Below are 134,478 nucleotides of genomic sequence, written 5' to 3'. Positions count from 1 at the left end.
ATGGAATACTAATTCTGCCAGACCCTGGAGCCTACTGAGAAGAGGATGGAACCTCTCCTGTCCTCCAAAGAAAATTGGGGGTGAAGGGGAAGAGATGAAAAAAAAAAATGGCCCGTCTGGAAGATAGGTGCTCGATGAGGTCATAAAGGAGAGCCATTGGTTGGGTGGGCTCTGGGCTTCCTGCTCCCAATGCCCCTTCCCTCACCCTGTGCTAGGTACATGGTGGGAAGCTCCAGGCCCAAGGCCACAGCGAGTGGATCAAGAAAATCTGCCTTCTTGGGGTCTATTCCCCAAGGGCCTGGTAACTGAGGGTGTGGGCAGAGGAGTGTGCCCGTGTGGCCAGTGCCTAGGTGTAGATGTGGAATGAACCAGAAGGCCTGCAGATTTTGTGAAGTCATGACAGCTCCAAAAGGGTGTGATGTCCAAGGGCTTGGACATAGAAAACCTCCCCTGCAGTGGGTGTAAGACTGAAGCCCCTCTATGTCCCCGAGGGGGATGGGCAGGAACAGCACAAAAGGCACTAGAGAATACCATGAGAAAAGGTACCAAATGCTGGGCTGGGACCACAACCTGGTGGAGGAGCAACCAGGAGGACTTTCGTGCTGGTGGCTGTGAGACTGAAAATGCCAGCATCAAAGCCTAAGTGCCTTCTGAGGGAGCCAGACCTAAGGAACTGAGCCGCATGAGGAGGCAGGGGCATCCCTGGTGCACTGTGATGGGTGCCTGACGATGGCGGAGGGCATTTGGGAGTGCAATGTGGCAGATAGATTACGAGGAAGGGCGTGTGGGGCATGGCCGTGGCACAGTGACTTTAGAGCCTCCAGTGTACTAGCTGTAACCTGGTTCAGCCTCTCAGTCTATTTCCCCATCTAGAACCCTGTTCATCCTCGCCCTTGGGAGTCCCCCAAAAAGGCAGTGAGCTGTACTTGTATGCCCACTGTGATCATGGACCTAAACCCCAGCACTTCTCTGGGTACCATGTGCCCTGCCCTCCACAGGGCAATCGGGAAGTTCTGAAGAGCATGGCAAGGGCTTGTAGAGCTTCCATCGCAGCTGGCTGGCTGGGCAGGAGAAAGCTCCTGGGATGGGCAGGGGAACCACAGCAGGGGCTGGCAGGGTTAGATAAAGTGCTTCTAAGGGCCTTAAAAGTGCCAATTCAGCCTTAGGCCAGCCTCTGTACACAGCAAGTCCCTGGATAACTTGCATTCAGTGAGTGAACTGAGCCACAAACAGGTGCCCCCCTTTTTTGTCCTTCATTCTGACATGTTAGTCTAGTTACATTGTGGCCGAGCGGCTCAACCAATGTCCCCCTGGCATTTAGGGGGGATCCTCTAGAATTGGGGCATCTGGAGTTTCTTAGCTAATTCCCTCCTGCTTTGGGCACAGAGCAGACCACTTTCTCTGATGAAGGTCCACCCATTTTACAGATTAGGAAGAATCCAGAGACAGGCAAGGAAATGACCTGCCTAACCGTATTCATTAGATCTGGAAAGGGAGTTGGGGCAGCACAAAAGCAATCCTCTGAAAGGTTGACTTGGCCTTGTGAGGCATCGTGGGGAGAAGGAGCCTGGGCCGGCCCAGGAGGTGGGTCGCTCCCACCCCAAGCAACCTTGGCCGTGCCCTCCCTCTGCTTCTTGTTGCCAGCATTTTCTGGCCCAGGAGATAACCGGCGTTTATCCATGAGAAACAATGTATTTCAAGGTCTGCAGATGCTTCCCAGCATCCCGGCTCACCCTTTCCACGTAGCCCCTGTGGGCTGGGAGCTACGCGTTTTATCCCCGTTTTGGAGGATGAAGTTCAAGCTCTGAGGGAGCTGCTGTAGGATATGGCTGAGCCTCAGGACTCTGGGGTGAAAGAGCTGTGAGACTCATTAAAAGGAGATGTAATTGGGCAGCTAAATGGCACCTGGCCCTGAAGTCGGGAGGACCCGAGTTCAAATTTGGCCTCAGACACTTAACGCCTCCCAGCTGTGTGACCCTGGGCAGTCACTTAACCCCAATTGCCACAGTTTAAAAAAAAAAAAAAAAAAAAAAAATAGATGCCACTTCCCCAAAGCATCTGGTCACTGCTCGGGCTGATCCTGGATTCTGGCAGTCATTGCTGACATACATTGATATCCATCCCACCCACATGCCACAGTATGGAGACAATGAGCCTTCCTCATCCACTTGGTTTTTCCCATGTCAGGCCAAAGTCTTGTCTCCCTTATGGGGATGTGAAAAGGAATAATCAGCATGTGGGGGGAGGGGAAGAATGTCTGTGAACATCCTTTCTGGGCTGAGTGATGAACAAGGGCTTCCCGGTGCAGGATTTCCCAGATGTCAGGTCAGGGTGCGGGCCTCTGTGCCGAATAAGGTCCAAGTATGCAACCCCCAAAGATCCCTCTCTGGTTCTGGGTGTGTTGGGGCCCAGGACCTCAAGGGCCAGACCCTGCTGGCTGAGGAAGTCCCCAGAATGTGGCCTCCAGCTGTCCGCTTCCTTGGGGATGGGTTTGGTCCGGGCTCTCCCCACCCAGACCTTCATCAGAGCTGGGCCAGGCAGATGGAGGGTGCGCCTGCACCTGAAACCATGCACCTGCAGTGTGGCAGGGCTTGGGGGGATGAGGGGCCTGGCTTGCAGAGGAGTCAGAAGGGGGTGTTCAGAGAGGGCTATTCTGGAGCAGGAGGAGGGTCATTGAAGCCATCAGGTAGGGAGAGGGAGGGGAGCAGGCTGGGGGGCCCCAGGAAGTGGGGGTGCAGGTAGTCTTCCACAGAGGCCGAGTGGGATACCTGTGAGAGCAGGAAGGCTTAGGGTCTGGCCCTTGGAGCCTTGGCTGCCGGCCCAGCTGGGCTTAAGAGGAACGCAATCTCAGCCCCACAATCCCTCTGTGCCAGGCAGCCAGGACACAGCAACCCCCATTCCTGGGGACCCCGGGCAGGCAGGCCGGCACCCCAGAATGCTTGGGCTGTGTCTGATGCTCACCGTGGGCAGGTAACGGTATTCCCGGCTTTGGGTCGGGTCTATTCTGGCCAGTGCCTGGATCTCCGCGTCCCTGGCGTTTGCTATTCTCAGGTACAGCTCTGTGTGGCCCGCCTGGGCCGGGGAAGGAGGGACAAGCTGAGCTGGGAGCCGGAGGGGGGGGCGCTCCTGCCTCCCACTCCGGGGCCTCCACACACCTGAGGGATGGCGTTGAGCTGCCTGGGGTCGAGGCCCGGTGCCCGGGGGAGCACCCTCAGGGGCAGCCTCCAGCGGCCGCTCAGCACCCTGTGCTCCCGGTCAAACAGCGGCAGGCTGGTCCAGGCCTGCGGCCGCGGCTCTCGGCCTCCATCCCAGAGGCCCCAGGCCTGAAGCTCTGTGACCAGCGTCACAGCCGGGGAGGGGGGCAGCCTGTCGCGGTGGGGGCAACTGGGCGTTGGGGAGGGGAGGACCCACGCCCCCTGACCCATCCCCGCCAGAGTGGGGCCTGGAACCTGAGGCCGCTGACCAGGGGGCTCTAGAACAGCGGCCTCGGTGTCCGAGGGCACGGCGCCCGGCGAGCGGGAGGGGCGTCACTGACCTGGGAACCGGCTGCCGGGCGGCCAGGACGGCGCAGTGGCCCAGGGGAGCCCCCGGGGTGGGGGGCAGCGGCAGGCAGGGCCGCGAGGGCAGGGCGGTGCCGGCGCCGCTCTCCTGCCCCGCCCGGGCCAAGGCCGCCACCAGCTGCACCTGCGACCACGCGGGCTCCAGACCCAGGAGGAAGTCATAGAAGATGGCGAAGCCGGCCCTGCGGGGGAGGGCACGAGGGCTGTGGCAGCAGCGGCCCCTCCCCTGCCCGCCCCTCCCCGCGGTCGGGGGCTCACCCTGGGTCGTAGGGAGCCGGGCCCAGCACCTCGGGCGGGGGCAGGAGCTGGCGGCTCTGGCCGGGGCCTCCCGGACTCTCCTGCGGCAGAGAGACAAGTTCCGTACCAGAGAGGGAGGGGGTGGGTTCCACGCTGGGCCCAAGCCCCCATCGCCGTCAGGGCCGCGGGGGAAGGAGCGGGAGCGCACAGGTCCGCGCTGTGCCTTCCCCGCCCCACAGCTGGCTCTGCCCGGGCCTTGGAGTCTCCCTCCACGGAGTCCTCACCATCAAGCCTGGCATAGGAGGGTCTCCGGGGAGTCCCGGGGCAGGGGGCGGCAACGGAGGAGCCACGGGGGGCGGCAGACGGGCGGAGCCTCCTCTTCCTCTCCGGAGCAGCCCGAGCCCCTCCTGGGGCTCCCGCGGGCCTGAGGGCAGAAACGCGGGGTCCCAGGGGCCCGAATCAGCTCCCGGCATCCTCCGCGCAACTGCCCCAGGGGCGCGGATGGGCCGGGAGGTTCCGAGGCAGCGCGGCCGGGTTCTCCGCGGTGACACCGGTCCGACCGAGGCGGCCAGGGAGAGGTTATGGAGGCAAGCAGCCCCCCCCCCCCCCAGCCCAATCCGCGGGGAGTCCGGGATTTGTCCCGGGCCGGGCCCCCGGGGCACGTGGAGGAATCCTCAGAGACAGTCGAGCTGGCCCGGGTCTCCCGGCCTGGCTCTGCTCCGTTTTGCAGAGGGAAGGACCGGTCGGGGCAGGGTTTGGAGAGAAGATGGAGGCGGGGAGGGAGGTGTTGTACAGAAGGGACCGCGCACAGGACGCCGCCTCTCCCCTCCCCAGGAATCCTCGGCCGCCCATCCCCTCCTGGGGCTCCAAAGCCTGGTGTTCTCTCTGGGGTCTTGCCCTCCAGCCAGTGGCCGAGTGTCCGCCCCCGTGTCCTTCCCCGGCCCCCTCCCACAGCCAGAAACGGGGTTCCCGGGGGGACTCTCCCCCTGACAGGCAGAGGTGACTTGCCAGGGTCACCTGGGGATCCGAGGTCAGAGAAAAGGCTCAGCTCCCGCCCATCTCTTCCCCGCGTCTCTGCCTACGGGAGCCGCTTCTGACCCTGAGGCAGCCTGAGCCCCTTTGTAAAATGCAGCTGAAAATGCTGGACCAATGCGGGGACAGGGACTGAGCCCCGCGCCCAGGAGAGGAAGCTCCTTCTAACCGGCCGGCGGCAGCTTCCAGACTTTCCCCTTTTCACCAGCGACACTTGTGTGTGAGGCCGGGCGCAGGTTTGTAAAACAGGTACAAGAATCAAACATTTACCAGCAATAAATCGTAATTTCCCACTCCCTCCAGTTACAAAACTCCATATAGGACAGAGAGCACTGGGAGGAGGGAGAGAGGATGGAAGGGATGAGGGAGGGAGGAAGGGAAAAAGAAGGGAGGATGAAGGGAGGAAACAAATATTTATTAGGTACCTACTATGTACCCAGCCCTGGAGTAGGTACTTGTATATATATCTCGTTTGATGATCAAAGGATATGAACAGACAATTTTCAGATGAAGAAAAATGAAAGCCATTTCTTGTCATATAAAAAATGCTCCAAATCACTATTGATCAGAGAAATGCCAACAGCTCTGGGATACCACTACACACCTGTCAGATTGGCTGAAATGACAGGACAAGATAATGATGAATGTTGGAGGGGCTGTGGGAAACCTGGGACACTGATGCATTGTTGGTGGAGCTGTGAACCTTCTGGGGAGCAATCTGGAACTATGCCCAAAGGGTACCAAACTGTGCATCCCCTTTAACTCAGCAGCGCCATTGCTGGGTTTGTCTCCCAGAGAGATCTTAAAGGAGGGAAAGGGACCCACGTGTGCAGGAATGTTTGTGGCAGTCCTTTTTGAGGGGACATAACTAGAGATTTACCAGAAGTAGACAGTGTGACCAGGAGGGACTATTGTCAGTAAAAATGGCACAGCCCTTGATTTCAGGAAACCTCAGAGGCGGAGCTCTCTCCCATTAGGGTAGGAAGGGCCCCAAAGGTCTCTCCACCCCCCCTCCCGCCCTGGCCAGCTGCAACTGTGCCGAGTCCCTGACTCACAGAGGGACGTCAAGGTCTTGCATCAGGGTCCAGGGGTGCGGGCACTCACCCTGCCGGGCTCTCCGGGGTCCCCTCTGGGCCTGCAGGGCCAGGATCTCAGTCTCCAAGTGCCTGTTGATGGCTTCCAGGGCCTGCAGCTGTGTGTCCGGTGCCCGCCGGCCGGCAGCCACCTTACCTTCTGTGGATCAATGGCCTCTGACTCCCTCTGGCCTCCCCATTGAGGACAAATGCTTGCAGGGCTCCCACCTGCTTGGGGACCAGGCACCTCCCCAGCTCGAGTCCACGGGATGAAAGACCCAGGAGGGCCCAGCCTCAGGAGCTCTGCAGCCGGCCTCCATCCCTCGGCCTCCCTTTCCCTCCTCCCTCAGGATATCCCATTCCCAGGGAGCCTCGGGCCATGCTCCTGTGGTCACTCACGCTTCTGCCCAGTCCTCCCCTCCAGCAGGGCAGCTTCCAGGTGCAGCTCCCATATCTGGGTCAGGACCCCGGGGTCTCTACCTCCGGCCTGGAGGTAGGACGTCTGCAGAGCCCTATGTGGGGAGGAAGAGGAGGCTGCTGAAGGCCGGGCAGTGCTTGTCCACGATGTCACCGTCATGAGAGGCAAGGTTTGATTTGGGATGGACGGGCCTGTGTCTGGTCTGGGCTCTGCCGTGTTGGACCAGGGGTGAAAGGACACCTGCTGTGGAGGTGGGCGCCCCAGGCCTGGCCTGCTCCCCTGGGCCTCGGCTGCTCACCTGTCCGGGGGGGAGGGCTGGCTGCCCTGGACTCTCAGCCCCTTGCCCCCCAGTTGGAGGAGCCCTTTGATGGCCCCTGGGCCTGGCTGGGCAGGACCCCTGCAGTGGGGAGGCAGGGCGGCCCGGCCCAAGATAGGAAACTTGCCCCTGCCTCCCTGCCAGTCCCCTGGGCTCTCCCTGCCATCTGTTCTTGGCTGTGGCAGCCCAGGACCCCAGGACACAGCAGGCCCGGCCTCGACTCTCACCGAATCTCTGATGCCAGGACTCCTTGGCTGGCAGGTAGGGCTAAAGGGCCCAGCAAGGGACCACCCCCCTCCTTCCCCACTGGGAGGTCCGGCTGAGTCCTAGAGAGTAAGGAAGGCAGGGGTGAGCGCGGGGCTCTGCACCCCCCCCTAGCCGTGAGGACCTTCTGGCCTGGAGGTGTGGGCCCTGACCCCGAGCAGGGGTGAAGGGGCTCACCTTGCCTGCAGCTTGTCCACGCGTTCCCCAAGAGAGTCCAGAGCCTGCTGGGTCCTCGTCTCCTGGGCCTGGATAGCCAGCATCACCTGGCCCAGAACACCAGGGCCGGCGTTGCCCCCTGCCACCTCCCCCAGCTGCTGCCGGATCTCTGCATGGGGCAGGAAGGCACAGCTGGCACCTAGCCCTCTGGGCTCCAGCCCGTCTTTAAAGGGGGAGGCTTTGCCCCTCCCCCTTGTTCTGAGGACACAGAAGTCCTTCTGGGGGAGGGAGTTATTGGGTAAAGAGTCCAGATCCCTCAGCCCCAGCTCTGACCCCCAGGAGATCTTGGGGTCACTCCCAGGGCTCCATCCCCTCCATTTCCTCTGTGTCCCAGCCCTCGCCATACCCTCCCGGTGCTTCTCCAGCCGCCTGGTCCGGGCTCCAATCTCGGCCAGCCGACGAGCGTGAAGGGCTTCCAAGTGGGCCCGGGAGCCTGCGGCACCCTGAGGAGAGGCGAGCTGCTCCTTCCTGCCCCCCAGGAACCTCGCCCCCCAGCCCTGTGCACAGCAGGCAGAGCCCGAGGCCTGGAGGTCGGTCCTGAGCCCTCTGACAGCAGCTGGGGACTGCGGCCGACTTTCTCCTCCGAGGCCTGTTTCCCCACCTTTGAGACAGCCCCAAAGTTCCTTCCCCACAAAGCTGGGGCTCCCTGGTCCTTACCTTCTGGGGAGAGGCCATGGCTTGCAGTGAGACTCGGAGCCTTTGAACCTGGGCCAGGGAGGAAGGGAGGCCTATGGGCTCTGAGGCTGGGCGGAGGCCGGAGTCACATAAAGTGTTTCTCCCCAGCCCAGGGGCTCCCAAGAGTCAAAGGTCAGGGGGGAGTGGGAGGGGGAGAGACAGGGACAGAGCAAAGGTGAAGCTAGAGGTGAAAGGGGCAGAGGGAGAGCCAGCGGGGGGGAGAAAGGGAAGTGAAAGCCGAGGGGGCACAGGCCCAAAAGGAGTCTGGGAGCCTTCAGGAGCCCTCCTGTGGTCTGGGGGCTCGGGGAAGGGGTCGGCCCCCAGGCACCTCATCTGTCAGCCTCTTCAGGGTGTCTCCACTGGTTTCCCCCTGGTCTAGGGCTCTTTTGTGGGTCTCCACGGGGTCCTCAGGCTGCTGGGACTGAACCTGGCAACGAGATCCCGGCTGAGGCCCCTGAAGGGCTGCAGGAGCAGGAGGGCCCCGGGGCTGGCTGGCTGCCACTCACCTTTCTGCGGGGGGCCCGGCTCTCCCTGGGGCCCTCGGGGAGCCCTGGAGTAAGGTGGCCGATGCAGAAGCGATGGGCGTGGCTGTCCCGCAGCATCCTTGAAGGAAAAACCATGTCGCAGGCGGAGCAAGGAAAGGATGCAGGGGCCCCAGGCCGCCCTGGCTCCTCTGGGCCAGATGCCATCCCTGCCCGGACAGACACTGAGGGAGAGGGTGACCCCGGCTCCCTGGAGGCCCAGGCGGGAAGAATTGGACAGAAAGAAGGCAGAGACCCGTGGGAGCCAGGGACCGAGTGGCCTGGGGAGGCAGCTGGGCCCAGACTGGGCTGCCCTTGGGTGGGGCCAGTTACTAGGCATGGCCTGGGCATGATACCGCAGGTTGGGTCTCCAAGGCCTCCTGTTTGTGTTTGGGACCAAGACTCCGGTGCCCAGCAACCCCAGGGAGGGCGTGGGGCTTGAGGCTGGGCCCCGTCTGCCCTGGGCTGTCGGCTGTCATCTTGTAAGAGGGGGCTTTCTCCAGCCCTGCACTCTCAGCTTTCCTCCATCCTACTCTCCTTGCCTCCTCTTCCTACGCTTTTTCCCCTGGGGGGGGTCTCATGGCCCCAGACCCTCAGTTCGGGCCCCAATCCTAACCCTGAGCTCTAGGCTCTGTGCCTCCTAGGAGTCTCACTCCTGCTCCTCTGGAGCTTCGCCATCCTGCCGTTTCCATTCCTCCCCAGGGCTTCCTGGCCTCCCGAGCCTGGGGTCACCAGCCTTCCCGAACCTCCTTTTTTTGTGAGAAATGAGGGCCTGAGACCAATTTAGAGCCACACTCTTCTTGCCAAACAAGGTTCTGGCGGTGCTAGCCCCCCGCCAAACGAAGCCAGCGCCATCTGCTCGGAGCCCCCAACTCTTGGAGCTTTGATTGGGGAGGGATGGCAGTTTCATTCAGATTTATGCCCTCATACCTGGGGACCCCCTAAACCCCCAGGGATTCTGAATCTTCGTGGGCAAAGCCCAGACTCTCTTGATTCCTTATTTCGCCTTGTTCTCCCCAAATGCTCTTCCCTCCCATTGCACCTCTGGGAGGTCAGCTTCCTCCTCCCGGCACAGCCTCCTTGCCTGGTCTGTTCAGTGGGCGAAGGTTCTCTCCTGCCCGGGTTCACTGGCTGAGATGTGGGCGAGGAGAGGGACTCGGACTGCTTCTCTCCCCTTGGCCACTTCCAGGTTCTCTTATCTCCCTCCTCAGTAACTTCACCAGATCAGAATCCTGGAGATCATCGGCTGCCCAGCCCTCCCGGTCACTAGGCTGCCTTCCTCCCTCAGGGAGAATTTCCTCAGTTTTTCTCTCTTCCCCATCTGGGGGCTGTACAAAGCGACTCTCCCTCAAGCCCCCAAACCTCTCAGTCCCTTAGTCACTTCCACCCCCCACAAATATGATCGGAAATTCCAAATTCCCTTCTCTGACCGGTCCGTGGCTTTCCGCGGCTCCCTGGGGCTTCCTACAGCCAACCCCACTCCCGACCACATCTCTCAGGTGCACCCGCCCACCGGGAGGCAGGTTCTCAACCCTCCTTGCCCACATGAGCACCAGAGCTCCAACATTCGTCACTATCTTTCCCTGCCATTCTAGCCAATCTGACAGGTGTGTAGTGGTATCTCAGAGTTGTCTTAATTTGTATTTCTCTGATTAATAATGACTTGGAGCATCTTTTCATATGACTAGAAATAGTTTCAATTTCTTTATTGGAGAATTGTCTGTTCATATCCTTTGACCACTTATCAATTGGAGCTTGAAATAAATAAATTTGCGCTTGAATTCTCATTTGAGTCAATTCTCCATATATTTTAAAAATGAGGCCTTTATCAGCCTTTGAATATAAAAATGTTTTCCCAATTTATTGATGCATATGATTTTCACTTTTTTTCTGATTCTTTTACAATATGACTAATGTAGAAATAAGTTTAACACGGTTGTTCATGTATAACAACAAAAAAGACATTCTATCTTTCAAGGGATTCCCAAATCTAATGGAGGAGACGAGGTAAACAACTACTGTCAGTTCTGCCATACCATGGCATGTCATCACTAAACCATACAGTAAAAACAAAGAGTTTATAGGAAAAATGGGTTTGGGGGCATAAAACACAAAAATTTAATCCGTGATGTATAAGCAAAAAGATAAGAACCTAATGAAAATGGAAATGCAATTTTATGTAAAGTGTTAGTTATTAAGATATACATAAATAATGCAGTAACTAATGTTCCCGTGAGGAAAGCAGAGTAATTGAGGTTGAGAGGATTGACACTATCCTGAAGTTTGCTTAGGAAGCAGTGTTGGAAGGTCCAAAGTTATTGTGAAATGATATCATTCTGTTTTCTGTTTCTTGCTTAAACACCACAAATCATTCATAATATTTCAATTTTATTGGAACAAATTCATATTTTAAAAAAAAGCATAACAGAGCCATGTACAAACAAAATATATATCCAGGATGAATGTATTATTATATACATGTTAATATATGATATCATAGATTACTTAAGATAAAGAAGACACTAGCATTAAGGGGGGGGGTCAGGAAAGGCTTCATGTAGCTGGAGGGACTTTGGCGAGACTTGAAGGAAATCTGGGAAACCAGGAGATGAGGCGCTAGAGCATTCTGGGCTCAGAAAACAGCCATGGAAAATGCCCAGAGCCAGAAGATAAAGGGTTTGTGAGAAGAGCAGGGTTGCCAGCGTATATGAGTATATAAGAAGGGGGTGTAATGAAAAGGTAGGAAAAGCTTTTCCCAACACTCCAACTCCTCTTACTGGATCTTTAGGTTTACCAAACGTTTTTTTTTTTTTGGGGGGGGGGGACACTTCAGTATCAGTTTTGTACTTCACTTTGAGATCTTTATTTTTAAAATTTCCCACAAGATTCTTGACCTTTTCCCCTCCATATAAATTCTTCCATTACATAACTATTTAAAATATTGCTCTGGTAGTTTGGTATATATAGCACTGCTAAGTAAATTGCATTGCTACTTTTATTATATTGGCTACCAACGAGCAGTTAACATTTCACCATTTATCTTTAGCACAAAGAATGTTTTATGGTTGGATTCACAGGGTCTCTGAGTGCATCTTGGTAGAAACATTCCAAAAAATTTTATGTCCTGCAATTTTTAAAAATATTTTTATTAATTTTTATACTTATAACATTTTCTTTGACAGTACATATGCATAGGTAAATTTTTTTTTTTTTTTTTTTACATTATCCCTTGCATTCCCTTCTGTTCCGAGTTTTTCCCCTCCTTCCCTCCCCCCCTCCCCTAGATGGCAGGCATTCCCATACAGATTAAATATCTTATAGTATATCCTAGGTACAAATATATATGTGCAGAACCGAATTTTGTTTTTGTTGTTGCAAAGGAAGGGTTGTATTCGGAAGGTAAAAATAATCTGGGAAGAGAAACAAAACAAAACAAAACAATGCTCAGTTTACACTCATTTCCCAGTGTTTCTTTTCTGGGTGTAGCTGATTCTGTCCATCATTGATCAATTGGAATTGGATTAGCTCTTCTCTATGTTGAAGATACCACTTCCATCAGCATACATCCTCGTACAGTATCATTGTTGAAGTGTATAATGATCTCCTGGTTCTGCTCAGTTGATGTAAGTCTCTCCAAGCCTCTCTGTACTTCTCCTGTTGGTCATTTCTTACAGAACAATAATATTCCATAACATTCATATACCATAGTTTACCCAACCATTCTCCAATTGATGGGCATCGTTCATTTTCCAGTTTCCAGCCACTATGAAAAGGGCTGCCACAAACATTTTGGCACATACAGGACCCTTTCCCCGCTTTAGTATTTCTTTGGGATATAAGCTCAGTAGTAGCACTGCTGGATCAAAGGGTATGCACATTTTGATAACTTTTTGGGCATAATTCCAGATTGCTCTCCAGAATGGCTGGATTCTTTCACAACTCCACCAACAATGCATCAGTGTCCCAGTTTTCCCACAGCCCCTCCAACATTCATCGTTATTTGTTCCTGTCATCTTAGCCAATCAGACAGGTGTGTAATAGTATCTCAGAGTTGTCTTAATTTGCATTTCTCTGATCAATAGTGATTTGGAACACTCTTTCATATGAGTAGAAATAGTTTTAATTTCATCATCTGAAAATTGTCTGTTCATGTCCTTTGACCTTTTATCAACTGGAGAATGGCTTGATTTCTTATAAAGTCAATTCTCTGTATATTTTGGAGATGAGGCCTTTATCAGAACCTTGAACTGTAAAAATGTTTTCCCAATTTGTTACTTTCCTTCTAATCTTGTTTGCATTAGTTTTGTTTGTGCAGAAACTTTTTAATTTGGTGTAATCAAAATGTTCTATTTTGTGATCAATAATGGTCTCTAGTTCTCCCTTGGTCACAAACTCCTTCCTCCTCCACAAGTCTGAGAGGTAAACCATCCCATGTTCCTCCAATTTATTTATGATTTTGTTCTTTATGCCTAAATCTTGGACCCATTTTGATCTAATCTTAGTATGTGGTGTTAAATGTGGGTCCATGCCTAGTTTCTGCCATACTAATTTCCAGTTTTCCCAGCAGTTTTTGTCAAATAATGAATTCTTATCCCAAAAGTTGGGATCTTTGGGTTTGTCAAAGATTAGATTGCTATTTTTATTCACTATCTTGCCCTGTGGACCTAACCTATGCCACTGATCAATTAGTCTATTTCTTAGCCAATACCAAATGATTTTGGTGACTGTTGCTTTATAATATAGTTCTAGATCAGGTACAGCTAGACCACCTTCATTTAATTTTTTTTTCATTACTTCCCTTGAAATTCTCGACCTTTTGTTGTTCCATATGAATTTTGTTATTTTTTCGAGGTCATTAAAATAGTTTTTTGGGAGTCTGATTGGTATGTCCTGAAATTTTGCTGAACTTATATTTTCAATTAAATTTTAAATTCATTCATTGGGATTTGCTAATCTGTATACCATATGCAAAAAAGAGGGAATTTATTTCCTCTTTGCCTAAGCTTATTGCCTCAATTTCTTTTTTTTTTTCGACTTAAGTTCTCAAGCTAGAATTTCTAGCACTATGATCAACAGTAGTCGTGATAATGGCATCTTTGCTTAACAAAAAGTCTTAACTTTTCTCGATTATATATTGTTTGCTTTTGATTTTAGCTAACTGTTTTGAGGAAAGAGAAAAATGAAGTAACCAAATGAATACACAGCTGTGGCATAGCACAGCTGTGCTAAGTGTTTTACAAATATTGTATTTGATCTTCACAACAATCCTCATATTTCCATTTTATAGTTGTGGAAAATGAAGCAAACAATAAAATGACTTGCACAGGGTCATATATCTAATAAGTGTCTGAAGCCAGATTTGAATCGAAGTCTTCCTTACTCCTGGCTCAGCACTCCATCCAGTAGCCTCTAGAAAAATCAATTTATTCCTAAAATTAGAGTTTTTTATAAAATGTTGCATTTTGTTAAAAAGCCTTTTTTGCATCTATTGATATTTTTATTAAAATATTTTATGTAGTATTCCTTTTGTTGAACCAGCCCTGTATTACCAGCATAAACTCAATTTAGTCAAATGTCTACTTGCTAGCATATAATTAAAAAAAATTAATATTCATTTGGGAATTTTCTTGTATTTCTCTGTCTCTCCCTGATTTAGGTCTCAAGATCATATTGGTATCAGAGATTGGAAGAGTGCTTTCTTGTTTCAAACATTTTATATAGAACTGGAATTATTTTTATTATAGCTTTTTATTTATAAGATATATGCATGGGGAATTTTTCAGCATTGACAATTGCAAAACCTTCTGTTCCAACTTTTCCCCTCCTTCTCCTTCCCCCCCAGATGGCAGGTTGACTAACACATGTTGAATGTTAAATATAATGTATGTCCATACACTTATTTTGCTGTACAAAAAGAATCAGACTTTGAAATAGTGTACAATTAGCCTGTGAAGGAAATCAGAAATGCAGGTAGACAAAAACAGAGGGACTGGAAATTCTACATAGTGGTTCATAGTCATCTCCCAGAGTTTTCTCGCTGGGTGTTCAGTTCATTGAAAAAAATGGAACTGATTTGGTTCCACTGTTGAAGAGGGCCATGTCCTTCAGAATTGGATCATCATAGAGTATTGTTGTTGAAGTATATAATGATCTCCTGGCCCTGCTCATTTCACTCAGCATCAGTTCATATAAGTCTCTCCAGGCCTCTCTGAAATTATACTACTGGTCGTGATCCAGCAGTAGCATAGCTAAGTCTGTATTCTACAGAGATCACAAAAGAGGGAAAAGAACCCATGTGTGCTGTTTGTAGCAGTCCTTTTTGTGTGGGCAAAAAATGGATTTCCATTAATTGAGGAATGGCTTAACGGTTTCCTAGTGATGAAATGATTGGTTTCTATTCAGTGTGGAACATATAAGCGAGAAGCTCTCAGGGCCAAAAGGAACTTAGGGAAAAGGACTTGGGGAGGACTTCAGGAGAACTTCAAGGGGACTTCGGGAGATTCAGAATCAAGATTCATTCCAACTTCCACTTTGTGCTGGCTGGAGACATTGGGAGGACGAGAGACTGAAGCTGGCAGTATAACATGAAGTGGAATTATTCCTAGAATAAGTGATTAATTTTTTCTTTTTTTTTCCTGAGGCTGGGGTTAAGTGACTTGCCCAGGGTCACACAGCTAGGAAGTGTTAAGTGTCTGAAACCAGATTTGAACTCCGGTCCTCCTGAATTCAAGACTGGTGCTCTATCCACTTCTCCACCTAGCTGCCCCTAATAAATGATTAACTTGCAAATTGATCTAGTCCTAGAGTGATTTCTTTGGGAATACATTTATGCCTTGTTCAACAACTTCGATATTGCATTATCTATTTCTTTTATTTTGTATTTTTTCCCAGTATTCATTTAATTCCTCTAGGTTACCAACTATAATTGGGCAAAATTGCTTCTGAAAATTTCCTTGATTTCAGTTGAGTTTTTTCATTTTTAATAGGTGTTGGGATTCTTACAAGGTGCTGTCACTGGACTGGAATGAATAGAGACAATAATTATCTAATTTAGCATTGTTCAGTATGATTGATCTGACCCTACAAGGAGATGTTATGGGCCAGAATTTGAAACAAGGTCCTGAGTGGAATTGAGGAGACAATGATTAAATCTAATTTAGCATTGATTTAATCCTACAACAAATAACGGTTTCCTAGTGATGAAATGATTGGTTTGTATTCAGTGTGGAACATATAAGCGAGAAGCTCTCAGGGCCAAAAGGAACTTAGGGGAAAGGACTTGGGGAGGACTTCAGGAGAACTTCAAGGGGACTTCGGGAGATTCAGAATCAAGATTCATTCCAACTTCCACTTTGTGCTGGCTGGAGACATTGGGAGGACGAGAGACTGAAGCTGGCAGACACAAAGAACTAGCGACAAGAGCTCTCGGGAACCAAGGCGAGAGATAGGCCTCTAAGAAAGTTAATTGGACTAAAGGAGAAAATAAAGGATCTGGACTTTAACTCCTGGCTGCATTTGGGATCTGCTCCTACAGAACTACATTACTATTTACTATTTACACTAATTACAATTTAAATTTAATTATAATAAATAATATTATTAATAATTAATATTAACTACAATTTAAATACAACTAATTACAATTTAAACTAATTACAATTTAGACAAAAGAACATTACAATAGGGAACAATTTGGTTTTCCTTTTTCAGATAAATCAAAGTATTTTTTCAACAACTTTATTAGCTGTGCATACAATTTGATCCAGCAGTAGCATAGCTAAGTCTGTATTCTACAGAGATCACAAAAGAGGGAAAAGAACCCATGTGTGCTGTTTGTAGCAGTCCTTTTTGTGTGGGCAAAAAATGGATTTCCATTAATTGAGGAATGGCTTAATAAGTTATGGTATGTGAAGATAATGCAAAATTATTGTTCCATAGGAAATGAACAGGTTGAGTGAAGTGAGCAAAATCAGAACATTATACACAGAAATAGCAAAACTATGTGATGACCAATCATGACAACTCTTAGGAATTTGGTGATCCAAAGCAATTCCAATAAACTTTGGATGGAAAATGCCATCCACATCCAGAGAAAGAATTATGGAGACTGAATGTGGTGCAAAGAATCCTATTTTCACTTTTTTTCCTTGTGGTTTTTCCTTTTTCTTTCACAAACATGACTCTCATAAAAACAGATTAAAAATGAAAGCATAGAGAGGCAGCTAGGTGGCGCAGTGCATGGAGGACCCAAGTTCAAATTTTACCCTGGACACACTTCCTAAGCCGCTTGACCTTGGGCAAGTCAACCCCAATTGCATCAGCAAAAAAAAAAAAAAAAAAAAAAAAAAAAAGCCTATGTATAAAATATAACAGATTGGTACTGTGGAGAAGGGAAAGATGAGGGGAAAAAATTTGGAACTTAAAGTTGTTATAAACCACCTCTATTTGTAACTGGAAAAATACTATTAAAGACCAAATGTTTATGAAGTGTTTAGCACTAATGCCTGTCATTACTACAATTAGTACTACAATCACGCATTGGAGACAATATATTAAAAAATTATATTCTCAAAATATTTTTAATTCTTTAAGGACCTTTTATTGAACATAATTTAGCTTTTTATTTTCAAAACATATGCATTCACACTTGCCAAACCTTGTGTTCTAAATTTTTTTCTCTCTCCCTTTCCCCACTTCCTTCCCTAGATGGCAAGTAATCAATACAAGTTGAACACACAATTATGCTGCACAAAGAAAAAAAATAACAAAATGCAAATAAACAACAAGTGTGAAAATCCTGTGTTGTAATCCACACTCAATTGTTCCTCTGGGTGTAGATGGCTCTCTTCATCACAAGACCATTGGCATTGGCCACACCACTTTCATCAGAACTGATCATTGATCATAATCTTGTTGCACCATGTACACTGATCTGGTTCTGTTCATTTCACTTAGCGTCAGTTCTCTCCAGACCTCTCTGAAATCATGGGGGTTCCTTCCCCTTCTTTAAGACCTCTTTGGCCCAACAGAGACACAACTGAGTCAAAGGATATGCAGTTTTAGAGCCCTTTGGGCACAGTTCTAAATTGCTCTCCAGAATGGCTGGATCAGTTTACAGTTCCACCAACTATGTATTAGTGTTCCAGTTTTCCCACATTCCCTCCAACAATCGTTATCTGTCCATGTTAGCCAATCTGAGAGGTGTGAGATAGCACATCAGAGTAGTCTCAATTTACATTTCTCTGCTCAATAGTGATCTAGAGTTAGTTATGTTATATAGTTATGGGAATTATAAAACTTTCCTTCTATCTTCATTCAATAAATGTTAAGAATGCTCTCTCTAAATTCTCTTTAGTTTTCTTTATATGTTTAATTTCACACAGCTAGTTAAGTGTTAAGTGTCCGAGGCTGGATTTGAATGCAAGTTTTCCTTGCAGGGCTTTACCATCTAAGTCCCCCCCAAACTGTTTTCTGATCTGATCCACTATCGTCTTTCCATTTTATGGATTAATGAATTCCAGGGTGTGAATTACACAAGCACTTTTCTCCATCCTTATACTGTACCTTTTTTTCTCATGTCCTTCTTTACAAACAGGAAAATAGAGGGTTTATTTCCTCTTTCTAGAAGTGTTCCTCTTCCCCTTCTCCCTACCCCAGGTCTTTATTTATTCCCTTCCTTTCAATGCCCCTTTACATTCTTCTCTCAAAAAAAAATCCTGCTTGTTTGGTTTGATTAACCCCTTACCACCTCTCATCAAGGTTCCAAGATTCCTCTCCTACCCCTTTTTCTGCTTCCTCCAGTTTCTCTTTGGAGTTTAATCTTTCTATACTAAAATCTCTGTCTGTGTGTGGGTAAATGTGTTTAGTCTTTGTCCAGTTCAGGTGAAAATGAGTTTCATGGGAGACCTCTTTCCCCTGCCTCTTCCTCCACAACTATTCCACCCTTTGTTCTTCCCTCCTTCCCCAGAAGTCATCTTTGATAACTCAAAGCAAGATGTGATCTTAGGGTAAGGGTAACTGTAGTTTTCCTTGACCTCTTTACCACACTATCTTGGTTGGGGGAGGTGGTGTTTTTGGCTAACTGAATAGCACCGGCTCGAGTGTGGTGACTAACTCCTTCCAGGAGCTCTCTTACCCCACGCAGGCTCTGACTAGGATCCTCTCTGAAGCATCCCAGCTCCCATCAAAAGACTTCAGCGATGACTTGGATTGGCCTTAGCTTGGGAACGGGGGTTTGGGTAGGAGTCTCTCCCTGGAACGCTTCCCTTCCTGGTGGGCTCTTGTATCCACAAAGGTCTCACCCTGCTCTCTCTCAGGATTCTAGGACCCCCCCTGTGGACACAAGGCTAGATGGACATCTTCAGGGGCTTCTTATGGTTTAGAATGGGAGATTTTTAAGCCCCACAAGGATGTCTGTGATGCTTCTGTGCATCTCTACATTCTGGCAAGCTACCATTTTCCCACACAGTGAGAGAGGGTGCTTTTGCCCTTGAGCTCCAAGTTATCAATGAAATGATGTCTGGACTAAAAAGATCCCTCAAATCTGCATACATCTCCCTGATCAGAATGTAATCTCTTCAGAAAGGGGCAGCCAGGGCTTAGACCAGTGCCTGATACAGAATAAGCATCGCAAATTCAGCAAAGTGGGAGTTTTAATCTTTTTCCTTCCATTGGAAATCACAAGGATTCTTTTGTACTACTCAGGTCTGGCTTTTTTGCCTAAGGAGAAAAGGAACAAGTGTTTTTATTCTGCAACATAAAAAAAAAGCAAATGAGTATTTTCACATATAAAGTAAAACAAAAACAGGGGAAGGGTTGCACAGGAACCTCCATGTTACTTACAGTTTGCTTTTCCTTTTATAAATCCAGCAGGCCATCCTCCCTGTCTGCTGGTCTGTATTATCTTCAGTGAGACTCTTTTCTTTGTATTTGGCAACCTTATCAGCATCCTTCTTTCTAACTCGTTCCCAATGGGAAACAAAATCCAAGGCCTTTGTAACAAATTGCCAGTCACCCCCACCCGTGTCCTATTTCACTGTGACTTCTGGACGTAGGGTTGATCTTCCCAAATTCTCCCTCCTCTTTGACTCACTTCCTGGGCATCAGTTCAGATAAGTCTTTGTGGGGATTCGGACTTTGTGTTTTCAAAACTGAACTACAGCTACTTTCTTCCAGTGCTGCCTAAGGGTTGGAAGGCCTTGGATTAAAATTTCCCTTGTGACACTAGATGCCAGGAAGGGTATATGTTTAATTTCTTGGCCCCTCAGTTTTAGCATCTGTGAACTGGATAATAGCAGTACCTACTTGCCAAGGTTGTTTTGAGAATCAAATGAACTGATGTAAAGCATTTCACATTTCATAATTAGCTTGTGAATAATCAAGGAGAGCTGGAACGGCTGATTCTGACACAATGTAAAGGAAAACTATTTCATGTGGAATGGGCTGCCGGGGGAGCCAATGGATTTTCTGCAGTGGAAGTCTTCTCCAGAGGCTGGAGATCCACATCAGAGGAGTGGACCTGGGTATGGCAGCCTTCCCAACTCTTGACATTCTGGGACTGGTTACTGCTCAAACACCTAAAATGGGAAGCCTTCCCTGATTGACCAGAGTTCCCCTGACTTCACACTGACCCTTCTTGTCCTCTGATACCAGATCCTATAACCAGGACACGTGCCCATTTCATCAGCTCCAGGAAGGACAGGGTTTTTGTTTCATCTGAACCCATTATTTCCCCAAGACTGCATTTGGGACTTTGCATGCAAGGGATATTTAATCAAGTATGGCTTATGATGACCTTCCCCCCAAAATGGGGCTTCTTCCCCTCCCCCCAGTCCCTTGGCTAAGCTTATGGGGTACACAAGTGGAGGGGGAGCCCAGGGCATTACATGAAGGCCCCGTCTTCTCTGTCACTGCTGTGGGACTGGTCCAGGGGCTTCAGTCTACCAAGGGGAGATATGGCTGATTCTGGGGGCACAGGCACCTCCTACCAACATGGAAGCAGGGCTCCACATTGACTCTGCTAGGCATGACAATGGAGATTGGAACAGTGAATGAGCCCAAGAAAAATGGCCGAATAAAGTATGATCTAAACCTAAGACCAATGCCAGAGACCTCCTAGTTGAAAATGGAGAGAGGGATGTGTAAGACACTTCGGGGTGAAGAATGAGTCATAAAATAATCTATAGATGGGGAAGTGCTGCAGGATGCTGGAAAAAGAGGTGGGATGGGATGGGGCTCCATCCTCAGATGAAAGGCCCAAAATGTCACTCACAGCAAGGTACCATAGAGCTACAATATCTATCTTCCACTGTCTATGGGAAAGAAAGGCTTTAGAAAAAACCCAAGATCTGTGTCCAGATTTGTAAACTAATAGCACCACCAAAACAGAATCAGGACCACTTCCGTTAAAACCAAACTTTCTCACACAAGAAGGACAATTTCAGTTGGCAAACTGATGCAAAATATTTATTCCAAGTTAGTTATTTTTTGATGCAGTAGTTTTTCCCCTTATACAGACTCATGTGATAACCACTTTTTAAAATCTGTAAATAATGTTATCAAAATAATCTTAATCTTTGAAATCTCACAAAAATTTATATTTTACAATCCACCCTGAATATCAAGGCTGCAAGAAGAACACAACAATTCCTATATCCAAATATTTTACAGCTGTACCCAAAAAGGAAAAAAGGAAACCCACAAATGCTTGGTTAAGTGATGAAAGCTGCCCGAGCCGCCAAAAATAAAAGAAAATTAAAAATCCATGTTATTTGCATTAATTTAACACAATTATAACTTCCCATAGTCATTTTGTCATTGACAATGATTGTTTGAGCACATTGTGAGTAGCCCTGGGCTCCAGAAGGCCTAGGACAGGCAGGGGGGGCTGGCTAGGGTGGGTGGGGCTGGGTTAGAAAGCTATCGGCTGCCAAGGTCAGGCTCACTTCTGCCACCAGATCTGTCAGATGCATTTTCTGTCCTACACACACAGTTGCACACAGAAATTTGTGTGTATGTGTGTACTTATATATTTTATTTTTGTCACAAAATTCCCAGCTATACAAACTTGACTCTATTAAGCATAGAAAAGGTTGAACCAAAAAAAAAAAGAGAGAGAAAGGGGAAAAAAAAGAAAGAAAAGAAAAAAAAAAGAAGAAAGAAAAGGAAAGAAAAAGAAAAAAAAAAAAAAAAAGCCAAACAAGCCAATCTCTCTTCTTTGGGATCATTCCCTTTGTGCACGAAGGATTCAACAGCAATGAACAAAGAAAGGAAAAAGAACGATTTCATTTATACAACCCTGACGGGGAGCGGAGTTGGGCAGGTCCCTCGGCTCAGGCCTCGTCATCGGAAGTTTCACTGCTGCTCGTCTCTGTGCCCGAGTCCTCAGCCTCAGGCTTCAAGGCGTTTCTCCAAGTGGCGAAGAGGCCCGAGAGGCAGCGGCTCTGAGAGAACCCGTTCCTCCCAAAGCCGTTTCTTCTTAGCTAGGGGAAGGGAGGAAGGTGACAATCACTGTGGGTAGGAGCTCTCCGGGGAACAAGATGTGAACTTGCAGTCTGAACAAAGCTGTCCCAGGGGCTCTCAAGTCCAGGGCAGTGGGATGGGTGGCAGACATACCTTCTCTGTCTTCATGTGGAACTCTCTTAGCTCATCTTCAGTGAGGGGAAGACAATTCTCATCATTCTCTGGGTATTCCTGCCAGCCCATTGCTTTTAAAAGCCTGCTCCAACAAAAGGAATGTATCAGATGAGAGAAGTTTGATAGTTTCTGGTCACCTCCTGCCCCTGTCCTGTTCCCTTCTTTGTGACAACACTCAAACCCCTTAGCAGGGTGCTTGTGGGAGACAGGCAGGCACAGAAATAGCAAGCACCAAACTATAGCATGTCTTGGCGAATATAAAGGAAGACTCATCAAAAAGATGAGTTTAATTGAGTCCAAAAGGACCACATTTTATACAAATATAGCTCCAAACTGTGAATCCAAGGATAAGCAACCACTCTAGGGGGGTTCAATATTCACAATAATTGGGACCTTCAAGATGGCCAAAGCCACTGAAGGAGAAACGTTACCGACTTTGTATACAAACAGAGACTCCCCGCCTCGTGAACAAAAGGTGGGGAGTCCCCGGGGGGTAGTCTCAATAATCACTCCTTCACCTCTAAACTGGAGGGTATCTATCCCACTAACTCTTAGTTAACAGCTAAGCACCTGAACACTTGGCTTCAGTTTAATGGTAAAAAAAGATATTTAGTCTCTGTCTTTGAATTTACAGTCCAATGCTTATACTCAGCCATTTTACCTATGTTCATTACTCGATGACTATTCTCTACTAATCATAAAGATATTGGTACCCTCTATTTACTGTTTGGTGCTTGAGCAGGCATAATTGGCACAGCCCTAAGCCTTCTCATCCGAGCAGAACTTGGACAACCAGAACTCTAATCGGTGATGATCAAATTTACAACGTAATTGTTACAGCCCATGCCTTTGTAATAATCTTCTTTATAGTAATACCTATTATAATTGGGGTTTTTGGTAACTGACTGGTGCCGCTAATAACACCAAGTGGCTCAGGGGACCTGGAAGTTCTTCCAGGGCAGACTTAATAGCGTCTTAATTCAAGAATCAGTCTTTCTGCTGACCTCTCCCCCCAGCTCCAATGCTACGACCTCTTTGGGACACAAAAGCACCTACAGCTAGAACAATTCTCTTCTTGATTTGGGGCTTTCAAAGAATAATCTGGACCAGTGTGGGACACAAGATTTTCTGTGAAGAGACGCTCAGTAATGGCCTCCTGAGATGACTACCTGCCTGGGGCCTGCAGGCCTCTGGTGTCCATTAGCTACCTTTCCATACTAAGGAACACTCCCAATGCTGTTTTCTTTCACTCACCTGTGTTCCGCTTCCAATGAGAGAGAAAGGCCTTCTCCCTCCTCCATTAAGGGGAGAGTGAGGCCATTCTGATGGCAACCCTCTTCCCCATTTTCCTTTGGTTCTGGTGTGCTGTTCCCCTCCATCTGCAGCAGGGGAAAAAGAAATCATCTGGGCAAACTGTTCTTTGTGAATGAGCAATCTTAAGCACCTAAGCACTGGGGTCTTTCTCCCTTGGGAAATGTGGATTTATAGGGTGAAGAACTCCCAAAATAAGTACAAGAGGCCACTGTACTGGCTGAGTTTAATCCACATCACTGAAACCCTTTTTCTTACAGTGGCTAATAATCTGCATAACACTCTTAAAAATTTGGAGGGGTAAGCAGAGTAATAAAAGACTTATGGTGAGGACAGGTTTCCTAAAAGTGAATGAAGCCATTAACCAAAACCCAAGGACATCTATCTCTGAGTCCTAATTCGGGCTCTCTGCTGGATGGAAAGCACAGTATAATTTACTAAAGACAAACACAGCTTAGCTACTATATGGTAACATCCCCTAGGCCTAGGAAACCTCTCAAAAAATCATCACAATGAAATCTAAGATTTAGAGTCTGGACTACCATGAAGGTTTCTGTGATAAGACCATTAAATAATACCAAGCAAGTGGTATCTTGATATGTATTTTCTGTTATCAATGTGGGTTATTTTATCTTGTTAGCCCCAAGCTCTATTGGCTTGAATCTAACACAAAACAAGAAGCAAGACAAAGTTTCCTGAAAAGCTCTCCCAAGCTGCCTAAGGAAGAAAAAGTGATGAAGATGAATAGACAAAATAACAAACATATTAAGGTCAGAAAAGTGCTAGATTGTTAAGGATTTTAAGGGAGGCCCTGAACCAAAGCACAACAATATGGGATGTCCCTGCATATCTGCAAACCTAAATTTCATTTTCCCAATGTAAATGTGCTTGAACTAATAAAAGACAACAGTGGCAAGTACTGCTTTGCCACTACTCTGTTTGGAAGTGTTATAAAACTATTAGTATTGACTTTGTGTCAGTACAATTTAGGTCAAGGTAATAGAAAAAAAAAGGTAACCAAAGTAACAAGAAAAAATAATCTTTCAGGGCAGGGCCATGATCTCTGTGTTTTAGTTTTTGAAGAATAACAGACAGATTTAAGAGTGGGATGGCGTGATTCAAGAAGTAATTATTAACAGTTCAATATCACCAAGGTAGAAGGTCCCTAATGGAATTATGGGCTTGTGATTGAACTTGAGTTATTTAACATTTGTGTCCATGATGTGGATAAAGGCGGAGATGGTACTGCTGGTCAAACTTGCAAGATGACATAAAGCCAGGACATACTGGACACACTGGATACACTGGACAGCAGTACTGAGATCCAAAAGGACTTTGATAATCTAGGGTATAGGGCTGAGTCTAATAGACATTCATAAATAAGGAGTTACTAGTTAGGAGTTACAATCAAGATGGAGAATGGCCTTCAGTTCATAATGTGGGGTCTAGAGAAGACCAATGTAGGGACATGATACAGGTTCATATATGGCTGTCAAGTGGAAAAGGGATTATATTTGCTGTCCTTGGCCCCAGAAAGCAGGATGAGGTACAAGAAAAGAAGGCGCAAAGCAGACAATTCAGGCTAATTTCAGGAAAAATCTCAGTTATTGTGAGAGCTGAGTCAGAGAAAAGTATCTGGCACAAGGTAAGAGGTAAGAAGACTGCCCTGTTGCTGTACCAGATCTAAAACTTTATTTTAAAGCAGCGGTCATCAAAACCATTTGGTACTGGCTAAGAAATAGAGCAAGTTGATCAGTGGAATAGGTTAGGTTCACAGAACAAAATACTCAACTACTATAGCAATCTAGTATTTGACAAACCCAAAGACCCCAGCTTTTGGGATAAGAATTCACTATTTGGCAAAAACTGCTGGGAAAATTGGAAATTAGTATAGCAGAAACTAGGCACTGACCCACACCTAACACCATATACTAAGATAAGGTCTAAATGAGTTCATGATCTAGACATAAAGAATGATATTATAAACAAATTAGAAGAACATAGAATAGTTTACCCCTCAGATTTGTGGAGGAGGAAGGAATTTGTGATCAAAGAAGAACTAGAGACCATTATTGATCATAAAATAAATAATTTTGATAATATGAAGTTAAAAAGCTTCTGATACAGAGAAGATTAGAAGGGAAGCAATAACCTGAGAAAATATTTTTACACACACAGGATCTGATAAAGGCCTCATTATCAGAGAAATGCAAATTAAGACAACTCTGAGATACTACTGCACACCTATTAGATTGGCTAAGATGACAGGAAAAGATAATAGGCAAGTTTCCCTAGAGTTTTAAGATTTTAAAAACAGCTTAAAAACAAAACAAAACAAAAAAAACCCAATTATCTCCAGTTAGGTATACTCTATTTCTGGGCCTATTATTCTTGTACTTTAAGCACTAGTTCAAAAACCCAAAGGATAACTTCTTCTTAGCCAGCTAACTGCTTAGACAAGATACCTCTTTTTCAATTCCTCCTTTAATCAACAGGAGGAATGAAAACCTTCCCATTTTTCAGCATTTTGCCCTGGGCATCTTTATCTTTAATATAAAAATCTCCATTTTTTTGGGAGGTATTCCTTGTGAAGAATAAAATCTGACAAGACTTTTTTTTGTATCTTAGAATAATTTCTAACAATAGTTTCTAGAATCTTTTGATTCAAAATCCACCTTATTGCTCTGTAGTTAAAAAAAAATTCTATTTACTTTTTCTTCTAGGAAGATGGAGACATTTGTCCTTTTCCCAGTGACCATGATGCCTCTCTGCTTGCCATGATTTTTGATTATCTCTAAAGTGCTTTGGTGGGTCACACCAGATGCTTCCAGGGAGCCAGATGGAGAAAAGTAGCACCAGAATCTGGCTTCAGACGCTTACCAGCTATGTAAGCACCAGCAAATTACTGAACCTTCCTCAGCCTCCATTTCCTTAACTGTGAAATGGGACTTATTTCTCTTGGGAATCAATTTCCTATTCGTCATTTCTGTATAGTCAAAAGGTCAAACAGGCAGACAGAATAGAATAATAAAAATCGAGACTCTTATCCTTCTATTACCAATTATCATGGTCATGGCAGACCTGTTTTTCCTTTGGGACTCTTCTTTTTCTAAATATAACTTGCAAATACAAATGACCACATCATGGGCCTCAGTATTTGTTGCTAATCAGGACCAAGCTTTACCTAAACTTCTACTAGACTGCTGACTTTGAGAATAGAGACCTAGTCTTAGCTGCAGTCTGTTTTTCTGCTCTGATGGAAGCATGGGAGGTGTTTGGTGTTGGTTGTGTTGAATTATCTTTTCCTTAGGGACAATTTCAGTTTTAGTGAAATAGAAACCAGTCTGGTAAATGGAATCAGGGCATTAATTAAAATAGGGCTATTAACCTAGCTCTGGGTTGCTAGAAAACTTCATATAGATCATAACTTACATTTCTTTGTGACACACAAGATGGGGTGTAGAAACATTTTTAGGGTAGAACACAAATGCTAGTAACCTATGCCCATTACTAATACTTATTAAGTATGCATATGGTTTATTAGTACCTTCATCAAAGTAAAAATTCCAAGTGTTTTTAGATCAATGTCGATCCACAAACAAGAGGAACCCATTTCCAGCATGCCCCCTTCCCTCTCCAATGAAAGAAAAAAGCCTTTGCTCTTACATCCTCCAGTTTGTCACATTCTCGGTTCTCTGAGATTTCTCCATTTCGGTCATCCTTCAGAGTCTTTAGGAACTCACTCTTTTTGTCCGTGGTCCGACGGGTCAGCTTGGTTAGGCGGCAGGAGCTAATCTCGATGGGAGGGGTGGTGCTGGAGGGGCTCTAAGCAAATACAAAAGAGTTTTGTCAGCCAAGATCTGGGACTGAGGACTTCCATGGACCAGCTCCTAAAGGCTTTAAACTTTAGAATGCCTGGTCCTTGCCATTACATCTTACTTATGACTCTTCTATTAGTAATTTAAAACATCCTTAGTTTTGACAAGAAATCCACATGCACTCTCTTTTTCCCTGGTGGCTAGTCCTGATAGTGATATAAGCAGGAGCATTTAAGGACATCGGGAGGGATCAGGTATAATGTTGTAAAGGAAGAAAAAGCAAAATTTGGCAACTGACTGGATATGTGGGGTAAGAGAGAGGGAGGAATCCAGAACAAAACAGAAGTTATGGACCTAGGCTACAGGAAGGATAGTGGTAACTGACAAAAATGGGGTTGTTTTAAAAAGGAGAGAATCTAGGAAAGTAATGAGTTTATTATTTTTGGACATGCCAAATTCGAGATGTCTTTTTAAGACTGGGGAAACCTAGGGCAAGTTTGAAGGCTAGAGGGATGGAACCAGGAATATATAGGAAGGTCTTTTCAAGGGAACATAAAGAGAGATGTTTTAGAATGCAGTCTGCTAGAGAAGATAAACAAAGATGGGATCCAGGGCATATACAAAGGAACTGACATGGGTGAGAAGGACCACCTCTACCAGAGACAGGAAGAAAGGAAGAAAAAGTGGTGGCTGATGTCAGCTCTTGAAATGAAAAGGATGCAAGAAACAAGTTCACACAGAATGACTTCAAATTTCTCAGCAAAATAAGAGACAAGATTCTCAGCTGAGAGAGGAATGAATGAGATAAAAGAGATTCAATTAGGGAAGAATAAAAGAAAGTTTGTTATGTTGCACTAAGGGCCCAAATGAGTGTATAGAGTGTATATAAACATATTTCTACTATGTGTAGAAATATGTTTAGAAAAACTGCATGCTTAATCTATATTGCATTGCTTGCTATCTAGGGAAGGGGGGGAAGGAGAAAAATCCAGAACACAAGGTTTTGCAACAGTGAATGTTGAAAGATTATATGAGGATCAATTCTGATGGACATAGCTCTCTTCAACAATGAGATGATTCAGATCAGTTCCAATGATCTTGGGATGAAGAGAACCATCTATATCCAGAGAGGAAATGTGGTCCACAACCTAGTATTTTCACTCTTTTTGTTGTTGTTTGCTTGCATTTTATTCCCCCTCCCCTTTTTTGTTTGGTTTTTCTTGTGCAGCAAGATAATTGTATAAATATGTATGCATCTATTGGATTTAACATATATTGGACTATTTGCCATCTAGGGAGGAAATGGGGAATTGGAACAAAGTTTTTGTTTTTTTGGGTTTTTTTGCTGAAGCAATTGGGGTTAAGTGCCTTGCCCAGAGTCACACAGCTAGGAAGTATTAAGCGCCTGAGATCAGATTGGAACTCAGGTCCTCCTGACTTCACAGTTGGTGCTGTATCCACTGCGCCACAGAGATGCTCCTGGAACAAGGTTTTGCAAGGGTTAATGTTGAAAAAAATCTTTGCATGTATTTTGGAAAATAAGAAAGGTATTACATATTTAAAAAATGATGAGTAGGATAGCTTCAGAAAATCCCAAGAAGACTTGATGCAGACTTAAGTGAAACAGTATGAGGTTAACATCTCAATTTATTTAACATTCTTCAAAGTTTGAAACCACAAGTTGGTAGGAAGTACTTCACTTTTATGATTATGTGATAAAAATAATAAATTGTTAATGACTTCCTGTTTGAAACTTCTCCTAATCCTCCAGGAATAGCAACATTATGACAGTCTTAGCTACTCTGATCAATACAATGATCCAAGACAATTCAAAATGACTCATGATGAAAAATATTATCTAACCCCAGAGAGAATTGATGAGCTCTGAGTGCAAACTGAAGCAGAATTTTTTCACTTTTTCTTTTTCTGCAACATGGATAATATGAAAATGTTTTTGATTTCACAAATATGTAACTGATATAATGCTTGTTTTCTCAATAGGGGAAGAGCTGGAGGCAGAGAATTTGAAACTCAAAATTAAAACAAAAAAGGATTCTAAAAATACTACATTTATTTTTAAAAATATGTACCTCAAACACCACTTTCTCCATGAAACTTTTCTAATATTTTGAGAGTACCTCCCCTTCCAAATTAGCTTATATTAGCTACTTTGCATATATGTTAATTAATTTATAATATTTATGCAATACATATACACACCCTTCTCTTCCATTAAGATGTAAGTTCCCTATAAAGACAGATTGTTTCACTCTTTGTACTTGTACTGTCAATGCCTAAATGCTGGGCACATAGTAGGAACTTAGTAAATGCTTAGGATGTACTTATTTGGTACTATGCCCCAAAGAGCTATCAAACTATGCATACTACTCTTTGATCCAACAATGTATCCACTGGTTTTGTAACCCAAAGAGATCAAAAAAAGGGAAAAGACTTCCAGTTGATCAATGATGGACAGAAACAACTACACCCAGAGAAGGAACACTGTGAAGTGAATGTAAATTGTTAGCACTACTGTCTATCTACCTAGGTTACTTATACCTTTGGAATCTAATACTTAACATACAACAAGAAAATGGTATTTACACACATATATTGTATCTAGGTTATACTGTAACACATGTAAAATGTATGGGATTGCCAGTCATCTAGGGGAGGGAGGGGAAAATACAAGGGATAATGTTATAAAAAAAATTACTCATGCATATATACTGTCAAAAAAAATTTTTTATAATCATAAAAAAAAAAAAAAAGTTTGTGGTAATATTTTAGTAAATATTGGGGAAAAAAAAAGGGGAAAAGGATCCACATGTGCAAAAATGTTTGAAGCAGTCCTTTTTGTAGTGGCAAAGAACTGGAAACTATGACAAGAACTGGAAATAGTTTTAAAATAATTGCACATTTAACCTATATTGGATTACTTGCTGTCTAGGGAAGGAAAGGAAGGGGGAGAGATAAAAAATATGGAACACAAGGTTTGCAAAGGTAAATGTTAAAAATGATCTTTGCATATGTTTAAAAAAGAAATGACTGGTATAAAAATCAAATCAATAGGGACTAATCTCACTCAGGCCTAGAAGGGGAAGATGAAATAACATGGTTAAGGAGTGAATGTTCTGTAAGTGCCATAAGTGTCTGTCTGTGTCTCTTTTAAAAGAGCAGCTTTGCTTTAAAAAAGCATTTTCAGGCCATATTGAGGTTTAGGTCACTGGCACCTTTTCTACTATTAAGTTCAAATGATTTCGGGCTCAGCCTTATTTGAGCATGCTCCCTGTGCTAAAAGTCTAGGCCCGCAGATGCTGAAATCTGGCACCCACAGTGGGGTACATGTCCAGGAAACTTAGCCAGGAATACCCTCAACTCTACTCAGGTCTAGAAGTAGATCAGACTGTCACATAGATCCACCCCCATGTCTTTCACATGTACACACACCACAATTTAACTCAACTGGGTCATATGGTACATATACTAGGTAGTTTCTAAATTAGAAAAGTATTGTTTAAAATAACCATAAAGGTGAAGTCCTTCCCAACACATTTATGGTTTCCAACTTATAGGGATGTTGAACAAATTGGGATGCTAAACTCATATATAAGAATCAAGATGGTTCCACATCAAATAAGGAGCTGATGATTTCCTCAAATATGGCTGTGTTTTAAACTTACAAAAAAGAAAATTATGATGTGCCCTGCTTCGTGACTTTCATTGGGACAACTCTGAAAAGAATTGAGGAGTGAGCAATTTTGCTTCAAGATGATTTAGGTCAATACAATTAAAAAAATAACAATTTATGATAAATTTAGTCTCAATGAACAAAGACAAAGGAACAAGTAAAATAAAGAATAAAATCCGATTTAACAATCCATTTGTAGGATCAATGTAATCATATACCATTAATTGGGACTGATGGTAATATAGGTCACTTGAGATAGAGGGAATGAAGTGATCTTTTTGAGTCAATATAAGTATGAACTATTAAAAATGACAGTAGGGAAAAACAAAAACTCAAGAGAGAATCCTTTAGGAACTAGTCAGGGAGTTCACATACACCTATCAGGCAGGAATAGGTGTTTGAAAGGAGGTTAGGAGGGAAAAGGACATAATATGTACTTATGGATAATTATTTTAAGGGCAGCAATGAGAAAAGGAAGGAATTTGGCTCCAGAGGAAGAAAGGGGGAGCTGAAACAGAATTATAAAGTCAGATTTCAGTTCTATGGAAGGTATTTCTAACAACTCCAGCTGTCTAAATTTGGAATGGGTTACTCAGGGAGGTAGTGAAGTCTCCCTAGTAAGAACTGAAATGTATATACTACTGCAAAACATTTCAGATGCATTATCTTATTTGAGTAACAAGTGTTTGGTAAACTAGATAGGTATTAAAGGTATCCTTATTTCATCTTTTTTTTTTCCTTCTTGCTGGACAACGAGAGTTGAGTGATTTGCCCAGGGTCACATAGCTACTAAATGGCAAGTGTCTGAAGCCAAATTTCAACTCAGGCCCACCTGGTTCCAGGACCAGGGCTCTTTATACCAAATTGTTGCTTAAAATCATTGCTCTCTGTCCAGAATTCAGGACCCAGGACTATGGCAAAATTAAAGGCAGTACATACAAGCCAGGAATTTCTACTCTAGAACTTAGCAGACATGGTTGACCTAAGTTAATAGACCTGGGTGAGAAAACCTCAAAGTTTACACATAGCTCTTAAGTGACAGTACTATTACCTTGGTTGAGAGCCTTGAGACTCTCCATTGACTGGTCAACCTCTTCTCTTTAGAGAAGTCATTTCTCACTGTTAATTTCTACATGAAATCAGTTTTTGGACTATTTCAACAAGCCCTGTCAATAAACACACTAATTTCTCTTTTTGTTTAATTCAAACCAAAACAGTAGTAACTTTTACTTTTCTGGAAAACCTTTCCAGAATAGCTGTATAATGTCACCTGTATCCAGGAGCCTAGTCAATGTCAATCCCCAAGTCACAATTTGAAATCACCCACTTCCATTTAAGAAGCTCCTCCAGGTTGACTCTAAACTATTCCTGAATATGTCAATCCAATCTCTCATATATTTTTTCTTTACTGGGAGTCAAAAATCTCAGTGAACTGAGCAACATTTTCACAAAATTGCATTATAACATACATGATAAAAGCATCAATTCAATGAAGAGATATGGGTTTGTAATATGCTCTGAATGTTTATGGTCATAGTAAGCATATTTTAGCTGGTTAAACTGCTAGTATGGTGAGACTAGAAACTGCATCTAAGGAGAAGCAGATTAGTACAGTGAAAACAGCATCATAACAGAATCCAAGAAATGTCCAGCTATTATAATAACATGATCTTGGGCTAGTAACTTACTGACAATTTTCTCTAAGGTTCCCTTCTATTGTCATCATTTTAATTTTAGTTTTCATTTGACACTTTCCTGGGGGCTCATGTGTAATGAAGTGATCTTTCTCAGGTTCACTGCACAAAGGAATTCACTTCAAGCTGAAAAATGACCTTCAACCCCCTTATTCTTCAGCTAAGAAAATTGAGGCCCAGATATGAACTGGTCAGTGCATAGTCACATATGCAACAGAAAGTAGCAGAATTATTTTAAAAATAAAGGAAACATTCACTGCTATGATAATGATGTGGGTCAGTGGATTTCATTTATTTCTCTTCAGTGATCTTCTCTTACCTACTTATTGATTAGAAGCAAAGTAACAAATGAAGGCAGACTCCTGTAGGCCTTCTCTGGAGCAATGTGGAATTGACTAGCACTTTAATTTGTATTGTTTTGCTCTCAGAGCACTTCAGTTTGTATCACTGTTATTCGGCTGCATTTGACTTTCCATGATCCCATTTAGGGTTGTCTTAGCAGAGCCATGCTTGAGTCTTTCTGATTCCAGGCCCAGCCCGCTAACATACTATGGTATCACCTGCCAATTTGTGAGAACTATGTTATTAGTAAGGAAAACAGACATGACCTGATATCCCTGGACAGTCTCACTCACCTCTTTGGGAGAGGGCAGTACTGAGCCGCTTGCCAGTACGACTGGTTTGGTGACAGCAACTGGACTGGTAAAGGCAGAATCCCGGCTGGAGGAGAGCGAGCCCGCTTTGTGTTCTGTCCTGTTGGCTTTCCACGGACTGGGCTGGAGGGGGGAGGGTGGAAACAAGAAAAGACAAAGGGTGGTGAGGCCACAAAACAGAGAGTGCTCTGCCCTGAGAGATCATAAAGCAACAAAAAACCAGTTAAGAAATCAGGCTTCTAGCTCCCCATTATTGGCAGAAAATGGGTTCGAGGCAGAAGAAAGGTGGGATGTTTTTTTAGGTGAAGATGAGCAGGGAACAAAGGAGTCGAGGTGAGGAATTCAGGTCAGATGAGGAATTTGACTAGATGAAATGTTGGGCTGATTAAGCTGTGAGAAGAGGGGAGGGAGGGACGAGGCTCAAGGACATCATCTATATTCTTCCCTAGTTGAGCCTACTCTACCATTCGTGGTATTACTCTATAAACTGAACCTCCCTTTGCCATACTGGCTGAGTTGATAACGCTGGGTCATCAGAGTCTGGGAAGCTCCGAGATGGCAGGAAAATAGCAGGAATGAAAGAACGGGGCCTGAGAGGCAGGTTTTCTACTGGACATCAATTGCTGGAGTGAGTCCTGGTCGTAGGACATCCTTTCATGGATGTGGCAGGTGATTGAGGGAGTTTCCTCTAGGATTCCCCCATAACTCTTGACTCTCGATGCTTCAGCACCCTTAGTCCATGCTCTAGGCCTCGGCCACAGTGTGCGGGGAGCCTTGGATGCAACCCAATAGCCAATTACGAAGCCTATCTAGGTGAGTATGGCTCTAGGGATTGATTGAGGAGACAAAGTTTAAAGATGTGGCCCAGATCTCCATATAAGATATTCTTCAGAAGTGGGATTAAGAAACATACATTATGTTAACAGATAATAATACAAGATAGAAATTTTAAGATAAATAGTTCACAGAACCATTTCTCTTAATTACATTATGATTTATTGTAAAACATTCTATGACTATGTAAGAGAAAAGCTTATTCAACAAGATAGTAACATCCTGTAGGCAATGATGAAAGGTAGACAGAAATAAAAAATACTTAATATTTATATAGTTTAGTATGTACCATGTACCAAACTAAGCACTTTATAATTATCATCTTATTTGAGCCTCAAAATAGCCCTGGTCGACACGATAATAATGGGTATTGTTCCATTTTTAAAGAGGAGGAAATACATTTAGTCATTTGCCTAGGATCACATACTAGAATGTCTATGAGATCAAATTTGAACATAGGTTTGTCTCTAATCCTATCTGTTGCATCATCCAATGCCCCAAGAAATGGCATTTGACTGGGGCTTTAAAGACTCAAAAGGGGGAGAGTAATTACTACTGGAAAATGAGCAAAAGTTTGGAAAATTACATTTTGGTTAAAGCAATGTCGGTGGGGAGCGTTATGGCTGGACTTCATTGGTACAGGACAGTCCCTCTGTCAATATGCAGCCTTAAATGTGTTGTCTAAAGCACTGGAGTCCCTTTCCAGGGTCACAAAACCAGTCTGGGTGGGAGGTAGGGCCTGGGACCAGTTCTCTTAAGCATTATGCTATGTATATCTCTCTTACAGTACATGTAGCCAGAAGTAACATGAGCTAGGCTGGAAAGAAAGAGTATGACTGGACAGTGGAGTTCTCCAAGTGAGAGCAGAAGATGGAACAATCATAGCCAATGTGTCACTGGATAGAAGAATATATATTGGGTAATAAGGTGTAAGATCAGAAACATAAGAGGTGAAAAAAGACTCTAAGTGCCAAAGAGGGCATTTTGTATTAGACCATGGAGATAATATAGAGCCACTGAAATTTACTGAGAGGGGAACAGAGAGAGGAATAAAAATATGACATAACTTGGGCTTGAGGAAAATTACCACAGACCAAATATGGAGAAGAGTGAAAATAGTCAAAGATGAGGCCTGAGTGAAAATCCAATTATGAAGACAGAGAAGGAGTCTTTGGTAAGAGCTGTTTCAGCTGACTGCGGAGTCTGGAAGCCAGCATCAAACAGAGATGAGAGGGCAAGAAGTAGAGGCACTGACTGTGGATGGCATTCTCAAGAAGGCTAGCCAGAAAAGAGAGGCAGGACAAGGACAACTGCTAGGAGGGACAGATAGTCAAGTGATGATTTTGAGGCTGGTTGCAGGTACCAGGAAGTAGCCAATAAATTGGGAAGGATTGAGCATTTATTATTTCAGCCTTCCCATTTCTTCTATTTATCCCTTCTCTTCACTCTCCCAGCAATCCTGATGTGGGCCCTCATTATCTCACATATGGTTGGTTGCAATATGCTGCTGTTTGGTCTTGCTGCCTCAAATCTCTCCTCACTTCAGTCCATCTTCCACTTTCAAGAAAATGATGTAATTCATAAAGTTCAGGTCTAAAGAATCTCCTTATTCAATAAACCTCGATGGTTCTTTTTTTATCTCCCAGGATCAAATATAAACTCTTCTGCTTGGCTTTTTAAAAGCCTTTCACAACCTATCTCCTCCCTACCTCTCCTCCATGTTGTCTGCAAACCAGTGACACTGGCTTGCCTGCTGGCCTTTGCACAGGATCCTCCAGGATTCCTCTTCACTGGCTGTCTCCTCAAAAGCCTCTTTTAAGATTCAGTTAAATTCCTACATTCTGGAAGAGGTCTTTCTGGTACACTACTCCCTCATGTCTTCCTTTAGAGAAGGCAAGTTACTTCCATTTATACTGGATACTTTCTTGCATGTAAATACTTTCATGTGTTTGTATGTTATCATACAAATGCATTATATATGCACTCGTATCATCAGTTCTTAGCACAGTAGCTGAAAAATGGTTAACTGACTAGAAGTTCCAGGGATAGTGGTATCGATGCAATTATTGTACTTACAGTTAGAGATCAAAGGAAGTTGAATATCTTTTTGGCAAAGAGATCACTGTTACTAGATCACAGAATATGTGGGAAGGAGGGTCAAGGATTAAGGAAGATGGTCACAGAGTAGAATGGTGGGTTTGGTACCAGCAATCTTTGGTACATTCCCTAAGGTCAGAAGCCTAGAGCACGAAAACAGAAGGTGGAATACTGGGATTTGATCTGGGTCAGAGGCCAAAACGTGGAAGGAAGATGGCCAGAGATGTGTACAATGAGTGTGAATATTTCTGATATATGGTTGGGAAAGAGCCTTCTTCAAGAGGCCAGTTTATCCAACAGTGGAATCTTTAAATTGTGCAAGTCTGCCTCTTTCCTCCTAATAATGTGTTCATGAAATATACCCTTAATGCACGTGTATAGAGGTCAAATACTATGTAGAATGATGGAAAGTAGGCAGATAGTGCAAAAGCTGTTAATGTTCACTTATATATTTTTTTGAGTATTAATAAGATTTGTGATTTTTATGGGACAGAGGCTGAATAAAACAAGGCAGAATTATGAATCATCTTCATGTCAAAGATGCCTTTGACATGACTTTTCTGCCTTTCTTTGCAAACTTAGGGCACATAGCTACTACCTATGTGGAGGCCTTCTTAAACTCTTGAAATAGTTTCCTAATTAGACTCTATAACTTAAGCCCTTCTTCACTTTAGTTCATTCTTCATACTGCTGACAAAATAATTTTTGTTAAATATAGATCTAATTATATTATTAACCTACTCATTATCCCAGTGATTTTCTATTACATCTAGAATCAAACATAGACCCTTCTATTTTAAAAGCCTTCACCAAGGAGTTCCAGTCTATCTTTCAGTTTCACTGGAAATTATCCCTACTCTTTAACCCTATGTATGATCTAGTCTTCTGATTGTCACACATGATACTGTTTCCTGTCTCTTAATTCCTTACACCGACCATCCCTTCTGTCATCAATTTTCTTCCTTTAAAATACAACTCAAATAATATTTTCTACAGGAACTCTCTCCTGGTTCTTCTCATTGCTAGTATCTTCCCTAACAAACTTTGCAAATAATTTGTATTACGTTTTAAACTCATGCTACATCTTAGATGAATCTGTTACTCCTATTAGAATACAGTCAGCTTCTTGCAAGTAGAGATTGTTTCACTTGTCCTTGCATTGCCAAAACTTGAACACAATAGGCACTTAATAAATGCCTGCTGATGGATTGATCTGTGGGCCTACCATCCCATTCCTTTCTAAGAATAATTTCTCTACTCACTGTAATTATGGTTCCTCTATTGGATCGTAGTCCTTCTATCATCTCCAATCTCTGTCCACCCCACATTTTCCTTTTCCTAGGGTTCACTGTTAATTCTCAAGTCCTTCCCTTTCTCCTTTCTTGCTTTGTTCTACTTTTTTTCTTTTCTTTTTTCTTTCCCTTTCCTGTCTTCTGTCCAGATAGGCTATCATACCCTTATTGTGAGTAAGTGCTCTGCCCAAAGGAATGCAAATTTTAACCATTGAAACTTTGGAAGATATCTTGGGATTTACAGGTAAGGACCATACCTTAATCCCAAATCACAATGGTTCTTACTGAGTGGCCAACACTATGTCTCAGACCCACAAGGTCACTGCTTGAGCCCTGATTGGCAATCATGTAGGACTTTGTCAAATTTTAAACCTGATTTAACCATTAATGTGCATGTTTTGTTTCAAAAAACACGGCAAGTTGTAGGAAGGGAAGGTTATGCTTCATGGCTTTTTGTAAATACCATGGTACTCCATCTAGTTCCAATCTATAGATATGGGAATGTCTTCAACTAGACTACGCTCACTGGGATCAAGAACTGTTACTATTCTTGGTTTTGTCTATAGCACCCACCAAGAAAAATAATTAGCAAATAGGATAATACTCAAGTTTTCTTTGCTCTCCCTCAAAAGCCTTCATCACACCAATTGGCAATCTCTGATACCTTGGAAGGAGGTGCTGCCGGCTTTGGGACGAGGTTTTTGTAGACACTTGGGACAATAGTTGTGGGCTTGTTCCCATTTGCAAGGTGAGGTCCTGGTGAGGTGAATGCAGCAGAGAAGGCAGCGGCAGGATCCTCTTTGGAAACCTTTTTGATGACCAGCATCTTGGTAGGTTGCTTGGCACTCGGAGGATTTTCTGCAAAAGACAGTCATTCAGAGAGGGGTAGAAGAAAAGTAGGGCAGGCCCAGGCAGCAGGGACCCTCTACCTTTCAGATCTTAATTTTGGGAGTGCACAAAAGAACATGATGGGCAGTTTAAATTTCTTGAGCATTGGCTCTAGAACCAGAGATCTCTTCTACCTGGAACCATAGGTAAGAAACAGAACCTCACTGGGATCTCCATTTCTTTATGAAGATGGCTCCCAAGGTCCTTTCCAACTCTAGGTCTGATGTTAAGACCCAAGAGGCACATAGGCTGCAAAGGATTTTCTGGACAAAAACAAAGCCACAGAAAGACTGCCTTTATCTTAGTTCTCTCTCAACCAGACTGTTCCACTCGTCATAGGGATTGGAAGAGATGCAAGTCACAAGTCTACTTACGCCTAGGGAAATGGAAGACCAGTAGGTCTTGGCATCTGCCTTTCTTATGATCCTCCAGGCCTTACCAACTTCCATGTCTCCAGCCATTCCAGATGTCCAGCAAAATCAGGCTGGGGCCTTGGTCTCCACACACTGATGCAGACTAAGTACTCTTAAATCTTTCAATCTGCTTTGAAGCTGAACTTTCTTTTATATGCAATCTCCCCCAAGTTGAGTGTGCACAGGGACTGCCTTACTTTTTTTGTTGTTTCTCCCTAGAGTTGCAATTCTAGGAGGTAGGGGTAATAGGAGATGCAGACTGAGAGAGAGAGAGAGAGAGAGAGAGAGAGAGAGGGAGGGAGGGGGGCAGACAGGGAGAGAATGGAGGGGAAGCAGAATAAGAAAAAGAGACAAAGACAGAGTGGGGGGCTTTGGGAAAAAGACAATGGGTTCATTTTGGGGGCTTGCTGAATTTAAGACCTTTATATATGGGACTTTCAGGTAAGTGAGTCTCAGCTCGAGCCATGATATTGGAGGTCAGCATAGGGGTTAAGACTGTGTGATAATGGAATTGAATTCTAGTGCAGAAGGAGGAGGAGAGTTGTTTTGGGAGATGCCCATAGTGAATATCACCTCAATGAAGATGCAGCAGACTGAGGAGGAGAGATCAGAGAGGTAGGAGGAAAACTGGGAGAACCCATGGGCATTCCCCAAACCCCAAAGAGAGAAAATTTCAGGTAGGGCAAGGACATCTCTCTTTAAGTCCTTTCTTCAGATCCACATGTGACATTCCAAAGTATTTCAGACAAATCTGCTTAGATCAAAGCTAGAGCTGAGAACTCTTTTTTTTTTTTCCCTGATGCAACTGAGGTTAAATGATTTGCCCAGGGTCACAAAACTAGTAAGTGTGAAGTGTCTGAGACCAGATTTGAACTCAGATCCTCCTGACTTCAGGGCTGGTGCTCTTATCCATTGCACCACCTAGATGCCCCAAATTGAGAACACTTGACACCCTTTCCAAAAATTAATAAATCTCAATTTGGAAACGTTCAGAAGGTGGGGAAGCCATTCCCTTCTAGGGAGTCTCACTCTACAGCTTTTTTAGAATTTTCTTTGAAAGTTCTTTCTGATATTTGGACATACTTTCTGAGAGAACAAGAGCAGCCAGAGCAAGTTTAATTAATTTTCTACAAGAGCCACTTGAATGCACTCCCTTGGCCAAAGCTCTTCTTCCCCCCCCCCCCCCCCCAGAATAAACACTTTGTAACCAAACTAGCATGGGCTCAAACCCCTTTCATCACCATGACCTAATTAATTAGATTGATCATCTTTAAAAAAAACTTTAACATATTATGTTAGTCAGAAATATAGTTTATGTAGGGCAGAATTAAGATGAGAATGCCATTCTCTTCATTCTAGGCCAAAGGTTCTTAAACTATTTCTACCTCGTGGACCCCTTGGGACAGTGTATGAAATCTATAGATGCCTTCTCCAAATGCATTTAAAATGCATACAATAAAATATACATAATAACAAAACCCCCCACTTATATTGAATTAGTGTTCAAAATTAAAAAAACAAAAACAAAACCAATGAATATATGAATTCCAGGTTCAGAATCTCTGTTCCGGAAAATTGCTAAAAGATGGTTATTTATTATGCCTGTGGTCTATTAAAAACTTGAGGTCTTTTTCGAAACAGACTATTGTGTTGCCATGCCTCTACTATCTTGTTGTGGTCAACAAGTATTTATTAAGCACTTTGTATGCTAAGCTTTAGTGATACTAAGAAAGGCAAAAATGCCCTCAAGAGTTACACAAGAGTGGGTAGAACTACCAAGACTCAAGACAGAAGGCTTAGAAACGGCCTCCTGCAGCAGTATGGACAATCCTTAGGAAAATGATTATTTTTAACATTTTTTTCTCTCTCAAATTTCACCTTATCCACCTGGCCTTTAATTCCAGCTTGTTCAGTCTTGCTAACATCCTTTATTATCTGCAGAAAGCCTTGCCGAACATTTTTATAAAAGGGGAACGGTAATTACCAGGGTCAACAAATGGAAGTAGTAAAATGAAAATTATTTTATTTCTTCCCTCTAACACAAACTGTATTTATGCTCCTGAAATTTTCTACCAGAAAAGGGAGCTTTACCTACCCCATACTCCAGAAGGGGTCCCAATAGGTCTGCTTGGATGATTCTGTTTCCCAGCTTCTGGATTCAAAGATGGCTGTAAAAAGCAGTGAAAAACGTTGATACAAAGCAGCTTATTTGGTCTTATTATCTTTATAACATCAGTCATCATAAAATATAAGTAAAATGAAGTAAAAGTGAAAGGAATGTCTAGTATTTACTCCATTTACATATGCAAAGTAAGAGAGCAACCACAACCAAACATCTACCAATAAATAGCCCTGAGTGGGTTGCTATCTGTTCACTAAAAATTCAGTCCTCATCTTTGTTCCAGAAATTTTCTTGGACTGTTGGATGCTCAATTCAATCCCAAGAATTTTTGAAGATGACATTGTCTCTCTGCTCAAGAGCTCTGCCCTCAATGACACAAATGGATTGTTTCATCCCTTTACTGAAGAACATGTCAAATATTTAAAAAAAAAAAAAAAAAAAAAAAGGTTTCATGACTATTTTACAAACAAGGCAACAGAGGCTCAGAAAAATTCATAAGCATCTTGCCCAGAGTCTCTGTGTGTATCTCTGAGTTAGGAAGGGAAGCTGGTCAGGTCTTTCTGCTGTTCCCACTCATCCCACTCATTCTATAAGGATGCCTTTATCAGGGAGAGCATAAAATAATACAGAAAAATCCCTGTAGCCCACAAAAGCTATAGGATAAAGGAAAATATGCATGATTTGTCATATCCAATATGATAGGAAAGATAAACTGTATACTAATAACTAACTCTAACAGAAGTTGAATAAATCATTCACAATAATACAAATGTCTATGGAAGTCCAGGATCACAAGAGAAATGTCCTCTGTGCCTGGAAAGATTAGAGGTGGCAATTTGGATAGCCTTAAAGAATACAAGGAATGGATGAGCCCAGGGGAAGTGGAAGAGAGAAAGAGTTTTTATTCAAGTAGCGGGAAAAGAATGGATCCAAGCACAAAAGGGACAATGTAAGGGGTATATTCCAGCTGGAAAGGAAGTCTGAGTGGAGATACTAGAAGGCATGGACTTCCTTGGCCCAAGAATCTGTCCTTTATTCTTAAGTCTCAAAAATCCTTGATTGCAATAATTTCTTTCTCAAGGGCAATCTAAGAAAGATCTAATAAGCATCCATAGTGTTTCCAAGGCTGCTTTTTGATGATCTAAATTTAAAAATCTACTAAAGACTTTAGCAGAATAAAATTCAAGATGAAAGAAATCTGATTTTTATTTTTATTTTTTTGCAGATAAATAGGAAATAAAGAGAATAAAATGCCAATGGTAGGGACTTTATCATTAGTTGGCCCTATATAATTTTTATTTTAAAAGCTGAGGATCTCAAGAAAGTGATTCCAAGTGGAATTCCTCATTCTGTTAGCAACCCAAGCATGTTAGTAAAGAAATGCCAAAGGAAAAATAATTAGGAAGAAACTTAAAAATTTTTGTTCAAATAGAAAAATAGTAGATGGATTTCAATGTAGCCAAATGTACAATAATGAAGTCCAGGAAAAGTATAAAGGAGTAGTTTCAGAATATGTCCTAAAAATAAAATTCAAAGACATCATACTGACACAGCACATTCCTCACTACAATCCTGTGAAGTGCATAGTATAAATGTCATTATTCCCATTTCAAATTAGAGAAAAGGGAGCCTCAGAGATAAAATGTGACCTGGCCAAAGTTAGTCAATGGTAAGTAGTAGGAAATATGACCTCAGGTCTTTGTGAGCCTAAGACTCTACCTAGCATCACACTCTGTTTCGTGCCAATAGTTCGGTTTGCCAAGAAGCAGTTGGGAATGACTATGAAAGGAAATAAGGTAGGAAGGCTACAAAGGTAGTAAAACCTGGGCACTTTCTTCTGCTATAGAATGGCAAGTGACACAGTTAAGATCTGAGAACCACAGCATAGGAACAGATATGCAAAGTGGGAAGATCAAAGACAATAATTGGCAATAGTGTTGGAGAAATAAACATGGGCTTAGCTCCGAAGATGGAGGATGAAGGGGCCTTTTCCAGAAGCTTTAGAGAGGGAAATATAGAACAAAGACTTCCTAAGTTGTCAGGGCAGAAAAGAGAAAAATCCAATGACTCAGATAAAATCCTGCTGACCATTGGGGAAAAAAGCACCACCACCAAACAATATATTATGGGTCATTAGGATTTTAGGTTCAAAATGCAGCATTAGAATGGGCTTTGGATCATCTTAGTCCAATCCCCTGCTTTTAACAAAGAAAACAGTTCCTGAGAAGTGGTTTACCAGAAAAGCAGCAGCAAAATGACAGAATGCAGGGTTCTTCCCTAGCAGAGCTAATGTCAAAGTAGACATTTATGTCTTTATACAAAAAAAGTTTCTCTTAAAATAATACTCAAGACATGGACTAATGGGAGGAAAAGAACAAATCAATCATGAACACAATCTGATAAACCAATTGACCAAATTGGCTCCTTCACCTTTAAATCCTCATGAGCAATGAGCAATTTCTTATTCACTCAAAAACCCAAGAGTTTTAATATAACCATATATAACAAAATGTCATAAATTCAAAATAACACAAAATTCCCCCTCCTTGTTAAATTTAAATTTTGCTATCAATTTGGGGAAAGAAGGAAGGGAAAGGGAAAGTACTTCTTCTAGGTGTCTACTTACCAGAATAACCCTACCTTGCCCTAATTCTCTATTTTTTCCTTTTCCTGTTCCCTAAGCAAAGTAATTACTACTAATGGACATTAGAATCCCAAACTCAAAATCCGGGAATAACCATGTGGCACTATAGCATTACCAATGATTTCCCCCCTAAAACCGTATCATGAAATTTCTCTACTTTAAAATACACTGCATGATCTGAATGATGTTAAGAGTTAAAGAGAACAACAGAAAATCTTCACGATTTATGTGAAATATCTATAACAGCTTTTATACCAACAAGTCTTTTGGTCACCACTTTTATGGACAGAGGTAATTTACTTTAACAACAGAAAGCAAGGGCAAGAGAAGGAATTCTTCATGATCAGCAGAAAACAAAAACCCTCTGAGAGGCATAAGTAGCAATTATATAGCATCTTATTTAGGAATACAAAATACATTAAGGTAATTTGTAACTGCAGTCTAAAAAATATCACTTTCCATAAAAAGATGAGGCAACTGGGCCCAAAGAAAGCTAATCACTTGCTAATACTTTAAATCAGCCTGTGACTAAAAGTTAACAATTGCTCAGGGATTCTTATGAAACACCCCCCCCCCCCCCCCCACGCTTCTTTCTGCCAACTCCTTTCTTTTACAAAACTTCTTCCTGACTGACTCTGTGGCTACAATTTGTTTCTGGCTCTCCTATGATCTATGTGGCTCTTAAAAATTACCTCCTCTCTGGCCAGTGTCGTCTTCTGTAAAATGTAGGAATTGGAGCAGATGGTCACTGATTCTAAATCTAATCTTATTTATAATCTACTTCTAGACTGTGCAATTTCATTAAAAAAAAAAAAAAAAAAAGTCTTGTTGCCAAAGGGTCCTGACTTCTGCTATTAGGATGCTGCAGCTTTAGCCGCCCTGGGAAAGTTCCACACTTACAAAGTCTTCCTCCTCAAACTGCAACTTCTCCGCCTTCTCTTCTTTCTTTTCTTCCCTGGCCTCAGTAGGTGGCTTTTCCTGAAAGGCAGAGCCCTTGCGGGGGTGGAAGCTGCCATTCCAGTGGCGGTGGGTCCCTGCTCCCCCCCCGCCGCGCTGGCTCGCGCCATCGTGACCCCGGGCAGAGCCATGCCAGCCGGACTGGTTCCCAGCGAGTCCGGCATGTGTGCCCTTGGAGACACCCGAATCTACGGAGTCATGGCGGAGCAGGGAGGGTTGGTGCCAGGAATCTAACGTGGAAAGGAAAAGCAACAACACGCGTCAATGTGGCTCTCTGCTGGGATGTGGAGGGGGCAGGCCAGGGGCCTCTCGTCTAGCTGAAGGCCCTGCTAGTCAGCCAATGGCTACTCTGATTAGTGTGTTTAGAATCATATGGAGTATGAGATTGTAAAACTGAGCTAGAATCATGAAAGTTCAACCTTTCTTTCAATGCCAAATCCTGGAAAAATCCCTTTCAAGTGCAACAAATGGTTTTAAATCCATCAGAAAACAAGTCTCTCCCACCCAGTAGAGAGCCCGTCTCAGGTGGGGACCAGCAGTTCAGCCTCTACCTAAAACAGGCTCCTATGTAGTTGGCAGTAATGGTCTGTCTTCTTTCCTTGCATCTTTCCCAGGTGGTGCTTGCGGCACCCAATGGCTCTGTCACAAATAGGATGCTGAGAATCACTCACCTGCTGGGGTCCGTAGGGGCCCATTGTTAAAAAAACCATCAGAGGAGTTATGTCTGCGGCGACTCACTCCAAATCGTCCTTCTCCTCGGGATAGATGCTCTCCATGTTTTTCAAAGGTGGCTGCAGGAGACTAGGAAGAAAAAGGCCAAAAGAATCAAAGATGAATAGAAGCACAAGCTAGCCACTTTTGACTCCTCTTTCTGGTCAAGTTCTATCATGGACAAAACAGCACCATGGCAACTCACCAGCACAAAACTTCCCAGGAAAAGTTTGCGGCTGGACTGTGTCATGGGTAAAAAAACATGGGCATAAAAACTGCTCCACAATATAGCTCCCCTACTTTTTGAACAAAATAATTTCACACCTGCAATACACTGCTTGTCTATCTCACAACTTTCAAAAGCTTTCTCTTCCATCAAGATTCAATTTCACTTCTACCTTTTCCATGACCGCTCACTGTAGTTTCCCCAAAAAGTGTTGTGTTTGAACTTAACCATTTTAATTGTAGTCTGAGAACTGGAAAGGAACTTACACTCAAAAGATATATAATCTGGTTAATTGAAGTAAAGTCTAGAAAGGATATGTGATTTGCTTAATGTGGGCTTTTTTTTGGGGGGTGGGGGTGTGGGGGTGTGCATGATCTATATTTATTTATTTAATTTTACTATCAATAGTATGTTTTTTCCCAAATATGTGTAAAGATAGTTTTCAACATTCATGTTTGTAAGATTTGATGGGGTCTAAATTTTTTCCCTTACCGGCCCCTCCCCAAGACAGCAAATAATCTGATATAGTCTAAAGATGTGCAATCTTTTAAAATATATTTCCAAATGTGCTATATTGTATAAGAAAAATCAGACCAAAATGGGGAAAAAACACACAAGAAAGAAAAACAAATAAGGTGAAAATGCAGTGTTCTAAATTCATATTTAATCTCAATACTTCTTTCTCTGGATGCGATTGGCATTTTCCATCTCATGTTGACTTCTAAGGAGAATCTGGTTGGGAGAGAACCTCTGTCTACTGTCTCTAACAAACCCTGTATTCAATTAGTGTATGAGTCACCTCTCTGTCATCCCCACACCTTCTTCTCTTTTCCATCTAGCACATGGAAGAGTATTTTTAAAGGCAAGGACTAAGCCTTTAAATCAAACAAACTACCCTGAAACCCCAAACATTTCTGCCAAATCTACTCTTATGATATTGAACAGAAGTAACTATGAAGGCTGGGTCTACAATCTCAATTCAAGTCTTAACTCCTTGGTGACTATTCTAACCTTTTCTTCTAGTCTTAAGCCTCCTACACTACTACCTCAGACCATAACATCTATTGGCAGATCCCTTTCTCCTCCTTTATTCTACACATTAAAGTCCCACGACCCAACTCTCATTCTTCTTGCCTCTTTTGTTTTATCACTGATAAATTTGTAGCTCTTTACCTTGGAAAAGCCTTTTAACTTGTATCTTTGATCCCTTCTCCTCCTATATTCTCTAACAACTAGCCCTTACCCATCCACTCTTGCTTTCTACTTTTCAATAAAAATTTTTTTTTAGTCATTAAGTCCTTCCTTGTTGCCAAAAAACATGTCCAAATAAAGTTAACATTTATACAGCTTTAGGTTTACAAAACCTGGGAACAATGGGGGCTATTCTCACCTCCATTTTACAGATGAGGAAACTGGCTGAGACAGTAAGAAATGACCAGTCCAAGGTCACGCACTCTCATACCAGACTTGAACTCACATTTTCTGACTTTTAGTAGATAGAGCCTACAGTCAAGAATACTCAAGCTCAAATCCAACCTCAGATATTCACTAGTTGTTGTGACTCAGGGCAAGTGACCTCATCTCTGATTGCCTGAATCCACTAGAGAAGGAAATGGTGAAATTCCCAGTATCTTTGCCAAGGAGTCCCCCAGCTTCTAGTGCTGGGGTCCGCGGGGTCATGAAGACTCGGCCATGACTGAGCAACAACTTCCTGACTCTGGGTCAAATTCTTTACTTCCTCAGAAAAAAGACAGGCAAAATTCTTTAGGGTAAGACAAGCCCAGGGAAAAGAAGAGGATCATATGAAAAAAATTTCGAAGCCAAAAAAGAAATCCTTCTTAGGAGGAAGCAAATTCTGAACAGGACATCCAAAAAAAGTGACAGTAAGTCATTTTACCACCCAAGGATGGTTCAGGGACACAGAAGATGGAAGCTGATGTCCAAGCAGGAGTATTCTAGTGTCCTGGACACTAGAATGGTGTCATGCGGTACCCATTCTATTCTGTTTTTCACTATTTAGTTCTGGGCCACAAATTCAGGGCAAGAGATAAGCAAACACTAGCTGTGGAGCTCTGAACCCAAGAGCAGAAGGCAGGACTCATTTCCAGTCTATAGTTGAATCAGGGGATCCCAGAGTTCAGTTGCTCTGATTCTGAAGAACCTCCCAACAGATGACATAACAGTGATTCAGACAAGCTACTGTTTGCTTAAAACTCCCACCAAGGAAAAGCTATCAGAACCAAATGTGGTTCAGGAATGTACAGAACTCACACTAGGAGAAAAGTCATTAGACACTACTCAGATCACATCCCTTTTGTAGTAGACTTAGAAGCAGGAAATAAGAGAACAAATGTTCAGGCCAGATTTTCTTCCCAGAAGTGTAGTGAGCCAGACTTCACATGAAGTTAAGTCAAGAAGGCTAGAAGAAAACAAGCAAACAAAAGAATCTGGCCACAAAGAGTTATTCTAACAACAAGGAAGCTTAAGTCACAAAGAAGAGAATAAATTGAAAAAAATGCACAAACAAAGCCTCAAGGAAAAAAAAAAAATGCATATTGGACACAAACCCAACAAGAATTCCTAGGAGAGAGAAAGCAAGAGTTAATAATTAAAAAAAAAAAGGTAAAAATTATTTAAAAAACAGAACACTAGGGGGGAAAAATGGGAATAAAAGCAAAAGATAGGAAAACAATTAACAGATTGAAAAAAGAGGAATAAAGACTTGCTGAAAAGTAACTCTGTGAGAAGCAAAATTGGCAAAATGGAAGCCATAAGACATCAAGAAACAACAAAAAAGAAAATGATAAAGATAAAGATGATGGAGGAAGAAGAGAAGTAGTAGCAGTAAATATTGGTGAAGTATCTCAAAGAAAAAAAATCAACTGACCTGGGAAAGTCTGAGGAGAGATAATTTAACAATGAATAACCTAAAAGCTCAGAACAAAAAGGTAATATTTCAAGAAATCTTAAAATAAAAACATAGTTATCTTAGAACCAAGTAAAAATGTAAAGAATTCATCAGTTACTTCCTGAAAGGAAAAAAAAAAAAATTTCCTAAAAGAAAGTCCAAAATGAAACCTCCCAGGAATATTACTGCCAAAACCCAGACTTCCCAGGTCAAAAGAAAAGTACCACAAGGAGAGAGAAAGAAATAATTCAAGCGTTGTTGAAGAACAATAAATAATAATTTTAAAGTGCTTAGCACAGTGCCTGGCACATAGTAAACACTATAAATGTTAGCTGTCATCATCATTATTATTAAGTCATTTGATTCTTATGGCAACTCTGGGAGATAGATGCTATTATCACCCCTATTTTACAGATGAGAGACTTAAGTTAATTGCCCAGGGTTATATAGTAAGTCCGAGGCCAGATATGAACTCAGGTCTTCTTGATTCTAGGCCTGGCACTCCTCCTCCCCTCCCAGGCTGGGGTTAAGTGACTTGCCCAGGGTCACTCAGCTAGGAAGTGTTAAGTGTCTGAGACCAGATTTGAACTCAGGTCCTCCTGAATTCAAGGCTGGTGCTCTATCCACTGTGCCACCAACTGCCCTTAGGCCTGGCACTTTTAACCTCAAGCAGCTTTCAAAATCTTTAGTCTTACACCAGATTTAGCTACCACCATCATAAAGAAAGGGAGAGCTTGGAATAAAATTCCAGAAGGCAAAGGATCTAGACTTACAACCAAGAATAATGCATCCATCAAAACTGAGTATAATCCTACAAAGAGGAAAAAAACCCCAGAAAAAGAAAACTTTCAAGCACTGTTGATTTAAAGAATAAAGCTGAGCAGTCATAAATATATCTGACACAGAAACAAAGCAATCAAGAGAAGCAAGAAAAGGTAAACATAAGTGATCAATCTTAAGGAACCAAAACAAGGCTGAACTGTTTATATCCTTATATGGAGAATGAAAAGTATCCCCATAGAGCTGTATCAATCATGAAGATTCATAGAAGTTCTGTTGCGTTTGGATGACCTCTGAAGAAGAATGGGGAGGCATGGGGAAAAAGATTTCACATAAATGAAATGCACAAAGAAGAGTATACATTGGAAAAAAACATAGTGGAAAGGGGCACAGGAAATACCTGAATCATCTCACCGTTCTTGAAGTGGTTAAAAGAAGGAAGAATACAAACACATCCACCCACCACCGAATACATAAATTCTTCTTATCCAACAGAAAAGTAGAAGAGAAATGGAGAGAGGAATAAAGAGGAAGTCAGATTAAGGCAGGCAGTAGTCAGAAAAAAAATAAGAATTTTAAAAAAGGGATAGGAGAGAAAAAAAAAAGAGAAAGAAAAGTATAATAGGATGGAGGAAAATATACAGTAATTATAACTTAAAACATTAAGTAATTGCTCCTCTATCATTTTAAAATATATTCTATTATATAATTGACTCCATTCTGTACAATTGTTCAAACCAACTTTTAAAGTCTTTGAGTTGATTTAAAAAAAATCAGTTTCCCCTGAGTTAAAGTTCTAATTAGTGGGAAAAATCTTCAGCTCCTAAGAAAATACTAAGATCCCAGGTCTTTAAGTCCTGAAGCTAGCTCCAAGACATGTATTGTCCATCTTAGTCTGCCCTTGAACAATTAGGAGCTCTTATCTCCCTAATTTCCTAGGACTCCTAGGAGCCAGGGAATCTGCTACTCTGGTCCACTAACAATATCCTCAGAATGCAGATGGGTTTCACAAATCAATCAAACATTCTTTAATGACACAGATGTAACCAATCATGTTGCTCCCATCCCCATGATGTTGTCTACCCTGTAAACAACTGTGGTGTCTTCCACTTACTTAACTCTGTACTCCTCAAAACTACATTAAGCCCTAGTGAACCTTAGCTTGGGATCTTAGATCACCTACAGAGGCCGCTGACCCAGTTTATTAGGTTGCTCTTAACAGAACACCGTCTCTCAGTGTATTTTAATTTTCAAATATAAGAAGACAGGATGAAATCACAGAAAAAATAGAAGGTAGCAAAATGGATTAGAAACCAGAATCCAACAAAATGAAATTTACCAAAAAAAAAAAAAAAAAAAACCAAACAAACAAAACAAAAACAAAACAAAACAAAAAAAAAAAACACCAAAGAACAGAAAACCAAAAAACCCCATGTAGAAATAGAAAGACACATACAGATTTAAAATCAAAAGCTAGAACAGAATTTATTATGCTAAGTAAAAAAGGAAGGGTAAGCCACTATGATCTCAGACAAAGCAAAAACAAAACCAGATCTAAATAAAAAAGATAAGCAGGGAAACTTCATTTTCCTAAGTTACCATAGATAATAAATTAATACAATAAAGATTTCATAATGGTGTCTTAGTTAAATTATTAAAGAAGTCCTATTTCTTTAGAAACAGACAGTGAAATTATAAGGGACCACAACTTATTCCCTCTCAGATTAAAATAAATTAAAACAAACAATAATCAAGAAGTTAAAAAGTTGTAAAGAATTTCAGAAAAGTTAGATATGATAAACCTCTATAGAGAATAGTGAATGAGAATAGAAAATAGGAAGAGAAGATACCTATTTTTAGCTCTTTACAAAAACTGACCATATATTAGGTCACAATAACCTCATAAATGCAGAATAGCAAAAATATCAGATGCACCTTTTACTGACATTACATTCAATAAAAGGTTTTTGAAGCAAAGATTAAAATAAAAATTAACTGGAAAATAACTTAATTCTTTAAAAAAAAAAAGGCAGATCAAAGGACAAATCAAAGAAATGATTATTAAAGATAATAACAAAAATGAGTGTACTGAAAATTTCTGGGAAACAGCTGAAGCAACAGGGGAAACTTTATATTTTTAAATGCTTTCATCAATAGAAGAGAGGAGCAGATTAAGGAATTAGGGATGCAACTAAAACAAAACAAAACAAAACAAAACAAACAAACCAAAAAACAAAAACCACCTCAGAAAACTCAACAAATTAAAAATTCCCAATTAAACACCAAAACAGAAATTCTGACAAAGGAGATGAACAAATTTGAAAGCAAAAAACTGAGTCAATAAAATCAGAAGCTTTTTTGGGGGGAGGGGAGGAAATAAGTTGATTAAAAAAACAAATTACCAATATCAAAAAAGAAAAGTGAATTCACTAATAATGAAGAAACAAAAGAAATTAATAGCTTATTGGACCCTATGATACAGACAGTTCTTGCTTTACAAAAAGATCATTCAGCAGATTTCTATTATTTCTATAATGTGAACATGCCCAGAGAGAAATAGGAAGGGATATGACACACAGTGAAAAATGAGAGCAGGAGGAGGAACATACACAGGAGCTGAGGCCAGTCACACAGGGTTCTGACTGAACCAAGAACAACCTGGGAGGCAGACATGGATAAAGACAGGATAGAAAAGGTGACAACAGACACACAGTATATCAGCACAGACAGATGAAGAGAAATGCAGAAAAAAATTGACATGTGGGCAGGATGGACAAGCAGGGTCTGCAGTTTTTGCTTTCACTTGGAGGGGCTTTTTTTGTGGGGATGAAGGGTGAGAGGAGATAGGAGTTGAAGGAGGGTAGGAGGCCATGGAGAATATGTAGAAGAGTGGAGCACTTTCTCTAAAGGCACAAGCAACAGTGGAGAGAGTGTACAGTACAGTATAGTAAAATTAACAGTTTTTTTTTGGAATGCCAATTTCTTTCACAATTTTTTCTGGAAAAAGTCAAATTTGCATAATATAAATTTACATGAAAGCTAGAACTGCCTGTATGTCAAATTGACAATCTAAATGAAGATTTGCAAAAATATAAATTACCCAAATTAACACAAGAAACAGGTACTAAATGATCCTATCTTAGAAAAAGAATGAATCATAAATGAACCCCTAAAGAAAATCTCAGGACCACCAAATTCTATCAAATATTTTATAAAACAATTCCAATACCACATACACTTTTTGAAAAAAATAAGAAAGAGATCTTACCAAATTCCTTCTATGACACAAATATGGTCTTGATACCTAAACCAGGAAGTCAAAACAGAGAAAGAAAACTATAGACCAAAAATGTCAATCTCTTAGACTGCAAAACTTCCAAGTATATCTTGAACCAGATTGAAATGTAACTGGAAAATGCTTATCAAAATAAATAAAAATACAACAAAATACAGATAATGTTAATTTGTAGTCTTTGAAGTCAATATGTGGACTGCAAAGATCCATTTTCTATTTGAATATGACACTACTATAGACCAACTTCCCCAAAGAATATAGATATATGAAATTTATTAATAAAATATTTACAAGGAGACTGAAGCAATACATTCCAAGTTGGCTTATTATTTTTGCAGTTGTGTCAGGAATATAGGGCCAGTTCAGTATCAGGAAAACTATACATATAATTGATCATATTAATAACAAGAACAACAAAATCTTTTATTATATATCAATAAAGATGAAGAAAAAAAGTTTCTGACAAGATATAATAATACCCATCCATTCCTTTTAAAAAACATCAGGAAGCATATGGATAAACAATTTTCCTTAAAATGATAAATAATATCTAAAAGCAAGGAGAATGATATGAAAAATGGAAAGGATAGAACAATAATGGCTAATGTGGAATGAAAACTCTACTAGAGTCCCTAGTGGTTCTCTATGAATTTCAGTCACCCAATGTTGGAAAGCTGTAGCTTAGGAGTCTGAAAGAACTTGTTAAATGTGACTGACAAAGCACTGAACATTTTTAAAAGACCATGGAAAACAAAATTAGTTTCATAGACTACAATAAAGGGATATTTCCAAACATTTCAAAAAGGAAAGCAGCTAGTCTAACCCCATAAAGAACAGGTCAGATTAACTTTATTCTTTTACAGATAGGATTACTGTACTGACTATATCTTTCAAATGAATGATACAGTCATAAGTGAATTAGATGTGTGGAAAACATCTCCATGAATAAGATAAGAGAAATGCAGGCAAGATGATAATATTGTCAAGGAGATTCAAAACAAATTGGCTCAAAAAGTAACATTAGTCACCAGTGGGAAACTGGAGATATTTACTAACAGGCCTCTATGATGGCTCAGATCTAATTATCCTTGTTATCAACTGGGATGAAACCCTACATAGCATACTTCTGATATTTGAAGATGACAAAAAATTGGAAATGGACAACATGTTAATTCACCTATAATCCTAAAATATCTTAATGAGCTGCAGCTATGGGCCAAAATATAAAACTTGCTTAAAATTTTTAATATTTTTGTCAATTTCTATTTTGATTATATTTCTTTCCATTCTCTCACCATAGAACCATCCCTTTTTAGTTGATGATTAAAAAAAAAAAAGAGGAAAATATAGCAAAATTATCAAAACATTTTTTAACAACAAAATCCAAGAGGAAATAGAAAAGTAAATCCATACAAATAAATGTGAAGCTCACTGAGTATTGACAGGAGTTCATTTTCTAAGGCACATTCAAATGTGCCTTGGAAATGCAGTTAAAAAAAAAATCTTATAGATTTATTGCTATACCAAGTATCCCACAGGGTATGGTTACAGAGTTGAAAAAAATTCATGTTAAAAACAAACAAACAAGGAGAGAAACAAGATGACACAGTGGGAAAAAGCACCAACTCTAAAGTCAGGAAGACCCAAGTTCAAATCTGGCCTTGGACATGTAACACTCACTACCTGTGAGACCTTTGGCAAGTTATTTAAGCTCAATTAGGTGACACTGGACATAAATCAATGGACTTGGAATCAGGAACACCTGGGTTCAAATCAGCCACTGGCATTTACTAGCAGTATGACCCTGACCAAATCATACTGCTGGACGCATCCTTAGTGGCTACAACATTGAGCCTGGAAGAACTGAGTTAAAAATCTGGCCTCAGATACTTACTAGCTGTGTGACCTTGGGAAAAGCCCCTTACTCTCAATTTGCCTTAATCCCCTGAAGAAGAAAATGGTAAACACTTTCAGTATCTCTGCATGTTCCCGTCTCCTTTCTCGGAGATCATTCCCTACTATCTACAAAGATATTCCAGTCTTCCCCATATTTAAAAAAGTCTCACTAAACCTTCCACTAGACTATTCCCACAGGCTCACTCTTTATCTCTCCTCTTTTTCAATCAAATTCTTTTAAAATGATATTTCTTTTCCTCTAACTGGTTCCTCAATCCTTTGCAATCTGAAAATGTTCCTTTCTAGATTATCATTTTTATTTTTCATTTTTGAAGACCACCAAGGACATACAAAAATTGGATTTATGCAAGGCAGAACTGCATCAAGTTGTCAGTCTCCCCACCTGGCCTCTGAAATCCAGTGGCAGGACAAGAGTCAGGATGATTGGTGATAGCCCAGGAAGCAGTGGTTGACCTTGGTGTCTTCCATGTCTAATCAAGTTCTATAAAGTTCCATGCTTGGAGTGCTTCATGACTGTTGGACCAAGTTGTTCTCGTGCCCAATTGTACTGGGGGGAAGTCTTCACGTGCTTGGAGAAGACACCCCACCTAAGTCACTAATGGGTCCGAGGCATGGTAGTTACTCTCAGCCTGGTGTAGCCTGTCTGCTGAAAATTTTATTCAGGTGTGGCTGCTGTACTACAGCTTCTTGGTGTCCTAGCTAAGATTTGGGTGACAAGTGGACACCAATGGTAGAAGAGTAGCCCTGAAAAGGGCTTGGCAGACTTACACCAAAGACTCCTTAAACACTCCTCCCACCTCTTCCAAACTACCAGGGATTAGTAAACTGCTGCATTTGAGGGTCTTTTTTCAATTTTAATCTTCCCTATCCTACCAGATACCTGTTGATCACACTTTTTTCCTAGATAATTCTCTCCCCTCTGTGGATTTTCATATTACCACTAGTTTGCCTCCTAACTCTCTGATTGTTCCTTCTGCTGATTCATCATCTAGATACTGTTCCCATTTGAAGTACTTCAAGGTTCTGCCCTGGGGCCTCGGCTCTTCCATCCTAGGACATTCTTTCTTTAAGCCCATCCATTTTCACTATTCTATGTAGATGATTCCCATATATTTAGTTGGTTTCTTTTCTGAGATTCAGTTTCATATCACTGACTGCCTATTAGACATTTCAACATGAAATTATCATCTCCCCCTCACTTAATACTTCCTTCTTCCAAACTTCCCTATGTTCTTATCAAAGGTACCACAACCCTTCTAGTCATCCAAGTTTACAAACTTTTTATCATCTATAAATTTCTCACTTTTGCTCACGCCACAAATCCAATTAGTTGCCAACCCATCTCCCCCAAGACATTTCTTACATTCTGATCTCTTCTCTCCACTCACAGCTATCACTTCAGATTCTCATCAGCTCATATACAAATGATGACAATGAGGATGATAATGATGATAAGCATTTATATGACCCCTGAGGGTTTGGAAAATGCTTATCAAATTTCTCATTCTACCCTCACAATTTTCTTGGGAGGTAGGAATTATCATCCCCATCTTACAAATGAGGAAACCAAGGCACAATGAGGATCAGTGCCTTGGCCAGGGTCATTAGTGTGTGCTTGAGCCTGGTTTTGAACCCAGGTCTCCCTGTTTGCAAGCTTGGGCCTCTATCCACTACAACACCTGGATGCCTAACTTCATGCAAGGGCTGCCTCAATGGTTTCCCTACTTGAGGTCTCTTCCACTCCATTCCACCCTACATTGTTGCCAAAGTTATTTTCCTTAAGCACAGTTCTATGTTATTCCCTGACTCAAATCAATTCCAGTGGCTCCCTATTAACTCCAGGATCAGACATAAAACTTCTCTGCTCTACCTGGTCCCAATCAACCTTTACAGATTGTCTGGATGTTGTTTTCTGTCTTGCAACCGCCTGGCATTGTCTCTGATATACTACACTGCGTCTGGCTCCAATCACCATTCCTCTGACCCAGGTGTCCCCTATGTCTAAAACTCTCAATCATCTCTTTCTTTTAAGATGCAGCTCAAGTGCTACCTTCTATACAAATTTTTTCCTAATATTGCATATATTTGTATTTATTGCATGTATATATTTACTTTATGTATATTTAGCACACATGTACTTGTCTTTCCCATTAGAATGTAATCTCCCATAAGTAAAAATTGTTTCATTTTGTAACCATATCCCACCATACAACACAGTACCCTACATTATGTAGATATTTAATAAATATATGTTTAATGACTGAATCCTTACATTGTTTTGGCTTCCCTATCACCCTGCTGACTCAAACCAAACTTGAGGTCCACTAACATCTCTAAATCTTTTCTCAACAGAGTGCTATCTAACTAGGCTTCCAGCATCTTATGTTAGTAAAGTTTTATTTTTAATAGTGCAAAGTAGCTCATAAAATGTAAACAGAGAAGGAAAAACAGTAAATCTGATTAGAGTTGGGTTTATAATTAACTAAGAGGAAGGAAAATTAAAGTTTGGCTTCAGAGATGAGGAAACAAGAATTGTACCTTAGCTGACTGTGGCGTGGAGAAATTAAGCCAAGCAGGGACGAAGTCATGCTGCGCCATTTAGGTCCAGTGTCTCTCTTCAGCAAGGTGAGGAGGCATCAAACCTCATGGCCAGGATCTGACAAACAAGACAAGACATTCCTTAGGCCTGCCAGGTTCTGACAACATGAAAGGAAGATGAAGGGTTCCTTGTGAACACTACAAGAATTAGCAGAAGAAAGCTCCAAGGCACAGATTTATCCCCCAGGAAACTCATGTCCTGCTGCCTTCAATGTCTTTCCCTAGAGAATTCAATCTGTTTCTGCAGCCCACCCTGCCTGCAGATACATTGAAGCTGCCTCCCAAATTGGATACCCACTTACACATGCACATTCACAGGCCTTTTTTTAAAGAGTCAGGGACATGGAGAATATTTACCCCAGAGTGTAACCTCTGTGGTCCTGGTCCTCCAACTCCGTATGTATGGCCCAGCTGGGTCTTCTTATCCTTCTGTCAAGAGGGGCTGGGGTGGCCTGGGCAGCAGCACGCCTATGCGAGGCACCAAAAGCCACGCCCTGTGCTGACCAGCCCTCTGCCCCCTCAGTTGCTCATTTTAAACTACTCTGTTTCTCACACTTAATCAAATAAAGGGGGAAGGGGGAAGGGGAGAACAGAAAAAAGTGTCTGGTTACATTTAAAAAAAGGGAGGGGGGAACCACACACCTCTGTTCAGCTCATTCACCTGCCTTCAGGGTGGACACTATGTTGTTGCTGAAGCAGATAGTACATGAGGATCTAGAGAGTTGGTACCAATGCTATTCATAGCAAGGTCATGGCTAGCAAAACAAATGTCATCATCGTATGTTAGGAAAGGGTAGGTAGCAGAGAAAAAATGATTTTAAAGTAAAAGAAAATTGTGAACTTGGAGAATCAACTCAAGTGAGAAACATCCACATGAGAGGGCATTTAAAATACTAATTTCATTATCCCCAATCATACAGCTGCTAAAAAAAAGTGTATGTGTATGTGAGTGTGTCTACTGTAGCCTTAGGATCTTGAACTGCTTTGGGATAGAAACAATGCAGCAGAAACTTGCTCTGCTTTGGAAAGAGATTCTGGATAACACTTGTGTTCAATTCTAAACTGGGAGTGGAATGCTTCCAGCGTTGTCTGCTTCTTCAATGTTGACCATTCACAAAGTGAAAACAAAATTAAAATGCAGAAATATGGAGGAGAAAAAGTTTCCCAAATGATGTTTCTTCTCTTCAATTAAGAGATCTTTGTCACTCTTCCTGCCCACAACTGGAGAACACGGTCAGGAGGCAGGCTGAGAATGTTTCTATTGCAGCAGAGTAGAATTTGCTTCTTTTATTTAATGTATTTCCATTATCAGCCAATAATTGAAATATCCACAGGAATCAACTGGTCTAGAAACAAAGATAAAACAGAAAGCAAAATAAATTCAAAAGGACTTAAGACAAAAGAATTACAACTCATTTAAGTTATAGAATAATAAGTAGTAGGAATATAATCAAATGATGCAAATAAGGGGTTAAGACTAAGACTCTTCAGTTTTCTTTCTGGTTCAGACACTTGCTGCCATCATCTTTATGAAGAAGTATGAATTACAAAGCTGTAAGTAGAGTTAGCTACATCAACAACATTTATTAAGCATCTACCACATGCAAAGCACAAGTTCTTAGATGGACATAACGAGAAATAAAATCAGGTCCTTTGTCTACACCAGAGTTCAAAAAAATGAGAGCAGGCAATATATTCTCAATATTTTTACCATCTGTGATTGTCAATGGGTACTGTCCTTTCCCGTTCCAAATCCTCCACTCCTTTGATGATGGCTTACAGAGTTGGTATGACCAAAAATTTCATCATCTTGTAACCAAATTGGTAGTAATCCCAAAATCAGCTAGGTTGGATTATAGACACATAAATGGGGATATAGCAGTCTGATACTCAAAGCTTTTCCAACCTAGTAGGACCTGCTGGCAGAGCTCTTGAGAATTCAGTCAGCTCCATACTATACTGAATGGAGAATTCCGGAATAGAAGAAAACAAATGCCAAAATTTCTAGAACACAGAATAAACTTGCATATGAATTGGATCTGATTGGATGGCTCCTTTTAGAAGGTAATTTAAGTCAATCAAGTCTAATTCCTTTTGAAGCAGTTCATGAGGTAGGGCAGGTTCATTTCTCTGCCCCTTTTAGCTTCCTTTCACGTCTTTATTTATATGTAAGCTCTTTGAAGCCAGAGGCTGTTTATCCTTCTACTAATATTCCCAGATCTTAGTACAGTACCTAACATAGTGACCCTTTAAAAAATGCTGTTTGAAGTATTTAAAACAATGCACTATTGGTAGAGCTATGAAGTGGTCCTAAAAATCTGGGAACAATTTGGAATGAGCACCATGGAGCAATAAAACTGCATATTCTTTGACTCACAGGAGACAACTCTGGAGTGGAGAGTAAGACTGGTGATTTGCACAGCTCTCTCTTGCCCAAATTCAATTCACTTGCATGTCATAGCATCAACCCCCTGATTTTCATGGTCATCTTCGAGAACAATGGCAGCAATGTAGGTGTGGGGCCCCCATCTTTTCATGCCTGTATCTTTTCAATAAGCCTTCCTTTCTAAATTCTTTCATGACAATCTGTCCTCCATTCAGGTGCCAAAGTGTTTTTTTCTAAAGATCAAATCATGTCACTCTCCTTAATGGTAAACCTAACCTCCAAGAGCAAACCAAAAACATACATTTAAAGCATTGAAAGCCCTGGCTCCTTTCATCTGAATTCAAGGATGGTGCTCTATCCACTGCGCCACCTAGCTGCCCTGGCTCCTTTCCTATGGTCATTGTCCCTTTACCACTTCCTTCCTTGAACACATGCTTAGACCCAGTGACATTAGCTCTCCCTTAAAGGATACTTCATCTCCCAAGTCTGCTTCTTCCCCAGGATTGCATACTTCCCCTTCTTAACTATACATTCTGGTTTTGTTTAAGATTCAATTAAAACCTTCCTTCTAAAAGAATCTTATTTACTTTGTATATCACATATATAAAATTATATTCATTTATCCCCATTAGCCTGGGAATGGCTTGAGGACAAAGAGAAAACACAATTAAAGTGCCTCATCAATACCTGGCTGACTCATCTCTGTGGCGTTTTCATCATAATAATATTTAAAGATTTAAAAAAAAATACTATTTTGTTTTTCAAATACATGAAATGATAGCTTCCAACATTCACCCTGCAAAACCTTGTGATCACTAACAATCTTTTAAAGAACTTGGTTCAGAGAGTCTGAGGCTCCGGAGAAGTGATTTGAAAGGAGACTATATATGTCATGGCTAAATAGATATTCAATGAGAATCTTCAGCAGTGAGAATGAAAAAAAAAAAAAAAAAAAAAGGCACCATGCCAACCACAAGGAATACAAATATAAGGAAGCAAGATAATCTCTAGTTGTAAGAGTTTAAAATATAATGGGAAGGCAACATTTAAACGAAGCTCAAAGGGGATGGTGGAGTTTCATACTCTACAGTTTGGAAATGTCTAGCAAGTGAACTAATAGGCTATTAGAATATTAGAATTAGAATAGGCAACAGAATCTAGTGATTAAGGATGAAGTATGGGATAATAGGAAGATGATGAGAATGAGAATGACCAGCACAGTTACACAGTTTAGAAATCTCTGAAATTTTTTTCTAGAATCAGGTGGAATTCTGTTGATCCCTTGAATCACTATCTGAAATTCTCAATGAATCTGTAAAGCTGTTTAGGAACATAATCACAAAGTATTCAAATCCTACTTCCCACTTTGCTGAGTCAGAAAGTAGTAGAAGACAAAAAGGAAATTGTAAATGTCATTTGAATTTGTGAAGGCCACAGATCAAAACTTGAGGAGAAATATGAGGTACAGATTCTGCTTTCATCCTCTGTGAAAGGCAAAAGAAGGGGAAGCAAGAAAGAGGATGATAAACCAAATAATAGCCAAAAGAAAGAAACAGCAAAGGCAATTTGAGGGATTTGGACCTATGAAGAAGACTAAATATAGAGAGAAGTTGAAGACAAATTGCAAAAGAAAAGATAATCCTCCTGAAGGAAAAGGATTGAGAGCTAAGGACTCAAAATAGAAGGAAAATGAATAACAGAAATGATGCCCATACCTACTGTAACAGTTCTATCCTTAAGTTTAATCAATGTAAATTAATAGCCACCTACCTGCCAGCTAGGAGAGGGAGTAGGGGGAAAGAGGAGAAAATTTGCAACAAAAGGTTATGTAAGGGTCAATGTTGGAAAAATTACCCATACATATGCTTTGTAAATTAAAATAATAATAATAATAGCCACAAAACATCAAAGGAGCCCAGCAAACTGTCATCAAGAGAGAACAGAGAAAAACAGTCATCAAGGTAATACCAGATTAGAAAACAAAACTCATTTGAAAATAAAACAGCTTTAAAAAAAAGAAAAGAAACTCATCTAGAAATTCCTACTTAAAAAAGATGGCGAGCAATTATAAGTATCAGGTATAGAGAAAAAGTAAAAAACTAAAGAAAATTTGAGAAGATATCCAACCATTACCAAAGTCATTCCAAAAGCATTTACAGACAAAAATGGAAGAAATACCATCAGGAAGAAAATGGGAAAGATCTAAAAAAACCCATGACTTTTCTCTATGTACAGCAATGGAATCATCCCTGAACTCTAAAAATCACAGTACCAGATGTGGCATAGGAGGCAGGAAAAAGAGAGGCACCGGACAGTAAAAGCAGATTAAGAGGACTAAGTATCTAACATTAGGGGTGCACTATTGTGAGGGTATACATACACATAAAAGGTCTCTAAAGAAAGGGAAGATACAAAAGAAATGGAAAAATGAATCTACACTAAATAGTAAAAAAGAATAATTGAGAAAATATCAATAACTAGTGAATTATATTCCCATCTATAACAAAATGTTTTATAAGAACTTTTTACACATGAATTAAGGGAATCCTGGATGTGGGTATCCGGAAGGAACAGAAAAGCTTTCCTAAGTGACAAGATAGCAATGAATCACATCTTTACTCTTTCCACAATTAACTGAAAATATATTTTTAAAAATTGAATCTTCCTGTGCTTACTATTTGTTTAGTGTGAAAATGCATTTATGGAACAAAAGCTGTATTCTCCAATCCACAAGCAAAATTATTCAAGATTCGTTAGAAGGCATAACAATAATGTTGTCCAAAAACATTCTGATATAAAAACAAACTAAGATGTATGCCTGCTAGTGCATTTGTCACTACTATAAAGGAGGAAACTCAGAGCAGACACTTGTGGGTAGTGAAGTCATTGAGATGCTCCTATTATGGGATGACAATGCTGATTACATCAAGCTCTCAAACACTGAAGAGATATATAATCCCTCCAAATGGTCTGTCCTTTCCATGAAAACAGCAAAGACTAATTGGATGAATGCCTACTATTCAGATTTCAGTGTAATTGGATGGTATCCAATAGAGTTTTCTCAACACTATGCAAATTTGGGACAAACATTTTCCTGGGCTATATTAAGGTAGTATTTCATTGGCTGAAAACAAAGGCGAAGTCTATTATATTCCTGGAGGTATTCAAGACAAAACAGAACCACTACCCAATAAATGTCAAAACAGATAACTACCAATCATTTTAGTAATTCACATGGCCATACCCAATACTACCAAAAGAAATTTAAAAAGTTTATAGAACCTTCAAAGATTATGAAACTTTGAACAAAAATCTGATGACCACAGAGATTTAAGTGTTTTCCTCAATGCTTCATTCTCCTGAAGATCTTCCCTGACAAACTCCAGTTTTGGATTATTCCCACTATCTGCCACCATTGCTTCTGCACAAGTGCTGCTGAAGTAGAGACAATTATGTAGCTGTTCAGGCTCTACCACAAATTAAATGAATGTTTTGTAATCTTGGCTTTGCCCAAATTGGATAAATCTAATTCTTTTACATCTAATTTAGTCCTCTTACCTTAGTGGCTTTTCCAAACTTTTTCATCATTCCTCAAGCTTCCCACTTTTACTCTCTCACCTGAGAACTAATTCATATTTCATTGAAAAAATGAAAAAAACTCATTTTCAAAGAGTTCTTTTCCTCCCATATTCCTCACATCACTTAGATGCTTTTCTTCTGCATCTCCTATTTCACTTGTTTTATATGGTTTCAATTATCATCTTTATGGTGATGACTATCTATCTAGTTCTAACTTATTTCTTAGTCTTCCAGTCTCAAAGCAATAGCCTAATGAATATTCTGAACCTAATGTCCTATAGACATCTTATACTCAACATGTCCCAAACTCAACATAATTTCCCTTTACTTAAGTATACCACCAGCCTCCTAGTTACTCAGGCTGACAAATTAGGCACCATCCTCAAATCTTCTATCTATCTCATACTCCCATATCCAAACAGTTATAGAGTCTTGTTGATTTTATCTTTTAATATTTATTGCATATGGTCCTGCTGACTCCAAGGCTTGTGCTTTATCCATTACACCAACTAGCTGCCCTGGTCAGTAGCATTTTTTTATAAGTTTTCAGATAAGTGTCTGAAACTGCTGAAAAAAGGCTCTTAAAATAAAAATTTTAGGGAAAGAAAGCTTTCATATATACTATTAAATGCTACATTATATGTACCAAGTTAGATATCACAGAAGATTCTTAAAATGAAGGAAGATTAGAAATTGAGATAACCAGAAGTTCATAGAAGATAAAATCCAACTAAAGAACCAGTAGCAAAACCTATAGTTTAATATAATTATACACAAATGCTCAATGTTTAAGCAAAAACCAAGAAGACAGAATTTCTAATACAAAGAGATAAATTTGATCAGAGGTACATCTGACCATCATATTCAAAAGTAAAAAAAAAAGGTAAAAGGGGAGAAAAGTTTGTATGCTAAGGTGTACTCATGGAGGAATGGGGCTTGGAAGGGAGCATGTTGGAGAGCATTAAGATGAAAATAGAAATAAACAGAAATGCCTTTGTCACCCTTGGGGAATAACACTTACATAAGTAATCAATAAATCAATCAGTCAATAAGAATGTTTTAAAAATAAATTTCTTATTATGAATTTAATAAAATGTAAATAGTACAATATTCCAATAAAAATGGAAAAGAAGGATCGTATATGAACCAGTGTATTTCTTTTATTTACACTGCCTTATTTTCCCTTCTCCATATAGCTTAGGGCTTTTCTAATTAATTAGAATTTAGTATGGCAGTTACAACACTGCTCTAATTGTGTTCTCTTCTGAACTTTACTCTGCTCTTTTCTGTTTTTTTTTTTATTTTTTTTATTTTTATTTTTATTTATTGTTCAGTAGCCTCATTTTCTCACCCCTCAGAAAAAAAAATTTTTTGGGGGGAACAAATACAGTTATGCAAAACATGTGCTGAAATGTAAACCTCCTTTTTGCCTCGAGTCTAGCACATTTCTGCCAAGAAATGGGAAGAATGATTCATCCTACTCCTTTTCTTATTAATGGACCTAAATTGTAGCTGCTGCATGGGAGTGAGACATGAAATATAGTAGCTTCTAAAAACTTAAAAATTATCATTACAGAAAGGACAATAGAGAGGCATACAGGGGTAGGGGCGGGGTTGAGCAGGTCACATCACATGATCAGTATGTTGCCATGAAAAGGAACAAGAATAAAAGATGTCATCAAGGAATCATTATTAGAAAAATAAGCTGGTTATGTGACCAGAGTAAAAGATGACAAGTAGACAGTGTACTTCCACTGGCATCCCAGAAGCAAGCAAGCAAGGCTTTAGAATATTGAGTTCAAAGGACGAATGCTGGAGGGAATATGGGAAAACTGGGACACTAATTGTTGGTGGAGTTGTGAATGGGTGCAGGCATTCTGGAGAGCAATTTGGAACTATGTTCAAAAAGTTATCAAACTGTGCATACCCTTTGACCTAGCAGTGTTTCTATTGGGTTTATATCCCAAAGAGATCTTAAAGGAAGGAAAGGGACCCAACATGTGCAAAACCATTTGTGGCAGCCTTTTTTTGTAGTGACAAGAAACTGGAAACTGAGTGGATGCCCTTCAGTTGGAAAATAGCTGAATAAATTATAGTATATGAATATTATGGAATATTATTGTTCTATGAGAAATGATCAGGAGAATAATTTTAGAACGGTCTGGAGAGACTTACATAAACTGATCCTGAGTGAAATGAGCAGAATCAGATCATTGCACATGACATCAATATTATACAATGATCAAGTCTGATGAATAGGACTCTTTCCAACAATGAGATGATTGATTCCAGTTCCAATGATCTTGTGATGGAGAGAGCCTTCTACATTCAGAGAGAGGACTGAAGAACTGAATGTGGATCACAACATAACATTCTTACTCTTTTTGTTGTTTGCTTGCATTTTGTTTTCTTACTCCTTTACTTTTTTTTTTAAATCTGATTTGTGCAGCAAGAGAATTGTATAAATATGTTTATACATGGTGGATTTAACATATATTTTAACATATTTACAATATATTGAATTAGTTGCCATCTAGGGGAGGGGATGGAGGAAAGGAGGAAAAAATCTGAAACACAAAGCCACGCAAGGGTCAATGTTCTCAAATTATCCATGCATATGTTTTGAAAATAAAAAGCTAATAAGACCACTTATATGAGAGAGTATAAGTACAGACTTGTTATTGCAATCCACTGCACAAAAACTTTTCCCTTTAACAATTGTTTTTTGTTTGTTTATTATGTGTTTGTATTTTTATATAAAGCTTTCTAGGAAAAAAAAAGAAAAGAAAAGAAAAGAAAAAGACAAAATAAATAAATAACAATATGGAGCCCATCCTTTAATGAACCTATGGGAGGCACAATTGCACAGATGGATTGCAATCTGCATTACTGGAGAGAATTTCCAGATACATAAGGACAAGATCCATTTGAGTTTCTGAATTACTTAAGTGCTTCAACTTTCAAACTGGATAGTACTTGCAAAGAGACCTAGTGTTGCCTTTATTCAGGATCATTAATTATATCTCAGTATAATAAAAGAGATTCCTTCTGCTGTGGCTGCCATTGGAGGCTAGATAGCACTGCAGCCACAGCCATCTGATGATACCCCATAGCTGTGGGCCTCAACAAAGGCCAGAAAATTACCAAAAACATTCCAAAGCCACGACATTCCCACCACCTCGGGTGGCATACCAAGTATGTGAGAGATATGATCTGAGAAGTGTGTGGCTTTGCTTATGAGTGGGGCCATAGATTTGTTAAAGGTCTCCAAGGATAAGTGAATCCTTAAGTTCATTTTTAAAAAGGGGGGGTGGGGTGGGGAGGGGTGGGAATGAACTGAAACAAACATAACCCAGAATACGTTGTACACAATAACAGCAAGAATGTGCAATGATCAACTATGAAAGGTTTGGTTCTCAGTGGCTCAATGATCCAAAGCAATACCAATAGACTTTAAACAGCAAAATGCCAGAAAAAGAACTATGGAGACTGAATGTAAATCAAGACATGCTAGGTTTACTTCTTTTTCTCTCCCATGTTTTTTCCCTTTTGTTCTTTTTCTCCTAATATAAAGTAATGTGTATTAAAAATTGGATTAAAGAAAAAAAAAAAAAAGGGGTGGGAATTCACTTCCAGGCCAAGAGGAAGAGAAGAACTCATCAACACCCTAGCTGCCATAAGGAAGAACTAATCTAGAACTTGCCTACCTTGCCCCCTTACCTAATATTTGACATATGAGGGGGTGGAGGGAGAAGAGAAAGATTCTTCTGTTTATACCAAATAAATAAACAAAGCACATGAAAAATGTATACTATCTGACATTCTAATTCAATGCTCCACATAAGTATGAGTTATGCTTAGAATGGCCCAAGAAGGTAGACAGGACTGTTTGAAGATCTAGATAAAGGCACACTGTCACTTGCCTCCACTTCGGAAATATCAGCATTTCCTAGGCTCTGAGCTCTGAGGTATACAACACCAGATCTTAAAAGAATTAGGATGATAGAATCCTCGGACAGCAACAGAGAAATGGATGTGTAGGGGGTTCAGCATGCTGCAACCTGCTCAGAAATGGGAATACCTTTTGTGCTCTCTTTGTCTCATGCATGGAGGACCTGTAAAACCAAAAGAGGAGGTAGGCTTGTTATATGTCAAAGTATAGGACCAAGTAAAGGCTCTTCACTCCTCTCATCAGCCTCTTATATGCCTTCTCTTTCTTTTTTTAAATGCCTCTCCTCATCCCTCTAGTTAGGACTTATTCTACCTCCAACACTGAAATTATTTTGTCTATGTTGTTGTTCAGTTGTATCTGACTCTTCAGGATCTCAAATAGGGTTTTCTTGGCAAAGATTCTGGAGAGGTTTGTCCATTTCTTTCTCCAGGTCATTTTATCGACAAAGAAACTAAGGCAAGTAGGGTGGAGGGTCCCACAGCTAGTAAAGATCTAAGATTTGAACTCAGAAAGATGAGACTTCTCAATTCCAAGCCTAGTGCTCTATGCATTAAGGTGCCACCCCTCCTGCTGTGTGCATAGGATATATTTTATACTCAATTCATTTATATACATGCTATTTTCCTTATTAGAAGGCAAGCTCTTTGAAAAGAGGAATTAGACTGTTTTTTAAAATGCATCCTCAATGTCTTCAATATAAATCAGTTTTTAATAAACTAATGTTTTCCTTCATTACTCACCTGACCTTGAATGAAGCCAAAAGATAAAGAGGTGAATTTTTTTTTTTCTTTTTTAAAGAGAGAGATGAATGGTACAATTTTAGCAAGGTCCAAAACTATGCCTTCAGCCACTTTCTTCTAAACTCTTCTTTTTTGAATGTTCTACAGACTACTCAAATTAAACATATAATTCATCCTGCTTTCCCCCAACTTTTCCCCTCTTCAAAAGTTCCAAATTTCTTGGGGTGGGGTGAGAGAAAGGAACCACCATCCATCCATCAGCTTCCAGTCTTCATTTTTCCCATTTCTTCCCATTCAGTCATATAGCCTCTACCTTATTTCTGGAACCTCTAACTTTGGCTACTGCAATGGATTCATAAGTGGACTTTTTCATTGTGCCTCTGCAAGCCATCTTCCACAAAGCTACCTAAATAGATGCAGGACTACTACAGGTTATGCCTCTTCTCAAAAAATTCAATGGTTCCTTCCTAACTTAGTCAAAAAGCTTGAGTTTGGCATTTAAATAAAGCTTTCTCTACTATAGCACCTATCATATCATAGATAAGATTAACTGAATTCTAAGAAGACATAAACAGTAATATGATAATGATAGATTTTTAAAAAAAATCTCTATGTTTTAGACATTCTAAGGAAATGATAAACCAGAGAGAAAATAAAGTGAACAAACCGTTGGACAAACAAAAGTTAATAGATTTAAGGTATCTTGTAAAAAGGACTGCTAAGAAATTTAGATACAAACGGAACTTAAACAAAACAAACAAAAACACTGACAGATACTTCAAATAAATATAAAAAGACAGAAACAGCAAATATATCCTTTACAGATCATAAAACAGTAAGAGCACTAATCAGTTCAAGGGACATAAAGAAAAGAGACTGAAATAGACATAACAATGAAATCCAAAATATTGAGTAAGACAAAGGAAAAAAAATTCATAGAAAATAATTAGGTGAAAGAAAATGATAATGGTACAACTACATACTAAAATTTAGGGGACACAGATAAAGCAGTCTTAAGGAAAAAATATCAATAAAAACACTAACAAAACAGAAAAGGAAATTATTAATGAAATGAATATGCATTTAAAATATTACAAAACCAACAATAAACAAGACTAAAAGCCTTATTATACACTTACATGCTGATAAACCGAGAAACAAAAAAGAAATAAATACCTTCAAAAAATATAAAAGATCAAAGATATATCTTAATCCAATCTCGGAAAAAACGAATTGTAAAGGAACTAAATAAAATAAAAAACTCCAAGTTCTGGTGACTAAGAAAATTCTAAGAAACTTTTAAAAACAATAACAACACAAATTGTTCTCAAAAACTCAGAAACATTTTACTGGATTGCTTTTATGAAATATACTAATACTTAACCCAGGTAAAAATATAGTAGGGAAAAACTACAGAGCAACATCATTAATGAATGTTGATTAAAAAATTTTAAGTAAATTCCTATCACACTGACTTTGGAGAATTAGATTTATACCAGGAAAGCAAGGATAGATAGTGCCACATTAGGAAAACAATCAACATAACTAAAACCAAAGTGTCTCTAGAAACATGATTATTTCAATAGATGCAAAGAAAATTTCTGACCAAGTACAAAATTAATTAGTATAAGCACAGAAGGATCTTAAAAAAAAAAAATAGCTAATTAAAACCAAAATCAAATATCATATGAAACAATATACTAGTCTTTTCCAATAAATACAGGAGTAAAGAGAGGATGCCCATTCTTCCCAATCATATAATTCCAGAAATGTTAACCATAGCAATAAGACAAGAGAAAGAAATAAAAGACAAAGATAAGTAAACTGAAGACCTAGAAATCCTAAAGAATAAGCAAAGATACTGAAACAATTACTAGCTTCAATGAAGTTGTAGGTTACAAAATTATCCTCTTCCCCACAATCTACATTTATTTCTACATAATAAAAACCCAGAGGCAATAATGCAAAAGGAAACATCATCCTAAATAAAACTACAAAATATATTTAAAGTATTTGGGAATACAAAATACTTGAAACAAAGTGTTTCTTAAGAGCAATAAATGACTTAAGTAGCTGGAGGTATCAATTTCAGGTGCTCATGGTTGAGCAATATCATAGAACGAAAAGGACAATACAACAAAGTTAATTCAGCTTTAAAGTCATAGAAATCAAATTATCTATAAAGGTATACTTTATAGAACTTGATAAAATAAAATATATTTGGAAAAATAAACTAAAAATATGAAGGGAAATAATGAAAAATAGGGATGAAAAAGCAGCAGTATTTCCAAACTTTAAATTATATCATAAAATAAAAAAGTAGGTATCAAAACCATTTGGTATTGGTTAAAAATAAAAAAGTAAATCAAGAGCTAAAATAGATCAAATGAGAGGAAAGTAGAAGCTCATTAATTCAGTGCTCAAAAAACTGGAAAATGGAACAGCTAGGTGGTAGTGCACCTAACCCTGGGAATCAGGAGGACCTGAGTTCAAAATCCAGCCCCAAATACTTCCTAGATGTGGGATGCTGGACAAGTCAGTTAACCCCCGTTGTGCATTCCTCAAAATAAAATAAAAATAAAAAATAGGAAAACACAAATTATTTGAGAAAGAATTCCTTATTAGATTAAAAAATTAACAGGAAAGGCTTGATTTGTCCACCTATTTCTATTTTTATATACCTTTGGTCACATAAAAATTTCTTGGGCAAAAAGGAGTTTGTAAGTGGAAAAAGTTAGGAAGGAAAAATTAGGAAGTCCTAATATGTAAATAACTTTTACATCTCTGGGTAGAAAATGAATTCTTAGCTAAACAAGGGATAGAGAGCAACTACAAATGACAAAACTGATAACTGATTATGTGAAACTAGAAACAGTATGCACAAACAAAATTAATGCATCTAGGATAAGAGTCTTAAGAAGTTCAATGGGGAAAAAACTTTAGTGGTTTTTTTTTTTTTGAAGAAATTAGTAATAGACTAATTTCTCACCCTATACCTAGACAAGGTTTAAATGGATACAATAAGGTGACAACAAATAAAAAGAATAAAAACAATTACTTTTCAGATTTATGAATAGAGAATTCATGACTAACCAAGCAAAATTATCAAGTAAGGTAAAAGAAACAATTCTGATTATAGGATATTAGTTTTTAATACTGTTTCACATATTAAATTGAAAGAAAATGTGTAAGGGAAATTCTTTGCAGTGGGTTTCTCTGTTACAGATTTCAGTTTCAAGATATATAAGGAATTACTAATTCAAATATATAAAACCAAGAGAAAATGGTCAAAGGTCTAAGCAAAAAGTTTAGAGAAAGAAATACAAATTATTAATATTCATATGAAAAAATGCTCCAGATGAGTCCTTCTATCCATTACACTAGCAAAGTCAACAAAAAAAGGATAAAAAAATGGAGAAGTTGGAGGAAAACAATTATTCTAGTGCCCTGTTGTTGAAGTTGTGAATTAGTCCAGTCATTCTGGAAAAAAATTTAGACCTCTGCCCCTAAATTATCAAAATGTGCATAATATTTTTTGATCTAACAATACAACTGTATGTGCTTATAGCCCAAAGAAAGAAGCAAAGAACTCTTATGTACAAAAATAAATGGCTAAACAAACTGTGGTAGGTGAATATAATGCAATTCTAAATAATTTATTATTGTACATTGAAGACGGGCCTCTCTTTTCTCCTGTTCTTTTTAATCTTCTGGAGGAGTTGGTGGAAATGGGAAGGACATTTTAATAAAGAAAAAGAGAGAGGGGCAGCTAGGTGCCGCAGTGGATAGAGCACCAGCCCTGAATTCAGGAGGACCTGATTTCAAATCTGGTCTCAGACACTTAACACTTCCTAGCTGTGTGACCTTGGGCAAGTCACTTAACCCCAGCCTCAGAAAAAGGGAAAAAGAAAAGAAGAAAAAGAGAGACCACATACAAGTTACAAAATTGCTTGTTGAGATATTTCAGTAATTCTCACCAAATAAATTTTGTTACTAACCCAAATCTAAGACAGTTTATTAGATCCATAGCCTGATCCCAAAATGCAAAAGAACATGTTTAGATTTGACAGGTCAAAATACTATAAAACATTCCATTAAAAATGGCAGATCTGCAGGAAAAAATATTACCCAAGGGGGCAGCTAGGTGGCGCAGTGGATAGAACATCAGCCCAGATGAAGCCAGGAAGACCTGAGGTTCATTTAGCTTCAGACACTTAACACTTCCTAGCTGGTGACCCTGGGCAAGTCACTGAATCCCAACAACCTCAGCAAATAAATAAATACCCAAGGTTTACCTTTAAGAACTTAAAAAAAGTGCAATTTATTTAAGTCAAGGCCATAAACAATGAAGGGGCTATGATATACCATGCATTGTGCTTAGTATTGAGAATACTAAGGTAAAAAGTCCTTGCTCTCAAGGAATTCATAATCTAGTGGAGGAGACAACATAAAATAGCTCAGGACAAACAAGCTACACAGAGGAGACTAGAGATGCAGAGGGAAGGCACTGAGATTAAGGAAGACTTTATACAAAGGGTGAAACTTTAGCAGAGACATTTAGGAATCAAGGAGGTAGAAAAGAAGATATTCATATATTTCAAAATATAAAGCCTTTAATTATTAGAAATAGCTATGGAAATAAGCATTCAAAGCAGTTTAATATTTCAGATAATCACAAAGATGAGCTGAAATGTATACTTGGTCTGTAGGCTTTGTGTTGTTATATGATGTCACAAATGATCTATCTACACAGTTGTCCTGGATGATTCCTAAGGACTTTAAAATAGATGACCAGCTTAGGTGATATTAAGTACTTGAGACAAGGCCTGGGACAGTTCTGGTTCAACAAAAGGCCTTGAGGCTCAAATGACATCTGGTCCCTGGATATATTCTCAGCTTCTTTACAGTGAAGTTGCAGGGACAGTTAGCTTTGGTGAGAAGACTACTGTTCCGGCCTTTGTCATTTGACAGGGCCTCAATTTTTACAATATGAGGTGACATATCTTCAGGTGACAAGGTGTGGAAGGGGGGTGCCTTAGAAGCCTTGAGAAGGTCTGCAATAGCTGCAGTGGAGAGGGCATAGCCAGTAGAATATTTGACTTGCTGCAATGAGGTCTTAGTTATGAGATAGAGCATGCATTTATTGAACATTTACTGAGCCACAGGTGATAGAAATACAAGTAAGCAAGTTGGTCCTTGCCCTCAAGGAATTCACATTCTAATAGGCAGAGACAACATAAAAAGGTTAGTTGGAAGTGGGTGGGATGGGTGGCAATTCATCAAAGTGGCATGGGAGGCCCAATTCCAGGCAAGGTAAAGTGAAAGCTCAGACAAAGCCTGGGATAGTTCCAAGGATGGAATTCAAGGTTAGGATTAGGGAGAAAAGTGTAGAGATAGCTAGGAAGTTAAGATTTGATAACATAAATTTGCTGTAGGTCCAACTAGTGTGGTTTTGCGATTTTCTGCACAAAAGGAACACAGGAAATAGACAACAGGAATCATTTTGAATAGGATTTTGGCAAGGTATAATTGGCAGTGGTACAAACAGGCAGGAAATTCAAAAGTTGAGCTGACTTAGCCTGGCAAAACACTGATAATTGGAGAATACTACATATGTGGAATAAAAAAAAAAAAAAAATCTTATGATGTCAGTGTGAGTGGAGGGGGTGTCATTATTTCTCCTGACAAGATTGTATGATTTAGTAAAGTCAAGTAGTATTTATTATCTACTACACTTGACATTCTAGAAAACAGTTATAACAATTTACCTGTTTGGTCAGACATGGTAAAACCAAAATTGTAGAAACAAGACAGTATATAATGTTAAAATGTGTGATATAAAAATTCAGGAAAAAAGTCACGACAAGAATAAAAGAAAAAAATTCTGTTAACCTATTTATACTTTCTGATCTAATGGTCCCTTGAATGGACATATACCCCAAGCAGATCAAAGACAGAAAGGTCCCTATGTATCAAATTATTCAAAACAGAGCTTTTGGGGTAGCTAAACACTGAATTAAAGTAGTGCTCACTGGGGAGATACTGAACAAACTACAATGTATAAATAAAATGGGAATATTCTTATGAGAACAAAAATAAGAAATTTAGAAAAACATGAGACTTATATGATTTGAAACAAAAAATAAAGCAGAACCAGAATACAAACAATAACCACTTCAACTAAATTCAGAAGAAACCCAATGCCCAAACTTGGTTGAAGGAAACTGAAGAAACATACTTTTTCTGTCAGAGTATGGGCTTAAGAATATTTTTTTTCTAAAAGTGCTTCAATATTGGTATTAGCTTTTATTACTATTACTAGGGTTATGGTAGAAATAAAAGTGGGTAGGGCATATATTGGTAAACAATTTTTAAAGGGCATTAACTTTTTATTTAAAACTACTGACTGATGTGGAATATGGAATATAAGAGCTTAAGTTAGAATTAAAGACTAGACCTTAAAGTTAATTGCAGAGCAGGGTTTTTTTAGAGAAAAGGGCATTTTGGTAAGGGAAAACAGAATGGACTTGGAACAGTGAAAAGCAGATGGGGACAGAAGCAAAAGTAACCTGAAAGGAACAGAAGTTTTCCTCTGGGGGGGTGAAAAGCAGATCAGAAAAGGCCTGTGAAAGACTTGGAGGGCAAATTATATTTGATCTGGTAGATAATACTAAATCCTTACCCATTTGTAAGCAACAGTGTTGTGATTTCTTCTGAGGAAGGGTAGTAATTACAAGTCAGGCAGACCAGTTATAAATTACAGTGTGATAAAAGACATGGTACAATAATAGTATTCTATTTAAAATTTCTTTAGAGTATCATTAAATAAGATATTTGGTGCCTGATATGGGCAATATAATACTTATTCCCTTCCTAGTGACAATGAGAAAGGAATAAAACTTATCAAAGAATACTCAATAGTAAGTAGTGATTAAATAACCTAATAAAGTGGCAAAACTAAAAACAAAGGTTTGAAGCCTGAGGGAAAGGAACTGGCTTAGTGGTCAGATATAGAGTGGTAATAATTTAATGCCCTCTGACATTTAACATTTTTATAAATGACTTGAATAGAGGCATAAGTGGTATGCTCACCAAATGAAGAGGTAACACAACACAACACAAGGCTGAATGGTTGACTGGATTACAACAGAGTAAATATCCAAAAAGATATTAGGCTGAATCTAATAAAATGAAACTCAACGATATAATATAATAACCTTGTTGTACCTGGGTACCAAAAAAAACTCCAATTCCATAAATTTGAGATGCAGGTGATATGAATAGATAGTAATTGTTGTGGAAAAGATGTATGTTTGTTTGTTTTTTAAATAGTGGGTTTAAATTAAATAAGCTCAATAGGAATCAGCAGTAACAGCCTTCCTCCCTCCTACCCCCCCCAAAAAAAAGCTAATGAGATCTTAAGCTACTGTACCAACAGGACAGAGTTTCTAGGAAAAAGGAGGCGTTAGTTCCTCTTTATGCTGTCCTGGTCTGAACACATTTAGAATATTGTGTTCAGTTTTGGTCTCTACATTTTGGGGAGGATACTGATAAGAGCCCATACAGAGGAAGATGATTAGAATATTTAGCCAGGAAAAGAGAACTAGGGTTAGGAAAAGCCATAACATCTGTCTTCAGAAGGGCTGCAGCCATTTGGACGAGGGATTAGGCTTGTATTCTGGACGTGACTTCTATTGCCTCCTCTTATCTCTTATGCAAAGCAAAAATCTTATAATTCCTTGTGCCTCAGTTTCCTCATCGTAAAGTCCTTCTACTTCACAAGGTTATGAGAATTAAATGAAAACATATGTAAAGCACTTTACAAAACTAGGGGGCTATATGAATTCTAGTCATTATTTAAAGCTTGGTCTACTATTCTGTTTTTAACTGTGATCATGTTGTAACAATGTAGTAGAATACAAACAATCTGAGGACAGGAACTGTCTTTTGTCTGTGTAAACTTAACTTGGCACAGTTTTAAGAAACATTAATATTCTTGGATAGTTTGTTTTTGAAGCAACTAGGATTAAGTGACTTGCCCAGTGTTAAGTGTCTGAGGCTGGATTTGAACTCAGGTTCTCCTGATTCTAAGGCTGGTGCTCTATCCATAACACCATCAAGCTGCCCCACAATGTTAATACTCTTGAGGTAAATTGCTGGATGTGGATTTTCTATATTGTATCAGCAGCATACTAACCTACTTATTCAAGAGTAGCAAATATTGCATTCTGATATGAAAGCATCTATTAAATTAACAAGGAATTTAATGGAAAGGATCATAGAAGTAAACCTCCCCTCTGAAAATATAAATTGAGTAAGAAACTATTTCACAAACAAAACTTAATTTGAAAGAAGCATTAGTTACCACTTTCCTTCCAAACTTGTCAACTATTGTCAGGGTTACCATCAGCCTCCTATTTACACAGGCTTACAACGTAGGTGTCAACTTACTCTCACCCACTCATCCAACAAGTTGCCAAGTCTTGTCAATAAAACTTTGCTAAATCTACCTAATAATTTACTTTTGCAAGGTTTCTCCTATATTTATAGACACTCATCCTGATGTAGGCAGGCCCAATCATCTCACTCCTTGGGCTACTGCTTGTTGGCCTCCCTGCCTCAAGCTCTTCCTCATTCTAGTCCATCCAGCTGCCAAAACAACTTTCTTAAAGTGAAGATGGGAATGTCATCCCCTTCTGATAAAGTCGAGTGGCTCTAGCATCAAATATTAACCTGTTCTCTATCTACCTTTCCAGGTTTTCTTGGAAAACTCCCACATACTCTATGATCCAGATCTAGATGTGTCACTCAAGCAGACATACACTCCATCACAATACGCCATCTCCCAACTGAAAGGTACTTTTGCTGGCTGTCTCACATCCAGGCATGCTCCCTCTACTCACTGGCCCCATCTTCCTTCAAGACTCAGCTTAAAAGTCACCTTTTGCAAGAAGTAGTCTTTCTTATTCTCTCCCTCTGGGATGACTTCCCAACCCCAGTAGAGAAGGCTTAAGAAATGGCTGCTGAGCTAATTTAAATTGTTTACAAAATAAGCCACCCACTACCTTATAGTAGTGATTCAATGTTGTATCCAACTCTTTGTGATCCCATTAGGAGTTTTCTTGCACAGATATGGGAATGGATTTGCCATTTCCTTCTCCAGTTTATTTTACAGATGAAGAAAGAACCTGAGAGAAAACAGGGTTTAAGTGACTTGCCCAGGATCACACAGCTAGTATTTGAGGCCAGATTTGAAATTAGGAAGATGGTCCCTTTCTGGCTGTCTATCCACAGCATCATATCTTAACTGCCCATTCTACTTTCTACAAACTAAGAAAAAACAACTCTACAGTATCTTAATGTAAAAATTCTGATCTGTATTAATGCAAGTCATATTACATCATGTTCTAGTGAGAGGCTTTTATATAGAGACTATCCAGCACTCAAGTTTCTCTCGATAAAACTTCAGAAAATGATAGCATTTTTCAAAAAATGTCACTGTAGTTGTATGCTATACTGTATGCACCAATGTTATTATGTCATATTCTCACCATATATGGAGAGAAACATGGCTCCTTCAGGAAATGCCCATAAAAGATCTATCTTCTTTGGAGGTTCTCTAAAAATGGGTCTTTATTTTCCAAGAAGAAAAAGGAAAAATCTCAACTCAAAATTCTCTCATATATTGATAAATAAAAATAACCACTGATCCTACAGCTTTTCTCCCCTCACCTGTATAACAGGAACTCAGGGTTTTAATAATAGTTACTTATCACTGCATTCTAAAATATGAAAGGAAAAGTTTCTTAATAGTGCTTCCTCCTAAACTAGTGAGTTTCTCTAGGCTTATGAAACAACTCAGGCTCTAACACCTACTTTGCAAAATAAAAAGCATTCTTTACACTGAACATACAGCTCTTGGGTCCACAATTGTTCTTGGATGTTGAGGAAAATACAAAGATGAGCACAATCTGGTTAAGCAAGGATCAGACCAGTTTTAGCCTTTTAGACATTCCCTCTCCTTACACTGTGATACAGCTGTATCTCAAATATGATGCTCCCATCTCCCACTTTCATGCCTTTGCAATGGCTACTTTATACATTCCCCATTGTAAAGATATCAAGATTGTTTCTGGTTCTTAGATACTACAAAGTGTCATTATATTTTAGAATATATCAGACCTTTTTATCTGCAACTCCTAGGCTAAACATCTAGCAGAAGGATTTCTGAGTCAAAGGAGATATGTTAGAAAATTTCAAAGCTATTTGCTAGAGTTTATGTGGGAGAAGTGGCCTCCTTTTTACCTTTTACAATATAACAACATTTTAAAAGTCCCTTTTGGCATAATTCCAAATTGCTCCAGATCCTGGTAAACCCTCATGATATTCTCCTTCCTTCCTTCTTTAAGTTTAGTTCCTGGCTCGCTCATTCTCTTGCCTTTATATATCAGGAAACCTCAGCACTCATAATAGCCCCTTAAATTCCCTAGCTTTTTAGTTGCTCACTCATTTCCCCTGACGTATTGTTCTACTTTACGTGTTATTCACAAAGATTTTGACCTTGCCTTCTCACACAAAATGTTCTACTTCTATGTTCAAGAACTCTGAAATTTCTTTTTCTAATTAAAACCTTGCATTAATCCATTTTTTCTTCTGTCTTATGATCCCTAACCTGCTCTTATTCCACATCAAGACCTCCAATAATTCACCCAGTTTTGTTTCACGTCTTCTCCCCCATACTACCTACCTACAACTCTTTCCTCTTTATCTTGACCCTTAGTGAATTAGTTCAACTGTACCCCATTCTTTACTTTAAAATCACTCAAACGTGGATTATTCCTAACATCTTCCTTCTTTGATCTTATTAATATGCTGCTTAATAGAGCTGAAAGTGGTTGTGAAACCATGCTTACTGGGTTATTACAAATTTATGGTTCATAATCAGTGTAGCAAGGAAATCCTTATCTTCCCTGATTTGCTACTCCAAATCTTGTCAAGTTTTTCAATTAATCTCCTTTTTTCTCTTAGTTGAGGACTTCATACTTTTGCTGAAACAACTGAGGCCATTTGCCAAGACTTCCTTCTATATCACTTCAGATACTTGCTTGGGCAAAATCCCTTAATACTGTTTGCCTCAGTTTCCTCATCCATAAAATGAGCTAGGAGGAAATGGTCGAAATAAATAAACGAACAAACAAAACAAAAAACAAACCCCCTCGACCAATCTTATGTGGATTTCCTGGGCACTTTCCTTCTTCTATACTCCAGCTTCTTAAACTGTGGTTCATGACCCCATATGGGATCTTGTAATAATATGGGGAACATGAAATTATGGTTTATTATCAGTAAATGTTTGCTATGTATACTTATTTTATATAAATACTCAGGGTTGTATAAAAATTTCTCCGGTGAAAAGAGAGTGGAAAAAGTTTAAGAAGCCCTGCTCTATTCCATTTCACTGTGTGATCTCGTCAACACTTATGGATTTAATCGTCACTTTTATGCTGATGATTCTTGAATCACTTTATCCAGACTGGATCTCTCTTCCTAACTGCCAGATTTGCATCTCCAACTACTATTTAGACATCTCAAATTGGATATATCCTGAAGACATCTAAACTCAACATGTCCACAATACACTTCCCTCCTACTGTTTAGGGCACCACCATCCTCAACTTATCCAGTCCTGAAACCTGGGGTCATCTTTAATTTTTTACTTTCTCTCACCCACCATATCCAATCTGTTGCCAAGACCTACCAATGTTACCTTCTTAGTATCTCTCCTCCAATCATGATACATGGTGATCGATGCATGGTGCAAGTTTTGATTTTCCTTTTCAATGGCAAGCATATTCTTAAAAAGATTTATTGGGAGCAGCTAGTTGGCTTAGTGGCTAAAGTACCATCCCTGGAGTCAGAAAGACCTGAATTCAAATTTGGGCTCAGACATTTAACACTTACTAGTTGTATGCCCCTGGGCAAGTCCCAACTGCCTAGCCCTATTCCTCCCAAAAAATCATCCAAAAGAATTTTGTTAAAAATGTACAATAACATTAAATTTAGTATATACTTAAAATGAAAAATCAAATTGTATAACAAACTGTTCTACTATCTATGGAGAAATTAATTTTAATATTAAATTCAACATATATATATATATATATATATATATGTACATATATATATATATATAATTAGTGTGTAAATATATTATATCATGTATTGTCAAATAAAAGAAGGTCTCTGCAGCAACTAGATGGTTCAATGGACAAAATAATCCAAATCCTACCTATTAGTTGGGTGACTGGGCAAATTCACTTCACCTGGCTTCCTCAGGACCCTCCTCTATAAGATGAAGAAAAGTATACACCTCCTCCCTCCCTCCTTCAGGATAATTGTGATAATAAAATATTTGTTAAGCACTTTGAAAACTTTAAAATGCTATATAAATTCGAAATACTAGTAGTGGTGGTGGTAGTAGTAGTATATCCTAGAGATCTATTCTAACACTCAAGCTTCTTAATATCTCTATTAATACTTGGACAAAGGCACAGGTGGTATAGCTATCCTATGGGATGACAAAAGCAAAAGATTAAAAAAAAGGCTAGTTGTTGTTCAGTCTTGTCCAATTCTGGGTGACCCATTTTTTAGGTATAGATATTGAGGGGGTTTGTTTTTTGTTTTGTTTGTTCGTTTATTTATTTTGACCATTTCCTCCTAGCTCATTTTATGGATGAGGAAACTGAGGCAAACAGTATTAAGGGATTTTGCCCAAGCAAGTATCTGAAGCCAGATTTAAACTCAGGCTTACATTCTATCCACTGCACTACCCAGCTGGCTAGAATCCAGACTAAACTTAGTAAGATATAACTGAAAAGAAATAAACTTATAGGTCCGGGAAATCATGTTCACATTTATAAGAAGGGGAAAAGTAGCTAGACAGCAGCTCATCTAAAAAAAGATCCAAGGGTCTCAGTAGGCTATCAGTGCCATAAGTCAATATTATGAAACAGCAATAAAAAAAAAAAAAAAAAAAAAAAAAGCTGATGTGACTGGGGACAGTGTCAAGGACTAGGGAGGCAATAATCTCTCTGCACTCTGCCCCGAACAGAGCCTGTTCCCTTCCAATTGTAAAATTCCACGATTTTTCTTTTTCTAGTCTAACCATCTCATTTTATAGCTGATGAAAGTGGAGCTCCAAGTTGTGAATGATTTGCTCCAAAGACCCAGAAGCCCTGAGTTCTATAGAAGTATGAGGTAAAAAAAAAAGTTCACTTAATAATCAGAGCAATCCAGAGGTACACAAGCTTGGACTGGCAGTCTCAGAGAGTAGTGTAATATCTTTCTCTAAGTTTCCATGCAAAGGGTGGAGATGCCTTTGACTTGATCAATTCTGTTTAGGTCAAGGTAGGACTAAGATGCTTTGTTGGGGGAAGAGGGGGAAATTCCAATTCTGGAATTTGGATCACTCCCATTTTCAAAGGATAGGAGGAGGAGGAGTTTCTAGCAAGGCCCAAGAGCTTCAGGCCGGTGGCTCTACCTAGTATTTACCCAGGGACTCCACCCTGCCTCAATTTTCCCACCTATAAAAAGGAACCCCACCCCCACCCCATGGTAAATATTTGCTAATGGGAGAAAAAAAAAGTTAAAAACTAGATAAATAAAACAAAACATGTGTAGTGTAGTTCACATCTTAACTCTAAATCCTATGATTTATTTAGAACAGAGGTTCCAACCCAGGCTTCTCACAAAGGTTGTGCTCTTGTAAAGTTCACTGATTCTTCCCAAAATATTTACTTTTTTCCTCATCTGATAAACAAATAATATGCCAGAACTTTGAGATACTAAAAAAGTCATTCAATCTCTTTGGATCCCAGTATCCTCATCTTTCAAATGGAATAAAAAGACTTCTGTGACACAATTCATTAGGATGTGAGAAGAGCACCACTTCAAATGGGAGTTTGCATACATTTTCTAAGCAACAGGTATAATCCAATTACAAATATTACTGAGCAGAATGAGTTTACTCCAAACAAGTCTCATTCTACTAATGAAGAGAGGGAGGTTTAGAGTGTATATATCAGACTAAGAACCAGGATCAAATATTGTTTCTGACATTTATCAACTGTTTGACCCAGGTCAAAAGATATTTAACTTAGCTGAGCCTCAGTTTCCTTGTCTGGAAATAATCTATGGAAATAATACCCTGAGGAACTCCTTTCCAGAGTTCAAATTACTATGTGCATGAAGATTTGATAACTACAGAAAAGACATTCACTGCATGTGGACTACACTGTGTTTCAAAGCAACAGCTTAACGACAGGATTAAATAGCAAAAGATGCTTTTATAGCAGTTGCACCACAAAGGAACGGCAAACCCAGTCCCCAAAATAAGAAAACCATTCAGTAAAGGTAAGTACTCTTATCAACTATTTTTAGCCTGCTGACCTGGAAAGCTAGTATATACAAACAGGGAGCATATTTACCACTCCTTTCACTCTCCTTCACCCACCATGAGGTAATATTAGAGATTTTGAAATGATCATTTTCAGTGAGTCAATAAACATTAAGCACACACTATGTGCCAGAGATAAGCTTAAACAGAAGTAACTAAATGAAGTTGCTACAGACTTTCCTACTGTAGATTATTTTCACTTCCATTTATTTTCTTGAACATTTTGACTCTCAAGGCAAACCACCTGTTCTCAGCCTTTGATTCCAACAAGCATATTTGGGTATATCTAATATTTTACTATAAGAAAATAAAAAGTGCAAATTTTTGAGGAAAAAAAAGACTATAGAGAGGCTGAGAAAGTTCACATTTCTGTAACTAAAATAAAAACAGTTATTCTAATTTTGTAACTTATGGAATTTGAAAATTAGGTCGTATAAGGACTTGGAAAACACTATATTATCACTATATTCAGTCAACTTAGCAATACTATTAATATTAAATTAGTTAATTTGCTTAAATTGCTTAAAACTTTTCTGACTCCTTGAATAATCTACACATACCTACAATTTTGACAAAAATCCCCACAGCTAAGTTACTCTTTTCTGTCCGGATTACTCCTCCTTTCCCATGGGAGGTGCCCTCCCTGAGGTCACTGCTTCTGTCCCCCCCCAGCCTGTCACCATCCCGGACGTCAGGTGCCGGGGTCGTGTAGGTGCCTACAGACCGGCTCGACACTTCGAGATCTCCAGAAGGGATGCCCCCCCATCACGACTCGAACCCAGACCCGGGAGCCCCCCAAATCCCTCCAGCCTTACACACAGTAGGCACTTAATGCGTACAGGTTGACAGCTGACTAGTGCCCCAGACGAGAGAAAGGAGGGACCAGATGACAGCGGAGCCGCCCCCCAGCCCGGCCCCCAAGTCTCGGGGTTTCCCCTCAACAGCGCGGCCGGGGAGACCCCGCCCCTGCCCCCGCGGCCGGCCCAGACTGCAGCTGGACTTTGTCCCCCCACCCCCCATTCCGGACCTTCCCAAGGTCGTCGCCCGCCGCTCTACGGCTCAGCACCCCTCCAAGCTCGGGTCCAAGGGGGGAGGGGAAGCTCCCACACGCGCCCCCTCCCTCCGATCACCCCGGGGCCAGGCTCTCGGGGGGTCGCCCCCTCCCGTCTCAGGCGGAGCCTCCTGGATACCAAGGGTCTCGCCCCGCCCCCCCTTGCCCGCCTTCCGACTCACCGAGCCCCTAGTCGCCCCCGCCGCCGGCCGCCTCACAACCACAACAAAGCTCTGCCCAAAATGGCGGCCGAGGCGCGCGGCCCCGACTCGGAGGCGCGCTTAGGGGGCGGAGCCAAGAGGCTCCTCCCCCAACCGCCGCGTTCGGCCCAACGTCTCCTCCGCCCTCCCCCTCCCCCCCCCGTCCAGCCCGTTGGTCCAGCCTCGGGCCCCGCGATTCGAGTCTCACTTGGCGGCGCGCGACGACTGGGGCGGCCTGAGTCCTCTCTCCGTCTGGGACAAGTCCCGCGTCCGTGTCTGTGTCCGCGCAGAAACAGTCAGCACCGCCGCGGTAGTTCCTGCGCCCGCCTCGCTCTGGCCGACTCCGCCCCCCGCCGCCGCCACCACCGCCTCCTCGCGCTGCGTGAGGGCCGAGGCTCGCGCGCTTGTGCGGGAGATGAAGGCTGGGGGAGGGGAATATTAAAGAGCTTCTCGGCGCCGGCTGTGCGCATGCGCCCATATCCTTGCACATGCGCTCTCCACAAACTGCCTTCCGCCTCTGGTCCCTACTTCCGCGGTGTTTGCGGAACGCTGCCGCACTGCCTTTCGGGACTTGTAGTTCTCAAATCGCGCTTGCGCATAGACTAATGTGAAATCGGGGAAGGCACATAGTTCACTCACGATTGGGGATTGCGGTGAGTCCGGATCTCCCAAATGCTGTTAAAATGTATACTCATTGAGAGCAGGGTTGTGAGTTCTGGGTTGCTGAGCCGGGTCACAAGCCCATTGAGTTTTTCCCAGATTACCCAGACTCCGCCCCTCCTATTCAAGTTCCGCCCTTGGGAAACAGCAACCAGAACCCTGAATCCCTACGTTCCCGGAAGCTAAATTGGGAACTCTGAGGCGCGGGCCGAGTTCCTACTCGCACTGTTTTCCCCGGCGCGCCGGAACCGGAACCGGCTCGCTCCTCGCTTCACAGCCGCCGCTGCCATGCTCCGCCTCCTCCGTGGCTGCCGTCGGGCTTCTTCCCTGGTAAGCCATTCGCTGTCCGCCCACGCAACGGCTGCGACCGCTCCGGAGGGAGGGCCGGGCCTGGCCCAGGGGCCTTGAGGAAACGCTCCTTCTCTCCCCGAGGTGGCGGCCCCTATGGGTGGAATCATGCGCTCGGCGGATTGAGCTAAAGAGCTCTGAAATTGTAGGTTATCGGGGCTGGGGATGGGGGAATGGAAGAATAGACCCCCCTTAAAGGGTCAGCCTGGGTGCGAATTCTGCGGGGTCCCGGCAGCCCCGGGACCTGACGATTGAACGTTTGCTATGCGCTTTGCAGACGGCATCTTATTTGCTCTTCCCAACAACTCCAGCTGGCTGGTGCCGGCATTGTGCCTATTTAACAGATGAGAAAACTGAGGCCAACAGATTGACATGTCCGGGTCACGCGCTTAGGAAATGTACCAGACTAAATTTGAACTCGGGTCTGACTAGAGGTCCAGGGCTCTGTATGGGCCGCCTCCAAGCTGCCCGCATGGCCGCGGGCCTGGCTAAGGGTCCTTCCTTTTCTTGCAGGTCCTCAAGACTCCCTGCGTGGCAGGCGGACCCCCTGTGTGGGTGACCCCGGGGCCCCTCACGTCCGGTCGGGGGGCTGAGGATGGGGTCAGGGACTATCGCACGTCAAGCTGCTGCTTCAAGAAGAAGGCGCCCATGGTCCCCTCGAGGCCCCCCCTCACTCTCAGCTACCTGCAGGACGCCCCAAGGACAGCCCTGTGGGTTGCTGTGACTGGCTTGGTCCCCTTTGTGGCCCCTCCGGTGGTCATGATGGCCACCAAGACCTACGTACCCCTTTTGGCATTTACCCAGATGGCCTACGGAGCCAGCTTCCTGGCCTTCCTGGGGGGGGCCAGGTGGGGGTTTACACTGCCAGAAGCTAGCCCAGCCAAGCCCGACCTCCTGAACTTAGCCTGCAGCGGGGTCCCCCTGGTGTTCTCGTGGTACGCCTTCCTCATTTCTGAGGGACTCCCCGAGGCCCTTGTCTTGCTGATCTTGGGCTTTGGGGTATCATTACACAATGAAATCTTCCTCTTGCCCCATTATCCCAACTGGTTCAAAGCCATGAGAATAGTAGTGACTCTTGTAGCATTTTTCTCATTTATAGCCACTTTGACAATTAAAGATTTGTTTCCAGAAACTGGCAGCAAGCTGGGTGAAGGGCACTCTCCTGGCAAATTGTGAGCAGGCAAGCTATTGGTAACCCCCGTCCAATGCTCAGAAGCTCCTTGTTTTCTCTGTGTGATTCTGCATCCAACGATTACCCTGCTCTGGAAATCATGTCCTTTTATTGTAGTCGCCTGAGCCTCTGGCCCACACAATTGGCCCATGTGTCTATGGGCTGGTGTTCCTAATTTCTGCTATTTATAAGTGAATTGTAATGAGTTTTTTAAAGTTCTAATAAAAACCACAAAGCAGCATCCCTTGTCGAGGGCACTGTGTCTCCTTGGAGATCATTTCTGTACTTGTTTCCTTAGGTTGCTCCTGCCCTTTGGCCTTAATTTTGCCTGGTCAGGAGACTCAGGCGCTTGACCTGAACTCCTTCCTTCTGTCAGGAGGCCACAGCATCAAAGAGACCATGACTGCCCCTGGAGGCCTTGACACCCTCGTTCTCTTAGTGGCACAGGAGGCTTAATTGCAGGAAAGGGAATGACCAGGATGGTTCCAAGGACTGAATTCAAGACTGGGGTTAGGGTGAAATGGTGTAGAGATAGAATCTACATCATAAAGGAAAAAAAATCACATACTCATTTTATCAATATATTGTTTTAATTAAAAGGCTCCATTATTCTCTTGGCCTTTGTTTTGAGGCAAGGCTATCAGGCCAAACTCTGATGATCCCCACTGCTCCCACCACAGCCCTCCGTGGTGGAGGCAGAAGCGTACTGAGAAGGAAGGAAGAACTAAGGCAAGACCTGGCTCGGGCCAGGAAAGCAGGGAGGAGAGCTGCAACAGGCAACACGGGAAACCTCACCCGGCCCGGACACGGAAAGGATTGGCAGATTGATAGCTCTTTCTCGATTCTGTCACCTTGAAAACCTAGCCCGCCAAACTTCAGGGTAACAACCTCTTGTGGGGACTTCAGGGCCGGCCTCCAGATGACTCGGGCTTTTCCCATGCCGAGTGCTGCGGCTGAGGGAGCTCCGGCCTTGACTTCTAACCCTGCCCACAAAAGACAGAACCACCACTGCAAGCAAGCCTTTCCAGTGTTTATTTAGAAGCGGAGAAGAGCTGGAGTTTGCAATGCTTTTACACACAGATGGATGCACTGGATGCTCACAACAACCCTGTTAGGCAGGTGCCTTTGTGTCACAATCTCCAGAGGAAGAAGCAGCGACCTACTGGCATTTCCACCCCAAAAGTGTCTCTGCCAAGGTTTACTAAGGAAGCTTTTGGGCCCTGATATGCCACAGTAGGAAATGAAAAAAGCTGCAAAAGTGCTCTATTCACAACTCGGGGATCCAGTGTGTACTGGGCTCTTGAGAATAGGGGAGGTGAAGCTGGCAAAGGCAAGGCAGGTGCAAAGCAGCAGTCCCAGCTTGAGCCTTCCATCCCATGATTCCACCCTTGGCCAAAGGTCTGGGGGTGAATGTATGAGAGGATGGGCCACAAGGAAGCTGGGCAGCCCTTCAGAGGCAGTGCTTTTAAGGGAGCTTCCCAGAATGATGGGCAAGCAGAGTGGAAGCTTTCAGGAATAGCTGAAAGAGGAGCAGGATGGAAGGTTTCACCCTTCCCTAAAAGCTAAGCGGGCATGATCTGTGGGTGAACACTCCTCTGGCAGGCTAGGGCTGAGGCAGCTGCCCAGGGCCTTCATTTCAGAAGGCTGGTATGGATCTAAACTTGCCTAGTAGGCAGGGATGCCAAACAAAAATCAGCAGACTAAGGTTTGCTAGGAGCTCCTTGACAGGATTGTCTCCATTTCCCACCAACCTCTCCCCATAAATCTGGTGCCAGTGAAAGCCAGTACCTGGCATTAAGGGCTAGGCAGTTTTTCCCTCTGATTTTCCAAGGTGAGGCAGGTATAGCTTTCATTGCAGGGGAACAGAATTGTGTGAAGGGATTCTTAGACTGCACAGGAAAAGCCCTTGACAGGACTCTATAGGGACAGTGGGAATGGCTGACAAGGACCCCTGTGAGGGTGGACTTTGCAGCCACGCCTGGCCCCTAACACTCTCAGTAGCAGTGCTCCAGCCTAGTCCTTAGCCCCTATGTGCACTCGGATCTCGGGCCTTCCTCTCCCTCCAGTCCTGCCCCAAGCCCCAGCATACTCTTCCACGACCTCAGGTTGTCCTACTACCTGTCACAGCACTGCCACACCCCCTTCACACCGACTGGTGATCATGTTACCGATTTCAGTCCATGTGTCGGAGTGAGGGTTGTACACTTCCACCGAGTCCAAGGTGACTGGGGCCAAAAAATCGTGGCTGGGAGACCGGCCTCCGGAAACATAGAGAAGCCCATTTATTGCCACCACACACACACCAGCTCGGGGCACTTTCATAGATGCAACTTCAACCCACCTCTCCTGGTCAGGAAAGAAAAGCAGGAGAAACATCCTGATTAGCAGCTGAGCCAAGCAAGAACCTGATAGTGGGGATGAGGGAGATGTTAAATACCGCACACTGGTACTGGCAGGTGCCACTGAACTGAGAGAAACACAGGCCTAAAGAGGCAATGAAAGGTTCCCCAAGAATATCGACCCAGCGTGCTGCTGGCACACAGGCCAACAAGGACAAGGCTCCCGGCATCCAGCTGGGTAAACATCCCTCTGCTCCATGACTATCATGGGCAAAGCCAGCTGCTGCCCAGGGCTGAGTCCAAAGGTAAGTCAAGTTCTGGAGAGCTGAGAATACACAGGATCCCAGCCCCAGAGACTCTTGAAAAGGCAGACAACAGGGCTGGCTCATCAAAGCCTAAACCAACAGGCCTGGCACACACTCTGCAGATGTACTTCTTTACATGAGAAACTCACTGGGTGTGCGGGCAGAGAAAAGAAATTCTGACATGGCAAGGGCAACTTCATGGGTGACCAGGAGTTTTAGGTTTGAGATGTCCCCAAGTCACCTCCCCTTCTCTTTTAAGGGACAGCCAGTGCCAGGGGCAGTAGACCATAACTGGCAAAAGAATTGTAGTCATTTTCAGAGGGCAACTTTCCATGTGAAAAACAACGCAGCTTCTCCACAGCCCAAATCCACATTCCCTCCTTCCTTCCAGCTGCTTGTGCAATGATGACCTTCGGCAGGGCAGACTCCACGGTAGGACTTTCATTCGGGCCTACCCAGCCCCCTCCCAAGCCCCAGATTGTGCCTCCGTACCTCCTCAAAGGAGTACTTTTCCACAGTGGGCAGTGTATCCTCAGTCTCATTCCACCCTCCGATCGAGTAGATGCAGTCGTTGAGGGCGGCCACGCCCAGGTAGGCCCTCCTGGTGCCCATGGGAGGGAGTGTGGACCAGCTCTTGGAGACTGGGTTGTAGACTTCGACTGAGGAGAGCTCCATGCCCTCAGTACTGATACCGCCAACTACGTAGATCAAGCCTGCGGCACACAAGATGTCCTCTCCAACACCAGAGCACAAGGAGGGCGCAACACCAAGAAAGCCACAGCCTTGAAGCTCATGGGGCAAGGGGGACCCAGCTGGCTCAGTTCCTATCTCAAGTCCAAAAGAAACAAGCCATGAAGAGTTCCTTCTTTTGCTAAGCCTTATGGGTGCCTTCTGTCCTTCCCCCAAGATGCAATCACCCTCAAGGTCAGAATAAAACAATAAAGCAGCACTGGGGGATTCAGCCCTGTGTGGCTGCAGATGCCCGCACTTTTCTGCCTTTGGGGCCTAGGTCCTGGGCAAGTTTCACCAGCTCTCATTACCCCCAGTCCCCTCTCTGGGACCCATCCTTGTTAGTCCTCACTGGTATCCTTTTAGCTTTGACCCACAGCACTTCAGGCCTACTTTTCCAGCTCTTTGAATTCCTGTTTTAGTGTGCAGTCATACTCCATCACATTCATAAACTGTGCCAGCTCTGTGTTAAATGTTTTAAAATATGTATTCTACAATGGCTCGGGAGGAAGGAGCTGATGTTACTAGCCCTATTTACAGATGAGGAAACTGAAGCAGAAAAGATGGAGAGAGACACCCAGGCTTCGGCCTTGGCCTCAGCTGTACACAGTGGATCTCCCTGATAAATCTACTTCTCTGCCACCATCTTCCTCTCTTACCTTGGATCTCACAGCAGCCAAAGTTGTAGCGAGGCACATCCATGCTGCCCACGATTTCCCAGGTATTTTCCTCGGGATCAAATCGTTCGATGGAGTTTCCTATCTCATCTCCAACCCATCCTCCTGCAACAAAGAACAAAAAGCTGGCACTTTGGCAGACCATGCAAGGGCCCCAACCAGTCTTGGCCAAGAGGAAGGGGCTCCTCACAAAGGCTGGGCTTAATAGATCTTAATAAGGTTGTGAACTGAGTTCATAACAAATAAGCAAGACTGGTGTGGGCAAAGGAGACTTTCAAAATAACTGCCTTTTAAAATAGACCTCTGGAACTACTAGCTTTGGGGACCCTGACCACTCTAGCTACTAGCACATTTTGCTCTCAAAAATGGTCTCTATGCACTCTTTGCAGATGACATGATGGTATACTTAGAGAACCCCAGAGATTCTAATAAAAAGTTATTAGAAGTAATTCACAACTTTAGCAAAGTTGCTGGATACAAAATAAATCCACATAAATCCTCAGCATTTTTATATATCACCAGGAAAATGCAACAGCAAAGGATACAAAGAGAAATTCCATTCAAAACAAATGTCGAGAGTATAAAATATTTGGGAATCCATCTACCAAAGAAAAGTCAGGAATTATATGAGCAAAAAAAAAAATAAAGTCAGATTTAAATAATTGGAAAGACATTCAGTGCTCTTGGATAGGCCGAGCGAATATAATAAAGATGACAATACTCCCTAAACTAATCTATTTATTTAATGTTATACCAATCAGACTCCCAAGAAACTATTGTAATGACCTAGAAAAAATAACAAAATTCATATGGAAGAATAAAAGGTCGAGAATTTCAAGGGAATTAATGAATAAAGATAAAGGTGGTCTAGGTGTACCTGATCTAAAGCTATATTATAAAGCAGCAGTCACCAAAACCATTTGGTATTGGCTAAGAAATAGACCAGTCGATCAGTGGAACAGATTAGGTACAAAGGACAAAAAAGGGTAGAACTACAGCAATCTAGTGTTTGACAAACCCAAAGATCCAACATTTGGGATAAAAATTCATTATTTGACAAAAACTGTTGGGAAAACTGGAAATTAGTATGGCAGAAATTAGATATGGATCCATACTTAACACTATATACCAAGATAAAATCAAAATGGATCCATGATTTAGGCATAAAGAATGAGACCATAAATAGGTTAGAGGAACAGAGAATAGTCTACCTCTCAGACCTGTGGAGGAGGAAGGAATTTAGACCAGAGGAGAGCTAGAGATCATCATTGATCACAAAATACAAGATTTTGATTACATCAAACTAAAAAGTTTCTGTACAAACAAAACTAATGCAAACAAGATTAGAAGGGAAGTAACAAATTGGGAAAATATTTTTACAGTTAAAGGTTCTGATAAAGGCCTCATTTCCAAAATATATAGAGAACTGACCCTGATTTATAAGAAATCAAGCCATTCTCCAATTGATAAATGGTCAAAGGATATGAACAGACAATTCTCAGATGATGAAATTGAAACTATTTCCACTCATATGAAAGAGTGTTCCAAATCACTACTGATCAGAGAAATGCAAATTAAGACAACTCTGAGATACCACTACACACCTGTCAGATTGGCTAAGATGACAGGAACAAATAATGATGAATGTTGGAGGGGATGTGGGAAAACTGGGACACTAATACATTGTTGGTGGAGTTGTGAAAGATCCAGCCATTCTGGAGAGCAATTTGGAACTATGCCCAAAAAGTTATCAAACTGTGCATACCCTTTGATCCAGCAGTGCTACTACTGGGCTTATATCCCAAAGAAATACTAAAGAAGGGAAAGGGACCTGTATGTGCCAAAATGTTTGTGGCAGCCCTTTTTGTAGTGGCTAGAAACTGGCAGATGAATGGATGACCATCAATTGGAGAATGGTTGGATAAATTATGGTATATGAATGTTATGGAATATTATTGCTCTGTAAAAAATGACCAACAGGAGGAATACAGAGAGGTTTGGAGAGACTTACATGAATTGATGCTGAGTGAAATGAGCAGAACCAGAAGATCACTAAACAATTCAATAACAATACTGTATGAAGATGTATTCTGATGGAAGTGGATATCTTCAACATAAAGAAGATCCAACTCACTTCCAGTTGATCAATGATGGACAGAAACAGCTACACCCAGAGAAGGAACACTGGGAATTGAATGTAAACTGTTAGCACTACTGTCTTTCTACCCAGGTTACTTATACCTTCGGAATCCAATTCTTAACGTGCAACAAGAAAATTGGATTTACACACATATATTGTATCTAGGTTATACTGTAACATATGTAATATCTATGGGATTGCCTGTCATATAGGGGACAGAGTAGAGGGAGGGAGGGGAAAATTTGGAAAAATGAATACAAAGGATAATGTTATAAAAAAAAATTACTCATGCATATGTACTGACAAAAAAATTTTTTTTATAATTATAAAATTAAAAAAAAATTGGTCTTTATGAAAGAATATTTGGACTGCGCATAATTTTAAAAAAACCTCAATTTTAAATTTCAATAAAACCAATTAAATATATTATCCCACTGTTTCCCAAACACTGCCTGGAGAGTGGCTACTCCTTAGCTTTTACCCTACAGAGAAGGATCCCTGACCCCCGGCCCAAGCTTCTCCAGCCAGTTCTCACTACTTGAAATTCCTCCAACACACAAAGCCTTTCATCCTGCAGTTAGTTAAGAGATAAAGCTGGAGGTCAGAACCCTTTGACCCCTGAAGAAGGCAGTCCAGACTCTAGTGTAGTAATTGTCATCTTCAGGGAGCTCCTGTCAAATAGGACTGGACAGCCATGACCAACATGTCAGATGAGTGAGGAGAGTGAAGCCATTAAAAGAAAGCCTTCCCTTTCAAAAAACATTTAATGAATTCTAATTAAGTCAGAGTTCATTAATTCTGGCTCATTTTGCAGCCTTAAAAAAAAACAAAAAACCACCACTGTTTTCAAAGCATGTTCCTTGCTTTTAGCAAGGGGGGGAAGGGAGTTATATTTAAAACAGGGAAGAAAATTAACTGTTCACATAACTTTAGTGTGTTACTTATATGTAGACGCTGTTAATTATAAATGTCACTTATAATTAGAACAGGCAGCCACTTAAGGGGCTTCTAACCCCATCATCCCCCAAGTGGAGAAATTATTTCATGTCCCTTTAGTATAAACTACCATTGTTCTTTGATTAAGTGGTTTAGCAGTTAGAGACCTAATTGGGAGCAGCAAAACCATTAACTTGATTGGTTCCGCTGCGCTGCTCCAAGATGCTAGAGACACTTAGCATCCTGTCCTCTTCCTGCTCTGTGAGCTGCATCCTTGGAAAATCTGGAGGTAAAAGAATTTACCCTTTGAAGAGCCTCTCCCCAGGGACCAGAGAGGTGAGACACCCACTTCACAGTGACCACATGTAGTTACTTACCCAGAGCATAGATAGCCCCGTAACACACGCACACTCCCAGGCCACAGCGGGGCTGGTTCATGGAGGCCACAGTCGTCCACTGTTTTGTGACTGGATCATAGCGCTCCGTGCAGTCGAAAATCATTGAATCCTTCTCTCCTTTAGGAGATAGAGAGCAAGACGTCAGCAGACAGACTGAGCCCTGCTGACTCCCATGGCCCATGGCAGTGCCCCTCTCCCAACCTGAGCACAGCCAGGGCCAAGGGTGCACCCCACAAACCGACAGAATGTGGAAAGATCCTCTCATTTAAGTTAAAAAACAAAAAGCCAAGAAGACTGCTTTAAAACTTCCCTTGGAGCTTCAAGAATTTATGCCTGTGTATCAGGCCCATGCCAGGCACATAAGGGGACACAGCAGAGGTCTGACATAGTTTCTGCCCTCAAGAGACCAACCATCTGGTGGAGGAAAGATGACCTCCTGGCATTCAACTCAATCCACTCCCCCCAGCACATGAGGTGCCTAGGTACCAGAACATAATGACAATACCCAACAGATTCCCTGCCCTCAAGGATCCTAAGTAGACACCCACTCTGGACAACATAGCAGGAAAAGTCAAGGGCAGGAGTGGGAGAACAGGAACATAAGCTGGCAAACCCAGACCTTGGGGATGAACAATCTGGCCTAAGGGGACCCGAGGGAGAATCTGCAGGAATGTTCCAGGAGGCAACTCCATAGCTTGTCCCAGAACAATCAAGGCTGCCTCTGGAAGATGCGAAAGCAGCTTTGAATTCTTTTAACAACAGGGAGATGGAGGGCTGGGCCGTCTGGTTGTAGATGAGAGATGCAAGCCAACCGATGCAATCAAAGCAATCAGTCCTACAAAACCTCATTTGTCAAGGTCTCTCTGAAGACATGACAGAATTAACACTGAAAGATTAGTTTCCCAGCTTTTGGGGCCAGGACAGTCACCAACAGATGTATGGGGTTGGCTAAAAGGTTGTTTTTTATGCCCAAAGGGTTATAATTGTACAAACCCTTTGATCTAGCAGTGTCACTCCTGAGTCTGTATTCCAAAGAGATCATAAAAGAGGGAAAAGGTCCCAATGTGCAAAGATGTTTGTAGCAGCTCTTTTTGTGATGGCAAGAAATTGGAAGGTGAGTGAATGGCTCTCAAATGAGGAGTGGCTACACAAATTGTGATATATGAAAGTAATGGAATATTATTGTTCTATAAGAAATGATGAAGAGGCAGATTTCAGAAAAACCTGAGAAGACTCGCATGAACTGGATGCTGAGTGAAGTGAGCAGAACCAGGAGAACATTGAACATAGTAAAAGCAAGATAGTGTGATGATCAGCTATCACTGATTTAGCTTTTGTCAGTTGGGAGGGAAAATGTCACTTGCATCCAAAGGGAGAAAAATGAAGAATAACTGCAGACTGAAGCACAAGATTTTTACTTTTAAAATTTTTTTTCTTTCTTGCGTTTTTTCCCCCTTTTGGCTTGATTTTTCTTGCACAACACAACAAATGAAAAAATGTTTTAAATGATTGCACATACAACAGACTGCTTGCCATCTTGGGGAGAGGGAATGAAAAAAAAATTGGGGAACTCAAAATCTTAGGCAAATATGGAACTATGGCCAAAACTATACCCTTTTACCCAGCAGTGCCATTATCGGGTCTGTATCCCAAGGAAATCATAAAGGAGGGAAAAGGACCCCCATGAACAAAAATGTTTGTAGTGGCTCTTTTTGTGATAGCAAAGAATTGCAAATGAGAAGATGCCCATCAATTGGAGGCTGGCTGAATAAGTTATGGTATATGAATGTAATGGAACATTATTGTTCTATAAAAATGATGAACAAGCTGATTATAGAAAGGCCTAGAAAGATTTACACAAACTGATGCTGAGCAAAACAAGCAGAACCATGGTACACATTAATAGCAAGAATGTGCAATGATCAACACTGAAAGACTCAGTGACCAGTTAGGAGCAGCACCCAGATAAGAGCCTGCATTTGTATGTCTGACCCCTCTCCCTGGCATGGGACCCTGGGATCCTGAAAGCCCTGCCAACGGAGCCCAAACTTTCATCAGTCCCGCTGAGCTGAAAGTCTGCCTGCAGGACACTGTGCCTGTTGCCTGCTGAGGATGGCAGGAAGGTGGGCAGGGCCCAGTCAGCCACCAGTGAGTTAAACCTGGCTAAGAAGTTAGGAAACTACAACTGAGGAGGGGACGTCAGAGGGGTGGCACAGATGCTCAGCCAGCCTCGGCTACAAGCTGCAGCCTTCCCAGGGCCTGAGCCCTCGTGGCAGGTCACTCCTTCCTAGATTCAAGGTCTTCCTTCTCCAGCCACATGAGAGGCTAAATTCCAAAGGTTCCATTCCAAAGAGGCTGAGTCTACCACACTGGGATGTGTGTGCGCTATAGAACACAAGGCACCAATTAAGATGCATTTAAAAAACAAGAATACAGAAAAATGAGAAGTCATTTGGCTAGCCTGTAACAAACATCCCCATATGCTAGCCGACCCTTCTCCTCTGCCCCCACGCCCCATAGAGGGATTCTCCTCAAAGTCTATGTGTTGGGCCTCCAGCATCAGTCCCCTCTGATTGGCTTGCCCTGTGTCACCATTACCTCCAATGGCATAGATCATCCCTCCAACTACCGCTACTCCCAGGCCACTGCGGGCCTGGTGGAGGGAAGACACTGTGGTCCAGTACTGGCTGAAGGTGTCAAAGCGCTCCACACAGCTGAGGGCTCTGCTGTCGCTCCATCGGCCCCCCTGCAGGCGGGTGTATCCACCTGAGGAAAGGAGAGAGCAGAGATACCAGGTGAGCCTCCCTCGGCCGAGAACAAGGCCCAGATGCAGTCTGGTCAAAATGGAGAAGCTTAGGCAGGGTGGGCCAGGAAGAAAGCAAGTTCTGGTGGCTTACTCTGGGAGCCATTCTGTTTCCTCAGCTAGTTACATCAGCAGCCGAGGCCATCAGGCCAGCCACTGCAGGCTGAGCCCCACTTGGATACGGTTCACCAATGACAAGCCTGGTTTCTCCCATGCTTCCACAAAAGTCAGCAGCTTCTGGCTTTAAGAGAAGCCTTTGTCCAGGTGACTAAACTGGGATCAATAAGCCCCAGGTTCCCACTGCCAAATGGGGATCTCCCTCTCTCCTGGGGGTGACTCAAGATGGTGAGCTGCCCTTGCCTGTCTATCCAGGGTGGGAGACGGTCCAGCCCCTCCCCTCTGAGGATGGAAGGGTAGGAGGCTTTGATCTGCTACCAGAGATAGCCCTTGTGCAAAAGACACAGAGAGGCTTACCAACGGCATACAGGTACTTCCTCGCTTTCTTCCGAGGCCGCACCTTGGAGGTCTGCAGAAAACTGCAGAACCTATTCTCCTTGGGGACCTTGCCCATTTCGCAGTACTCTTTCAACAGCGTCTGCAGGGCCACTCGGAGGCTGAAGTCAGGGACCCCTGGGGGAAAGAGAAAAGAGACCATCTCAGTCTGGCCTCCTATGCCATGGTGAGCCCTGACCACATGCTAAGTCCTGGGGATGGACACAAAGAAAGCGCAAGGAGTTGAGCCTCGGGGGGAGACGACAAGCCACACGAGCTAGCCTGGAGGTGACCAAAGGGAGGCCCCAGTGAGCTTCAGGAGGGCTTGGGAACATTTACCTGAGACTTTAAGGAAGCCAGGGATATTGGGAAGCAGAGAGGAAGAGCAAGAGAAATCCAGGTGGGAGTAGGGAGGGGAGGTGGGACCTGATCTGGGTGAAAATTTAATTTACATAATTCTTCTCTCCCTGTTCTGAGTTTAAATATGTATAATAAGAACAGGAGGATCATTGAGGAAAAGGGGGGGAAGTCAGAAAGGATCCCTGAAGGCCCTGGTCAATGTGAAGAAACATGTCTGACATGGATGATAGCCATGAGCACCATGAGTCAAAGGGAGGAGCAGGCCCAGCCCCAGCCCCAGCACTGCTCCCTCCAAGCTTCCCATGGAATATCCTCTTCTAGTCCCTCCTCCTGGTCCTCCCTTCCTCCTCCTCCATCTCCTCTTCTATCCCACTTGTCCTCTTCCTCCTCTTATCCCTCCTTCCTGCTTTCCCTCTTCCATCTCTTCCTTTCCTCCTTCATCTCTCTCTTCCCCCCTTCTCCTCTTCCATCTTCCCATCTCCTCCTCTTCCTTTCTCCTTCCTTCCCTCTCCCCTCTCCCCCACTTCCTTTTCTCCTCCTCCCTCCCCATGTAGCCTGACCCTAGCCCTCAGCTGTGCCTCTGGGTGACCCACTTTCCTGGTATCCTACCCAGGGCATACAATACAAACATCAGAGGTTAGTGCAGGATGGTCACAAGTGCTGAACTGTTTCAGATCCAAGGAAAAAAAGGAAACACCATAAAAAATATACCCAAGGGAGGAGCAGAATACAGTGAGTTCTCTCCCCTCACCTGCCCTGCTCCCAACAGTCTGTTCTAAATGGATCTGGAATGCATCAGACTGCATTCTCATGGGGACATTCAAGAACAAGAAATCTGGAAGTCCCTTATCCAGCCCAGGTCAGCCCAGGGTTATATGCAGAGAGGCACTAGACCCTGAGGATGGGCTGGCCTCTAGCTCAAGGGAAAAGCAGCACCCAGAGACAATCCATAGAGAAGCACCAAGACTTCCTACAGACTGGAAACAGCTGACAACTTTGTTGCCCACTATTCATTTGTGTGTCACAGATTCGGAATGGAATGAGGAAGGCACAGGGCCCTTCCAGGGAAGGGCAGCCCTGGGCCTCAAACTGGGCTGTATACTGAAAAGAAGAATATTCAGAAACAAGATCCAAGGATGTCCCTGCTTGTCACATATGAAGTCAGGTCTCAGTTCCAGCTTGCAGCTCAATATGGAGCCTGCAGACAAATAACCAGAGGAGAAATCCCACACCACAGGGAAGCCTACAAGAGCTAATTCCAGAAGCCGATTATCCTTGTTCAGATCCAGGAACTGGTAGAGATCAGGGAGTTGGGGGGGGATAAACATCAGATGTTGCCCTGGATCAGCCCATGTTAGGAGCACTGGAAGCTTATAGGTCTCCAGTATTAGAACCTGGAATAACACAACCATCAATACTTCAAGAAAGTAGCAACAGGAACAACTCAACTTTCTTTCTAGAAGTGTGGCAAGGCCCGGACCTAACATCAAGTCCCAAGTCATGAAGCAGCCCAGAAGAATAAGCAAATAAAAAAGAATCCCACCATAAAAAGCTATTACAGAGTCAAGAGACCCTCAAAGCACAAACCCAGAAAGAGAATGATTCTGAATCACCTATAAGTAATGCCTCAGAAAAAACAAAACAAAACAAGTTTAGGTACAAACTTTCTCAAAGAGTTTTATAAAGGAGAATTAAATTTTTTTAATCCTTCTTTATAAAACTCTTTGAGAAAATTTGTACTTTTTAAAAAATATATGTCTGTGAAATGAGAGGAAAAAATAAAAAGTAATGAACAAAAGGAAAGAAGTTATGGAAGAAAGGACTAGAAAGGAAATCATTATCTTAGCACAAGAACTATAAAATCTATCCAAGCAACAAACTTCCTAAAAATTCAAATGGACCAAAGAGAATTCCCTGAGACAAGTAATATAAAAACAAAATCAAAAGGCTGGAAAAAAAAAAAAGAAAGAAAGAAAGAAAGAAAAAGAAAACGTGAGGTATGTCATAACAAAAACTTTCTTAGGAAACTAATCAAAGAGAAAATATTTAAGACTCACTGGATTGCATGATCACCATGATCAAAAAAAAAAAAAAAAAAAAACAAAACTGCCCAGAAAGATCCAAGAATCAGAGGGGAAAGAAGAAACAAAAAGAACCTGTCACCTCCTAAAAGAAACCCCCAAATGAAAACTCTCATGAACATTATAGACAAAACAAGAGCTTTTAGGTCAAAGAAAAAATACTGCAAATAATTAGAAAAAATTCAAGTAGAAGGAGACAGTCAGGATCACAAAGAATTCAGGGTCACTACCGTAGAGGAGCATGGAACTTTTAATCTGATACTCCAGAAGGCAAAGCATATAGACTTATTCTACAATAACTTATCCTTCAAAACTAAATATAATGCTACAGGAGGAAAAAAATTAGACTTTTAATGAAATAAGAGGATTTCCAAACATTCTTGATGAAAAGACCAGAGGTTTGAAGTACAAATTAAGAGAAACATTAAAAAGAAGCCTCAATGAACAAAAATAAAGGACTGAAAAAGGACCAAAAAAAAGGACATTGCTTACATTCAAATAGGAGATGATTGAAGAGTCCCCTCTGATTCCTATTATTAGGAGTCTTAGAGGGAGTCTAACTAGAAAAGGCCCAGAAGGGTTCTCCTATGACCTGATGATTCTATATAAAAAGGTGGGAGTGAGGGTAGTGGCCGACAGGAGAACCTCATTCCTCACTCTTATCAAAACTGGTCAAAAAAGAGAAAACACACACTGACACACACAGAATCTCACACACACTCACACTCACACACACATACTCGCTCTTGTGACAATGCAGAAACTTGTTTTGCTTAACTAGTTTTGGAATAGAATTTTTTTTTTCTTTTATTCTCAACTTGGGGTGAGAGGGAAAAAAATGGTTTGGGTTTTTTTTGCTGATTGGAAAAAAATTATAAATCTCTGTATCCACCCCAGCATCAATATCAGCTCCTGCGTCAGGCTGGATACATTTTGTAATGAAGAAGGTGGGGCTGGGCTGGGATCCGGATTTCACTAGTATACAGAAGTCCCAGAGGAGAGGATGTCCTCTCGAAGGCAGGGCAGCATCTTCTCTCCAGCCTGGCTCAGAGTCATCTTGGTTTAGAGATTCCTAGAAGTGGAGTGTCCTGCCCAGGGCCACCTGGTCAGGAGGGCTGGAGTCCAGGTCCTTAGGCTAGCTCCATGCCCTCTCCACCCGGCTGCTCCTACACAGAACCCGGCACTCCCCTCAGACACCAATCAGGCCCTAACAAGAGGCCCCCGGACCCCCTGCTACCCTGGAAGAGCCGGTGACAGCTGCATGGATGTTCTGCCCCGGAGCACATTTCCACCTCTGCAGGACACATTAGGGGCTCTCGAAGGAGCAGATGCTTCATGGTTCTGACAGGTGAGGTCTGGCCTCCTTTCTTACAAGACAATCTGGCCCCTGCATCCTCCACCGTGACCCTGAGGTCGCAGCCCAGCCTCCCTCTCTTACCTTCTATGTACTTGACTAGCCTTTGGGAAGGCAGCAGGGGGAATCGGACGGGCTCCAGCACTTCCACCACATGCTTCTTCCTCCTGCCCAGGTCCTTCAGAAGCCACTGCATGGCGGCCAAGAATACCTGGTACTCATCTTCAATGCTCAGCTCCTCGCTTCGCAAAATCTTAATCAGCTGATCCTTGGTCAGAGCCAAAAACTCTTCCCCGCCGCTCACCTCCAAGAAGTGCACGTGGATGTAGTTCTCCGTGAACTCCCGGAGGTCATGGCAGGCGATCTGCTCCGAGAACTGGAAGATGCCGATGCAGTTGGAGGGCTCCACCTGGCCCTTCAGGAACTCACAACACAGGTCGACCACCTCGGTCAGCTGCAGCATGTCGGCGGCCACGATCAGCTCCTGAACGTTGTTCACCCCTATGTTCACCACACCTAGAGGAAGGAAGAATGCCAAAGGCGCTTTAGCGGTAAGGAGGGCACTCTGCTCGCCAAACCCAGCCAGACCCGCTGCTCCTTGGGCTCCTCACACTGGCCGGGAGCACGGCCCGGGGGGCCAGAGGTCTTAGGGCCAAGGTGAGGCCTTCAGGAATTGGCCTCTCAGGCCATTAGAATGGAAGCTCCTGGAGGGCAGGGACCACCTTTGCTTTGTGTCCACAGGAATTAGCACAGGGCCTGGCACATGACAGATATTTAAGGCTTGGGAACTGACTGAGGGGTGTTGAAGTGTAGAGAGCTTTGAGAAAGGGGGAACAGGCCCAGGACAACGTGCTCTCTGGCCATCTAGGGTGGGTCCCTGGAAGGTGGGACTGACTGCCCAAGAGTGTTGAGATCAAAGAAAGACTGGCTCTTGGATTTTTAAAAGCAGCCTTCTCTCACCTAACTGCAGCACTTTCCCGTTTATCCAGGACATGGCTCATTGTGTACGAGCCTGTCTGCCTGTCCTCCCCAGCAGGTGGTGAGCTACTTTTTCCTCTTTTTTCTATCTCGAGTGTTTGACTCAGAGCCTGGCACATAGTAGGCCCTCAGGAAATGTTTGACTTATTCCTTGAAGAGCAGAATTACTGCAAGTGCAAAAGAGAACATGCAGAGTGGAAAAGGGCGTGATATTCAGAAGACTGGGGCACAACAGTAAGGGAAACTGCCGGCACTGAGCAGATGCCCATGCCCTCAGCATGCAAACGTCATCAGACAGGCTGTGAAGGGCAGGCCAGCAGCAGACCTAAAGAAGCACAAGCTATGAGGGGGAAGGCAGGGCAGTTTCCTTAAAGAAGGTGCTCACCTTCCACCTGCTGCCCCATGGGGTGATGTGGTTGGGGATATCAGAGGTCTCACCATGTCTGCTGCTTTCAACTTTCAGAGCCTACTGACGGTCAGCTTGCTGCTTATGTGTACCTGTGAGTACATCCAATCCTTGCCTTCTAGCCTCTGGACAAAAATAAAACTGGACTGTGGGGAATATTTTGGAAGAATGCCGGAATCGGTGAACAAAAGAATCCCTATATAGCAGTGTGCTGTAAAGGAATGGCTTTTGGCATCTTATTCATTCAGTAGCTGAAAAATGCCAGAATTTAATTGCTGTAAGATTTCTTTAGATAAAGGATTTACCTACAGGAAACAAGGGGAAGCGTTCTCTATTCTTAAAAATATTTCCTACAAATCTCTCTCAGATTGAACAAAAGAATAACATCCATAACTTTTAAAACAACAAATTATACAAGTGGAATTTATGTACTCTGCAAGAGTAAAGTTATTTTTAAGAATCTTCAAAAGCAAAAAAAAAAAAAGGAAATTCCCATGATTGAGTACAGTTAAAATGTCATTTCAAATGAAATTCAGTCAGTTTGAAAGTAAAATTAAGGGGCAGCTAGGTGGCGCAGTGGATAGAGCACCGGCCCTGAATTCAGGAGGACCCGAGTTCAAATCTGATCTCAGACACTTAACACTTCCTAGCTGTGTGACCTGGGCAAGTTACTTAACCCCAGCCTCAGGGATTTAAGAAAAAAAAGTAAAGTTAAAACTTGTGAAACATTTAATTATTTAAAATGGGTTTTTGTGTTAGCACTAGGTTAATAAACTTAATAATTTAATAAAGCTTTTGCTCAACTATTAGTGTGAACACATATATAAATAGATTCACTAGGTATTAGTTAGCTTCCACTGTTTGAAACCTTTGTTGTCCATTATTTGATCCAGATCCGTATTGTGTATCCAGTGGGATCCAGCCTTTTGAGAGAAATGATAAATTTCAAAGCTGAAAAGGGTCATAGAAAGCACTTCCTTCTTATTTATGATTTTAATATTGGTGAGAATTGTATTAGAATAGTTCTACTAAATTAAAATAATCCTCTATAGAAAATTTCAGTCTCTTTTCAGCCAATATTTAAAAAAACAAATATTAACTTTATTTTTTATGTTTAGTTGGAAAAAAATAGAAATGACAAATAAAGAATAATTCCTGGATCTATAATAACTAAAGAGGGAAACTGAGGAGTGTTTGGGACAAAGCAGGAGACGGCACTGAGAAACATGTCTTGAGAACCTGAGCAGAAACCAAAGGCCCAAAGACCTTCAGACCCTACCCTCCAGGATGCAATCAGCATTTCTGACAAAGTAGCCTCCTTTTTCCAGATCTCTGTCAGCCACAAGATCTAACAGGACTTGAGATGGAAGTGGGGAAGCTGAAAGGGAAGTCAAGGGCAGTCCTGTGTCTATCCCTCACCAAAGGCCTGTAGGACCTTAGGAACACATCCCTTCTGGCTTCATCCAAAGACCCCAAGGATTTGAAATCCCTCAGAGAGGACAGAAAGTGTCCAACTCATCTTAGTCCTTGACCTTCCTTGGTGTCTTATCCAAGCAAGCCCCCAAATCACTGCAGCCCCTTTCCTCAAAAACACCCTATAAAGGGTAAGGAAGGCGGCAGGGAAATACCTGGAGCACTCTTGGCATTCCAGCCTGTAAGCTGTCCAATCTCCAGGGCAGTGGGGGCTGGCTGGGTGGGATGTAGGGGAGGGGGGATTACCTGTGTAGATGAAATCCAGAAGAGTTTGGAAAATTCCTGCTTCGATGCCCAGGATCTGCACTTCATCCTTGCAGGACTCCTTCATTCCCCCAGTGAAGAGGGCTGCAAAGTAGGGGCTGCTGGCAGCCAGCACCAGCCGATGCACACGGAACTCGGCCTCTCCCACCTGCAGCTGCACGTCACAGAAATCCTGCCCACTCCGCATCTCATTAATCTGGGCCAGGATGATCTGAGCGTGTCTGTCAGACGAAAAGGTGCTGTCGGCCGCCTTTGGCCCGGCCTCGCAAGCCATGACTGGAGGCGATGGCCTGGGTCCTTTAGCTGCGTCCCTCTGGAAGGAAAGGAAAAGACTCCATCAGGGATCATAAGGTGCCATGCCCAAGAGCTAGACAGTCACCCTGTCAGGCCAGAAGCAGCTGGACCGGCCTGAGGCATGGCCCAGGCCACTTGGGGACCACTGCATGCCTAGCGGGAGTATTTTTATAGCACCTACTATGTGCCAAGCAACTTATTATTATAATATAATATTAATATAAATATCTTCCGTGGGCCTGATAACAAACTTATGAAATAAGTAATTATTTTTACAGTGGAAGAAGGAAACAGAGACTGAGTGATCAGCCCAAGTATCTGAGGCTGGAAATGAACTTCTAACATCAGGCTCCAAGCTCTATTCTTTTGCCAGCTAGCTGCCTCTAATATGACAGAGAAGGACCCTGAAAAGTAACTAACATTTACATTATGGAGCTTACTCTATGCCACAGCTTTACAATTATCACATTTATCTGCACAATTATGCTAGGAGGTAGGTACTATCATCCCTATTTTATAGTTAAAGAAACTGAGACAAACAGCAATTGTCCAAGATTACAGAACTAGTGTCTGAGACTGGATTTGAATCTAGGCCTTTTTACCTCTAGACTTGGCACTCTGTCCACTGAACCACCTTGTTGTCTTTAATATGAGCCTTAAAGCCTGCAAAAGATCTGAGCAGAGGGAAGGATCTCAGGAGCCTCATTTCTGAGAGAAATCCCCACCAAGAGGGCATCCAACCTCCACCTGAAGACCTCCAAAGATGGGGAGCTCACTATCTTTGAAGGTATTCTATTCTACTCAGGACTTCATATCTTCGTCACATCCGGGTTAAATCCACTTCTGGGAGCCTTCCGCCATCTCTTCTGGTCCAGCTCTCAGAGATCAAGCAGAACCAAACTAATCCCTCCTTCAGACAACTGAGTTCAGCTGTCAAGGCCTGTCCCCTTCACCACCAGCTCACACAGCAACTTCAGGCCCATCCCAGCCTGGCTGCCCCTTCTCCGGATCTTCTCAAGCCCATCAATAAATATCCCAAGCAACCCAAAAAACCTGCTTGCTTCCCTGCTTGGGCTCTCCCACATCCCTGACTGACAGACCTCCTTGCTTCCCTGCTTGGGCTCTCCCACATCCCTGACTGACAGACCTCCTTGCTTCCCTGCTTGGGCTCTCCCACATCCCTGACTGACAGACCTCCTTGCTTCCCTGCTTGGGCTCTCCCACATCCCTGACTGACAGACCTGCTTGCTTCCCTGCTTGGGCTCTCCCACATCCCTGACTGACAGACCTCCTTGCTTCCCTGCTTGGGCTCTCCCACATCCCTGACTGACAGACCTCCTTGCTTCCCTGCTTGGGCTCTCCCACATCCCTGACTGACAGACCTCCTTGCTTCCCTGCTTGGGCTCTCCCACATCCCTGACTGACAGACCTGCTTGCTTCCCTGCTTGGGCTCTCCCACATCCCTGACTGACAGACCTGCTTGCTTCCCTGCTTGGGCTCTCCCACATCCCTGACTGACAGACCTCCTTGCTTCCCTGCTTGGGCTCTCCCACATCCCTGACTGACAGACCTCCTTGCTTCCCTGCTTGGGCTCTCCCACATCCCTGACTGACAGACCTCCTTGCTTCCCTGCTTGGGCTCTCCCACATCCCTGACTGACAGACCTGCTTGCTTCCCTGCTTGGGCTCTCCCACATCCCTGACTGACAGACCTCCTTGCTTCCCTGCTTGGGCTCTCCCACATCCCTGACTGACAGACCTCCTTGCTTCCCTGCTTGGGCTCTCCCACATCCCTGACTGACAGACCTCCTTGCTTCCCTGCTTGGGCTCTCCCACATCCCTGACTGACAGACCTGCTTGGGCTCTCCCACATCCCTGACTGACAGACCTCCTTGCTTCCCTGCTTGGGCTCTCCCACATCCCTGACTGACAGACCTCCTTGCTTCCCTGCTTGGGCTCTCCCACATCCCTGACTGACAGACCTGCTTGCTTCCCTGCTTGGGCTCTCCCACATCCCTGACTGACAGACCTCCTTGCTTCCCTGCTTGGGCTCTCCCACATCCCTGACTGACAGACCTCCTTGCTTCCCTGCTTGGGCTCTCCCACATCCCTGACTGACAGACCTGCTTGGGCTCTCCCACATCCCTGACTGACAGACCTCCTTGCTTCCCTGCTTGGGCTCTCCCACATCCCTGACTGACAGACCTCCTTGCTTCCCTGCTTGGGCTCTCCCACATCCCTGACTGACAGACCTGCTTGGGCTCTCCCACATCCCTGACTGACAGACCTGCTTGGGCTCTCCCACATCCCTGACTGACAGACCTCCTTGCTTCCCTGCTTGGGCTCTCCCACATCCCTGACTGACAGACCTGCTTGCTTCCCTGCTTGGGCTCTCCCACATCCCTGACTGACAGACCTGCTTGCTTCCCTGCTTGGGCTCTCCCACATCCCTGACTGACAGACCTGCTTGGGCTCTCCCACATCCCTGACTGACAGACCTCCTTGCTTCCCTGCTTGGGCTCTCCCACATCCCTGACTGACAGACCTGCTTGCTTCCCTGCTTGGGCTCTCCCACATCCCTGACTGACAGACCTGCTTGGGCTCTCCCACATCCCTGACTGACAGACCTCCTTGCTTCCCTGCTTGGGCTCTCCCACATCCCTGACTGACAGACCTGCTTGCTTCCCTGCTTGGGCTCTCCCACATCCCTGACTGACAGACCTCCTTGCTTCCCTGCTTGGGCTCTCCCACATCCCTGACTGACAGACCTGCTTGCTTCCCTGCTTGGGCTCTCCCACATCCCTGACTGACAGACCTGCTTGCTTCCCTGCTTGGGCTCTCCCACATCCCTGACTGACAGACCTGCTTGGGCTCTCCCACATCCCTGACTGACAGACCTCCTTGCTTCCCTGCTTGGGCTCTCCCACATCCCTGACTGACAGACCTGCTTGCTTCCCTGCTTGGGCTCTCCCACATCCCTGACTGACAGACCTGCTTGGGCTCTCCCACATCCCTGACTGACAGACCTCCTTGCTTCCCTGCTTGGGCTCTCCCACATCCCTGACTGACAGACCTCCTTGCTTCCCTGCTTGGGCTCTCCCACATCCCTGACTGACAGACCTCCTTGCTTCCCTGCTTGGGCTCTCCCACATCCCTGACTGACAGACCTCCTTGCTTCCCTGCTTGGGCTCTCCCACATCCCTGACTGACAGACCTCCTTGCTTCCCTGCTTGGGCACCGCCTCTCCCAAGAAGGATCCCTGCTTTCCACTAAGTGCTGCCTGATAACGCATCTTTGTCATTTCTGGCCTTAGCTGCCAGCGTCCATGCTGTACACTGTAAATCGTCCCTTTTCCCCTCCTCCCCCCAACTTAGATCCTTGAAAGCAGAGCCAGAGGCCTAATACCCGTTTCCCTAGTCCCCTTGCCACCGGCAGCTCCCGAGCTGCTCCTGCTTGGTCCTGTCATTCAAGGCTCTCTATAAACTGCCCACACCGGGTCATTGGGAGGTTCCTGAAGTGAGAGGGTTCAAAGCTGGCCATTCACTCTGTGACCTTGAGCACTGGCACGCCCGGTTCTCCAGGCCTGGCTCTCTTCCTCACCATGGGAGGGCTCCCTGGGGGAGAGGGGGGGACGGACCCTACTTCTGCTGATTGGGGCGGGACGATGATGCAAGGGAGTCATGAGAGTAAACCTCCCTCCCCTCCCCCCCTCGTGCCCTCAGTGGGTGTCCAGGGGCCTGACCTTCCCCGCCAGGTGCAGGGGGTTCCTGCCGGTAAAAGTGAGGCTCCCGAGGCTCAGAGCCGATAAGGAAGTCCTGGCCTGGGGCTGCAAGCACAGATGGCCCCGCCCAGCCGGGATGTTTACATCCCCGGGTCACCCACTTTCCCCAATACGGACCCCGGCCCTGGGGATCCCCAAGTGGAGGCGCCCCTGCCCCCGGGGGCTGCGGATTCAGCTCAGAGGAGCCTGCATTCGGAGGGGCTAGGGACCGAGCCCCTCCTCTTCCGGGGAGACTGAGCCCGGGGGGTGGGGGAGGAATCAGCCGGCCCGGAGCCCAGGGGGCACAAGGGGGGCCGGGGCTTCTCTGACGCAGGCAAGAGGCTTGGCGGCGGCCACCGCGCATCTCGGGGGCCCGGGTCCGGCCGCCGCCTCCATCCCACTTCCCCGCTCTAACCCAACCTACCTGGGCGGCGGCGGCGGGGGACGTTAGCGGCGGGGCCTTATCCCCACTTCCCACGGTGACCGGCACCTACGAGGGTCCGGGCCCAAGCAGTCTCGGGCTGCGCACGCAGCTAGGGCAGGGGGAAGGGTGAGCAAGAGGGGAGCTGGGTGAAGAGGCGGGTCACGTGTGTACGCCCCCCGCCGCCCGGGGGAGGCCCGCGGAGTGCGCATGCGCGAAGCATTGGGGGATGTGGCCTTCGGGCCGTGGAGTGACGGCTTCCGGTGGGAGGAGGTTGAATCCCGGTTTTGCTCCTTTCTGGCCTCAGTTTCCCCCTGTCCTTACTGGAAGATGTCCGTCGAGGGTCAGGACCGTCCTCCTAGCCAGGACAGGCTCCCATCCTCTCCGGCCTCCCTCCCTCCCCAACCCCCTCTCGCGGGGCTTCGGAGATCAGCGTACTGAGCTGAGGCAATGCATGTGCACTTATTAAGTGCTTTCTGTGTGCAGAGTGCTGGCTTACCGTTAGAAGTCAGCCCCTTCTGGGGCGGGGCGGGTGGGGAAAGCCCCACTGAGGAGGGGCAGCTGTTGTCACCGGCGAGCCTAGGCTGGAATAGGAATGTGTGACCCTGGGGAGTCACTGACCCGATTGTCTTTTCATTTGTGAATTGGAGGTAATAGTGACCCCGGCCTCCCTGTGAGAACCCAATGAGATAATTCGGTTGTCCTAGAGCACGGCAGCGGCAGCACCTCTCTCCAGCCTCCCCCTTGATGGGGCACTTGAGGTGCTGGGGGGTGCTCATCCTCCTTTGGCGGCCACTCTCTCCCGGGGCTCCCGGAATCCTCCGCAGGGGCGGTAGCCACGCCCCCATCAGGTAAGCCACAGGCCTCAGTCCCATGGGTGAGTCCGGGGGTCCGCCCAAGCACGCGACCCCCAGCGGAGGGAGAGAGCAGGGTGTTCCCGGGCCGAGAAGGCGGCTGAGGAGCCTGAGAAGCCGGTCAGACGTGGAGCCGAGGTCAGCCCCGCGGACTGGGGACCCCGGCAGAGCGCGAGGCTGGGACTCTGCCTCCTCTCAGTGTTTGTGAAGGCGTGGCCCGCCAGCCCAGAAGCGGAACACGAGGAGGAGCCGTCAGTGCGGATTGTTTAGAAGAGAAGATCTGGTAAAGTTACTGTTCTATAAAAAGTGATGAACGCGCCGGTTTAGAAAGTCCCGGAAAGATTTACATGAACTGACACTGAGCGAAACCAGCAGAGCCGGGGCTACATCGTGCACGGTAAGCGCAAGGACGTGTGATCCGTTAGGAAAGGCTGGTTCTTCTGGTGCCTCAGGGATCCGGAGCAGTCCCCGAAGGTTTTGGAGAAGCCAGGAAAAGAACCAAGGACACTGAAGGTAAATCAACACATGCCGGGTTCTCACTTCTTTTTTCAGGTTTGTTTGTCTCTTTTAATCTCTCTTGGTTTTTTTCTTTTGCCCTGATTTTTCTCTCCCAACATGATTCATAAAATAACGTGTATTTAAAATAAACAGATTTACTAGGGAGAAAAAAAGACTTCACCTGTGATGTCCCTGGTCTCCTTCAAACATGAAGAATGAACAGCATTTTCACTCCGAATGCTCTCTGCTTCAGGTGGGAGCCCCCGACGGAAACGAGGCTGATGGCAGCAGCTTCTGCTCGGGCTCATCCACGCCGAGGCCGCAGCGGAGCCGCCCCAGGCTGCCTCTCCCAGGAGGGCAGCAGAGGGCCCTGAGCGGCGCCGGCGACCCCCAGCTCTCCCAGCAGGTCCCGCTCCCTCCTCCAGGATCTTAGGGAAGGTGGTGGGCCGAGGGTGAGCCGCCTGCCCCATGCTGCCTCCTGTGTCTTCTGCAGGGTCTCTTTCACCAAACTAACTTTACTCTCTTGTGTGTGACGGGATTGGATTGGATTGTACACAATACGCCTGCTCCTGGAAGTATCAGACCATAAATACCCATCAATCAATAGGTACTGATTAAGCACCTACAGGGTACCAAGCTCTGAAAAAAGAATGGGAACAACATGGTCCCTCCCCTCCAAGAGGGCAAGGGAAGGGTAGATGCCGGCACTGTGCCAAGTACGTGCGAATATGATCTCCCATTCTAATGAGAGTGCCACGTGCAACCAACGAGGCACATACAAGATACATCCAGAGTAGAGGAGTGGTCAACCCAGAAGGAAGGCACTAGCAAAGCAAGGGCAGGTCTGCTGCAGAAAGAAGCCTTGGAGCTATGTCTGAAGCTCCCCGTGGCATCAAGAGCCAGCGCCTCTGTCTGGCACTGAAAACCCTTCCTAGCTTGGCTCCAATTTATCCTGCCAGCCTCATGTTTTTTCTCCTTTCATGCACATTAGACTGCAGTCCAATTCTATTACTAACTACAGCACTCTCTGTTTGCATCTCTACTTTTTTCTGGCTGCTTCTCTTGGAAAACTCTCCTCTTCACCTCGCCTTTGAGTAGTGACTTGTTTCCCTCAAGACTCAAGCAATCTGAATTGGGTATGGGGGTCTGTGACTTGATGGGTAGAGGGAACACCCGGCAGGGAAAATTCCTCTATCCATGAAGGTGAGATCTAGTCTTATAGAGAGTTGCCTAGTTAACAAGAGGCTAAATTCCCTGCCCAAGTGTGTGTGTGTCTGAGGCTGACTTGAGCTTAAATCTTCCTGGCTTCTTGATCCACTATGACACACTGGAATTATGGGAGAAAATACTCCTACTCTTTGATCCAGAGAGTCCACTGTAAGTTCCTCAAGGAGACAAAAGTCTCCATATACACAAAAGTATACATAGCAGCACTTTTTGTGATGGCAAGGAATGGGACACAAAGTTGCTGTTCTTCAATGGGAGAATGACATAACAAATTGTGTGGGCCCAGAATGGAATGAAATATTGCTATGCTGTAAGAAATGATGACTGGTATATTTGTATTGGACTACTTGACATCTAAGGGAGGGAGTGGGGAAAAGTTGGAACAGAAGGTTTTGCAAAGGTCAATGTTGAAAAATTACCCCCGCATGTGTTTTGTAAATAAAAAGCTTTAATAATAAAAAATAAAACTATAAAAAAAAGAAATATGATTAGAATGAACTCAGAGAAGTATAACACAGATGGGTGTTATGAAGAGCACATGTTAGTGGACTAGTTAGTGCCAGTTACTACCCTCTTCTCTTAACCTTCTTATCTCTGGACATGTAATCAGCTGCAATCAGTTACAATAATTAGCACTTTTTTGAACCTTGGGGCAATACCCTGACAGCTCAGGCCCACTGTTTTGATAATTGGTGGAGTTTTTATCAGATGAAAACTTAGAATAATCAACAACTCAGAACCTCCAGTTAGGAAAATTCTTAATATTACAATGTTTGACATTAGCTGCCCTAATTTATATTTATATTTTTTCCTAGTTAGTTTCTTCTTTATCTTGGAGGCAAAAATTAGGGTACAGAAAATATTTAGGTACAAGAAGTGATTCAAATACATAATAGATTCTGTTACTAGACAGGCATGGGAGAGGAAGTTGGGGAAAGAACAGACCTTTTAGTAGAGGAGGGATACTTCCCTCAAACTGGAAGAAGTACAACTAGTAAGTAGGTTCAGCCTAAGCTTTCTGCATCAAGACTAGAGAGAGAATAGCGATGGTGTGTTTTCTACTTTTTTTCCTTTTAAGATCTTCCCCTTTGCCTGTTACCCATGATCACTGATTCTTTCTGATTCACTTACTTAAATCCTGGGTGAGTCTGAGAAGGGCTCACTCACTGATGCTGCTGTTCTGCTCCAGTTTTTCCTATCTGTATCTTATTTGTACAAAATAATTTGTATATTATCTCCCTATTAGACAATAAGTTCCTTGAGAGCACTAACTTATTTTTGCCCTTTTTGGCATTTCCTGCACTTAGCACAGAGCCTAGCACCCAGTAGGTGACTAATAAATACTTTTTAATGGCTGATTGATTGAGATAGCATTGTCTTCAAATATCTGAAGGGCTGTCCTGTGGAAAAGAAATCTGCTGGGCTCTAAAGGGACAGAACCAAGAAAAGTGTGGGGGAGTTTCAGAGACTTAACAGGGCTTTAGATCTGGATAAACCCTTTAAGAGAGCTGCCTTTGTAGGCAGTGAGCCTCCCCTCCTTGGAGATCTTCAGGCAGAAGCTGCAGGAGACTCGGCAGAAATTTCGTAGAGTGGATTCTTATCCAGGTTGGGGTTGACCTGGATGGCTTCAGGAGCCCCTTTTAGTTCTGGGATTCTGTATCTGTCCTTATAAGCATTATGAGCTCAGCAATGGCCACTTTCCCAGTTCACTCCTTGGGCTTAGAATGCATGTGATTATGACATGTCCACAGCAGGGACTAGCTGACATTCTATTCTTTGGTGCTCCAGCCATCTCTTCTACTCAACTGTTAACTTTGGGTTGGCCAGCACCAGCCATCTTTGCCTGTACCTGCCCCCCTGGCCAGGGTGTGCACACAGTAGGTGCTCCCAAAAGAGTAACTGAACCGAATCATGAGGAAGGGGCCTTTTCTAAGAAGTTTAAAGGAATTTAACCTTCAGTAGTTCCCATTGTCTTCTTGTGAAATAAGCAATAGGAAGTCACTCTGGAAAGGAGGAGGGAGTGGAGAGAAGCTTTCTCATTGTCACATTAAAATGTGGGGGGAGGAATTAAAATGTGTTTCATTAATTTCCTGTGCCATGTTTTCCTTGGAGAGAAACATTCCTAGCATCATTGTGGCTCAATCTTTTCAACTTTTTCTCTCAGGATTTACTTTTCTTTGGACTTTCCCATAGCTCTACATCATTATCTATGTATGGGGACGGGGTGCTAGACCCCCCCCCCCCTTATCCAAATTCGATTACTCAGAAGCATCTCCAGACACAAAGTTTTAATTCAGTTCTTGCAAGAAGAGGGCCAACATACTAACTATCTGGGGGTCCAGAATAGAGTGGCACGTGGCATAAACAGAAAATGGATTTTGTAGCAGAACAGATGCAAATGCGCTCCCCCTTCTTGTTTTTTTAAATTCATTGGATGGCCTGAAAAGGAAGTAACCACTGACCAATGGTCAGCAATGTTGTCTATTTCCTGAGGGTTATGTGACTTCCTGAGGCTTAAATCGAGGCTTTGACCCTACAGCTCTCTAAGAATAGGGAGCATGTGACTTCCTGAAATTTATCATTTCTCATACTAATCCTGACACATTTCTTCCACTGGGACATGCTCATTATCTAGGCCTTCAGTATCTACTGTAACCCACCCACTACTATTCAGAACCAACACCTGTGCCTCACTGGAAGCTTTCAGGAACCAGAGGCCCTGCTTCTACCAACTCCCACCATTTATGTTGGATCTGGCAGCCGGTTATCCCTGGAACTATAGCACTGTTAAGGCCCAGTGGCCCCAGGGCTATTATCCCATCATTCCCACCTAAAATAGTCCAGACCCAAATTTATTTGGGACAAAAGAAAGGCAGTCTCATCTTCTGGAGCTGCTTCAGGATGTTAAGGGGTGTTCAGCTGGCCCTGCCTACTGGGGTCCAGACTGAGAAGGGGAAACAAGTGACTTGTAGGGAGCATCAGCAGTATCTGGGGGTGCTGAATGTTAGAATCAGGTGTCAGGTGACTTCAAGTTGACCAAGTAGTTGGGATTTGGATGGCTTTGAAGTCTGGAAGAAACAACTCTCACAAATAGATCAAAAGTGAAGAGACTAAAAAAATAGGTAAGTAAATGAAAGTGGAGTTAGCATGGAGGTTATTAGAGACAGTAACCAGGAACCCCCAGCCAGAGGAAGACTTGGGGAGGAGGGAAGGAAATGAGACTATCATGAATGTCTCTTATTCAAAGAGCTTTTCCTAGAATAAATACCAAAGAAAAATTTCCCCAAATTTCTGCTTTTGTCTCCTTAAAGAAGTAAAGGCAATGGGTGGAACAATATGGCCCATACACAGTGAAAGGAGTGCTCATGTGGTCTAGGGTGCAAGCACCATAATGTTTAAAAGGCATTAACCATTGGCTAGAGTGCACAGTGGCAATAAATAATTATTCTTAAGTGGGTATGATCTCCCTTCTTACAAGGGAAAGCTTTTACCCAACTAGTAAAAGATGTCAACAAAAAAACATATGCCAGGGGACATATGTGCAAATCCATCTGCCAGTCCCCCCTAAGTATATACCCCTCCTCCAGGTAGGCCTTTTTTTTTTTTTTTTTTTTTTTTTTAAATAGTCCTTTCAGAATTTACTTGGGCACAAATCGGATAGACCTGACAGATCTGTTTAATTGTTTCTCCTAATTTGTGACCAGTGAAAATCGGTTCTCAAGGGATTGGAGAGCATTTATTTTCCAAATGAGCAGCTTGGGGTAGGCCAAAGAGAAGTTTCCACTGACTGGCCTCTGGGATTAGAAGTTGGCTTAAACGTGTTTAAAACCACTCAGAAGGAAAAAGGGTGTAGCCTGTTTCTTTAGCAAGAAGGGAGTATTGGAGTTGGGGAATTAAAGGTGCCATGGTCAGGGGCAAACAGACAGGGCGGCTGAATCTGCAAGCCTGTTTCCCTTGGGCTGAAATGAATCCCTCTTCTGTTGTTCTTTACAAAACATAACAGAAACCTCCCTGAGTCCATGGACATCTTGCTTTATTGTTCTTCTTCATATTTAATGGGGGACTGTTTGGCTGTCAAATAAATGAATAAATTACCTTTCTTTCCATGAGCATGCAAAATATGAAAGGCATAATTGGCGTCAGTATAGATATTTACTCTCACTCCTTTTTCCAATTCTAAAGCTCTGGTTTAGGCAAAAATGCCCTGAACCTGGTGGGGAGCCAGAATTTTCAATGATTGGCCTAGGGTGAGCTTAGAGGGTTCTTCAATTAGATAGATGATGGCAGCCACGGTTCTAAGGCAGGAAGGCCACCCTAAAGATAGCAAGATTATTTGAGAAGTAAAAGGCTTTACTTAGGATTAAGGGTGTGGGAGAGGTCAGTTTAGCTTTCAAGGTCTTAAAAATCCTTGGCTTTATCAGGGCCTTAGCAATAACCAAAGTTATGTGTTCTACAGCTTCTACAAAAATTCAGCCTTTCTTAGAGGTTTCATTCAATTGTTTCTTAGAGGAAGGGTTAGGGAGTAATAATGATTGCAGCTTGAGAAGCTTCCAGGGCCGGGCTGCAGATCAAGATATCATTTACATACTTGTATTGTGCTCATGGCTTCTACTGACCACTTGATCTGATTACAGAAATTTGCCATAAAAGGAAGAAACAAAGACATGATTATAATAAGTGTTAAAAATGATCCTTCAGGGCCTCAGTCCCAGAGCACATACATGACAGGATAAAGCATCCTTAGCTCTGTTTGACAATCAACCATACAATAATAATTTGACCTCTTAGCCAGACTCAGGAATAATCAGGCAGAAAATAAAGAAACCGAACTAGGAAACTGAGAAGAATCCCACTTTAAGCAGAGGGTAAGGTTGTCCTCCTAACTCTTGCTCAGATAAGACATCCGCATGTGACCGTTCAGGAAGGCATCCCTCTGAGTAACTTATAGCATTTCTCTCAAATAGTGGGTTACTGACTTAATGATCCATCAGGCAATCATACCTAAATTCAAAACTCAAAAGAATACCAAGAGATTTTATCTCTAATAATAAATTCTACTAATCACAGCTTAGGGCTAGACACATTATTTTAAAAGTTTACCAGGACTTACACACATAGAAGATTTTGCTTAATATGTTTCTTTTTTCTTTTTCTTGAGTTTAAACTCATTCTGTTGCAAAGGATCAATCATTAAGCTTATAGATTCTTAATAAACACGTTCCTTGTTTAGGAACTATACCTCCTAAACAGACTCTTTTCTCAGGACTGGTGATTTTGCTTACCTTGATGGTTTTAAGAAACCTGCCAAGCTTACATTTCTTTCTTTCTTTCTTTTTTTTTTTTTTTTTTTTCTTTTTTTTGCTGAGGCAATTGGGGTCAAGTGACTTGCCCATAGTCACAAAGCTAGGAAGTGTTAAGTGTCTAAGGTCATATTTGAACTCAGGTCCTCCTGACTTCAGGGCTGGTGCACTATCCACTGAGCTACCTAGCTGTCCTGACAAGCTTATATTTCAAGGGGAGTTGACAGAGACCTCATGGAAAGGGCTGAGCTTGCTTGTTATTCACCCCAACTATTCTTAGTGTTTTCGAGTGCTGTGCTGTTTGATAGTTCTCCCAACTCTGTGAAGGGGGGAAAAGGCACTGCACCTCCTCATACTTGGAGGTACACTGATAAAGCTTTTACCTTATCCCTCTGGTTTCATGCACAGTAATGACCAATTTTTGGCTTAACATAATAACTCCAAATAACTTAGTTAACAATTTTAGAATTTTTCCAAGTAATAGCCAAATAGTCAGCTATAATTCCCTCTTAATTTTATAGCAAAGGTGAAAATACCTAATTCCCTACATTACATTTAGAAAGTATAAAACAGGATTAGCAAGATTAAATAAACTTTCCACTTTCTTTCTGTTCAGTTCATTCTGTCCCCAAGCTGTTGAGCTTTGTAAATTCTCAGGCAGGATTTCCATTCCCTTAAATAAGTTTTCCTTTTTGTTTTAGGGAGAAAACAAGACAGTTCTTAAAACTGAGATAGAACAGATTTAAAACTTAATTTAATTCATGAGATTCTCTAAATTCTGATTAAATCTTCCAGGCAAATTGAATTGCCATTCGGTTATTTTCTAATTCATGAAAACCATTTCTATTTTGTGAGCTAGGAAAGGTTTAAGGTAAGAGTTTTGTTTTTATTTTTTTGTTTTTTGTTTTTTTACTGACAAGGCCCTCAGAAGTCTGACTCTATATAACTCAAAAGCAGGCTGTTTGTTGCCAGCATTTTTAAGGTAGCAATGAACTGCTTTTTTGTTTTTCTAAAGTTCCTAAACTCTTAAATCTTCTGTTAATATAGTCAGTGTAGGGGGCAGCTAGGTGGCAGCTAGGTGGCGCAGTGGATAGAGCACCAGCCCTGAATTCAGGAGGACCGGAGTTCAAATATGGTCTCAGACACTTAACACTTCCTAATTGTGTGACCCTGGGCAAGTCACTTAACCCCAGCCTCAGAAAAAGGGGAGGGGGGAAATAAATAAATAAATAAGCAAATAAATATATATAGTCAGTGCAAAGAGATTACAGTTTACATATCCCTTTAGTGGGCTTTGATTAGAATTCCTTTAAAACTGCTTTTACTTTTTTATATCTCAAATAACAAATTTCACTGAACTGAGTAAGTATATTTTCTTTCTTTCCCCCTCACCCCTTCATCCATGTATACCTCCTGTAGTTATGGAAGGAAGGATAAGGGAAGAAAGAGAAAGACAATCTCTTTCCTCTATGCATTATCTTCCTAGTCCTGGGGAGGCCTTAATTTAAGTGAATTTGTTTCCAAATTACTTTACACACATATGAAAATCATTTATCTCAACACTGTCATTGTATATTGGTCACATCTAAAAATCCATGTAAAGTTATCAAATATGAAACAATTATATACAATATAGCAGTTTCATATAGCATTTGTTTTACACTATTCACTTTTGCAATCATGTGACCTTCACAACTATTACTATTTCTCTTTACAAATCAGAAAACTGGGCATGCCGAGATAAAATAATTTGCCATAAATTACATAGGTAATATATATCCACAAGTGAAACAGAGAATGGTGGGCTTATCAAATGAAGACACTTTCTGTTTCTCATCTCACCCTGCTATGCTGGATAGTGTCTGGGGGCACAACCCAGGCAGTTGCTGGACAGAACCTGTTGAAGGCTGGGATGACTGTAGAATCTCCCAAAAGGATCTCCCTTTGATGGTACGTTCAGGTGCCAGGACCCAGGGGAGATTGACCATTGGGCCTCACCCTCACTCCATCCCCTCTCCCTAAAACTGAATTGAGGAGGTGTTAGGGCAAGATTGTGTGGGGTCCCCATGGCTGTTGCTCCTTTCCCTATTTCTACAGATGAGGCAGAATTTGGCACTCTCTTTTCTTAATCGTTCTGAGATGAGAAGAATTTAAAAACAGAGGGACTTCGGCTATATTAATCTTGTTAGCAATCCCTATAACTGAGATGCACTTAGGATTCCAGGGAGTGGAGTGGAGAGAGTCCCTTAATACCTTCTGGGATTCTTTCTCAAAAGAGCAGAAAAGCAACAACAATATTTATATGATGATAAGTTCTGATGGACGTGGCCCTCTTCAACAATGAGATGAACCAAATAAGTTCAATTTGTTCGGAGAATGAATAGAACCAGCTACACCCAGCGAAAGAACTCTGGGAAATGAGTGTGAACCACTACCTAGCATTTCCAATCCCTCTGTTTTTTGTCCACCTGCATTTTTGATTTCCTTCTCAGGTTAATTTTATATTATTTCAAAGTCTGATTCTTCTTGTGCAACAAAAATAACTGTATGGACATGTATACATATATTGTATTTAACATATACTTTAACATATTCAGCATGTATTGGTCTACCTGTCATCTGGGGGAGGGAGTGGGGGGAAGGAAGGGAAAAGTTGGAACACAAGGTTTTGCAATTGTCAATGCTGAAAAATTACCCATGCATATATCTTGTAAATAAAAAGCTATTAAAAAAAAAAAAAAGGAGCAAAAGAGGATTCTGGACAATAAAGGAGTCAAGGAAGGGTTAGCAAAAAGTTGATATTTGGGGCAAATTCTTGGAATTATCCTCAATGTTTCAAGAATTTTTCTTGCAATCTTAAAATGACTAATTACCAAACTCCACAATCATTGCTCTAATAAAATAGCTAGCTTTATTTCTGTAGCCCCCAGCTTGGCCAGAGCTGAGGTCCTCAGGAAAAAGTTAGACTTTTCCCCGCCTTTTAAGGAGGGAGTCAAGGGTATTAAGAAATCTTTGCCAAATTCTAAATACAGCATAGCTGGCTGTATTTTAAATCTTCCCAAGTAACAAAATCTAGCTCACAAAATAGACATGACACAGACATTCTGCACCTACAAAAATGACATGGAAGGATTGTCCCTTTCCCACACAATATAGTAATATCAAATGTACTCTCTGGTGGTATTTTAGATTTTTGCTCTGAAGATTAGGACTGGTTCTTCCCTTTTCCCCTCTGGGAAAACAGCTTCAAACTAATGACTTTTGATCCTGTAAATCACAGAGCTTCTTGACTTGTATCCCCAATCCTGGAGAGGCTGCTCCCATCCAGCAGTCATCCAGAGTGCTCCTGCTCTATGTCTTCTGGCTTACTAGGTGCCACCCCTTAACTTAGATCACCAAGCCTTGATGATCCCAGGGTCCCTTTTAGCCTAAGGACAGCCACACAGGAAGTGCTCTTATCCCTGGATTATGCACTCACAAGTTACCTGACTGACCTCTCACCCTTGGGCTTCTTAGGACACTTCTGCTTTCTGTTTTTACTGAGTGCCCCTGCCTCAGGATCATACTCAGGGGCCCCTGAGAGTCCAGTCTCAAGGATGGTTGGATAAAATTCAATCCAGCACCTGCTCTATATCAGAACCCCTAGCCATCTCTCTGGGAAGTCACAGATCCCTGATGAGCCCCCCCCCAAGCAGAGTGGGATAGGGTGCTAGACTCCCTTACCCAAACTGACTAATCAGAGGCACCTCCAGATACAAACAAAAAGCATTTATTTGGTTCTTGCAAGGAGTGGTCCAAGCATAACAACTGGACAGTCCAACATCATGTATGGCACATGGTGGAAACAGAGAATGGATTAGATAGCAGAAAAAGATGTGAATAAAACTGATAAAATTCCTGATTTTTAAATTCATTGGATCGATTGAAAAGGAAGTAGCCATTGATCAACGGTCAGCAATACCGTCTACTTCCTGGGGTTACATGACTTCCTGAAACTTAGATCTAAGGTCCTACAACCTGAGAATCTTCACCTGGTATGCCATTGACTGGCAGGCTAAATTCATAGAGAAGCTTAGCAAGTATAAGCAGATCTTTTATAGGGGGATTATAAGCTTGGAGTTCCAACATCATAATTTGGCTTTCTGATTGAATATAGTAAATATGGGTTTTCTAGAGATCTTTACCTGGGGTGAGGTCCACTTGAACAGAAGGCCCATTTATGGCTGAGAAGATCCTATCAGTGTTCTTCCTGGCTTGTCTCAGGGAATATTATAATCTATCAATGCTTTCTCTTTTTTCTCTTCTGGCTTTCTCTCCTAATACCCATCTAGTTACCTAGTACCTCATCAATGGGGTTAGCCACCAAATGCTTGAGGGAGGCAGTACAGGATCCCAAAAGGATATTGGGGTTATAGGCCAGTGTCATGAGGTGTCTCAGAAGAATTTCTGGGCTTAAACCTTCTCCAAATTAAGACACAAAAAGTGGGCTAAATCTATATGGGTTTTTTTTTAGTAATTAACAAAAGGAAAGACATGAGCTAAGAGTTCTGGAATTCATAATTAACAAGGGGAAGATTCCATTAAGGCATGGCAAATTTTCTGTGACACCATAAGGCAGGCTAAATTCCTAAAAATGACTTTATTATAGTATGAGTAGGTCTTTTAAAGGGGAATTGTAACTTTGGAGATTGACTTCATAACTTGGCTTTTTGATTGGATATGGAAACTGTGGGGGTAAGATAATTTTGTCAATGCAGGGAATTGACAAGGGACAAAAGGTTTACTTAAAAATAAAAGGTCCATTGAAAGAGATAATTCTATCAGTGCTCCTCCCCACTTGTCTCAGGGAGTAGCTGAGACAGGAAAATTTGGGCTTTCTCTTGATGCTGCTCTGGAGGATCTTGCCCAGGTCCTGAGGTCTTCACCCCATCACCAGGGCTCAGAATGTGGGGCTTGCCCAGTGAAGGTGTTGTATTAAGGATGTACACAAGAGTTAAACAGGCTAAGAAGGTAGGGCTGGGCTAAGACTTGCCCCTTTAGGTAGTGGATGATACACAATGATGAGATACTCTAGAACAGCCAAAGATGGGAAATTCTAACCCCATCAAACTCACACATCCTTGACTGCATTTTCTTTTATCTCTAAAGTCCTGTAACAAAATAACTTCACTATGCCCTGAGGTCACTTGTACTGGCATAAATACTACCCTATACTGTTTGAGAATTACTATCCTGGGGCTTGCACTGCTGAATAAGAGTCCTTAAACCCACACAGCTACTGAGCCAGGCTCCAGAAAAGACTCTGGGTCTCAAGGCTGGTTGGTCTTCATCTAGGGAGCAGATGGGGATCTTGAAGGACAAAACAGCAATGAAGGTACATCATGGGGTCACCACACATTGTCTCATGTGGTCATTTCGTGAGGAAATCTTTTGTTTCTTTCTTTTCTTGCACTTTCTTCATGAGCCAATTCAGCTTTTTTGTCATTGGCATGTCAAGTTGAGGGGGTGGCATTGTCTTGAGAGAGTGATCAGGAAGTGGTTTTAAGAAAGAACTTCCTTTTCTTAAAAGAGTCAGAGGCAGAAAGGGAAAGTTCCTTGTTTTGTAGGTTAGTTGACTTGCCATTAGAAATGATATTTTCCCAGATACTGTCCAAAATCTTCTCTAGCAGAGAAAATGGATCATGACACTTCTAGAATTTCATGCCAACTTTTTCTGGTCTCTCTTTTGTTAAAAGTGTGAATCTTCTATTCCCTAATCATTAATTATCTTCAGGCCTTCTCAGAAGTCTAACTTGCCCACACAAAGCTTTAGGAATCCCCTCACTCAGAGATTTCATGAAGGGAAAAGTCTGCAAAGTTAGGAAAGTATTGTTGCTTCCAAAGGAAAGATTGAATTTAAATAGAACACCCATAATTAGCTCAGTTTGAGTCTAAGACAATAAAATGATCCCTAAGAGCCTTTTTTATTAGGGATTGTGTTTTGTTTATTTTAGACAAAAAATTATAAATTTAATCATGACTACTCTGGACTAGTTAGAAAATTTCCTAATATTTAGGCAGAAATTGGACTCTATTATATAAAAGAAAATCTATAATAAAATGACAGGTATTGAATGTAGGTAGATAGGTGTTAGGAGGGGAAAAGCTGACAATTTTAAAAAAAATTTTTAAAAGCTTTTTATTTTTAAAACATATGTAAGGATAATTTTTCAACATTGATCCTTGAAAAACCTTGTTATTTCAAATTTTCCCCTCTTTCCTTCCTTCCCCTCCCCTCCCATAGATGGCAAGAAAGTCAATATATGTTAAAAAATATATGTTAAATCCAATATATATATATATATATGTACATATTTATTTATTTTTTTAAATATTGAAGATATTTTATTATATTATCTTTATACACTAAACTTTTTTTTTTTAATTTTTTTATTCATTTTTCCAAATTATCCCCTCCCTCCCCCCCATGGCAAGTAATCCCATACATTTTACATGTGTTACAATATAACCTAGATACAATATATGTGTATAAATACCATTTTCTTGTTGCACATTAATTATTAGCTTCCGAAGGTATAAGGAACCTGGGTAGATAGACAGTAGTGCTAAGAATTTACATTCACTTCCCAGTGTTCCTTCTCTGGGTATAGTTATTTCTGTCCATCATTGATCAACTGGAAGTGAGTTGGATCTTTATGTTGAAGATTTCCACTTCCATCAGAATACCTCCTCATACAGTGTTATTGTTGAAGTGTATAGTGATCTTCTGGTTCTGCTCATTTCACTCAGCATCAGTTGATTTACGTCTCTCCAAGCCTCTCTGTATTCCTCCTGCTGGTCATTTCTTACAGAGCAATAATATTCCACAATTCCATATACCACAATTTACCCAACCTATATGTACATATTTATACAATTATCTTAAAGCTGACATTTTTCTTGGGATTTCTTAAAGTCTTTAAATAGGTGGGTGCACAAGAATTCTGCTCTGAGATACCTTTAGATCTAATAGCCTTCTTAAACATCTCCCTTTGCTATCATAGTTCAATCATATGGATATTCTTCTTCCTTTTGCTGCTTGCCCCAAGACTACTGATTTTTGATCCAGGTTTGTAAGATTCTTTTTCTTCCTCTGGACTTCCCAACCTTCATACTCTAGCTGGTTCTGAGTCAATTCTTCCGTTTTATAGGAGGTAACCAAGTCTCTTATAGTAATGGCTTTGATTCTGTAGAGGATGGATTGAAGTAGAAAGAGATTGAAGGCAGGGAGACCAATTAGGAGACTGTTAGAATAGTCAAGGCAAGAGATGATCAGGTTTTGGAAAGAAAGAAACAGATATTAAACATGTTAAGGAGATGGAATTAACAAGATCTGGCAGCTAACTAGACATTATGGAAAGTGACTGAGAATGAGGAGTTGAAAAGAAGTGAGAAATTTATTCTTGTGGAAAATGTTTTGTAATTGTGTTCATATAATCCCTGAGTTTGTCTTGAAAAGTAGACTTCTATTTTATATTGTCTGCAGTTATTTTGTTTTATTTTTTTTCCTGTTTATTTGGCATTTTATTTTTCCAGTTACACTTTTTAATATTTGTTTTTAAAACTTTGTGTTCCAGATTCTCTCCTTTCCTCCCTCTTCCTCCTCCCTTGAGAAGGCATATGTTGCAAAAGAAAACATAGATCTTCCCTTCTCCTCCTTCAAAAAAAAACCTTCAAGAAAAATTAATTACAAAAAAAGATATACTTTAATCTGTTTTCAGACACAATCACTTCTTTCTCTGGGTATGAATAGCATTTTTCATCATAAGTCCTTCAGAGTTAATCTTGGATCACTTTGTTACTGAGAATAGCAAAGTCATTCACAGCTGATCATCCCACAATATTGCTATTATTTTGTATACTGTACATTGCAGATCTGCAGTTATTTAAAATGGAATTTCTCAATTTAAATAAAATTTTAAATAAAATGGAATTGCTCAGTTTTGGAGATAATATATAGAAATACTGGAAGTCTTGGGTAACCCTACCTTACTGTATCAGATCAGATGTCAAATCCCCAATATTAAATTTCCCCTATAATCTATCCATGACCCATACTATCTTTGCTGAATTTTTTGGGGGGGTTAGCCTGCCATGGTGTTTTGCCTTTTCTTCCCCTCCTCTTCCCCATGTCTCATGATATCTTTCTTCTTATAATTAACTGACTCTTCTAGAATGCTAAGCTTCTGTATAGATTAGCCTGCCAGTCAATGACATACTCTTACCTCACAGTGTATTCCCTTTCTGTGGTTAATTGTCAGTTCAATTGGGGAGCACTAATTGTTAAACCCCTTTCTTGCTAACTATATGTTCTCTCAAATTATTTCATATTTTCATTCCTGGTATCTGTTGTATTTCCTTAATTTTGTCTATAACCCCTTCTTATAAACAAATGCACCTTTTGGCAAAGAGAAAGGCCATTGTGAATTTTTAGTTGACTGAACTCCAATTTGGTGCTTACTTCAATCTTATTATTTGGTGCCAAATCCCAACATTTGGGACAATAGTTCTATATCAACCTCATCACTACTTACCATTTTAAGAAAGATTCCATTGATTTCTATACTAATACTATTTGTAATAGGTGGGTATGGTATATTGTCAAAGTTTTTCTGCATCTATTGAAATAATCATATAATTTTTGTTGGTTTTATTATTGATATGGTCAATAATACTGACGATTTTCCTAGTATTGAATCAGCCTTGCATTTCTAGTATAAATCCCACCTGGTCATAGTGTCATAGTGGTAAATTGCTGTAATCTCCTTGCTAGTGTTTTATTTAAAATGTTTGCATCAATATTCATTAAGGAAATTTGTCTATGCTTTTCTTTCTCTGTTTTTGCTTTTCCTGATATTAAAACCACTTCAAAGAAATTTGGCAGGATTCCTTTACCTGTTTTTTCATATACTTTATATATGATTAGAATTAGTTGTTCTTCAATTGATAGAATTCATTTGTAAATCCATCTGATCCTAGGATTTTTTTTCTTAGGGAGCTCATTGTTGGTTTGTTCAATTTATTTTCCGAAAATAAAATTATTTAAGTATTATATTTCTTCTTATGTTGATGTGGGCAATTTATATTTTTGTAAATATTCATCCATTTCATTTAGATTGTCAATTTTCTTGACATAGAGTTGGGCAAAGTATCTCAATAATTGCTTTAATTTCATCTTTATTTGTGGTGCATTCACCCTTTTAATTTTTGATTTTGGTATTTTTTTTTATTTTTTTTTGCAATCAAATTAGCCAGTGGTTTATCTATCTTATTGTTTTGTTTTGTTTTTTAATAAACCAGTTCCTGCTCTTATTTATTAAGCCAATGCTTTGTTTTATTTTACTTTCAATTTTATTAATCACATCTTTGATTTTCAGAATGTTCATTTTAATATTTAATTGGGGATTTATAATTTGCTCTTTTTTTTTTACAATTAATTGTGTGTGGGACAGGTCAGGTGCAAGACTCCCTTCCCAATCCAATTAATTAATCAGAGATACAAGTACAAAGAGAAAGCATTTATTTAATCCCTGCAGGGAAAGGCTTAGACACACAACCAGGAGACATCCCAATTTCCGTCATGTGTTCCTGGAACCTGGCCAGTTTCTGGCTTGTCTGGAGTTTAAAAAGGCAAAGGGCTCGAGTCTTCTCATTGGATATTCTATCCTTGACCAACCATCCTTGACCAATAATCACCAATGCTGGCTGCCTCCTACAAGTCATGTCACTTCCTGCAACTTCCTGTATCTCAGGTTGAAAATTCATTCCTCCAGAGGGTAAACGATCTCCCCAAAGTCCAAAGTTCTGGGAACAGGGTTCATGTGCCTCAATACTGAGAAATACTTCATCCAATCAGTTCCATTCAATTGGTCTGCTCTTTCTATCTTTTACTGATGTAATTAGAGATAACATTTTTTCCTAATTGTTGCTCTTGTCTTGTAATTTGCTTTAATAATCAATTGTTTCTATGTTTTGTTCCTTGACTCACTCATTCTTTAGGATTAGATTATTTAATTTCCAAATAATTTTAAATCTATGCGTCCATGATCTTCATTAAATTTTTTTCTTGGATTTAAAATTGCATTTTCTTTGGGGCTGCAATTTCTTGCATTTTGGGGAGGCTGAATAGAGTGCATCTAATATTTCTGTTTTTCTGCATTTGGTTGTGAGATTTTTTATACTCTAATGATACATTGTTAGTTTTTATAAAGATGCTATATGCAGGTAAGAAAAAGATATATTCCTTTCAATTCCCATTCAGTTTTCTCCAGATGATGAGCTTTAGGTTTTGGGGTTCCCTTTAGTAGGGAACCAAATGATAAGGTCTAGATTTAGGGAACCAAAATGAGATTAGGAATTCTGGTGGTCAGGGAGTTAAATGATAAAGTCTAGAGGAAGGTTCGGGAACCAAATGGAGAGCTTTGGCTCCCCTGCACCCCTTGGGATTCAGTTCAAGGGTAGAGAGTTTTGGGGAACTCCCTTCTAGTGGTACAGGGATTCTCTGGAAAGGAATTTACAGACTCAAAACCTAGATTGATAAAAGAGGTTTAATTATAGGGATTGGGAAGTAAGGTTAGAAATCCTGACAGAGAGGTATAAAGTCTTGTTAGGGAAATAGGTGAGGGTAAAGAGAGGGTAACACTGGAAAAGAATAGTATTCCAGTGGGCAGAGGTTTCCTTGGTGTAGCATGACATAGCCTAGCATGGCATAACATGGCATGTTTGGAACCTCTGCAAAGAGAGGATTTTAGTTTGGTTCTTTTATAATAGGAGCTTTGGATACAAGCTGAAGGGTGTAGTCCCAAGTTGGCTCTTCTACTTGCTGGGTTTCAGCTTGAGCTGGAATTCAATGATTTTCTTCGATTCAATTCAATAGAATTGGAATTCCTTTTGCTAGATAACAGAATGAAATTATGTTGTTTGTTTTCCCTCAGGCTGAGGTCCCTCACTGAGGCAGAGTTGAAGGAGATTTTCTCCAAGGATTTTTAGTTTGAGGGTCCCTTCTTCACAGAGATCTATCATATCTAAGTTTTCTGAGAGTCTATTCATCTCCTTGTCTTTTTTTTTTTAATTGGTTAAATTTGTTTAGCTCTAAGAGGGAAAAGTAGAAGTTTTATTGTATTTCTTTCTATACTTCATTTAATTTTTTCATTTAAGAATTTGAATGTTATACCATTTGGTGTTTATATTTTTAGTATTAATGTTACTTCATTGTCTATGGTTCCTTTTAGCAAGATGCTTGTTCTTGTTTGTCCCTTTAAAATGTATCTATTTTTATATTTGCTTTGTCTAGAACACGATTGCTTACCCCTACCTTTTCTATTCCAGCTGAACTATATTAGATTCTGCTCCAGCCACTTATTTTAACTTTGTGTTTAACACTATTTCAAGTGTTAATTTCTTACAAATAACATATTGTCGGATACTGGTATCTTATCCCTTCTGCTTCTCTACTTCTATTTCATGGATCATCCCATTCACATTCATAGTTTTGATTACTAACTGTGCATTTCCTGCCATCCAGTTTTCTTCTGTTTATCTTTCTTTCTCTCTTTTTATTTTTTAAAATCTATTTTGCTTCAGACCACTACCTTCTTTCATCTGCCCTCCCTTTTATCACTTCCTCTTTCTCTTATCTCTTTCCCCTTCTACTTCCCAGTTCATTAAGATAGATTTTTATTACCAATTGATCTTAATCAATCTTAATCAATCAAAACTTATGTTTTCTCTGAACCAATTTAATGTGAGAAAAGTTCATGTTTCCTGACTACCCCATTTCCCCTCTATTCTTCTTGCAATCTCTTTTATGTAAGATAATTTCCCCATTCTTCTTCTCCATTTCATTCTTCTGCCAGGGCATTTGTCTTTTTCATATCTTTTTCAATGTCATTCCAACATAATTAATTCATTCCTGTAACCCTCTTTCTCTATAGAATCCTTCTAATGGCCCTACTAATGATAAAGTTCTTTAAAAAATATTCCCCCCCCCAGTAACATTCAACATTTTTTTAACATTTGTTTTTAAAATTTTTGAATTCCAGGTTCTTTCCCTTATCCCCACCCATAATTAAGAGACCATTTGTGAAGTTATGCAAAGTATTTTCATAAAAATCAAGTTGTGGAAAAAAAAAAAAAAACATAGATCTCCCACGCTAATGAAAATAAAAACCCTCAAGAAAAATTGTTAGAAAAAAAGAGAGAAAGAGAGAATGCTTCCATCTGTATTAGGATACAGTCAGTTCCTTCTCTGGGTGTAGATAGGATTTTGTCTTAAAGAATAGTTGTGAATGATTGTACTACTGAGAAAAGCAGTCATTCACAGCTGGTCATCCCCAAACATTGCTATTACTTTGTACACAATACATTTAACTTTGCTTGAGTTCATGGAGAAATTTCCAGATTTTTTTTTCCCCCTGATCATAATGATAAAATTCTTAGGATATCATCTTCTCTTACAGAAAGATAAATAGTTTACTGAGCCTCTTATGATTTGTCTTTCATGTTTATTTGTTATGCTTCTCTTGAGTCTTGTATCTGAAATTTCTACTCAGTTCTGACTTTTTAAATAATATTTTATTTCCCAATTACATATAAAAATTTTAAAACATTTGTTGCTTTCTTTTAAAAATTTTACAATCCAAATTCTATCCCTTCCAATCCCTGAGAATGGTAAACAATCTGATGTAGGTTGTACATGAGCAATCATATAAAACATTTCCATGTTAATCATCTTATGAAAGAAAACTCAAACAAAAAAGAAAGTGAAAAATAATATGCTTCAGTCTGTATTCAGATGCCATCAGTTCTTTCTTTGGAGGGTAATATTTTTCATTATCATTTGAGATTGTCTTGGATCATTATATTGCTGAGAATAGCTAATTCATTTATAATTGCTGTTCATACAATATTGCTATTACTGTGTACAATGTTCTCCTAATTCTTCTTCCCTCTCTATCAGTTATGTTAGTCTTTCCAGGTTTTTCTGAAATCTGTCTGCTTGCCATTTCTTATAGCATAAAGTATTCCATTACATTTTCATATATCACAGCTTGTTTAACCATTCCCCAATTGATGGGCATCTTTTGAATTTCTAATTTTTAGCCATCATTTAAAAAAAGATTAGCTTCCATCTTTTCACAAGGAATACTTGAAAGTCCTTTATTTCATTCATCCATTTTTTTCCTTAAAGGATTGTACTAAGTTTTGCTTAAGGTAATTCTTCATTGTATTCCTAGTTCTTTTGTCTTCTGGAATATTATATTCAAAGTTCTCTGCTCTTTTAATGTAATAGCTGCTAAATCTTGTGTTATCCTGACTGTGGCTCCATGATATTTGCACTGTTTCTTTTGGCTTCTTGAATATTTTCTCCTTGACTGGGAGCATTGGAATTTGGCTATAATTTTCCTAGAAATTTTCATTGTGGGATTTCCTTCAGGTGGTGACTGGTAGAGTCTTTCAATTTCTATTTTACCATCATTGAAATACACTGGGGCAATTTTCCTTGATCGTTTCTTGAAATATGATGTCTGAGGTTTTTCTTTTGATCATGGCTTTCAGGTAGTCCAATCATTCTTAAATTACCTCTCCTTGATGTATTTTCTTGGTTAATTGTTTGTCACAGATATATCACACTTTTCTTCTACTTTTTTATTCTTTTGACTTTGTTTTTTGTTTCTTGGTTTTTCATGGAGTCATGAGCTTTCACTTTTCCAATTCTAATTTTTAAGGAATAATTTTCTTCAGTGAGCTTTTATATATCATTTTCCATTTGACCAATTCTGTTTTTTAAAATGTTATTTTTTTCAGTATTTTTGTGTTTTTTTTTTTAAACTAAGCTGATGTCTTTTCAAAATTTTCTTCCTCTGTTTTCATTCTTTTATTTAATATTTTCTCTAGACTCATTGGTTTTTAAAATAATTTTTTAACTCTTAATTCTTATTAAACTTACAGTCAATTTAGTTTTTCTTTGAGCCTTTGCTTGTTGCCGTTTTAAATTCGGTATCTTCTGAGTTTGCATCTTGATCTTCCCTGTCACCATAGTAACTTTTTATAAACATATTCTTTTGTTGTTGCTACTGTTTGCTCAATTTTCTACCCTATTTCTTGATCTGGAACTTTCTGTTCATGTTGGGCACTGTTCCTAACTTGGAGGAGGAAGGTCAGTGCTTCAAGCTTCAAGCTTTTTCACATGGCTATTTTTTGAGATTATTCTGGGAGTCTGAAACTTTTTGATGCTTCCAAGGTGGTGTGATCTAGAGAGGAATATGGTCACTGCTCTTTTGGTTTACACTTTGTTCCTTACCCAGGAAAAGATTCTGATCACTTGGGATTGCAATTGTTACCACTCCTTAGGTCCTTGAAGACCTGAAGTGATATTGCCCCTTAGGGCTTCCATTCTCTCTTGAATGAGTGTTCTTCTGTCCCTAAACTCTCTGCCCCTAAATATCATAGAAGTGGACATCGGCAATTGAATTTCCACAAAGTGTCTGGTTCTGCTTCCAGTGCTAGTACAGGGGTACCTGTAATCTCTTTCTGATCAATTGCCAGGTTCCCTTACCATCTCTGGCTCCAAAATATACCACCTGGCTCCAAAATTACCACCAATTTAAATTTAATTAAATTAATTTTGTCATTTCCATTAGTATGTAAATTCCTTGAGTGCATGGCTTTGTGTGTGTGTGTGTGTGTGTGTGTGTGTGTGTGTGTGTGTGTGTTTGTGTGTTTTGCCTTTGTTTGCATCTAGAGCTCTTAGAAAAATGCATATAGAACAGATTTATCTTATATTTAAAGTCTGTCTAGGAGAGCATTCTGAGAAAATGGCAAAGTAGGTCCGAAAATTCCAATCTTTTCAGAGCTCCCCCACAAACAGAACAAAATAGCACTTCAGGTTGAATGTAGAGTGGTAAAAAATAAACAAGAGTTGGGTCTGAATAGTGATCCTCCTGGGACAATGGAGAGTATCTGAAGAAAACTACGAGAATGAAGGTTTGGCCCATGTGAAGTAGAAAACACTCCAGGCTAGTTCTGTTGAAATAGTAAGATTCAAGACATGGGTTAGCTGGGTTGGGGAGAGCCCCGGGAATCTTCAGCCCCACTACAGTGTGGAGAATAGGGTCTGAGCTAGGGAAGATTGAGGGAACCTCTGCAGATAAGGGACAGCAAACCCAGCTGTGCTTCTGAGATTAGACTTGGGCAAGAAGGAACTGGCATATGTCTGGTGAGTGCAGAATCAGAAAGCTGGGACTTACAGAAAGTGGGGTTTTTTGTTTCTATTCCAGAATAGAGGAGAAAACTGAAAGAGGACCTGAGGGCAGAGACATCATCTCCCACACCACAGGACTAGAAATGATTACACTAACAAGCTGCTATAAAATTAAACATATAAAAGAAAAAAACCTAATCATAGAAAAGTTATTATGGGAACAGAGAAGATTGATGTTCATCTTTAGAAGAGGATACTGAAGCAAAAAACAAACAAACAAACCCTCTCTTACCCCAAAGAGTAACATCAAATGGTCACTTGCTCAAAAAGAATTCTTAGAAGAACTCAAAAAAGTTAAAAATTAAAAGAAAGAGTCTGAGGGGAAAAAAATTATTTAAAGAACAATCCAAGAAAAACAAGCTTATGAAAAGAAAGTGAACCAACTAGAATAAGCGAGCCAGAATTTTAGTTTCTTAAGATTTCTTGAAAACTAGAATTGCTCAAGGGGAAGCTAGTGAATTTGTAAGGGATGAAGAAATAATAAAACAAAATATAAATAAAGAAATATAGAAGAGAATGTGAGACACTTCATAAGCAAAACAACAGATCTGGAGAACAAATCAAGAAGAGAGGACATCAGCATTATTAGATTATAGTTGTACAGTTTGAAAAAGTTATCATTTAAGGATGCTAAAATTTACTAATGCAGGGAGTCATGATCATTATCAAACATTTGACTATACCAGAGTTTTAATTTTGACAAGTATATGTTGCCAGTTGTTAAAGGAAACATTACACATATTACTTTTTGCATATTCCCTGTGAAACAGACATTCAGAGGACTTTTTATCATGTAAAATTTTCCCTAATAAAATTTAAATTGTACACTAAAAAAAAAGAATAATTAGACTGACTGAAAACTATGATCAAAAAAGAATCCTGATATGACAAAACAAGTAAAGAAAATTGTATTGAAGAATTAGAACAAAGGGGGAAAGCAGAAATAGAAAAAATCCACTAATTACCCTCCTGAAAGAGATCCTATAAAGAAAACCTACAGGAATATCAAAGTCAAATTCTGAAACCTCCAGTTCAAGGAGAAAATATAAGCAATAGGGGAGAAAATATGGTGGAGCCACAACTAGAATCACACTAAAATTTAGCAGCAGCTATATTAAAGATTACCGGTCTTGGAACACTATCAAAGAACAAAGAAACTAGGGTTGTAGCCCTGAAATCAGGAGGACCTGAGTTAAAATCTGATCTCAGACACTTAATACTTCTTAACTGTATGATCCTGAATAAGTGATTTAACCCCGATTGCCTCAGCAAAAACAAAACAAAACAAAACAAACTAGGGTTGTGTCTGAAAGTGTCATACCCAATATAATCCTGAATGGAAAAAATGGATATCCAATGAATTGCCAGACTTTTAGGATTTTGTAGCAAAAAGTCCTGAACTTAATTTTAAAAATTGACTTATAAGATCCAACAGAAATATAAGGTAAACATCAAAGATTAATTATAAAGGATTCAATAAGGACAAACTGTTTATATTTTATACATGGAAATACAAACCTTATGTCTAAGATTGTCATTAGTAATTGAGTAGTTCAAAAGAAAAACTGGGGTAGAGCTGAGTATGATGTGATTCTAAAAAGCAAAATCATGAAAGGAAAAGTAAAAAGAGTAATTACCTTATACAAATGAACTCCAAAAAGAAGAACTGACCCAGAATTAGATGGGAGAGGGGAATTGGCAGTTTTGGAACCTTATTCTCATTAGAAATGAATTGAAGAGGGAACAATACATAAAAGCCTTCTAAATCCAGACAGAAAGAAGAGGGAAAGAAGATAGGGAGGAAAGAGAGAGAATGATGGAAGGATTTTTAGAGAGAACCCTAGTCATATCAGATTTGGGTTAAAGAAAACAGCAACATATACATATAGGAGGGAATAAAAGTCTTCTAAATTTATAAATAAGAGAGGGAAGAAATAGGATAAGGGGATTATAGAAGGCTGTGAAGATTAAAGAAGAAACAACACATTCTTGGAAGGCTATAAAAGTCATCTAAAGTTAGATAGAAATGAGGCAAAGGGATAGGATAGGGGAGAAAATAAGGGAGAGACCATTAGAGGGGGATGAGGATAGGAGAAAGGGGGAAAAAAGAATAAAGTAAAAAGTACATAGCACAGAACAAGAGAAAATATTCAAGGAAACGGAAAGATAGCCCAGAACACAATATGTAGTATTTATTATATAGGGTTTCTTGAAATGGAAATTTATTACATTGTATTTGAATCCTCTCATGTTCTGCTGTGCAGAGAGCAATGTGTTTTCTTTTCTGTTTTGTATTTAAGTTTAAAATTTAAAATAATAGGGGTAGCTAGTTGGTATAGTGGATAGAGTACCAGCCCTGAAGTTAAGAGGACCTAGAGGACTTAAGTTCAAATCTGGCTTCAGTCACTTAACACTTCCTGGCTGTGTGACCTTGGGCAAGTCACTTAACCCCAATAGCCTCAGCAAAAAATTAATTAATTAAAAATAATTTTTTAAAAGAAGCACTACTGATATGCACCTAGATAATACCATTAAAATATAATTTATATTAAAAATATAAGTCCCTGGGGAAAAAAAAACAAACCTGTCCAACACCATCCTGGCTGTTATCTTTTGCGTACCCTGCAGCTTATCATTGTGCTTTCCAAACTATAGTATCTGGAACAGAACATATACATACTAACACATATATTATGCTAGGTGTGTAATTTTCCCTCCTTTCCTTTTCCAATGGGCATAAAGTTCCAGTGTCATCTCCTCCTTCCATCTCTTCCTCTTTGTTTGTATAGACTTATACTACTAGCACACCCTGATTGTGTGAGACAATTTCTCCTGCCTTTTCCCTTTAATCAAATTTTCCCTCTCTGTTTTCTATTCATCTTTACCTCCTTTCTATTCTTTAAGATTATCAAAATAGAACTATTCCCAGGGTTTATGGGTAATTAGATTTCCTCTTTGACCCCTGATGATAATGAGATTCAGAGGGGACTCATATTTCCCCCTGTATTATCTATTTCCATTTTACTGTTTCCTTTAATGCTTATCTTAGGGAACCACTTGTGAAATGAAGCCATTGTTTGTTTGGCCCCCTAGTCAGTTTTTTTTCATGTACTCTTAGTACCCTCTCTCCATGATACCAGGAATTTAAAAAATCCAACCTAAATCACCCGCATTAAAGGAGTATTGTAGTTCCCTCTTTTTCTAGCTGAGTCATGAGGGGAAATGCCTTGTCTAGACTGAAGCTTCCGGTCCTTACCTAAGGCTCTACCCTTTGCCAACCATCCTCTGTGACCAAGGTTGGGCTGACAGATAGTTTAGGAGGTGGTGGTGGGAGGTGGAGTGGACTAGGGTGGAAGGGTCTGGAAGCAGCTTCCCAGATGTTCTTGACTATGTCTGATTGCAGCAGGTCATGGATGGTCTGGGGGAAGTAGTTTCTATTTTTCCTCAGATTGATGTCCTCCACTTGACTGTAGTATCACCTATCTGCAGGACCTCAGGACCTTAGAGATCATCTCTTCTGCCCCCAGAGATAAGCCATCCCCCTCCATTCATTTGTATAATTTTTAAATTTGCTTCTCTGTATAGATGTAGTTTTTCTCCCAGTAGAATGTAATTCCTAGAGGATAGAAATTGTTTTGTTCTTGTCTTGTTAATTTAATAGTTATTAATTAATTAGTTCATTAATTTATTATTTAATTTAAGAACTCGAGTGGGACTAGGAGAAATTGTCCCACACAATCAGAGTGCTAGT

At 41.7% G+C, this 134,478-nt stretch overlaps 4 protein-coding genes, 1 long non-coding RNA gene and 1 pseudogene across 10 annotated transcripts; 3 read left to right on the top strand and 3 right to left on the bottom strand.

Annotated features, from left to right (window-relative positions):
- Positions 1–2,081: 2,081 nt before the first annotated feature.
- Positions 2,082–8,699, bottom strand: CCDC17 (coiled-coil domain containing 17). The gene is made up of 14 exons (XM_074264650.1): positions 8,298–8,699; positions 8,120–8,218; positions 7,774–7,821; positions 7,463–7,559; positions 7,078–7,225; positions 6,864–6,962; positions 6,302–6,414; positions 5,934–6,062; positions 4,082–4,470; positions 3,819–3,898; positions 3,536–3,742; positions 3,156–3,366; positions 2,962–3,072; positions 2,082–2,768 (listed from the first exon to the last, which is right to left on the bottom strand). The coding sequence occupies exons 1-14, from the start codon at positions 8,661–8,663 to the stop codon at positions 2,649–2,651; spliced, it is 2,217 nt and encodes a 738-aa protein (XP_074120751.1). The 5' UTR covers positions 8,664–8,699; the 3' UTR covers positions 2,082–2,648.
- Positions 8,700–20,755: 12,056 nt separating this feature from the next.
- On the bottom strand, positions 20,756–83,502 carry GPBP1L1 (GC-rich promoter binding protein 1 like 1). Of its 5 annotated transcripts, none has more exons than XM_074266070.1 (13): positions 83,368–83,502; positions 57,154–58,142; positions 56,737–56,854; positions 52,255–52,290; positions 45,033–45,162; positions 44,305–44,591; positions 40,734–40,806; positions 38,002–38,195; positions 33,097–33,237; positions 26,925–27,083; positions 23,202–23,326; positions 21,927–22,029; positions 20,756–21,793 (listed from the first exon to the last, which is right to left on the bottom strand). In XM_074266070.1, exons 3-13 carry the CDS (start codon positions 56,794–56,796, stop codon positions 21,644–21,646), a joined length of 1,458 nt encoding a protein of 485 aa, XP_074122171.1. In that variant the 5' UTR covers positions 56,797–56,854; positions 57,154–58,142; positions 83,368–83,502; the 3' UTR covers positions 20,756–21,643. The 5 variants fall into 5 exon arrangements, with proteins under 5 accessions (XP_074122171.1, XP_074122170.1, XP_074122173.1 ...); XM_074266069.1 differs by lacking the exon at positions 83,368–83,502 and adding an exon at positions 83,142–83,225; XM_074266072.1 differs by lacking the exon at positions 52,255–52,290.
- On the top strand, positions 83,359–85,939 carry TMEM69 (transmembrane protein 69). Its single transcript, XM_074266074.1, has 2 exons — positions 83,359–84,149; positions 84,681–85,939. Exons 1-2 carry the CDS (start codon positions 84,108–84,110, stop codon positions 85,341–85,343), a joined length of 705 nt encoding a protein of 234 aa, XP_074122175.1. The 5' UTR covers positions 83,359–84,107; the 3' UTR covers positions 85,344–85,939.
- Positions 85,940–86,347: 408 nt separating this feature from the next.
- On the bottom strand, positions 86,348–108,175 carry IPP (intracisternal A particle-promoted polypeptide). 2 transcript variants are annotated; one of them, XM_074266068.1, is made up of 9 exons: positions 108,047–108,175; positions 103,056–103,386; positions 100,037–100,468; positions 96,140–96,295; positions 95,461–95,628; positions 92,842–92,979; positions 89,371–89,493; positions 88,475–88,695; positions 86,348–87,684 (listed from the first exon to the last, which is right to left on the bottom strand). In XM_074266068.1, the coding sequence occupies exons 2-9, from the start codon at positions 103,345–103,347 to the stop codon at positions 87,460–87,462; spliced, it is 1,755 nt and encodes a 584-aa protein (XP_074122169.1). In that variant the 5' UTR covers positions 103,348–103,386; positions 108,047–108,175; the 3' UTR covers positions 86,348–87,459. The 2 variants fall into 2 exon arrangements, with proteins under 2 accessions (XP_074122169.1, XP_074122168.1); XM_074266067.1 differs by lacking the exon at positions 108,047–108,175 and adding an exon at positions 107,551–107,771.
- LOC141541713 (protein kish-A pseudogene) lies at positions 101,370–101,587 on the top strand (annotated as a pseudogene).
- Positions 108,176–108,261: 86 nt separating the features above from the next.
- LOC141541715 (uncharacterized) lies at positions 108,262–110,609 on the top strand. Its single transcript, XR_012481884.1, has 2 exons — positions 108,262–108,953; positions 109,053–110,609. It is a non-coding gene; the product is annotated as an uncharacterized LOC141541715 (long non-coding RNA).
- The last annotated feature ends 23,869 nt before the right edge of the window (positions 110,610–134,478 follow it).

Source organism: Sminthopsis crassicaudata, chromosome 4 (assembly GCF_048593235.1).
Source record: "Sminthopsis crassicaudata isolate SCR6 chromosome 4, ASM4859323v1, whole genome shotgun sequence".
Lineage (NCBI taxonomy): Eukaryota > Metazoa > Chordata > Mammalia > Dasyuromorphia > Dasyuridae > Sminthopsis > Sminthopsis crassicaudata.
The sequence above is the reverse complement of the archived record's forward strand: the minus strand, read 5'-3'. Positions and strand labels throughout refer to the sequence as shown.

What these genes read in the sequence shown, in the direction of transcription:
- GPBP1L1 (XM_074266070.1), bottom strand. Translation starts at nt 56,796, where the DNA reads ATGGCGCAGCATGACTTCGTCCCTGCTTGGCTTAATTTCTCCACGCCA. An exon ending in GACCCCTTCTGGAGTATGGG is followed by an intron (nt 38,196 to 40,733) that starts GTAGGTAAAGCT and finishes TGTCTTTTGCAG; the next exon opens with AAAATCCTCCGAGTGCCAAG. An exon ending in TCATTGGAAGCGGAACACAG is followed by an intron (nt 22,030 to 23,201) that starts GTGAGTGAAAGA and finishes TTGTTGGAGCAG; the next exon opens with GCTTTTAAAAGCAATGGGCT.
- CCDC17 (XM_074264650.1), bottom strand. Translation starts at nt 8,663, where the DNA reads ATGCCCAGGCCATGCCTAGTAACTGGCCCCACCCAAGGGCAGCCCAGT. An exon ending in GGGGAGGACTGGGCAGAAGC is followed by an intron (nt 6,063 to 6,301) that starts GTGAGTGACCAC and finishes ATTGATCCACAG; the next exon opens with AAGGTAAGGTGGCTGCCGGC. An exon ending in AGCTCAACGCCATCCCTCAG is followed by an intron (nt 3,073 to 3,155) that starts GTGTGTGGAGGC and finishes TCCCCGGCCCAG; the next exon opens with GCGGGCCACACAGAGCTGTA.
- IPP (XM_074266068.1), bottom strand. Translation starts at nt 103,347, where the DNA reads ATGGCTTGCGAGGCCGGGCCAAAGGCGGCCGACAGCACCTTTTCGTCT. An exon ending in GCTAGTCAAGTACATAGAAG is followed by an intron (nt 96,296 to 100,036) that starts GTAAGAGAGGGA and finishes TCTTTCCCCCAG; the next exon opens with GGGTCCCTGACTTCAGCCTC. An exon ending in AAAAGTACTCCTTTGAGGAG is followed by an intron (nt 87,685 to 88,474) that starts GTACGGAGGCAC and finishes TTTCCTGACCAG; the next exon opens with GAGAGGTGGGTTGAAGTTGC.
- TMEM69 (XM_074266074.1), top strand. Translation starts at nt 84,108, where the DNA reads ATGCTCCGCCTCCTCCGTGGCTGCCGTCGGGCTTCTTCCCTG. An exon ending in GCCGTCGGGCTTCTTCCCTG is followed by an intron (nt 84,150 to 84,680) that starts GTAAGCCATTCG and finishes CTTTTCTTGCAG; the next exon opens with GTCCTCAAGACTCCCTGCGT.